Source organism: Microtus oregoni, unplaced genomic scaffold (assembly GCF_018167655.1).
Source record: "Microtus oregoni isolate MIOR12 unplaced genomic scaffold, Mior012 000019F_ref0000042, whole genome shotgun sequence".
Taxonomy (NCBI): Eukaryota; Metazoa; Chordata; class Mammalia; order Rodentia; family Cricetidae; genus Microtus; species Microtus oregoni.
In genome coordinates, this window is record NW_024543078.1 from 29,610,617 (window position 1) to 29,718,357 (window position 107,741).

Below are 107,741 nucleotides of genomic sequence, written 5' to 3' on the forward strand. Positions count from 1 at the left end.
CTCTGCAGGCCCCTGCCAGCAGGGAGTGAAGAGCTGCAGCTGCAGCGATACACAGATATTTGACCTCAACAACCACCATACACAACATTATAAAAAAGTGTATTAGAAAGGACACGAAACAATATTGCATATTAATATCTGGTCACACTTATTCACGGGGAGTGTTGTAGCACCAGATGTGTGTGTGCTTCTTGCTTGTTGATGCCCGTACATCTCAAGTCTAATTGTGGCTCACTTTAAGGTAAAAAAAAAAAAAAAGACATAGAAAAACATGGATGTTAAAAGTGGGAGATCTGGGATTTAGAGTGTATCCATTCTTATTGCTGGAACCGAAGAAGAGAGGAATAGATGACACATCATGATATGTCTACATAAACCCAGTTCATCTCAAGTTTGTTTTTGGCAAGATGATGTTACAAGAGTCACAACGCACTCAAGAACAAACAAAAGAAGAAGAGAGCACAAAATAAGACACAGGCATAAAACAAAGCCCCCATCTCCATGATGAGTGCCTCTGCTTCTCAATAAAGGCTCTAACATTTTATTATGTGGTCGATTCTAAACTGGAAACAGAATGTGCTGGTATCTGAAGCCAGTGGTGCAGGGACAATGCAATGGTAACACAGCGATGCTCCTGACTCTTGTCAGGACACACACACACTAAGGTATGAAGCACAGAAGGGACCTGGGACAGGAAGCTGCGGTAACAGGGAGGAGATGGAATGAGAAATGGTGACTTAGCTGTCACTAACAGGTCAGCCTGCTCTTAGGAACCCTCCTGCCTCTGGCAGCTACTCTTAAAAGACAACACGAGGGCGTGGAATCTCGGCACACTTCATCACACAGCGAAACCGAAGGTATACATCATACAGCAGAACAAACCACAGAACAAAAAGTGAGGTCATGCAAAACCCTACTTTACCAACTAAAGAAAAACATCATCAATGTTTGATACAGAATATAGCCACCTTCAAACATAATTTAATTACTTGTGGACATAATATGAAACCTTATCTTAAATACAATAGTTTCAAAAAATGCTGTTACAATATAAAACCACAACAAAAGGTGTGCAAATAGACATATCATCTAAAAAAAAAAAAGGCAGTGAGAGCAAGGGGCGAAGCATTCTAGAAAACAGCTCCTGAAGCCACTATTTACAATTTTGCTTTAACCTCTGAACGCCAGTGCCAGGGGTAGAGGTGAGGGTTGGAGCCATCTCCCTTGGACCAGCTGACCCTGAGGCTCTCCTGGATAAGGACAAGAGTGAACAGGAGCTGCCAACAAACTGGAGGCTTTGAAGGCTGTCACTGGACTATATGAATTTGGGTAAGGCCAGCCTTTCTCCATAACTGCATATTGAACAAAAGTTGCTCACAGCTCTGGTTCCTCAAATTCTTACTGTAAATCATTATAGTCGCAATTTTATTTTTACTTTCAAAACGCCACATTGTTCTGGAAGCAGAGAAATCCACACTTAAGAGTGCTACGTCCGCGAACTTCATCCTTGCAACTGAACTCAGAAGCATTTGAGGAAGTGCATTCTCAAATGCGCATACGGAATTCATCCACTTCCCAAAGAAAGAGTGCAGCTGGAGGCTGCTGACTGGAAAAGGCTTCAGGTGCTTCTTATTTGTGGAAACTTTCCCACACTTTCCACCGGCTTAGAATTTAGATCAGTGGTGTGCCCCCAGGGAACACCTGGGAGACAGGTTTGGGTATCAGCTAGGATGCTACTGGCATCTACTGGGCAGTGACGAGGGATCCTGCTAGGTAAGCTACAATTCATAGAACAGTCTCCACCAGCGATGACAAGCCCCCTGCATCTGGAGGGCTCTGACTAAGAATGCTTGCTTTAACCCAAGTGCTGCTATAGACAATCTCCCTTCCAGTTCTTTGGAATCCCCTCAGAGAGCTTCATTGAGGTGGTGAAGGGTCATGACCCTAATACTGACTCTTAAGAGAGGCCTGTCCTGTTGAGAACCTCCAGCTACCTAACTTGGTTTCAGTGTGGCATCCCTGTCTTGGTTTGGCTGGACCACATCTCACCTCTACCACCTTACCTGCCTCTTTTCTGTGATATCTGATGGGCATTTCTCTCTGGGAACCCGAACTGGTCACACCGTGGCCCCAGACATTCCAATATCCTAATACCTGGTCAAGGATGCATGGTTCCTGTCCTGTTTATGTGAAAACACGTGGTACCTGGTGTTTATACTGAAGAGTTTCAGACCATCTAGAATTTTTGTTTAACAGCAAGAATATTCTGTGCTTCAGCCACTGAGATGCCGGGCTCATATATTTCCTAAAAATGGTCATTCTGAATAATGGTTTTATAGGCTTTCAAACAAAAATAACACACGGTGTGAGCAGAAAAAGATGGTTATCAGACTGAGACAGCCAGGTCCATGACTATAATCAGAACAGGAATCCGCTGAAATGAAGAAATGGGGTTGGACTTCCCAGACAGTTCAGGGAAGAACAGACGCCCAGACAAAAGCTTTGGCTTCGGAGGGATCTTACAGTGTGAGAAGTTTAAAGGAAGGTCTCAGTTTTGGGACTGGGGTCTAAAATGCAGTGATGAGCTTCGGGAAGAGGGCTACTCCAAAAATGCCCACAGGAGTGCTGAGCTCATCTCACTGGGCAACAAGCCCCCAGAGGCTGGGTGTGATCTGGCCAATGAAGAGGAGTCTACAAGGCTCTCCAATCCCCTTCCCTTCTTGCCCAGATGAATCCTAGACACTTGTCCAGACGCCATGTTCCAATTCATTATGTGACTTACTTAATAGCATCTTTGAAAGATCAACCTTCTGCCCTGGTCTCTTCCATACAGGCTGTGTCCTTGCTCCTCCCCAGCTGCCTTTGATCTATCTGGTCTTGCGGCTCACCTGTGGAGCTCCCTGAGATGGCCCCACCCCAGTGACTATGATGTTTTGGGGAGATTTGGAGAATCCATGGGGCATAAACTTTGCTTAGGGAAAGGTTCTCTTTGCTCCTTCTTGGATAATTCTCTTATTCAATTCGCTGAAAATTCAGGCTCTGTTGGGTGGTGGTGGTGTGGGTCAGAAAGCCACTGGTCAAGGGAAATCTCAGCTGGCAGTCAACAAAACTGTCTAGAAGGGTGGATGTTCTGAATGCTCCCGATGCAATGCAATCCTGTCTCTAACATTAAAAACTTGTCTTCTAACACAAATCAAATCCCAAACAACCAACTTAAAGGAACAAATGCTACCTGCAAATCCACACCCAACATTGTCCGCTGTGGGTCCAGCTGCCAGGAGGGAGGCATAGGCAGCTATCTTTGTGCTTCTGTGGGGCCTGGCCCGGTTTAGTTCAGGTGGTAGCGATGCTCCCCCCGTGTGATATGGGATGAGAACTCGTACCTGTCCTGGCTGTGATAACCACACATGTTACACTCAAAAGGATCCCGGAAGCCATGGCAGCCCATGTGGATGGTGTACATGACGTGATCCAGGAAGAGCACGCGGCAGTGTTCGCACTTGTACACCTTAAGCTGCTCGCCACTCGTGCTGACCACGCGGAAGGCATCCTGCGAGTTCTCTGAGGCCGCCCTCAGCACCTCATAGGCTCGCTGCTCCTCCTTGAGGGCCAGCCCGTTGCGCACATGCGGGGTGATGTGGTTGGTCAGGTAGATGAGGCCACTGCGCTGCTCCTCAGCGTTGCTCTCGGTGTCCGTGGAGTCTTGGCAGCTGTTGCTCGGGGAGGCCTCCCGCTCCGAAGACACAGACTTGGCCTTGGACAGCAGCAGCAAGTTCTCCACGGCGCTATCCTGCGCCGAGTGGTTGGGCCGTGGGGGGCCGTCTGCGGGGGGCTTGTGCAGCTGGTACATGGAGTTGATGACGGGCACCACCTCGGAGCTTCCGGGAGGTGTCTGCACCAGCGGGCGCAGGGACTCAGCCCCCAGGTAGGTGATGGCGTTGTTGATGGCTTCGTCCATCACGTGAGATGTCATCATCCCATCCTTCTCATAACTGGCACTGTCATAGGGCATGTCTGACAGACACTTGTCTCCTGTGGGAAGTAGGTGACCATTAGTAAATCTATACCCAGGAGACTGGAAGGTGTCCCAGTGTGACAGCAGACAGGAGACATTTGCCCAGGCACAGGAGGGAAAAAGAGAACAGCCTGTTCAGGGTCTTACTACGGGCTAAAAGTTTTGAGAAATCCTGCTTACCTATGAAGAGGGAGACTAAAGATTGTCCATGTCAGCTTAAACTGTGCATGTTTCACAAGGCTAAACCTCATCTTTCATTAAGTAAGGTGAAATTAACACTATTATATTGACTTTAAATATTTTAAAAGTTTTCTAAATGCATATTATTTAATTTATCCCCAAATTGTTTAATTAAAATACACAGCCATGAATTAATTCATGTAATAAATTTAAGATACCATATTACATTTATTACTTTAATCTAGAAAAACACATCCTTAAAACATGATTACATATCCCTTATAATAAACTAAATATTTCTTATAAATATTTCAGAAGTGGATGGACTCTAATGAACGATGAAAGGAGAATGAATACATTAACATAATTGGATGCACCCTCTCTTCAGAGTTAGCAGCGGTGAATTATCTCAGCAGAAATCGGAAGTGGGAAACAGAGCTGGAAGGCAGGCACCATTCACTTACTGTTTACGGGTGGGCCTAATACTAAAGATGGATGGAACTGAGAAATCAGTAGTGACTTGTTATGGAGTATTTGTTGAACCATGTAAAGATGTGTTGAACTATGTAAACGTGTTGCTTTTGTTTATGCTGTATTTGTTTAATTATGTAAAGATGCGTTGTTGTTTTAGATTGTCAGATGATAGGTCTAATAAGAAGCTCAATGGCCAGTAGTTAGGCAAAGGAAGGATAGACAGGCTTGGCAAGCAGAGAGAAAAGGGGAGCCAGCTGGGTCCAGTCAGCCAGACACAGAGGAAGCAAAAAGCAGGATGAACAGTATATAGACGACATAAGCAAGCCTTGGAGCAGCAATAGCTTACTAGAAATGGGTCAATTTAAGTTAAAACTAGCTAGAAGCAAGTCTAAGCGAAGACTGAACATTTATAATTGATAATGTCTTCATGTCTTTATTTGGAAGCTGTTTGGTGGCCCAAAGAAAATCCCAACTACAAATAGTACCCAACATGGGGCACAAATTTCTACACAGGGCCTGAGAAAGCTGGTAAGAAAAACAGCGTGGTTTCCTAGTAGCCTGGCTCATAGCATACACAGGTGAAGCTCTGCCACACAGCAAGCACCTGAGCAGCTGGCATGTCGTTAAGCAGAAACAAGCTAAGTAAAAATGCCTGCCATATTGTGGGCACCGACTTCCTAGAGCTGGGGTGATTAAACGCAACCCCTGATTAAATTCAGCTCTTGGCCAGGTCTATGGGGCATCAAGTTTGGCTCTCACAGACCCAAGCAGGGTGGATCCAGCGCCAGTGCAAAGTTGTGCAGCGAGTTTAAAGTTTGGTTTACACGTTCAGAGAACACTACAGGTACACAGTAAAGCAGGTCCAGAATGAAAAAAGCCTCTAAATAGGTTACAGTGTGTTTAAAAATGTACATAGGGGCTTAAGAAAGAAAAGGAGTATTGACAGTCATAGTAAAAAATAGTTTAAAAAATAGTCTTAAAAAAAGAGAGTAAAGTAATATAAAGTGGAAAAGAGCCACACAAAGATGGGAATACACAGAGAATCTGGATCCCATATGGTGTTGTGCTAACTTTGAATTTTTTGGAACAGCGATGAGCAAACAAGAGCTGCTGAGAGACATTGTGCTGTACAAAGGACTGCTGAATTAAACCAGCCTGGACACTTTAGGTATGTCTTAACTTTAAAATGGAATTTAGAAAGTATATTGCATTGGGAAAGAGGTTATCTTTCTGTTTCCTTAGGAAATGAAAGGTTGTGGATTTCTTCAAAGTTAACAGAGATCATGTTTGATGAGAAAAGATTCTGAAAATTTTGACTACAGACATAAAGAAATAAACCAAGGAAAAATACAAGACAGATAATATATATGCTGATCCCTGTGCAAGGGAACAGTTCTGAAACTGGACAACAAATATTATAACTAGTTTTTCTAGAACTTGATCATTGTCTCAATTTTCTCAGAGTTGCCTCCAGACAATAGGAAACAGCCTAGACAACACAACACCCACATTCCCAAGAGGTGGGGTGAGTGGTTTTTGGTCATTTGGTGGGTTTTGGATGTTTGCCATCATTTAGGGGGCATATAAGAATATAGGATAATAAAGCAACTATTAACCTCAAATATTTTATAATGGTATGAATTTTGGTGTATTTATAAAAATTTAAAGTTATTTTCTGTAATATTGTATGTATGTTTCTACTCTTGTTTGGGGTGTTGTGCTTATGCAGCTCACTAAAAAATGTAATATACAATTAAGAAATGTAGGTTAGTAGTTAGTCATCTATAATAATCAAACTTGTAGCTATATTAGGTATGTTTTAAAGGTTAAACAGATATATTTTAGATAGATGATCTTCAAATACTTCAGAGACCTGCAGAATATGGCATTTAAGAAGTTTAATAACCTAAGGCCTTTCATGACAGTGAGACATATCTTCTCCTTGCAGCACCAATCTATTTCATAAAAAGACAATGGGCATTGAAGAACCTCCATATCGAGTTGGTTTTTATTATGGCAAAGCTAGACATTTGGGCAAGAAATTGTTCTTGCCTCAACAGTTTAATGTTTTAATGTTTAAACTGGACATGCAGGTTACAAAGGAAAGTGACTTCAGAACGTTGTCAAGACAAAGCAGGACAGGCCTTCAAAACTGTCTTATGGAAAAGTCTACCAGACATTCTAGGCTGAAGATGGATGCCCAAATTTTGCAGAGGAACCTTGGGTGACTGCCCAGACAGCCACATATCTCTGTTGTTTTTATATTTTTAGAATTTGCTTGCGCTGCACTTCCTGTTTACTCAGGTAATAGCATATCCTATTAAGTTGAAGACTAGATAGTTATAGTTGTTTCCCTTAGTTAAGATAGACGGTAAATTAGGCATAGAGATTTTGACTCATCAAGATAGGATAGATAATAGAAGATTTCTTTGAATATGCCAAATACAAAAGGACTGGATTTTGTAAATGTAATTTTGACTTAATAACTGTCCTTATTGTTTATAGTTTTTCTATGTTAAAATCTTTCCTTTTATTTAGATGAAAGGGGGAAATGTTGTAGAATATTTGTGTTACTTTATTTTTGCTGCATTTGTTTAACTATGTAAAGATGTGTTGCATTTGTGTTAGTTAAATAAAATTAAGCTGGACTCAGAGGAGCAGTGTTAGCAACTAGTGGACAGAAAGTAGCACGGAGGAGTATAGTGTGAGTATTTTAATTGGGGAAGTGTGGAAGGAGAGAGGTTCCAGGGACACCAGCAAAGAGAGAAAGCTAGCCAGTTTCTATTCTAACTCTCCGAGCTTGTAGGTCTTCACGGTAGCCTTTGAATCTCGAGTTTTATTAGAATGATAGAGATTTAGTTAAAGCTACCTTTAGTGGCAGCAATAGAGCCATTGTCTGGGGGGAACTATATGAACTCTGCTACAGTCTGGACCTCAGATGCCTTCAAAGGCCCAAGTTTTTAGGAATTGTCCAACCTGTGGTTCATAAACCAGATGTATCCCAGGATAGCTATGAATGTGTCTGAGCCAATTTGTAGATATGCTGTTGGGAGTTTCTGGACTCTTTAGGGAGGACTTATATTTTGGGGACTATATTCTCAAAGGGGATACTGGACCCTGACCTCCATATATTCCTTTCTTGCTTCATAGCCACATGCAAATATTTCTGGTCTATGATCTCCTTATGTTTCCTTGCCACAGCCCCAGCACAACAGGCCCAGTCTTGGGGAGGAACCCTCCAAAGCTGCAAATAAAATTCCTTTTTATAAGTTGAACATCTCAGATGTTCTCCTGTAGTGAGGGAAACTGAGCCAACGCAAACTTCTTTCCCTAGACCCAGTGGGAAATAAGACTAGATTTGGTTTCAGGTAATTAGTTTTGGAGCAAATGTTTTGATAATGAAATAAAATGAATTTCTTTAAAGATTTATCTTATATCCAGACTGTGGTGGCATAAGCCTTTAATTCTGGGATGCAAGAGACAGAGGCAGGCAGGGCGGTGGTGGTGCACACCTTTAATCCCAGCACTTGGGAGGAAGAGGCAGGCTGATCTCTGTGAGTTTGAGGCCAGCCTAGTCTACAGGGTGAGTTCCAGAGTAGCGAGGACTACACAGAGAAACCCTGTCTCAAAAAACCAAAAAAAGAAAAAAAAAGTTTTTCTTCTAAATGTTAAGTTTAACATGAAATCACGACTCTGACAGCAAAGACATTCATTAAAGCAATTGTTTATATTCCTATCGGCAGGATTAGCCATGTGTGTGCCTTCTCAGCCATGGTAAATGAGGCAGCCCACAGAACCAGATGCCCTGTTTACATTTCCCCTCCCACTCCGCCTCTTTCATCTTCAGTGCATCTGTCTTGACTAAAAGGAAAGCCAGTGCGACAGTCCCTGTCCTTGGACGCCCACAGCTAGCACGAGACAGGCACAGTAGTGATGTCAGACTCCATCCGCACCTGAGAAATCCCATGAGCACAGGAAGGCTTGCTGCCGGTGTCACACAAGCATCTCATCTCAGATGAGGCAGATGCATGTGTGGGCTTCTGTGTCCCATGGCTGGGGACAGCAGCAGTGAAGGTGCTGAGGACAGAAGGGCCTGGAGCTTTGGTGGGACAATGCTAAGGTCTGGGGGCCAGAGCTCTCGGAGCATAGGAAGTGTCCAAGTCGAAGCCAGGATCACATCCTGGAACCTTAGACTAAACTAAGTTTCTTTACATAAAAAGGAGACCGTCTGAAGGGTCTGAAGACAGTGATCTACTCAGGCACAGAGAGAAGACAGACCAAAGAGGCACAAAGATGAAGGACTGCTCACAGTCAGGCTGGACCTGACAGCAGCCGATGAAGGTGATGGCAGAAGATGATCCCAGCGTGTTTCACACCGACATTGAGGTCGTCACCCCACCCCAACTCTTTATTTACAGTAGGACAAACTAGTCCACAATTCATTAATCTACCCACAATCCTTGAAAAAAAAATCAGTGGTCATTAAATAGTAGTCTGGGATTGTCTACCTGCGAGACTCCTAGCAGTGGGAATGCCCATCCCTGATGCTTGGCAGGTTCTTGAGAACCCATTCCTCACACTGGGTTGCCGTAGTCAGCCACAATATAAAGGGAGGAACTTAGTCCCACCCCAACTTGATATGCCATGCTTTGTTGACACCCATGGGAGGCCTACTCCTTTCTGAACAGAAACCGAGGAGGGGTAGATGGGTAGGAACAGGGCGGAGGTAGTGGGGGGAAGGGAATAGGAGAAGAGGGAAGGGAAACTTCAGCTGGGATGTAAAATAAATGAATAAATTTAATTAATAAAAAATAGTAGCCAAGGAATATACTCTCCATGGCTCAGGATCTTTCTTTACATTGCGTTTCTTTGTGTCTTACTGCATGTGCATCACATGACTACTTGTCTTCATTGGCTCCCATCGACCTGTGTCAGAAGCAACACGTACCCCGATAAGAGCACAGAATGAGCCTCAGATGATAGAAAACAAACTTGTATACGTCCAGTTACATCTTCTTAGAGACTGGACAGGACAAAATCCCTGTGTAGAGACAATGAACGGTTTTCTCTCTCCATTATGGGGGAAGTAAATAGGTAGTATTCTTAAATTACATAGCATTCTTAAAACCAAAGATTGCTTTTCCTGTAAATTTTGTTTTTAAAATCAAGGTGCTAAGCTATCTAGTTACACAGCCAGAAGGAACTCATTCACGCCGCACTCATGTCTCACTGGCTGCCAAAGCCTAGCGATGGAGGAGGGTGTGGGCCCGGTGCCCAGTTCTGCTCGCCGGCGATGTGTGTTCTCTCACCAAAGGTGGTGCTTTCCTGTTTCTCCCCAGAGTCGTGGTTCTGTGGTTTTCTAAGCAACCATTGAAGCCTGCTGTTTCAAGAACTTAGTTTCAACAACAAGTGGGTGTTGCAAAGAAAGCAACATACATTGTAGATGGGCATGAAGTGATAAATTACCCATAGAATTTCTCTACCCATATGTGAAAATTAAAAGCTACAAAAGTCCTCAGTGCCTCAGTGAAACCTGTTATGGGTCTGTCTGTCTATCTATCTATCTATCTATCTATCTATCTATCTATCTATCTATCTTCTACTTATCCTTACTTTATATTCATCTATCTATGGCCAAGGAAAGACCAGTCCTTGAATGAGACACAAGACAAAGCTTTGGGTAATATCACTTTGAGAAACAGGTGGGATCAATCACATTTCCAGAACCCCCCACACCCTCACGCTGACAGAAAAACAGCTGAACAGACTTAATTGTTTTTTTCCCCCTTTTCTGATCACAGAGCTGAAAGTTCTGCCGGCAGGAAGCACATGGCATCAGTGACCTTAGCATGCGGGCTGGCTCCCCTGCATGGAAGCAAAGGCCTTGAGGAGCTGCACTTCAGGGTCAGGGAAGCCCTGAGATGTCCCCTGTGGAGACAGGAGGCACCATCTGCTGGTTTAGAGCTCTAACCAAATGTGAGGAATGAGAGAGAGCTCTCAAAAGGGAACGTTTTAAAACAAAAGCTGCACTTTGCCTCACCTGAACTCCCCCAACACCATCCTTGGCATTCTTTCAGGATTTAAAAAAGTCATATTTCTCATAGGAAAAAGTCTCAGATACAATGGGAAGAACATTGAAATGTCAATCAAGCCCCATCAGACCAAATGGAATGAGCAGGATAAAAAGAAATGTCATGGTTACAGTGAAAATATTTTTTGGCGAGAAAGGAATTAAGACAAACCAGTAAGTCCATCCTAGGGGAAAAAGAAACTTAACTCCAGGAAGAGAAGAAATGCGGCATAATTACTTCATGACATAGAGTGAATTTTTTTTAAGTTTTAGCTATTTTAATTTTTGGAATATGCAAGCAGTCAAATTCAGAAAATATTCAAAGTCAATACTAAAAAAAAAAAACCCAACAGGATATGGGAAGAGTTCAGATCTCAGGAAACAAAATGAGATCCAATCCAATAAACACTTAATATATGCATTAGAAATAGCAAACATCAGGAAAAAATGACGAGGAACTGGATTTCTGACAGTGCAGGGAAATATGAAATAATAGTGAATAAACTCAAAAATAACAAAACGCTAACAGACATGGGAGACAATTTTTCCAACTTATGAAAAGCCAGCACTGTGCAGTAGAGAGCACACTAGGCAGAACAAAGGGTATTTATGCAAGGGAATGTTTCCACAAGGCAGGAAAAGAAAAAGAAAGGAAACTCCCAGGTGAAAAGGCAAAGGTTCATCCAGCCTGTAGAACACTAGAATGCTTCTGACTTCTGGGTTAAAAAGCACATTCAAAGAAAAAAACCAGTCTGGATTCAGCCATCCCAACACCACCCCACAAACAATGCTATAGGCAATGAGGCATGATCTATCACTCTCGGGGAAGGAAGAGTGGTCCAAGGGAACACCCTCCTGAGGATGCTCCTCTGGCACAAAGGTGACAGGTGAACACCCTCAAACTCAAAGCAACGGTGGGAATGGGATGTCGACACAAGGATGCTTGAACGTAAAGTCTACTCAATGAAGGGATTAATCAAAATACACAGAGAGGATGCTAAGACGCCTGGGTCTGACTCTTCAACCTGCTAAAATGTAGAGGGGTGACTATCTACACTATATTAAGAATAATGATTACCGAATAGAATGTGGATACTGTAGAGATACACAATGCAAGACCAAAGTCAATAAAAATGACTCATGAGAAAATACTTTTATTCTAAGGGTAATTCTTTTTAGAAAGCAGAATCCCCTCTGGAAGTAAATAGTTATTTGAGGACTGGCCACCCTCTTAACGTTTAAGACATGTTTAATACTTTGTGGCCGCTTGAACGTACTTTCTAGCAAGGCATGGGAAGAGGTAAACATAACAAACCGATACATCCCACCCCCCAGGAAAAGCTAGAAAAGTTGGAATCTTTCTGAGGGGGCATCTTTGGAAACTTCAAAAGACATTTACTTCCCATCTCTATATTGTAATCCACCTCTATATTGTAATTCATCTTACCTGCTGAAAAATATATGGCAGAAAGATATTTACAATGATGCTCATTTAATTTAGTTATGGGAATGCCTGGATGTTTGATTTGGTTCACTGAAAACCATCAAATATTTCTATCAAAATTCTTATTAGCTATCTATCATCTTAGTAACATAATAATATATTATCCCAAATGTGGAGAGGAGCCTCCGAGGGCCACCTGTTTCTGTTTTAGAGATGGAGAAACTGAGACAGTGGAAGCCATCACACAGCAGCGAGAGGGAGGCAGGCATGTGAGAGCAGAAAGAGGCACTGGGTAGGGCATGAACTGCCAATCACCTCTGGGGAACACCAACCGAACACAGCTGCTGGGAGCTCTTCCTTGCACACTCCACTTCTGCTCTCCTGGTCCTTCTGTTCCCACAATGCCACTTCCTCCTGCGTTTAACCTCTCCCCTGGAGAGAGCTGTCTCAGCTCAGCCTTGCTTCACCGGTTTTGCTGCTCGCTCTCACCCAGAAGCGTGTGAATCAAGACAATGCCCATTCACCCGGGACAGTCATGGTCAGATTGCAGATGCTCCATTTGGCTGGACATCTCCCAAAACTTTAGGGCACCGTATACGGTCATTACTAAAACACGGGGCATTCTTCAGGTTCCTAATCAAAAAAAAGGAAGTCCACACCCTGCCTCCTGAGGTCAGGAGCTCTTCACAACCCCTGAACACACTTGCTGATCCTCTCTGCCAGTCTGTCTGAGCAGTCCGTCAGACTCTCTCCACGAGTCCAGTTCTTGGTGCACTCCACAGGGGGAAGACAGGGACCCTGCACCTGAGACTGCCTAAAGTCTCAGCCATCCAGCAACTGACTGCTTGACCAAGATTCCCCCTTCTCTGATCAGGAAATGGGGTCTCCTACTTTCTTTTGGTCCAGAAGCTCCCACTTGCACAGTCAAGTCCATAAATAATATCTGCAATAAGTGGTTTCTGTTTTGTCTTGAAGGTCTTTCTTCCCCTTCTTCCTCCCAACCTCTATGCCATGAGAAACCTCTATTTAACCAATAGATAAAATTGGAGTCCTATTTATATTTGGAAGAGGAAAAGTGTTGCCTGAGAACCTGACCCTCAACCGTATACTAATTATAATCAACCCCTAAATGATGTCCCTAAACCTGAGGACAAACTTTGCTGGGAGAGGGGATGTCGTCCTCTAGCAATTCTAGCTGCAGTACCCCTTCACTAGAACTTCTGAGGGGTCATTCTCTGTTCAGTTCCTATTAACCCTCACTGCCCTTTGAGGGCAGCGTTACACAACCTCCTGGGAAAACCTGAATTGAAGCTCCAGGAGGACTGATCTAACTGCTATATTAGTGGCCGTAGAAACATCATACCAAGGGCTCTAATTCCTGGTGAGAGCTCTTTCAATTTCAAGAAAATTATTAGAAAAAAACTTCAATATTTAGGAAATACTAACTTTATCACTTTCTTTTCAAAAAAGTAAGATTTTTTTCTTTTCTTCTACTTTCAAATAATTTTCATTTGAGTCTAGAACACGCACATAGTTGTATGTTAAGAGACAGCAAACATTTAACTCTTACCAAGAAATTTCTGAGGCATAGAGCTCTTACGTTTGGCGACGTTGCTTGCCAGTCTGTCCAGAACAAGGGACCTCTCTGCTCCTATCTTGCACAGGTCTTCGGCCATCTCACTGTGGTTAGTTTCCTCCTTAATGACTAAAGCCAAAGACAGTTAGAAAGGCTGGTTTAGACACGCTTGCACTTCAAGATGCTGCCATACCCTGTGCCAATGTTACATTCTGAAAATGCCAACAAGAGCCTACGTCTCATCTTCCAGTCCCCTGGCAGATCCAGCCACTAGCCACCTGCAACCAGCCACCTGCTAACACCCCTTCCTCTGCCTGTTCAACCCCACAACAAGCTGCTTGTCCACGATCCAAGACGGAACCACAGAGAATTAACTATGTCACTTTGGAGGGCCCATTGTCAAGATTACCTTAACCAACTCTCACAACAACCGTTAGAAGCAAATATCATCAGGTCCAGAAATGATCAAAGGATCTGAAGTCACACTGTATAGGGAAGAGTCCCTGACCACACAGTAAATTCCTAATCATCACACAGCAGTTACACAGGGTAGGAAGCCTAGCAGTCATAAAGGAAAATGTGGAAATATGAACTAGTTTCATCTATTTCCTTTTTCTTTCTTTTTTTAAAAAAAGGTTTTCCCACCTATTTATTATGTATACAGTGTACTGCCTGCATGTATACTTTCATGCCAGAAGAGGGCGCAAGATCTCATTACAGATGGTTGTGAGCCACCATGTGGTTGCTGGGAATTGAACTCTGCACCTCTGGAAGAGGTGCTCTAAACTTCTGAGTCATCTCTCCAGCCCCCAGCTCCTTTTCTTTACTAACTCTCCCTATTGGTAAGTGAAGATCCAAGCCTGTCTCCTGCACAGTCTCACCTAGCTGACTTCTGGTTTGCATGGCAGGGATTTCTAAAATATAATTCCTTCATTCCCCTGAAATGTCCTTAAATGTTTTCCTATTGTTTAAGGAGCCGAAAATGTAAAGTGATCAGCTTTCACTTTTGAATCAGCTCTTCCAACACTGTTTCTGTCTTGTGCATTTTCCTTCTGAGACATATCATGTTGATTGACCATAGCTTTATCCAGTTCTATGCTGATTTATGTCCATGTTCTTCAAAGAGTTCCTTGAGGCATGGCTACATTTTCATGTAACTCTAGTCTTGCCAATCTTCTCATTTATTTTTTTTTCAGATAGATTTTTATAATAAGTTAGACTACCAAATGTAGTGATATTTCATTTGTACTTTAATAAATAGAGCTTGCCTGAAGATCAGAGAATAAAACAGCCCCACTGCTCAGCCTTACAGACAAGGCAGTGGTGCACACACCTTTAATCCCAGCCCTAGAGAGGAATATAAAATGGAAGAAGACAAGTCTCAGACACAGTCTCATTTTGAGATTCCTGGAAGTAGGACCGCCATTTCGGACTGAGGTAGAGGTAAGAGCCAGGCGGCTGGCTGTTTTGCTTTTCTGACCTTCAGGTTGAACCCCAATATCTGTCTTTGGGTTTTTATTGATCATGCTACAACCAAATGTTAACAAGATGCATAAGACAATTTTGTGTGAAAAGCATGCCTAGATTTGGGAGGGTATTTGCTGATGGACCAACCTTGTTTCCCTCTTCCACCTCATACATTTCTTCCTTGCCTGGGATGAGCACGTAGCTTTCTGACCCTTACTCTATACTCTGCATGACGACAGGATTCTTATGTATTTTATATCTTTACTGCTATTGTGAATGCCACTTTAAAACCTGCATTTCTAGTCCAAGACTACTGCGGCATATTCCTTTTCACAGTGGATTATAAGTGTGTCTTGTTAAATAGTTCAACATTCAGCCCACACGCTGATTAACCAGAGTAACTAAAGAAAGTCATAAAACCCAATTCTAGAAGTCATTCATATGTGTGCTCCATCAAACCAATACGCTCATTTGCATGTCCTTCTCTGTGTACCGGGCTCAGCCACCAGCCCAGGTTCCCTATCCCTCAGGTGAGACCATACCACACCTCTGAACCCAACACTTTTTCTATGTCTTTTGTGCATGTGAGGCCCAGGAGAAGGTTCTTTTTCCGATGAAGATATTAACAAAGTGAAACAGGTGACCTCAACCATTTTGCTAAGGAAACTTTGTTCAGGAAAACAAAGCTTTTCTACCATCTCCTGAGTCAGGCAGTTTTTACTTAATGGACTCAAGTAAATAGGTCTGGGGAGTTAATGAGGTGACCTGAGGGACATGGAGGGTCACGGGGAGAGAGAGAGAGAGAGAGAGAGAGAGAGAGAGAGAGAGAGAGAGAGAGAGAGAGAAACAAGAATGTACAGGTTTACTGGCAGGACTTACACTAAAGTTCAATGCCAAGTTTCTTAACCCAGCACTCACTGCATGTCTACAAGGGAGGTGTTGGGTGTGGGAGGGGAAATAAACATGGCTTTGGCGGTCTCAGCTTAGCTCACATGTTGGAGTCCTGGGCTCTAGGGTGACCCAAGTAAGAGGTGCTGGAACCCTTGAGGGTGGAGTCTTGGGGGAGGTCTTTAAGTCATTGGGGTATGTTCTCAAAGAGGAACAAGGGTGCCTAGCCTTTTCTTTCTCTCGTTCTCCCTGACTCGTGAGACTCCCCCCCAGACCCTCCCCCAAAGCAGGGGATTTCAGTGTACCCATGCTTCCTGCATGGCATGCTCAAAGCAATGTGGCTGACCAACCAAGGGCTGAAGTCCTCAACATTTTAGGGAGAACTGCATTGCAGTGATGGAAAGCTGACTGACACTTGCCTGGGCGGGGGGCGGGGGGGGGGTAGGATCCTCTGACGTATCTTAGTGTGACAAGTGGCAGAGGCAGGAAGAACCCAGTGGAATTAAATGCTGGTGCCTGCCTCTGTGGCTGCGCTGAGGGCATACTGCTGCTTCTTGCTAGAGTAATTTCTCACTTCTTGAGAAAGAACTGGAGCATGAAGCCATCACTGCAGTGTTCCGAAACACCTGGCCAGAAGTTAGAGTACACTAGATGCTCAGAGAGAGACTGAGTCTCACGCAGCAGTGTTCTGGGTCACCTGGCCACCAGTGAGGACACACTAGATGTGCAGGGTGAGACTGAGTCTCTTGACAAGGTAAAGTTTAGTGAGCATCCCAGCACTCTCTCCACAGCCTCAGCACCGATGACTTCTGGATCTTCCAAGAAGCCCTCCCCCATCTTCTCAGGTATGGACACCCAAAGCTCAGTCTAAGTCCCAGCCCGATGAACTTAATGAATAGCTAGTTTTCAAAAAAAAAAAAAAAGAAAAAAAAAGAAAAAAAGAAAAGAAAAAAACCTCACATTTTTTAAAGACGTATTTATTTATTTATTTATTTATTTTGTGTTTATGAGTGCTCTATCTGCATGTATGTCTTTATGCCAGAAGAGGGCATCAGATCCCACTATAGGTGGTTGTGAGCCACCTTGTGGGTGCTGGGAATTGAACTCAGGACTGCTGGAAGAGCATCTAGTGCTCTTAACCTCTGAGCCATCTTATTTGGACTTTTAAACACAAAGAAGCAATCACCACACTACTCTAGCTTGTTTTTACTTTCGTGTGTGTGTGTGTGTGTGTGTGTGTGTGTGTGTGTATTTGTGTGTGTGTTTGTGTGGTGCTGGGGATCAAACCCAGGGCCTCCTGCATACCAGGCAACCTCTCCATCACTTATCTCTTTGCTCCTGCCAATTCCTCTTGGTTTAAAAATCACCCCCCCCAAAAAAAAATCCCCCAAACCAAAAACAGCCCACAACACAGAATCTTATGAAGGTCACTTCTGGGAAGGGAGGTCTTAAGACAGGCTATGTCTGGTCAGGTGAGAACTTGGAACACAATGAGTTGTCCCTAGGGTAGCTTCAGTGCTATTGGACAAAAAGTTCCTCCTGGACAGCATGGCCAGAAACATGCCACAGAGCCCCGTCCTGACCCAGGCGCCGGGAGGGGAGGGGCCCAGCTCAGCAGGGAGCCTCAGCGCTTACCTGGGTACATCGCGCCTGGAAGGCCCATGCTTTCCAAGTAGTTGTGGCAACGCTCCTTATGTTCCTCTAAAGAGCTTCGCTGTTTATAGCTTCGGCCACAATATCCACATTTGTGAGGCTTACCAACTGCAGAAAACACAATTGAGTTTAAGACTCCAATTAAATATTGGCCTTCTGGGTAATGGGAATGCATGCAATACAATTATAACAAAAAAAGGTAAAAAAATAAAAATAAAAAATATACTCTCTGAGAGCTGTGACTATTGTGGATTGGGTCAAAAGGAGTGAATTTAAAAAAAAAAAACAAAAAAAAACAAAAACGCTCATGCCCAGGCAACTCACTGATGGTACTAAAGAGTCCATGACTCTTGTTTCATCTTAACTTAGCACACTGACTACCACACTCCTTTCTGAATCACTAAGGTATGTCCTTTAATGGGAAAAAGTGCACCACAGTGAGGACAGAAACATGAGGAGACTACAGATACCACCTTCAGGGTGGACCTCCTACCAGGTCTGACCCCTCACTGGGACAACAAATGAGGTCACTCAGAGTCTCTAAGAAGCCATGATAGCAAAAGGCTTGAATGAAATGCGTATTTCCAAATTGTATCTTTCTATATAACGCAAATGTACTTGACATTTGTAGTGCATACTGTCTTGCTTAAGAATATACAATATGATGGGCGGTGGTGGCGCACACCTTTAATCCCAGCATTTGGGAGACAGAGGCAGGCGGAGCTCCATGAGTTTGAGGCCAGCCTGGTCTACAAGAGCTAGCTCCAGGACAGGCTCCAAAGCTACAGAGAAACCCTGTCTCAAAAAACTAAAAAACAAAACAACTGATATGGATAAACCAAACTTCATTTTCATATACATGTAGACTATACAGTGTATTTTGCAGGGGAGAGCCTATGGAAGCCCTGTTTTATCCCCACGAACACTAGGATGATAGAACTTCCAGACAGCCCTGTCCACTAGAACTCACTACGATGCTCTAAGTGTTCTTTGCATGTCCGTTCAGCGTGGCATTTACTGTGCTGTTCAATACGGCAGCCACCAGTTACATGGGACTACTGGACAGTCCAAGTTTGGCTCGTGACACGGAGGACTAACATTTTAATTTCATTTCATTTTAACTTGCCAAAACTTAAGTGCCACATATGGAGAGTGGCTTCTATGCAGAGAAATGTTGTTCAATGTGAGTTTAGCCTTTCCTGGGTTTTCTGAGTGGAATTTTAGGAGACTCGCCAAGGGCCCATACGATGCCTATTTTTAAAGACTTCAGTAAAAACAGTTTTTAGAGAAAACATTCTCCAATTACTTTATGAAGAATATAGATATTTTTTTTTTACCTCCTCATGACAACATAGCATTTCTCATGCTGTTGGATTTCGTATCTTTCAGAGTATGGTACAAAGTCATGCCTATAGGAAAGCTTATGGCTGGTGTCACTCAGCTCTCTTTCCTAGGTGATCAGATGCTCTGAAGAAGAATTTCTCATGGAAACCAAAGCTTCAGCTGCAGAATCCAAAGCAGATTTGAAGCGTACAGGTGTTTTGCCTGCATGTATCACTGTGTACCAAGGGTGTGCAAGGTTGGCGCCTGCCTTCAAAGGGCACAATCAGGGGCTAGATGCCCTGCAACTGGAGTCTCATGGTTACGAGCTGCCATATTGGTTCTGGGAATGAAACCTGGTTCCTCGGGAAGAGCAACCAGGGCTATTAGCTGCTGAGCTATCTCTCCAGCCCCTTTTGTCTAGAGATCGTGAGGCACCCCAAACACTAGGAAATAGTAATGAAGGGTGGAATGCATGCTGCCTAAAATTACATATTTATATTCTGTTGTCATAGAAATTAGTGCAATATAAATACCTACTCCATGTCCTTTCCTGAAAAATTTATAACTTTAATGATTTACTGAATCAAAACTGCCCCCCCCCCTATAAGAGGTATGGTATCTGATTTTTCTCAGCGTATGATTGATTTTAATGTTAGAACACAAGAAACAAACTGTCTCTAACAAAGCTTGGAGTTTCCAAAAAAGTATATATCAAATTCTTTTACTATACTGAGTCTAGAACCTCAGGGCACCTCCGGATGCTAGGGAAAGCCATATGGTCAATCCCACATGTTAATGGACTATGGGCATGGTCACTCACATGGGGAAAACATGTGCTTTGGGAGCCTTTAAGGCTTGTCATTGTGGTAAAATCATTTTGAAGAAGCAAACACAGTGCTTCTTTTCTCCCAGAGCTGTGAGTGTCAAGGGCATTTTCATCAACAGAGTCATCGACACCCCAGGTCTATGACAGGTGTCTCTATCAGTTCATTGGTGACCCTGTGACAGAGATAACTTGGGGGGGGAATCCACCACCTTTTTGACTATCCATCATTAGCCCCACAGAGAGGAGGAGTCCATCATGCCTCAAATGCAATGAGCAAGCATGTAGGCAAAACATAAACCCTGCACCAGTTTCACAGGACTTCATCTCACCATCTCACGGTTTAAAGGATATGCAGGAAAGAGTTATACTGCAAACCAGGAATTAAAGAGCGACAATGCTGTGGCTAGGGTCAGCCTAAAAGTAGGTCTTTGCCTTTCCCACTGGCTTGAGAAGCTGTGCTAGCTGCCAACCAGGAGCATAGTGTCTGCTGATTGGGTTTACGTGTCTTTTCATACATGACAGATGGGCAGCTGCTTTCTTAGTCACCAGCTAGCATGGCATGGACTGTACGAGTCTCACACCTGAGCCTACACAGGACTGTATGTCACTCCGTCCCTGGCACCCCCAAACTTGGTGGAGCACACATACTTATCACTAATACATGTAGACAGTGTTACCCCCATTTCAGGAAGCCTTCATTTCTTCTCATTCCTTGCAGAAAACCCGGGTCAGCTCTGAGCTAGTGTCCTACCTAGGACAGTGAAGTGCTGGTCCCCTGTCTTCGCCTCTGAGAGAACAGCTCCTCAGAGGAAGGCGGCACCTTTCTCAGCAGTGCCAAGAAGCTCACGGCAATCACAGCTTTCTCCTGTAAGCTTTGCGAGTCTCCTGCATGTTCACTGTCAGCCAGAGAGGAAAGCAGACCAGAGGGGAGATTGCTCTTGGACTCAGCTCTTTTCCTTCTCTACAGCTGTCTAGGAATGCCCATCTGGAGGGGACCACTAACTAGGAAAACCAGCTCTGGCCGATACCTCTTAAAATGTGCACCATAGTAATGGCCCACTCTGACTTGTTTAGGGTTCCCCTAGAGCAAACTCAGTTTGGGCTGAACATGTCATCTAGTCCTTCTGCTGTGGGAATCTCTCCTGATTCTCCTATCGGGACAGACTGACTTTTCTTCCTGCTTCTGTGGAGCCCTCAGGCTCTTCCATGCCACACACACACACACACACACAGGATGCTGTTGAAGGGCTTAGGAAAGGCGGGCAAAGAGATGGGTAACTTAAACTGTGAAAGGCATCCTTCCTGTTTGGGAAGAGGGTAGCAATGTGGAGTAGGTGGACTGAGGGCCTCCCTCCTGCAGAGCCCCTGTCTCAAGTGTGCAGCTGCTGCTCAGAGAAGCCACTGAACAATGACAGAGTGATGGCTGGCTGAGACAGGGCACTCTCTGAGGGCAGGGACAAAGCCCATCAACCTAGTGCTTAAGACAGTGTAGCACATGACGCCACACGACAGGGCAGAATAGGGGCTATACCATGTTGACTATGTTGCAAGCAAACCTAACCCAATTGTCGAACAAAGTCCCTTTCTCTTCGACCTAGAGCTTGTGGAGCTACTGGGTAAGAAGCCACCCAAGAGAGAGACTATGAGATCTAATTAAAAAAATGAGTCTATGTGACAGTTTGAGTACATTTAGACAATTGTCCAGCATTTATGTAGACTGTGTGTCAAGACTCCAGAGTATCTGGGACATCCTGACAGGGAAATTTTGCTGTCTGCTGAAAATCTTGACAGTTTGCTGACAGCCTCTGCTGGTTCCTGGCACAGGAGCTACTCTCTGGCTGGGACAGTGTGCCCTGGACTGGTGTGGTCTGACCAACCTGTCTGTGTCCTCTCTGCTGGGAAAAGTATGTCTGCTATTCAACATATTCTCCACAAGCCAGCGGTAGGCGTGGCATAGCAATGAGTGAGCCTAAAGAGATGTGTTTGGAAGGTTAAGGGCAAGAGCGGAGCACTTCAGGCAAATCCCACTTACCCGAGACGGTGGGAGGGAGACGGCTTTTCTGAAATGCACCAAGGATGTGGGGCTCCCTCCTGTGTTCAAGCCCACCCACGTCCCCTGGTTCAGTAGGGATAGCAGGTCACCATGTAGGGGGCCAACACCCCCAGAATGCTGTGGACTGGGTGGAGCGGAAGGGTAGTGACGTAGTGACTGGGAACATGGATCACATGATCGAGGACCCCCTTTACTGAGACGGCCAAGGCCTGGCATCCCAGCCATGCCGAAGAGACCTACCAGAGTGTGTCCTCAGGTGGCCGGTGAGGGCATCCCTGCGGCGACAGGCATAGTTGCAGAGGTGGCACTTGAAAGGCTTCTCGCCCGAGTGCAGCTTGATGTGGCGCAGCAGGTTGCCCTTCTGGGTGAAAGAGGCCCCGCACTGGTTACACTGGAAGGGCCGCTCACCTGGGCGAGAAGGGAAGAGGGTAGTCTGGTGAGAAGGACGGCCGCGAGAAAGTTGTTTCGGGGCTTGGCGACTTCCACCGGCTGCAGGTTTGATAGAACACGGGGCTTTTAGACTAAACCTGCCAGCTACTTAACGCTTCACTGGCTGGGTCAATTTGATCTGAAAATCTAATTTTTTTTCCCCTAAATCAGAATGGCACATCACAATGCAAATTCAAACTCATTTAAATAAAGTGACTGCAACATTTTGTGATGAGGAGTCACTCTTCCTGATCAGCAGTTTTGGAATAAACCAATATCCAATTTTGCGTGTTGTGGCATTTGGTGGGGTTTTTAATGTGGCTTTTTTCAAAGGGTCTTTAAAATATGCCACTGAAGCAGCAAAATAAAAAGGAAACTCATTAAAAATGCATTTCAGGATCACAAGTTCATTTCAGCGTTACATTCTTATATTTAAATGAAAGGCACTTCATTATAACAGTTATAATAACTTCTTTTCATTTACATTTTCCCTGTATTTTCCCTTTCAATTTCTTCTCCATTACCTGTCTGTCCCTAAGCAGGCAAATCAGGAGAGAGACAGCCAGAGAGAGTGCGAGGGTTGAGAGGGAGATTGGAGAGAGATTGAACACAATGGGAACTTAAGAAACAGGGCAGCTACGGCCTGTCCTCCAGAGGGAATCCCCAGGCTCCTGCACAATGCATGGCCCTGAGACTTCCTGCCCGTTCCTTCCTTCACAACTCGGACATCGTCACATTCGTGTTTCTGTCCATGCTGGACAAGCTGCAGCTCAGGTAGAGATGTCGCTGCCATTGAAGGAGTCTTCCAAGGAGGGCTCCTCGGTTTGTGACTGAGATAGCCTAGCGTCCCTGCAGTGTTAAGAGCTGCAGCTTACACCCTGGAGCTGGAGAAGGTGCAGGAATTCTACTTATGAACAGGGAGTGTGGACTGTCCTGCTGGGTAGTCATGGGTCTTAGTACTAACTCAGGCAATAACTCTCGGAGTGATGAGTTTGTCATATTCCTTATAAAAGCTTCTTTGGAAGAAAAGAATCTACATCTAAAAGATCATTCATTATGTATGGAAATATATGTCCCAAGACACATTTCTCTTATGAATAAACAATGTGTTAAAAATACCTAATTAACATGTTTCCAACTGGCTAATGCAGGAGAAGAGACTGTTTGTCATGGTGACTGAGGAAGAGCTCAGGTGGAACTGCGGAAACCCAGGCCAGGTTAGACCTTAGAGCCTATACTGGCGCTTGGATTTCCTAATTACCTCTTGAGTCTTTTTCAGTGGGCAGTACAGACACAAAAGTTAAAATTAATTTACAATGGCACTTAAAGAACTGTAGGCCGGGCAGAGGGGCCTTGATACTAATCAGTATGTATGCAGCATTTTCCAAAATCCCCATCTGGGTTAGACTCAGCTGAACAGAAAGATAGTGTTTAAAGTCAAGGAGCTGGAGAGTGAAGCAGCTCACTCTCCATCCCAAGTGCCCAACTCAGCTGACACTGCATTCACCAAGGTTCCACTCCAATGGGATGAATGGAAAAAAAGTGACCAGTGTATGAAGAAGACTTAGCTGGGGAGCTTGACCATGCCTAATATCACAGCTCTTACTCAGAGAGGGTAGGCCTGTGCAGGAGATCCCATGGCACAAACATGTTCAGGAGACTCATTTCCCTCCTACAGCAAGGGAAGGCTGGCATTCTGAGGAGACTGAGACTCGCCTTCTCACTTGAGTCAATGAACCTTCGTGGGCACTGCTTGCCTGGTGTCTTAATCCCTGCCACAAAGCAAGGTAAGGCAGGCTTACTGCAAATCCATTGCTTTCCAATGGCTTGTGTGGGCATGAATATATAGTCCATGGTCGGAGGGTCTTAAAGACCACACTCCCCAAACGGACCACAACTTCCACTCAACGGAGGTGTTACACATAAGGGGGTGTGTCCAAAGAACTGGATCTTAAGACACAGCTCATCTCTCTCTGTTGCCAGTGGCCATGGCCTGTTTCCTGAAGGACAATGGCTTGATACTGTTTCTACATTCAAGTTTCTCTAAGCCTGTATCTACTTACATTTAACTGGGATGAGGAATTAGATATTGCAAAATCCTAAATTTCATTTTCATCCCAGGCACACCACACTTTTCATAAATAGGTGTTCTGCAAAATGTTCGAGACCTTTTGGATAACGTATTTGGGCAACAAATAATATCTTCGTGTTTTTTAAAAACTGGTAGAACTTTTGAGGGCATGTCTGCAGAAGGTAGATTTAAAAAGAAGTATGGCATACAAGAATAGTTGTGCAGGTACCGTGCCCTTGGCAGCGCCTGTTAGGCCGGAGAGCACAGTGGGCCAGCGATTTTGATCTCCTCAGGCCTCTTTGGTCTTTACTATCCAGACTAATAATGCGATGGGCGGGGGCCTGCTATACTTCCTTCAGCTTTCCTACCGCCTCAGGATGATTCTCCTACTCACCCTGAGATGCTGGTGGGGACACGGAGGTTGTGACACTTGAATCCACTATGAGGCCAACTGAGCACCCAAGGGGAAGTGACACACTGCTGCCCACAAACCATTTAGGAAATGGCAGCGCTGGAACTTCTCTCAGTGAGAGGAGCAGCGCTGGGGCTACGCCTCTAAGGTCCGTGTCTACCAGGGGAGGGGCAGGGAAGCCATGAGCCTTGATGACTGCACAGAGGTCAACGGCAGAGGGAAGGGAGACTCTCGTGTACATCCTAGCTTGTCCACTGGGGCATCACGTCCTACACTATTGAGAGGCCACACTGATGGCTCTGCTCCTTGTCTGCTCCTCAACACCATGTCCCCAGAGACTTATTGTGCTCCAGACTTCACGCCTAGTGTTCTTGGGGACTTCTTGGGAACGCCTGCTCTCCAAACTTGTCTGGGGTCTGAATCAGAATCTGCATTTTCTCAAGACTCCACAGCTTCTTTTAAGCTGGGGAAGCATTCTAACTAGCTGCTGTAAACATAGGAATGTAGACACAGATCTCCGCTGACAACATTCCACCTGTCTGTCATGTCTAGTTACTCAAACCCAGTGGGCTAAACAGGGTTTTTAATCTCCACCTGTGGCTTTGTCTGTTCACATATATGAAGATAGACAGTGGAATCAGCCATGAGCAAACTCTGACGGGGAATCTCTTCCTGGCAGGCCTGATACGGTGGGTAGTATGTATCTCTGTCTGGAAGTTATCTGCTCCATAACTGAAGGAAAAACCTAGTATATTGTGGTACTTAGTCACTATTTGTTGGGGAAAGTACGTAGCAAACATGAGGTGCCTTTCGGAATCTGTGCCTGGCAGGTTTATTCATCACATGTAATTCTTCTTTTTTAAAATCAAAGCAGCCAGTCACATTTTGGCAATTTAGTATACCAGAACTCGATTCACCTATCAAATATCTACCTAAGGGAACTTTCATTGCACAGTCAGGTCTTACAGGAATTAGCAGGACAGCAGTTAACTTGAGGTTTGCCTCTCTTCAGGAATGTGTTACTACAGGCCGTAGACTGGTAGGGTGTCTGTCCTCTTCAGAAATGTGTTACTATAGGCCTTAGACTGGTAGGGTATCTGTCCTCTTCAGAAATGTGTTACTACAGTCCGTAGACTGGTAGAGTGTCTGTCCTCTTCAGGAATGTGTTACTACAGGCCTTAGACTGGTAGGGTGTCTGTCCTCTTCAGAAATGTGTTACTACAGGCCTTAGACTGGTAGAGTGTCTGTCCTCTTCAGGAATGTGTTACTACAGGCCTTAGACTGGTAGGGTGTCTGTCCTCTTCAGAAATGTGTTACTACAGGCCGTAGACTGGTAGAGTGTCTGTCCTCTTCAGGAATGTGTTACTACAGGCCTTAGACTGGTAGGGTGTCTGTCCTCTTCAGAAATGAGTTACTACAGGCCTTAGACTGGCAGAGTGTCTGTCATAGTAGTTTGCCTTCTTGCTGATTTTCACCTTACTACACAAGGCAAGGGCAAGACTACCCTCACATTTACTTTTCTCAGGGCTGGAGGTGCCAGGTCTATTTCAATGGGTAATTTGAGGACTAAGGGGTTCCTTCAGAAAAGTCAAGTTTACCTAATTTTAAAGCTAAACTTTGGTTGAAGAAGAACATCTACTAAAAAAAAATCATCTTATACATCATTTCCACATATATTATACATGAAATATATCAGTTTGGAAATGGTTTCTATTCACATATAAAACCATAACCTTGGAAACACCTTCATCCCTTGATGACAGCCTTTCTGCTTCATGTGTGTTCTGGCTCTTGATCACTTTTGGATAACACACCCTTGTTGGGCCTCATGTAATAAAAAGACAAGGCTGCTATTTTCAAGGCATCATCCTCACTCTATAAAACATGCTATCATTTATTTTTGTTTTGTCTTTCCTTCCTCCTGGATGCTGCAGTAGCAGATGCCAGCAATCGCATGCCCCAAAGAAGCCGGGGCAAAGATAGCGATGGCCCAGGCTGTCTAATGTTACAGGTAAGCTTTCTGTGGCTGTGACAGCTGGTGAACCCACCACAGGACGCCTACCTTTCGAGAAACCTCCACGGAAGGAAGAGTGATGTTTCTCTTTAGTGCTGAAGAAACCTAGAGGCATGCAAAACAAAGGCACCGAAGGCCATCATTGTTTTATACGAAGCCTCTTTAGTGCCCTTAGTGATGGTGGTATGAGAGCTATACTGAAGAGGAAGCTGACTGTTGATAACCATGATTGCTTCTACGAGAGAGGTGGAACAGGGGTAGCGCAGCCAGCTGAAGCTGGGAGGCTTCCTGCACTGCCAAAGCAGGAGTAGGCACAGTTCTTGAACACTGGATAGTCCACATTTTACTCTCCTGGAGCTGACTACTTCATGCGCCTCTCCCAAAGCCTCCCGCAAACCTTCCACCACAAGAGGATTTTGGCAGACAGTTCCTTATGGCTCTGGGGTGAAAACTCGTGACACTGCAGCCAGCTGACCCAGAGACTGAGATTGCAGGGCCAACCATCTCAAGCTCACCAGCACCCTTTCTGAAAAATGTTTTGCTGCTAGGCCACCACTTGCTAGGACACTCACAGAGAGCCCTGAGTGTCAACAAGATCAAAACAGGTGTTTTATTTATAGTTTCTCGATGGGGAAATGTGTGAAGTCAGTTTTGGTGTATCTGTAGCTTTTGATCTTATCTCGTGAAGGATGGACGCTTTATTAAAGTCAACACCGGGGCTGAGATTTTTCAGTGAGTCCATCGGGCCCTCAGAAGATGGCGCGCGTATGCGGCCAACCTGCTCTTTCATTTATGGGCTTGACTAGGTGCTTGCTGAGCAGACCTTTTAGATGCTGCCCTAGAATAAGGAAGCTGTACCTCAGTACAACTAGAGAGCCAACTGTGTGCAACGGTTGCCTTGCTGGTCAACTGGAAACATGCTTCCAGACCACATTCCCCTCCCTACCCTCCTTTTGCACTCTGAACCCAGGAACACGCGTGAGCTAGGCAGGAGCTCTCCTACTAAGCTGCAATCCCCATGCGTGACAGTAAAATTTGCGCCTTCAGCACCCACAGGACCTCTTGAGATACTAAAGGAAAACTACGCCGGGCCTTACCAGTATGACTTCTTTTGTGAACCATGAGCACATTGGGCCCGATGCAAATGATCCCACAGATATCACACTTTAGTTTTCCGTTAGGAAGTCGAATGCCTCCAACTCCTGACAGAGCCGAGCTGCCTTGGTCCCTGTGGGAGCCATTCATTTTCTCTCCTGAGGCATCAAGCATTCGTAAATCCTCTGCACATTCTTCCCCATTCATTTCACAGGCACGCCCATTCTCTTCATCACTCTGAGTCTCTACTTTAACATTACTGGCTGAAAGAGATAACACAGGAGGCCCACTCAGTGTCATGGCAAAAAATAAGTCACAAGACAGCAACACAGAAGCAGCAGCAGCAAGTCATCAAATAGACAATCCAAGCTTCGGAATAGTTCTGAGCCCATACCTTAGGGCAGGCAGCCTGGTTTTGCGTGAGCTAGCCCTCCAGAGAGCGTGGATGGTACCTATGGGTTGCACTGAAGGTGCAGGGACACAGGCAGGTCTGGACAGGGAGTATCTGCTAAAGCAGGAAGAGGCTATTTAAAGAGATCACACCTCACTGGGGGCTTGTGGGACTTCTTGGGGTGGTGGGGGACCTGGAGTTGAATCCCGTGTGCTCACAATGAGAGCACCTGGCAGTAGGTAGTGATGTGTTATCTGGTCACACAGTCAACCTCCCTAGGTCTGGTGAGTATGAGCACAACTCGTAAGAAGCTGGTTTTCAGGACTGAAAAAGCCCTCTTACAAGTATGCACAATGAATCTGGAACACATCTTTGCTGTTTGGAGCTTTGATTCTCAACTCCTTCTTCCAAGTTCCACTTTCTTTGCATTTGGCTTCCTCTTCATCTTACAGTGGCCCACCTCAGCCTGCGTCCTAAGGCAGAGCTGTTCCTCTTACAGCTCCTTCCCCTGCTGAAGGGTTGGCTGGAATGGTCTTTGAGTGCAACAGGTGAGAGTTTTTCAAACGGAAAGATGTTGGTAGGTTAACAAAGACAAAACTCGCCTCTGACTCTGCATGCCTGCATGGGTTTTATTATTCACCTATTTTTTTTTAAAAAAAAGAAAATACAACACATTGCACATATATTCTCCTGAAACACTAACAGTACAGTGATGAATCTCACATGCAATGGCCAGTAGAGACTGTAGTGATATGAGAATATCAGACGTTATCATTTCTCTCTGGTTTTACAGGCTCAACGGAGTTAGGGAGGTATGTTTTCCTGAGTAAAATAAGCAGTGTGGGGATTATCTGGCATAATTAAGAAACAATTATTACAATTATTTGTTTTTATTTGGTACCTGTATCTATCTACACCATGCAGGCTTGTGGGCCAGACCCTCTGGAACTAGAGCTAACGGGCTGTTGTGAACCACCAAATGTGGATGCTTTTTTAGAACTAAGTCTGGGTCCTCCGCTAGAGCATCAAGAATGATGAGCCATTGATCCATCTCTCCAGTCCCTTTTGACATAATTTTTGAACAGCATTTTCAGTCAAGAGTTCTCAGCTTGGTCCCAGAGAAGCAGCTGGGACATGACAATAGAGCATGAATGTGTGACCCAAATGCCTGAAGTGTGTACTCTTGGATTCCTCAGCCCTGCTGGTTCCAAGATCCTGGGGCGAATCCAGCCCTGTGTTTGAATGGACTCTTGGAGATCCAAGGTCACTTTACAATGGAGAATATTCAGTTTAAGTAGCCCACCTGGTTCTCAGATTGCTAGATGATTCTGTTCACCAAATTCCTCTTGACTGGGACATTTGAGGTCCAGACACCAAAAGATAAGTGGCTGGTTGGAGGCGTGGCTCCTTTATTTAAGGGTGCAGAGATATTTAAGATATTTATTTAAGGGTGCAGGCCATCTCAACTTCTCTATGCTTGATTACTCATGTCTAAGTACAGGAACTATCACGGCCCTGGCCAGCCTGAGAGAATTGAGGAGAGCTAACTGGGATTGGGGCTGGGGCGCAGCAAGTGACACCCTACTCCACACACAGTGGTTCCACAGCACAAGGCTCGGTCTGACCACCACCAGTGTTTTTGACACTTACCTTGTACAAGACCTCTGGTAATTGAATGGTACTTGCCATTTAATCTCACATGAACTCAACAAAGGCATGACATTACCATCCTGTATTCTGTCATGGTTGAGGTACAGTTCGGTCAACGAGCTTGCTGTGGTCACACAGCTAGAACGTGGCAGAACTGGGAGGCAAATGCAGTACAGGGGTCCCCCGTCCCCACTTATGGTCAACATTGTCCCATCAGCTCTTCGCAGAAATGACTTCCTGACGAATCCTGGAATGTGTTGTACAGACCAGAACATGGGCTCTGAGGTCCTGGAAGTGAGAATGTACTCCGAGGCTGAACTCAGCCCATGAGTAACACTGAGAAATTCTGAAACGGGGAATTCTCAAAAACACTTTTCCCTACAAGATTCTGATCTGAGACTTTGCATATCAGCAGCCCTTCCAACTTCCCTCCGAGGCCAGATCCTATCTAGGTGGCTGTTCACACAATGTTTAACGACACTGAACTCTGGGGTATCAGAATTCTTTTGTGTCTTCTGGGGGTAGCTGCAAACTTGTCAGTGTCTGTACCCACTTTGCTATGGTTTGGGTAAATACCAACAGACTCATTCATTGAAGGCTTGGTTCACAGGGTGAGGACCTGTTTTGAGGCGGGACCTATGGGAGGTCTCTGTGGCTGGTGGTACCCCTCAGAGAGGGCTTCGGGACTCAGGTCTCCCCACTCTCTGCTTCCCAACACCTGATGGATGGTCTGTTCTAACACATATGCCCCGTCATTATCACTGACTGCTTTCACCAACACCCCCCTCCTTTGCCTGAAACCCCCAGGGTGAGAACTAAATACAAACTTCACTGTAAACCCCTTGCCTTGAGTATTTCGCTTAGCAAGGCAAAGCTAACTACAATGTGTTCTCTAAGATGAGGAGGACAGGCCTGGGCTAGAGCAAGTGCAGGATGCCTCAAGTTAGAGATGGAGCAAGAAGACCCTTACCAGCTGCGGACACCACGCCTGACTTCTCTTCCTCCAGAAACAAAATGAACCTCTATTCTTTATATGCCCCTAGCCTCTGGAAGTTTTGCTATAATGACAGACCATAGACTACATCAAACTTGTTCTCTCGGGAGCACGATAAAGCTACAAAAAAATCCTCAATCTCTGGTTATTTTGCAATTATTCATCTCCTCTCTCTCTCTCTTTTTTTTTTTTTTTGAAGTGAGGCAGCATAGCTAAAAACACCCTGGAGCAAAACACAGCTTGTCGTGGTAAGTTCGCCTGCCATGACAGCTACCACACAGGGCTGCAGTGAAGAGTTTAACCCAGAAGCACCCACAGCGGGACAAAAGCCACCCTGCAGAAGAACACGTGTTGGGATGATCCCTGACTCGGCTGGATTCCATTAAGGTGAAAAAGCCTCATCAAGGGGAAGTGACCCTGTTTTCCTGAGGGCACTGCACACAGGGCACAGAAGCACATGCCAGTCATAAGCACTTTTCAGCCTGAATAAGAATGGCAGAGTTCCTGTGCGGTCCTCTGGGGATCTCCATGGCACATGTCACCAATGCCTATGTGGGTGCTTCCCAGAGAAGACCGGGATGGCAGGGTGCATGGGCAGTGACCTTCAGGCCTCCAGGAAGAGTTCTACTCCAGCAGGCTGCCCAGGACAGAGGGGGGGGGGAGCAGAGTCAGAGAGGAAGCAGTTGAAAAATCAGGAGGAGGATGCTTCCTCAAAGCCATTGGGGGCCACCACAAGTATGACCAGGGAAGCTGAAGGCAGGGCTTTGGCATTTCTACCCTATAAGATGGCGCTGCCGCCAGCTGCGACAGAACTGAGAGAGAAAGGCAGCTCAAAAGGCATGAGAGTTGTTCACAAATTATCCCGCGATCAGTGTGGGCACCAAATACAATTTGGGGAAGAGATATATGGAGAGGAATTAGATGGATGGCTACTAAGGTCACAGAGCAAGAATTTCAAACTTACTTGATCTGACTTTTACTGGAGTGGTAGTATTTACATTTACATATATAATTCAATATATATAATTTATATATACAATAAATGTAATCATATACAATTGTGTGTGTCATGTGCTGGGTGAGGAGAGATCCATGGTGAGGGGAGGATGAACAGTAACTAGAACTTTTTAGCATCAGAAAGCTCTTGTTTCTGAGAAAGATACGGTGCCTGCAGATGCCTGTGGGCGTGGCCAAGGACTGTAAGTCGTGGAAACAAGGCAGAGGCTCACAAAAGGCCCTACATCTATTCTGGCATAGGAAGAGTTCCATGGTAACTGTTGAGTGCTCTAGCTTTGGGAGCTTGGTGGTTGTGATGAGGACGTTCCTGGCCATGTTTTTTTTTTTTTCTTTCTTTCTTTCTTTCTTTTTTTTTTTTTTTTGGTTTTTCGAGACAGGGTTTCTCTGTAGCTTTGGAGCCTGTCCTGGAACTAGCTCTTATAGACCAGGCTGGTCTCGAACTCACAGAGATCCGCCTGCCTCTGCCTCCCGAGTGCTGGGATTAAAGGCGTGCGCCACCACCGCCCGGCCTGGCCATGTTTTGAGTAGGGAAGCCTGTGATGTCTGAGATGGCCAGAGAGCAGAGGTTTTGGTGAGACACAAGTTACTCTGTCAGCATGAGGAATTTCAGATCCCTGCAGTGTAGGGGATTTTCTGTACAGAGATGGGGAAGGCCCTCATATCTCTGGGGATAAAATGCAAAGTGGGTGCTAAAAAGTAGAAGAAATCTGCTAGATTGCTGCCCATGGAAATGGGGGGCTCTGTTTAGAACCATTTAGCTGTGGTGTTCCTTCAGTGAAATGCTGCAGTCTTTGAAGGAATCAACTTGCAAATATCCTGAAAACTCTATCCCCACTGCACTACTTAGAACAATGAAGAACTCAATAAAGCGCTGCATTGAGCTGATTAAATATAGAACACGGATGGATTCCTCTAAGTGTTTCCTGGGAAGGTTCTAGGTTCAGCCTGCCCCATGCTCTTCCAGCAACTCACAGATAGTGGATGAGGCCCGATGTAAGTGTCCCCCAAACGTGGCTAATATTAACATGGATATTTCCAAGTCCCTAATAAAAGCTACATTGTTTCTCAGATGCTACTCAAAATGGGGAGAAGTGAAAACCTCATCACTGTGTATTTTAGAGGTGGCCCACCAGCCCGGTGACCCCATTGTCCTAAGAGAACGCTCCTCCAGTGTGCCAAGGCCCCTAGCGGCTAGAAAAAGGTTAGAATCAAACAATCCAGAGAAATTAAGGAACTCAGGCCAACGGGAGCCCAGAGGCCTGGCTTCACTGCCAACTGTGCTGTACCCTTGTGAATAATTGGACGTTCTAACGCAGAGGGGTAAGGCACACTGGCAGCTTCTGGCGCACAGATGCTGTGCTGTTTTCATTGCCGTTCTCTTTTCAGAATGCATTCCCATAGTTACTAGAAACGTAGTTTTGGAACTCAGACTGTGATTTTTCTAGGGAAAAATTGAAGTTGTCCCTTCAGCACGGGTTTAGACCATATAAACTAAATCTTAACACTGTAAAAAGGAAAATGAGATAAAGATAGCAAAATCTAATGGGATAACAGTACTTAAGGTTTATTTTGATTTGTCTGTGGTTGTTAAGTGATGATCTGAGACACCTGTGTATGTGCCGTTGGTGTTTTTATGTCTGTGGTGCACAGCCATAATGCCAGCATTTGGGAGGCAGAGGCAAGGGGTTAGGAGTCCCTGGTCATCCTCCGCTACATGGGGAGCTCGAGGCTAGCCTGAGACACGTGACACCTTGTCCCAGAAAACAAAATGTAAGCATTAGTTAGAACAAACTCTATAACTTAATATCCCTTGAAACATAGTTAAAATAGTAGGGTTTCTATCTGATCCAGTATATTTTTTAGAAATAGTCCTACTTGGTGTTTTAGACTTTCAAGTATAGTGAAGTCAAAGGTAAAAGAGATACAGTGAGTAGCTGATATTATACAAAAGGAGCATTATCAAGCACATTTCTATTTCTCTCAGAAATCTAGGGAGCCAAAGTGGGGTAAAGGTTATTTTAACTTCAAGGGAGGTGCCTGTGAGCCTGTGGGTCAGTTCTCCAGCATGACCACCAGGTGGCGATATTGGCCCAGAACAGTTGGGTTGCTGTTGGGTGGAGCCTTGAGGATCCATCTATCTATCTATCCATTTGTTCCAGAAAGATACTTACAACTTAGGGATACTGAGGGGGCGAGAGAAAGAAAAAGAGATAGTCCTATGAACTAATTTTTAGAAGTACATAGACATGAAATACACGAAAACATCTACAATGGCTCAGAAGATTTCCCACTGTCATTCGTACAAGGCAGCACCGTCTCCATCTGGAAAACCTCAGCCATCCGCTTGAACGTTAGGCTACGCGGGGCTTTGCCCCTTCCGCAGTTTTAATGACAACACGTCTTAGAATGAGCTGTTTTACTATTATGAGCATCTGACATATCAAAACATTCCAAAAACATAATGAGATCGACTGTCTCAAAATTCACAAGAGTTCCTGCCCTGGCGCATTCACGTCTACCCACACATAAAAGACGTGCGTGCCTGCAACATGCCTACACTGAAGAAACAGGCCTGAAGCTCTCACCTTCCAGCTGAGCCCCAGGGATATCAGTAGGACTGACACCCAATAAACTCCTTATGCTCTGGCAGGAGAAGTCAATCCGGTCTTTGACCCTAAGCATACGCAGTTGGGTACTGCCAAATCCTGTACTTCCCAAATAGTGTCCACTAACAGGACGTCAGAAGCCTGACCTTACTGTTACCGACACTTCAGTGTTAAAAGTATAGTTGTAATAGCACAACGTCAACAGCTGGCCTAAGGGCGTGGTTTTGGTGGTCGAGTACTTGCTTGGGTTTGACCGAAGCAAACAAATCTCTCAAAGTGAAATCCACACAGTCTGATTTCTGGTGCTGCTTCAAAATACCAAAAAATTATGGATATAAGGCCTGAAAACCGAAAACCTAAGGGGATTAACAATGTGTAACACTTTTGTACTAATTTCATTTGCATTAAGAAAAAAAATGCCGAGGCTGGAGAGATGAGATGGCTCAGAAGTTAAGAGCACTGGCTACTCTGCCAGAGGACCCAGGTTCAATTCCCAGCACCCATGGCCGCTCAGAACTGTCTGTAAGTAACTACAGTTCCAGGGGCTCTGACACCCTCACCACATTGTGAATGCATGCAAAATAAAAATTAAATTAAACATTTAAAAAAACAAAAGAAAAAAGGCTTCTCTATTCTTGAAAATACTCGATCTGGTTGACCAAATATAATTACCATTTTCAACTCTCAATACACTAAGAAACAAAATTACTATCTAGTTTTTGGTGCAGCAGCTCCGAGGAGAGCAGGCTAGCCTGCCTGCATGCCAACAAGGTGCACGTTCATGCAGTGAGCCACTGCAGAAGAACGGGCTGGAAACCCATGGGTTTTTTGTCTTCTCTGTTCTGAGGTTAGCACTCCAGAGCAAGAAAGGGAGAATGTGCTCCCTTCCCGTCACACTAAATTGCAAAAGTTATCTGAAAAGATGTTGGTTTGTTTGATGCTGGCAGGAAGCATGGACCACAAAGTTGTTGATCTCAACTCTAATCCGGACCCTGCTGAACAGACTCTCAGGGACAGACCCTCTATGGCTACATTAGCTCTTCCTTCACTATTGCTCCAATTTCATGCTCTTAAAACCTTACTTGTAAACTGGGCATGGGTGTGCCCAGCTCTTGGGAGGCAGAGGCAGGAAGATCATCACAAACTTAAGACAAGCCTGGGCACCACAGAACATTCTAGGCCAGGCAGGGCTAATAGGGAGACCCTGTCTCTCTCTCACACACACACACACAAAACAAAAACAAAAAACCCAAACCAATCAAACAGCCCCCTCACCCTCTGCCTTTGTACTTTACTGAATCAGTGACATGACCAATCGTGGGTGTTAATGAACAAAATGGCAACCATTTGGGTCATCACATTTTTTTTCCAAGTGTAAAGGAGGGCGCTGATGAGAGAACATGCAAGTTGTGGCGTGCGTGTGATGGAATTGTCCATGAAATGAGCGCATGCTACTATTGTCTAGAAGCCAAGCATATACTTACGGGAGAAAGATTTGGGTATAATTGCATGAAAATCCCTAAAGCCATCAGCCCCATATGCAACTGCAACAAAGAAGGCAAAAAGAAAGCCAGGTTGGAATATCATCACACAGTACAGGTTTAGAAGACAGTGCTATTTTCAAAAGGCTATTACTATGTAAAACCACTAGTTAGCTGCTAATTTTTTTACTGTTGGTCTTCACACAGGCAATAGAAGTCATTACTCAGAACAGGATGCCTGACCCCAAGGGTCTCAATTCAGGGTTTCATCACACTGAACCTCTGTGAATAAGCTCCGATGGGCTCAGCAGCTTAGAAGTACCTGAAGACATTCTAGAACAACGAGAAACCATCTAGTAGGGCCGGTCCACGAGGTCAGCCACATTACAGTATCTCCGGGGAGCGCACCCATCTCCACAATAGCATGTTTCCTTGGGGTAGACTGTACCTCTACTGCTCTTCATTTGTTTTTGTCTTAGAATGTATCCAGAGAAAATAAAGTTTCCAATCTACATGTTGACTGCATTCCTGTAGGCTCCTTACCGAGCAGTCACCTTTCTGAAGAGGTTTGCACTCTCTTTTAAGGCAGCTCCTGGTGAGTTCCTATTTCGAAGGCTTGGTATACTGTGTCTGTATGTGTGTATATATATGTACACACATCAGGTGCATACACACACCACACACACACACACACACACTCGCATGGTTTCTTTCTAAGAGTAGCAGTCAGAATTGTGTACACAATGCAGCTGGTTAAATTCAACTTGTTGGATCAACTACTGACTTAGCAGGAAAAAGGCTGAAGAACTCCAGGACTAGACACATTTATCAGACATTATTTAAACCGTTGTTTTTCATATTTGTTTGGCCACAGACCCTTCTCTTTTCCCCCACGAAAAAGTATATATGTGGATAGTGCATGTGCAGTTGTGTTCACACGTGTGTGTGTATGTGGAGATGTCAATGTCTGATGTCTTCTTCAATTGCTCTCTCTCTCTCTCTCTATATATATATATATTATTATTATTATTATAGATAATGCTTTCACTGAATTTATAGCTTGCCAATTCAACTATACTGGCTAGCAAAGACCTCAGAGAATCCCCTTGGCTTTTCCCTGCCACTGATGTGATTTCACTTGTGTTCTAGGGATCCAGACTCAGATTCTCATGTGCTCACAGTAAGTATTTTACCACTGGGCTACCTCCTCTCAGTCCTCTCCATGGAAAATGATAAAATATGGAGATAATGTATAAAAGTAGTTAAGGAGATACTGTCTCATCCCCTTTTGGGAAGTGACACACGTTTTCCATCTATTTGTTTTGCTTCTTGGTCTAAATCTCTACAGTTAAAGTTAACACCACGCATCCCATCGAAGTCGCCATGAATTAGTTTGTTGCCTGGTGAAATGGCTCAGAGGGTGGAGGCACTTGCAGCCAAGACTGAGGATCTGAGTTTGATACCTGAGTCCCTGCAAATTGTCCTCTGTTTGGCTCCACACCTTCACCATAACACAATTAATTAATACAATATTTTCATAAATCGCGGTGTCTTGGCAAACAGCAAAACCCCAGCCTATGCTGAAATCCAGTCTCTTAGAGTCGGAACTCAGTGGGACCCTTATAAATGTCAGGTACATTACAAGTCTCTTCCCACAGCCAGCCTCACGTCCTCACAACAGGCCTTTGAGGTAGACGCCATCACTGCTTTGGTAGGAAGGGCTCCAAGGAAGTCCCACAATTTGCCATTTTGGTATCTGACGTGTAAATATGAAGATGTAAGGCCATGGCTAGTTATACGGCACTCAGAATTTAAAAGACACACTTTTGCAAGCAGCCCTCTTTGGGTGCTTGTGAGGCTTCGGGAAATGTGTAAGCTATCGCAGCCGCACACACAATTCACACACACACACACACACACACACACACACACCCCACACTTGCCTGTACATGGTCACATCGGGTGACAGTGCATTTATGACAGAGTTCCCCAAACGACCAATAACCTACAGGGTGCCACAAATACCATCGCCCTGGTTATGCCTGCTGCGTGGCCCTCACCGCTAAGCCTGCCATTCCTCACGCACACACGGGAGAGGTAAGCTCGTGGGCCATTGAGAGTGCCTTGTGTTCTGGGAGCTGGCTGACCATCATGCTGTTTGACAACACTTCCAGGTTGCTCCCAGGAGCAGGCATATGGAAAAGGGACACAGCTACGCTGCTTGTTCTTTTGCAGAGGTCTTCAGGTAAGGGTTGCTCTACCCTGTGACAGCCTGTGAAGTCCCATCAGAAGCAGCTCATCCCACTGTGGGGAGGGCAGAGGAACCACTCAGTGATTTGCTTTTGCCTTTCTCCTCATTTATTGGACAGTCTATCCCCAACTTTAAGTTAGTGTTTTATGAAACGACAGGGATAAAATTTTGAGACAGGATTACACTTTTGAAGCCTCAGCTGTCTTGGAGTTTGCTGTGTACAGCAGGCAGGCCTTAAAAACACCCAGAGATCCTCCTGCCTCTGCCTCCCGAGTGCTGGGATTAGTGACATCTGTCATCACTCTTGGCTGCATTGGGAATATTTACAAGTATTTCAAAAATCACAAAATACATTTTCTTTTCTTTTCTTTTCTTTCTTTCTTTCTTTCTTTCTTTCTTTCCTTTCTTTTTGGTTTTTGAGACAGGGTTTCTCTGTGTAGCTTTGGGGCCTGTCCTGGAACTTGCTCTGCAGACCAGGCTGGCCTCGAACTTACAGAGATCCTTCTACTTCTGCCTCCCTAACGCTGGGATTGGGAAAGGTGTGAGTTACCACCTCTTGGCCACAAAATACGTTTTTTATCACACTTCTCTGCTAGGGGATTCTGATACCCCATATCTTGCCATCACCACCGTATAGCACGCTGCAGTCACCTGAGATTCTGAACCCTGTTTGAACTGCCACCCTGTGAACATGACAGGTTGGCAGGGCAGAGACCACACTCTTTGGCTGCATCAGCGGCACCTCTCACGAGCAGCTCCTGATGCTGCCCCCAACGGAGAGGCTGAAAGCTAGGTGAGATTTTCAGAATGAGAGCAAGGACGTCTGCTCCACTTTCAAGTCCAGGTTGGATGCTGACAGTTTTCTGTGGAAGGTAACGGGCTCAGATTTCTATTTGCTGGCATTCAGAGATAGATTGTAGCTTGATTTCACACCCCTCTCTTTATGCCACCTTAGTTATCCCTTCAGCCACAGGGAAATCATCAGTCTGTTACTAAGGTGTCTACCATTCACAGCGACCTTGGCCTTCCTAACAGATCTATTGAAGGGGCAGGCAGCCTGTGGGTGTGGCTGAGTGAGCAAGAGTGACAGGGTTGCGGCTGCAAAGGGCACTAAATCTCCACAGACACTGTAGGCATCCTTCTCTGGGAGTGTAGGGGGAAGCCAGAGGTGGATCCTCTGAGAATCTACACACTTCACAGATGGATACATTTGTTCATCATCCTCCCTGTTGGCTAGGTGGCTCGGGGCTTTCTCACCGGAAGAGGACACTAGCCAGCTGACTTCACTTATAGAAGATGCTGTGGTTCCAGCCTAGCAAAGAGATAGCTAAAATACAAAGAAGCTCCATGTTCTGCCCACAGACACAGAGCAGAGGAGTGTTGGTGTGTGGTCTTACACCTACTTAAGTGACTCCACCGCTCACCCAGATGCAGGTCAGAACAGCTGTGAGGCTGTCAAACCCAGGGGAACCAGCTCTTCCTGTGCAGACTTCAAGGGTCCTGCTGGGCAGGTTCTGAGGTCCTGAATGGCTCCAGACACACATATGTGGAAAGAGAGGGCAGTGGTCCTATGTCAGGGCCCAGAGAACAGAATGCACACTGGCTTCATCCTGCCTGCCATGCCCCTGCCTTCCAGGCCCCAAATTCACCCTCTTCCCAAGGCCTAGTTTTCTTCCTACATCTCCACATGCATCGATGAACAAGGGTCTAGCTAATCCAATCCACCAGAGCACCTCCACCACTGTTTGCAAAGTACAATGATAACCCCAGTTTTTCCAATGAGCCTCATTTCCCCCGCTGCTCTCCAACCATGCATGCCCCCAGCACCTCCACAAATCGACTACCACTACCGCTGCCACAGCTTAGCCAAGGCCGTGGTCTATGGCACCACCTGCCTGTGCTCCCTGCTCACCATCGTGCATCTGGCTTGTGTGTGCATTGTAGGCTGTGGCTTTCAGACTCCCATCCCAACACATCTGTCTGTTAGGCTCAGGTTGCCATCTTCCTTACCACTTTTTATAGACCGCATCTAACTTCCAAATGCCCCAACAGCCTACAGAACTATGTGAAGGGGGGAGCTTGTGTCAAAATCCCTCTAACTTTAGCAACTGCTACCAGGGAATCTCTTGACAGATCACACTATTCAGTAAACAGAGGGATGAACCATAAGAAGATGCTAAAACAAACAACAACACAACCATCAAAGCTCACAACTACCCGCATTTGTAAATGTTGTGGTTTCCATTCAGCTACACACGTGCATAGCCCCAGCCTGGATCTGCACGTCTTACTTGCTCAAGTGACTTTGTGGGCTTTGTGATTGGACATAGATACCTGGATCTTTTCTTCTGGAGAACTGGGTTCCCCAGTCTCCCGGCTCCCAGTGTTTGGTCCTCACGGGATTATGGAGTCTGCAAGGCCTGCTTTGGGACCCTAGCCTGAAGATGCTTTTTCAGAAGCCTGTCTCCCACCCTGTCTCTCTCTGACTATAGCCTTTGGTCTTCACCTGAGCCTATTCTAGGTCATAGGCATGCTCAAAAAGAGGCCATGACTGACCAGCACACAGTGTCCCCTTGGCGGCGTAGACAGGAGGCACAGGCTACCCATGAGAGGATTAGACTAAAAAGTACTTTACTTAATGACCACAATAGTTGGGTATTTTCAGAAATCCACTTGAACTAACTGAGAAATGGCAGAAAGCATTGGGTTTCACGTGCAGTTCCAGGACACAAGTATATTTAGAGCAAAGTCAAAAATGGAGAAAATAACTTCTTTCACACAGTGTCATACATTACTGTCTACTGGCTCTCCAATTTAATTGGACCCTCTGGATTTCTTTGGTTCTGGGTGTCCTTTAACTCAGACATTCACAAGTCTGCAGGAAACAAAGGCGGCCAGGATCTTGTGGGACGAAGAGGGAGCTGACCACACCACGCCGGCGGAGGCATCTATGCGGGGCTTGCCCTCCTGGCTGGAAAATGCATCACGTGCTGCCTACTGGAGCTCACTTTCCTTATCCGCCAAGTGGGAATAATCCCATCTGCTCCATCAGGTTCGCGTGCTTTTTCACGATAACCCTCCAAGGGCCTGACTGAGGCACTGTGAAGACAAGTAGTTAGCTTTGTGCTCGGCACAAAGCCACGGGCTGGGAAGATAATGCCTTATCTCCTTGTCCACAAAGAATCCCATGGGCCTACGGCATCGGCTACACCCAACTACCGTTTGCCACCTTCCTCAGATGGGAAGATCTGGGGGAAGACAGCTCGGCAGCCCACCCAAGACAAGGGAGTCAGGGCCGAGGACGTCAGGGCGAGCACCATTCGTGTGTTCCAGCTCCGAAAATCCTAGCAGTGGTCTCCTGTGCCAGCACTCTGAATGGGAATAGCCCCTCCTGGGAGAAGCTTAAGGCCATCATCTCTGTGTCTTGTGTACATTGACATTGGGGTTGTTCCCAGCGTCACTTTGCCTTGCTCCCAGTTCCACCTGCCAGATTTGCTTCCAGAGCAGACAAGGTAGAGAACACAGGGGAAGAGGGCAGCGTCGCCCTTGTGCTGAGGGAGGGCAGAACCCAGAGCCTTGAAGATGTGAATCAAGGACCCTGGTAGTAAATGACATCCCAACCCCTGTCCTGTTTTTGTTTATATTTTATTAATGCGGTATTAAATTATCACAGTGAACAAATTAGGGTAGACAAAACTCCAGCTGATAGAACTATGGATGGCTCAGAAAGAGATGGATTCAGAGTTTCCTCTAGAGAGTACATGGGAAGAGCAGAGAGTAAAAACGACTGTTCTAATATTTTCAGGAGGATCTTCCAGTCATTATGGGGACATTTGTAAGTTCCCCCATCTTCTCTCACCCTGTTACACATCAAGTCTGTGACAGCTAGGTCAGGACCCGGCGTCTCCCAGACCTACAATTTGGAAGGTTGAATCTGGTGGGCTGAAAAAAAAGAAAGCTTAGAGATATTTTCTGAATGTTTTAAGCTTCATGCTTTTTCTGTATTTTTAAAAAGTGTTACATTTGGGGCTGGAGAAATGGCTCAGTGGTTAAGAGCACTTGCTGCTCTTCCAAAGGACCCAGGTTCAATTCCCAGTAACTACACGACAGCTCACAACTGTTGGTAACTCCAGTTCCAGGACCAGACATCCTCCCATAGGCATACATGTAAGCAAAACACCAATGGACATAAAAAAATAAATAAAAAAGTGTTACATTTTAAGCAAGAACATTACTTATTTAGCTGCATGGTACTAAGTATATAGAGGGGCCATGAGGACAATCCTGTGATTCAGGAAGAGCCATGTGAGCGAGAGAAGATTAACACAACAATTAAAACTTTTTTTAAAAAAAGATTTATTAGTTTTTATGTGCATTTGTGTTTTGCCTGCATGTATGTCTGTGTGAGGGTGCCAGATACCCTGAAACTGGAGTTACAGACAGTTGTGGGTGCTGGGAATTGAACCCAGGTCCTCTGGAAGAGCAGTCAGTGCTCTTAACTACTGAGCCATCTCTCCAGACCCAATAATGAGAGCTTTAAAGACAGAGAAAAGGGATACTCTGAGGAGTAAGATGAACACAGTGGAGGCAGAAGAAGGGTAATCACGAGAAAGGTGCTTGCTGGTGTCCCACGGCAGGATGACGTCATTTGAGGTCTTGGATCTGGGTTAAAAGACTTTATGCGTAAGAGGAGGGGGAGAGACGATGTTACCATAATGATGACCTGAAGATCCTCCTGTAAATATTTCCTGTTCCATTTGAAATTCGGTGTAGCGAGAGACATATTTACCAGACTGCCTAAGTAAGCCAGTATGCTGACTGTAGAGAGTATGTGGGGGACCTTCCTGGATAACCAGAACATGTACCAGTGCACTAATTACAGATGGCAGGAGGGACACCAGGAGGTTTCTGGGGTTATCTTCCAACACCTCAGTCCTGGAAGGGTTGGGCAGACATAGCCAGAGGCACCCACCACGAGGCATAGGAGTGGTTGTGCTCACCAGACAAGTGGACAAGTGGAGAGGCATGGTAGGACAGCAGCCTGGAAGGGTCACTCATGACAAGTCTAGTCATTATCGGAGTACTGAGGTATGAGCCAACCAATGAGCATTTCCGTCTGCTGTATGGCCGTATGAGCTGAGCAAAGACGTTCCATACGGGGCAGTAGACCGGCCTTCCCAGCAACACGCTTCCAAGAGCAACAAGCTGAACTGTCTGCTAGTGCCAACTACCACTTGGCAAAATGTTGGGCTGTAAACATGTGAACTGTTCCACTTGACCTGGCTCCCTAAATATAGCTCAGAAGTGGACAGCTCTCACATTGGTGGGGTGTAGGATACACCAGTCCATAAAATGAGGGGAACATATGCCAAGTGAAGCTGAGCACTCTAAGTCCCAAAGTCTTCAGGAGAAGAGGACCTCAAATGGGTTACCTCCTTGTGGGCTCTGCTTACATTCACGGCCATTCCGTCCCATGCCCAGAACTGGCTTTGTGTCAGCTTCAAAGATTCCAGAAGCCTAAGCCCAGCTTCAGGGAGGCCAGAGATAATGTAATCTCTCCAGGGACACTCAGAGGGTGGATCCTCCGATGTCCCTCCCTTCCAGAAGCCCAACGGGTCCCTGTCAAAATTCCAAGCAAAGAGTGACTCAGCGAGAAGGCAGAGTGAGGGGAAGGACGCCCTCTAGGCCACGCACCCTGGTGCTAGCTGGCAGCGCAGGCCTTTGGATGGGCACTTGTCTGAGGAAAGGTACTGAGACACACTCAGGCTGAGAAACTGGGGTGGGGGATGGTTAGCAGGCTCCTGACAATGGCACACACTGCAGGAAGCAATGGAGGCCTCGTCCTGCTTTGGTTATTTCTCCATGTGCTCTCCCCAGAAAGCCTGTTCCTCAGGTACCAGCTCAGAGAGTGAGGAGCAGAGAGGGTATCTGTAAGAGCTGGCCATGAGCACCTGTGAGCCTGGGACCAGTGGCTTGGAGACTAACAACCCTCCTGTGGAATTCTGCCACCAGCTGCAGTTCACATGACGTTAATTCACGCGCTAAGAGGGCAGGGCACACGGAGAGTTCAAGTCCTTTACTATCTAGGGACAACTAACTGGTAACGTCAGCCTAGTAAAGTCTTTGCACTGTATGGTTCTTTTTGTAGGGAGGACTTTAAGGCTCGTTCTCCATTTTCTTATTTTCCTCCCTCTCCGCTATCTCTCTTCTGGCCTCCCCTTATAAGCACTGAGCACGGCAAATGCTAACCACATCCTATCTTGTTTGGCCATCACGGCAAAGCTCTCAGGTGCTAGCAATGAACATGGCCCTAGCAACTGGCCTCCATGCTTCGGAAGTTGCCATGGAAATGGGCCCACAGAAGCAAGTGCTGTTCAGGTCCCATCTCTACCTCATCATTTCTGTGGGACCGGAGAGTTACAGGACATCACCCCGCTGCAGCTTCCTCACAAGGCAGACCCAGAAAATTGTCTCTTGGGAGAGCAGAGAAGACACCTGGCCCTCAGGAAATGTTGGCTGCCCTTTTGTTCAGGTGCCATTATCTTTTCCTGAGCTCAGCTCATTACTTAGAAAGCCCTAGGTTACTGGCACTTTCAGCAAAATGTCACGTCTCTCGGGAAGAACCTACAAAAGCCACATGTTCTTCCTAGTAGGGACCAGCAGTTTCTTAGGATCAGGGCATCTCAAAAAGTCCTGTCCTTCTTATCATTAGCACTTCGTGGAAATGAGAGAATTTCTTTCTTCCTTTCCCGTTTTTCTCCTTTTATGATTCAGTTGCATTTATTGGGAAATGGACAGAAATGAGTAGTTCAAGTCATGCGCTCTTCCCAGTTAAAAATCAGTTGTATTGCACACATAACATCTCCCAATGGCTCCCCCACAGCCCTCAAAGAAGCCTGGGAGCTTTCTCTAGGCGAGGGGGCTGAGCATCTACTGTAGATTTCTTTAGTCCTTTAAACAACCCTTAGGAAAACACCCCCTCTATTTTGCTAGAGAGAGAAGACTCACAAACAACAGACCTGCCCAGGGTCACCAGTGAGACTCAGCAAGTTATGGCTGTGCCTTAAGTCCATGGGACCTCAGAGCACACTCCTCCCAGGTCACCCCCTAAGCCCTGACATGAGTTTTTATAAACTTTCTGTTTCTCATAGTTAATGAAACAAGGCCTTTCCAATAAGTCAAACATCACTGGGAGAACGCAGGCATTCTGGAAGTGGGTTCACAACCCCCCCGGGGGGGGGGGGTCTCTTGAGCACTTACAAGAGGAAGATGCATTTCCACCTCCAGAGTTTTTAAGCTGCTAGCATGACAGGAACACAACAAATGCAGAAGCCACTGCCAAGGACCCCCAGGAGCACCAGCAGAAAGGGGCCATGGGTCCTGGTTTCCTAGGGACTTGTCAGAATCACGTAGGTGATTCACGGCAGGGAGAGATCTGAGGTGGGCATGTAAATGATCCTCTACGAGCTCAGAGTTATGGAGACAGTGTTCTGCCTTCCTAGAGTGGAGGGGTAGGAGGCTGGGAGTCATTCTAGGGCCCTCTGGAAGCAACAAGGACTGTCTGAGATGCTTGTTCAGTGGGTCACGTAGTAGGGACTGACTTAGGAATGAGGAGCCCTCCAAGGGAGGAGACCATAACACCCCACAGGCAGAAATAGGGAAGTTGGGAGTCAACAGGCATTTTGGAGGAAAAGCAGGATTATGAGGCAATGGCAGGGAGGTCCTGCCCTCTGAGGCAGATGCATGAACCCCAGCTGCCATTGGAGAAAGGTATGAAATGGCCTGCTTTGGTCACAACACTTCTGGAACAGCAGCTATGAGGCAGGAAGCCCTGGACTTCCAGAGTAAGGCTTCTCTAATCTATCCTTGTCTCTCCCGGCCTCTCCTAGCCCATCACTATCCCCAGGAGGTAGGGCTGTGCTCAGTGATTGTGACACTGTGTTGTGTGTCATATTGTAACTGGGTTTCCACATCCTCCTGACTGTATGGTAAGAGCTTAAGAAGAGGAACGAGGGTGAATATTGAAATATAGGAATACAGGAAAAGAGGAAGCTGCCCAAGACACCAGCCTAACTGAAATCAAAGAATTATGGAGAACTGACAGAAAGGGAAGTAAGAATAGGGAATCATACCAGGGGCTTAGCTGAGAGCTGGGGGGCAACACACAATACGCAGATATGCATGCAGACATGCACAGGTCCACACACACATGAATACTGGCACACACCCCTTACAGACTTAGACACACAGAAGTGCAGGCATAGATACAGATACAGGCACAGGATAATAATATACCCAACACACAGAGCCCACATACATACCCTCCTTCACACACACATGTAATGAATGAGCATGTATGCACAACTTGTACAACAAACATGCATTAGATATATACAGGTGCAAAACCAAACATACATACACATATATGTATGTTCACACACAGGCATATGTGCGCACACATCCACACACAGCCCTTTCTTGAACTTAAAATAAGAGTTTGAGCTCTCCAGTCCTAGTCTCCACAGAAGAGTATGACGACCACCTTAGTTATTCAGTGCTAAAATCCAGGAACTAGTGATACTTTTAGTAGACCACTCAAAAATTTTTCTCTTGTATTTTAGAAAAAAAAGATAGTAAAAACCACAATAAGATTTTCTTACAGTCCAATAAAGATCCAGTGTTAGGGCAGAGACAAAAGCAAGCAAACAGACAACAACAAAAATAGACTACAGAAACAGAAAACAAAAGCATATTTAAGAAGGGCACATTTAGAAACCTGTACAAGTCAGTGTTTGAATAAAGGGAACAGACGAAAAGAGAGTATCCCAGAAAAATGAGAACAAAATTACAAATCAACACGTTTGTCTGTGGCATTCTGTTCATCGAGATAACCAACAAGCAGAGTTGAGTCAAAGGCATCCACCGGCCGAGTGTGGACACAGCTTAGAAAAAAGTCCTTATCTAACATGGCCACAGGCTTGCAGCAGAGCCGGCAGGGCCCACAGAGGAGGTCAGAAAACAACCTGATGCAAATGGAAATTTCCCTTAGCAATCAGGGGTGAAAGTTCCCATGCTGCTGTCCCAAGATGTCCCTGAAGTCACTGCTCCAGAGAAGCTTCAGCCACCCTGGAGCTACTGTTGCTCTAACAACAAACTCATGCTCACACAGACTTTCTACGCCAGAGGCTCAGAGGATTGTTTCTGTTGATTTATACTTTGTGATCTAGCATCTGACACTTTGTAGCGACTTGCCACAAGAACGCCTTAGGTCAACTGAGAAACAGTGGGTCTCTCTTGCCTCAGCTTCATGCAGTGTGCAGGACATGCATGTCTGTGTGTATGTCTGCCCTGGGGAGACCATGCACTGAGTGGGCGAGGACTCTGCTGTGCTCAGAGCATTCTTCACACAAGACATTCTTACTCAGACACGACCATGTTCAGCCCTTCGTCAGGTCCCAGAAGATGCACTCTCCCGGCACAAGGTGCCTCTCCGAGACCTGTATGGGACAGGTGTGTTTCTTTGTGAGGAAGAAGGGAAGTTCAGATGTCTCAATCCTTCCCTGGAAAATGGAGGCTGGGGAAGATCTGCCTCAGGAGGCTGGTGGGCAGGGCTATGCAGAAGAGGGTTCTGCCACCCACTGAATCCACCTTCTAAAGAAGCTCAGGCCCATCCCCACCTGTCAGGCTTTCTTCAAGGCCTCTGATGGGCACTCCCCTGGCTAGATGCTCTGAATGGTACCTTCTCTGTGTCACCTACCTCAACTATCATATTTTTTATCTTAAAGTATACACCGGAACCCAGAATGCCAGGTAAAAGAGCAGAAATACTAGAGACTATGTAAAAAAACACGTGCCTGGAGATTTATAGATGGCTGCCTGGGGTGCTGTGTCCCCTGCTTTTCGGCTACCTCCAAGGCCACACTCAGAATAAACAGTCCAATGTCATCTCCTCAAGCCTGGCATCCACTTTCTGCGCTCGATGCTTCAGGCGGTGGGAAGGCTCACACATGCCACCCTAGGGTAAGGGTAAAGAAACCCAGAGCAGTGGCTGCCACCACCCTTTACACTGTCGTTCTCTCCACCCTCTCCCCATAAGTCCCCCCGACCAGCAGCTGCACACAGCCCAGGGGAGCTGATAAATAAGGAGTTCAGACACGCGAAAGGCAGACACGGCCCTTTAACAACCATGTTGCAGAGGGATTCAGCAGAGCCCAGGAACCAGTGCCCTTCAGGCAGAAGCTGGGGATTCTGCTTTCTCTGCTCCCTTCTTCCACCCTAGTTAAGTGCCAGGCTGGGTCCCAGAACTAAAAAGGTCCTGGATATAGGGTTGTCTGGGACAAGAGGACCTTCCCTGCAGTACTCAGGCCAAAGCTGTGACATGGAATGTCTTGGGTACAGAAATACTAAGAGGGTTGTGGATCCTTTGTAATAAATGAAATGAGAGTAATTTAAATATTTATGAAAATAATAAAAACAATACAATTGAATACAAGTTAACATTGGGAGAACAGCCACATCTTCTAGCCCGTGGCCACCAGTCTGTCACTCCAGTCTCTGGGACTTCACAGACATAAGCTCAGGTAGGTGTGCTGGTTCTGGTGCACTGGGTCTTCACTGGTGCTCCCTTGGTGCTCTTGCATATTAACGGGATTTCCTTTCTGTGTCATTTGTTACCAGAATGTCCCTACGGTTGTGTAGATGGTTTAACTTGTGTCACTTCATGTAATCATGCGTCATGTGGCTGTCTTTCCCGTGTCATGTCACATAGATCATGTATCATGTAACCCATATCACCAGGACATCCTCGCCTGGGTCCCAGGGCCACTTAACTTGTGTCACCAGGGATTGCACTAGGTAGTCGGCCACACTATGCCGTGACACCCACGGTGGCCTGGGAAAAGTGGGAAAGGCTGAGACAGCTCATCATTGCAAGGGTTGGGAGGAAGGGCTGAGGTCAGGAAAATCAGTACAAGATCCTTAGAAATCTTGGACGCATTAAGTTGCAAATGCCTTCTAGTGCAGGAATGAGCACCCTCCCTGTAGCCTACCCCCGCCCCCAGTAGCCCTTGGGACTCTAGTCTTACTTTTTGTCTTACGATCTTATGAAGAGATCTGACCGCGAAAGCAAGACCAGGGGAGAGACACAGGGACCCATATACCATTCATGAGCACCAATCCATTTTCAACAACCAAGTTTAAACAATGTGAGACATATCTGAGGGGAAATGCACACTGCATGAAGCTGGCAAAGTTTTACACTCTGCAGGGACAAGAAATTCATGTTACTGATGCTGCCAAGCTACGTCAGGGAAGGGGTCCAAGTAAAACATATTCTTAAATATAAAGACACATTTGGACAGCAGCTAAGGAGATGGGCGTGTTTCACGTCAACTTGGAGGCTTCTGGTTTAAAAGACGGAAATACATTGGAAGCTTAACTAGGAAGAATCTGAAGAGAGAGCAGGGGTTGAAAATGACAGCCTGCAGTCTGACATGAAAATGCTAAGTTTAAAATGTACCCTCTTGAGAAGACCAGCGGCTCCATACCTGGCCCCTGCTACCACCTCTCTGCTCACTCCTTAGCCATTCACGTCCATCTGCAGTAAGCAATAACCAGGATGGGGAAGAGAGAAGAGCCAAACACCAGGATGAGCAAATTCCTGAACTACTACAGCTCACCCACTTACCCTGGCAAATCCCTGAGACACCCACTCTGAGGATGAGGATCCCTGTTTTACACACTGCAGTGGAGAAAAGACCCTTTCTTATCTTAATCTTTAGCAGTTTAACAGAGGAAGAGACAGAACTCACTACGAGACCACAGCAGGCCTCTCAGAGCCAGCAGCTCCAGAGGCAAAGCAACTTCTCTTGAGTGGAGTGAGGGACCCGTGGGTTGACAAACACAAGCATGTTTTCTGCCCCTGGGGTTCTAACCATGTGAAATTGGAACAGAAGCGAAAACCTCAGGCCAATACCCCTGCTACGTGGGAAGCAAGAGACACGCTTGCTGAAGGAGTGAATAAATGAATAAACAAGGTGTGGGAGTGTGACTCGGTTGTATACCATGTGCCAAGCAGGCACGGCTGCTGGGCTCGGTCGTCATCAACACCGTCACCATCCACAACACACATACGTCTTTAAGGACTCTCGGCGCAAGAGGTATCAAGCAGATTCAACGAATATTTTTTACACGCAATGGTTCAAGTGCACCAGAAATAGAATGGGGCAAGATTAAGTAGTTCAGAAGCTTTGGTCTCGAATGCCACCCCCAGCTCAATGACAGACTAGAAACACTGTCTGTGGTAGACTGGGAGCAGGAGAGCTTGTGTGTCAGACACGGCACATGGCTGTTGTGATGAGGAGCTCAATGACTGACTGTGACGTTTCAGACACGAGGGGAACAGACAGCCCTCACAGATCTGTGTAAAGATAGCTCAGCATGGACGGCAGCTATGTGCAAAACGCGCGAATCTCAGGTCGGGCAAGAGTTTGATGTTGACTTCCAGGCCGTGCTACTGGGAGAGGCGATATGGAGCAAATACAGAACAACCTGAGATTAAAAACAGGAAACGGGTGAATTGAGTGCCCCTTCTGGGAAATGATGAAATGAAATGGGTTTCAACTTTAAGGTGTAACCATGAAAGGCTGAGTTTAATCAAGGTTCTTAAGTTGTACGCTACGACATCTTTTTAAACATGAAAGCCTTCCAAATACTACGGCTCAACCCACTCCTCCAGTATCATAAGAATACCCCGCTGAAGCCCACAAACCATTCACCCCATCACAAAAACTACCTAATAAAGGGCACGACTCATGAATAACTGCAAAGTGGTGAATGCTTCAGAGTTCCTCGACCTGAACTCACAAGGTTTCTTAGTAGTCAGGGTGTTCGATTCTACCCAGAGATGTCAGCACACAAATTAAGTAAGCAACCCGGGATCTTAAAGCGAACCCCATAGTTCAGAAGCAGGGCTCGCATTTACGAAGGGGGCTTTAAACCAGTTACTGTGTCAAACAGATCCACACTTTGTTTCCTCAGCCCCTGGCTCCGGGCCAGCTCCTGAGGCACCACCTGAGGCTCACTGGCATCCAGCACTTGCAGACGAAGCAGCACCAGAGGCCAGCCCACCTAGCAAGGCCCTTCTGCCAAGTGACAGAGCAGTTGTCCAAATCATGGCCAAGATCTACATTTATGAGTAACCCATGCAAATGAGCGGGATCGAAAGAATAGAAATGATGGGAAACCTGACAGCGTCAATAGTTTCACACGTCGGTGACACATTTCTAACGGTCAGGAGTGAGGCAGAGCTCTCTGCGGGCAACCTCAGCACCACTGGGCAATGGCCAGCAGCCCTCGTAGCTGCAGGGCTCCTTGCAACAGATGCACTGTAAAGAGCAGTGCAGAAGGGAGGGAGCTTCTTTCTCTTCAGTGCACCACAGGAGGGTGCAAACCAAACCTTGGAGACTTACTCCTGGACCAGTGGTGAGGAGGAAGGTTTATAGAACTTGGTGAGATATCAGGGAAATATGTCTACACATGTCTCATCAAAACCGATTTCTCCCTTCGCTTCTTGTGTGCACTGCAGTTTTTAAAAAATATTCTGTTCCAACAGGAAAACTCAGGTTACGGCTCATTCATCTACGCCCTCCCCCACTGGAACATTATATGCCTGGCATATATGTCCTGAATGAAATTAGACTTGGTGCTAGATACCTGGCTGTAGAATGCCATTTGGCAAGGATTTGCTCTTTGGATGGCAATGAAGGTTATAAACACATACACTTAAAGGAAAAGTCAGTAATAGCCTAAAGAGGGTTCATAGTACTGCAAGATTCAAAGACTAGAAAACTGAGCCTTTAAGCTGACCAGCTAAGCAAGCATGGTGACTGGCAACTCGACACAGGTCCTTGGACATGCGCTTGGAAGTTCTCTGTCTATGGCATACAGGCCAGCGTATCCATATCCAGCCCCTATAGCAACCATACCCTACATGACCCATACGTGTCTTGGCCTGCAGTTAGCTGTCCATTGTTCAGGGTGTATCTCTTCATTCCTGTGAGTAAGTAGTTCATGGACATCTATTAAAAGATACAAAACAAGCACTCACTAAAGCTGTTGCCTCCAATCTCAAGTTTACTTTTCTCCACGTCTACCTACAGAAGCACTGCTCACTGCAACCATATCTGGTCCAGTGGTCTGGTTGGTTTGTTCTTGTTGGCCCAGCGCATTGTTCCAGGGAAGAGTTCCCCTGCTTGGGTGTTACCCATGGTCTTAAGACCACTTCACCCTTGTTCCAGTCTTCATGGCATGTGGCAGGGAAGCGGCACTTAAGAGAGGAGCTTTGCCTCAAAGAATGTGCCACAAATAACTTTCGGAGTGTGCCTATCCCCTCCTGGTTTTGTTTTTTTTTTTTTGAGGTGATACTGTCACTAACAGCTCATTTGTGAGGCATCTCTGACCAGTAAATGTTCTCCCATCTTCCTTGTTGGGACTCAGGTAGATCTGAAAAGATTATGTGGTATCTCTCTGGATGCCACAATTCGAGGCTTCTAACTTTTCTGACAAACTCAAACAATTTCTGTCAGCATTTAACAGTGTGAGTGACAGATGGGAAACCAAGCAAGGGCATTCTCTTGGAACTGGTCCAGGCACACAGCAGGAGAATCTTGGGATTTCTGTAATCTGTTCTAAACCAAAAGCTAAATATTTACATCTTGATTATAGCAAAACATTCTGCCTTCCGAGCCAGCTCCTGTTTCTTTGTAGAATGGAAGACGAGCCTCTCTGACCTGAAGGATGCAAAGGGGACTTCACCAGCAGCAAGCCAACACATTTAACAAGCCAGGAATGCTGTACCAAAAGCAGCAGATACATCTCCACACATCACGATTGCCAAGCATTCTTCCTTGCTGGTCCCCTGTCACTTAAACCTCCTAAGAAATCTTTCTGCATTTATAACCTACTCTTGAACTTAACACATTATGTGGCATGGCACCAAACCTTTCAGCTGACTCTCAGGAACTCCGAATGTTAGGAGAAAAATCAATTGCCAAAGTAAAAATCAAACTCAATCCAAGACCCGATGGATAAATCTCTTTGTGAAATAAGCTTCACTGGAATAAGAACGGAACAGAGTGGAACAGCAGCATGTTTTCACTCCTCTAATTGAGAAGTATGGGGTGTTTGTGGGCCCCTTTAAAGAACTGTAATTTGAATGGATGGAAAGCATGACTTTGACTTGAAGCCTGGTCCATTAGCTGTGTCCTCCTGGCGGGGTGTGTCTAGGGGAGCAGGGATCAACAGAGAACTCTGAGCAGCTCAGCATCCCAAACTCCACCATTTCCATATTTTATCCACAGAGTATCACACTATCGAAACAGAAAAAAAAATGATGTTTTCAGTCAGACCTGATATGGAATAGAGACAATGAACCTCTTCAGGGCAGGGATCTTGTCCTATTCCACAGTGCCCATGCATTCTACACAGACTGAGCTGAGATACACTGAACTAAGCAGGAGAATGACTATGAGCAGATCCTGCTGTTGAGTCAAATGTTCCAGGATGTGCAAGAGATACGTCTTCTGGGGAAACTGCTTAGGTTTGCTGGTCAACAGGAGACGAGGGATGTGACTGGAAAACTCTCATACATTCTTGTGTTTGTATTCAGGTAATGCACCAAAGGTGAGGGAGGCAGCGGCCTTTCTACTCAGCCTTGTGTCTGCAGAACTGTAAGAGTTGATAAACAACGACCATGTGCTGAAGAAGCCACATGTTCGCAGGTCATTATTAGTGAGTCCCCGGGGATCCATGGCTGGCTGTGGCACTCTGTCTGCTAGCCCACAGATCTAAGAGAAATGCATGCAGGCAAGTGCCCTCTAAAGAAGGAGCACAAATAGCAAGCTAAGGTACAATAGTTTTCACTCTTTGTGTTTATTATATTCCAAGGAAGGAAGCAATTAGATAGAAGAAGGGGATCTTTAGTGGGCCTAATGTATGTCTCACCTGCAATTGGAAGGGCTCTCACTGATGAGAAAGCAGTGATGTTGCAGACAGAAGCAAGGAACTCCAGATGGACAGACTGAGCTCAATGCTTGATGTCTCACTCCCACCCTCCACCCCAGGCTGCTAGCACCTACAGCGAGTGACCTGCCTGTTGACTGGTTTAAATGGACTGTTGAATCCACCTGGTGTCTGAGTGGTCTTTTACCCAGCGTCTTTCATGGAATTGGGACCTCTCGGTCTAGCAGCAACAGGATATGACTAGTAAGCTGTGCCTGCGTCTGCCTTGCTCCATGGGTACTGGGTGTGGGAGAAAGGCATTAGCATCAAAGGCCATGTATATTCCCTACCTGTTCCATCCATGTTCAGACAGAAGCTATTACAGAAAAGCATCACTTGATAACATGGATACTCTTGAAGAAGAAACGTATCCTGAGGGGTTTCATCCCCATGTGATCATCAGAGTGTATGAGGTACAGACACAGACGGCTGTGGTACCATGAGCAGATACCATCAATGGGACTGTCACATATGTGGTCTGCTGGTGACTCAAATATCATTTACTAAACATGACAGCTTTTGCGAGGAGAACGGTCACACTGCCATCAATGAATTCAATAAAAGCAATGAAATCGATGAACTTCAGTGCACCCAGCTAACCATTCCCATAAATATCTAAGAGAATTTTAGGTGTCCCAAACCAGCAGGTGACTTCTGCCCAACAGGGCATCTGGGAAGGAGCAGACATTTAACCCACATCTGTCTCAACAGCACCTCCAGTTGTCTCTTGAGTTCTTAAATGTTGAATCCACAGAGAAAACACTCCCCTTTAGGTCCAAGTCTGAAGAGCAACCAGAGGTAAGACACAGTGTATATTTAACTCTTTAAAGGAACAGGATCTTGTCCACCTGGGACTCTCATGACACTCATTCCAGAGGTTGGAAGTAGGTGTAGTGGCAGTATTCTGGAGACTACACAGTTTTGAGAAATATGACGGGAATTATTTCGATTCCGTATTAGTTTTCACAACTAACAAACCCACTTCTACTTCAAAATTTGCTATAATAATGCTGGTTCCAGTCTGGAGCGGTCAACAGAGTCAAGAATCTCACGTGCTCAGGAGCCCTGGATTTATACCTATGGAGACTGCATGGTAAGTTTTCTGTGACACAACCAGCTAGATCATTGCACCACAAGAGATCCCGAACCAGGGAATACCTAACTCACTTAGCAGAAAGCAAAAAACAAAGCTAGTCACCTTGAGACATGTGGCTTTGACGCTGCTAGTTACCACCAATGGGCACCTAAAGATGCTTCCGGTTCCTCAGGACAATAGGACTGTATCCTATGGTTCTGCCATGTGTCTTGAGCAGAGTACTGAGGGTAGATCAATGCAACACAATCCATCTGTTGGTTCCTAGATCCATTCAAGCAACCAAATTTTGATAACAATACATGTATGATCAAATGAAGGAATAAAGGAATGAGGGAGGGAGGGAAAGGAGAAGTAGAAATAGGGAGGGGAGTCAAGCGTAGAAGAAAAGGAGGGAAGGGAGGAGAGAAAGAGTGGGGACAAAGGAAGAAGGGCGAGCATGAGGGAGGGAAGGGGAAGGAATAAAGGGGGAGGGGAGAGGGAAAAAGGGAAGGAGGGGGAGAAGAAAGAAGAGGAGGAGACAGAGGAAGAGACAAGAAAGAGGACAGGGAGAAAAAGGGAGAGAGAAAGGGAAAGGAGGGGGAGGAAGGGAAGGAAGGAGGGAGGGAGGGAGGGAGAGAGAGAGGTAGGGAGGGAGAGTCATAAGACAATAACAATACAAAGCCACAACGACAGATCCTATCTCTGTGCTCTGGATCATGGTGTGCTCAGGAAACCCAGCAGCCGCATGCACAGGGACACACCCTGTCTCCTGAGCTGTAAGAAGAGCAGTGGGCAGTGGCAGCGCAGACATCCGCAAGGCTGGGGTCTGTGCTGGTGCCAGGTGTGGCGGGGAAGCCTAAGGTGTGGGGGCACCAGAGCCATACATGCCTGTTCCTTCAGAACAGCAGTGGGTGTTGAGGCAAACACGAGGCTTACAGGAAGGAAGCTGGCCTCTGTTTCTCCCTTAAAATCCTTTCCAACCCCCTTTCCTCCCTGTTGCTTCATCAGGTTGCAGCAGCAGTCTGTAGGAAGTAGCAAGAGGATTCGGTGACCACCATTTTTTTTTTTTCCAAAACCAGTTTCACAGTAGTGTCTCTGAGGCTCCGTTTGCTGGGAGCTGTCTCCTGTGGTACTCTTCAGGAATGGGCTTTTCCTGCAGAGCAACCATCATATTCTGTAGACATTTAATCAAATAAATAGCTTTGCACCAAGACCACAGGAGAACCCAGGAATAAATGAAGGGATGGATGGACGCCAGGTGTAGTGGTCCAAGCCTTAAATCCCAGCACTCGGGAGGCAGAGGCAGGTAGGTCTTTGATTTTGAGGCCAGCCTGGTTTACAAAGTGAGTCCCAGGATAGCACAGCTATACAGAGAAACCCCATGTGGGGCCAAATAAAAAAAGGGGGGTGGAAACAAAAGCTAGCATTACCCTGTCTCTGACCTGTAGTCAGCTGGGGTCAGGGAAGCAGATGGGCTTCTAGGTCACTGATGCTCTGCATGTATTGCTCTCGGTGCTGCAGCAAATGCCCACAGGGCCGGCTGCTAGAACGCTGGGGTCCACAGTAATTGAAGGGCGCAAACGGGACAGGACGTAGACTGAGCAGAAGTCCGTACTTTTGACATAGAAATAAAACTCAGCACTAACCCCATAATATTCTTCTATAATGTAATTAGATCCTTTTTCTCAGGAAGTCTCAAGCTCTGCCTGCCTGGAGCTACAGCTCAGTGCTAGAGCACAGTACTGAAAAAAAAAAAAAACAAATCAACCCCTTACAACCTGCTGGCTTAGCTGGTTCCTGAGCATAAGAAAAGCGACCAATTCAAACTGAGAGGTGATATACGCGTCAAATACACCCTGGGCTCAAACGCTTAGTCCAAGGGGAAAGTAAAAGTTCTCACTTAAAAAAAAATCCTACTTAGAGTGAGTACATATCTGTAATAATATTTGGGTATATTGACTCAAGAAAATATAGTAACATTAATTTACCTATGCTAGCTTTTTCCCTTTTTGAAAAAGAAAAATTCCTTTCTCTAGGGAATTCAGAAACACCTTTGCATGTGACTGCATTTCCAGTAGATAGCGCCACACTAGGACAGGGGACTCACGCACAGATGCATTCCAGAAACACTGGCTACCATGCGCCTGGCGTCTATGAGACTCCTGACCCCAGACAACGGTTGCTCATGGTTGTGGGACAAGTCTGTCAAGGGATGGCAGCAAGTCTGGACACGTGTGTGGTACGAAGGCACAGAGCAGGTTGAGAGAAGGGTGAATATTCCACCAATAATAAAAGTAGTTACTGAACTATGAAAATACACCGGTAAACACAAACCCTTAACAGGTGTTTCCATACCCAGCAGCACAAAGGCAAATGCGAAAACCAGTGTGAGGGCCACGGGAAGTAACAGGCCTTTAAAACTGTAAGGAAATGCACATGGCTTTACAGCAACCAGCCACCATCTTCTCAGGACTAAAGCCGTCTCGGCATTTCTCTCCCCAAAACACTAGTTTCACTAAAGGCCATTTCAACTGTCAGGCCAGAATCAAACAAGTGGTCACCACGCCAGGCAATAGTTAATAGTCATTATTAAACATTATGGTGTAAACAGAAGCTGAAAGAAGCACTCTGGGGTCACTGGAGATTCATATTTTTATTGCAACCAAGTTCAAGCGGAGTGTAGAGACATTGTGGGAGCAGTCAACATTTTGCCAGGTCCTAAGAATAATAATAACAATAATCATATAGTTGCCTACAGGGTTGTAATAAAAGTCTTTTTCTCATTTCAGCAAGGTTTCCCTTCTAGGGTAACAGTCCTTCATTTGGAAAAAGTGAATGCCCACAATTGCCTGGGCCCTGCCGGGCAGCGGGAGCCAGCCTGGAAGCCAGCCATTGATCATACGTCACAGGTTACACCCTGCTGGATGGGGAAGATGGAGGCTGTTCAGTGCTTCACCGGAATCCTGGCCTGGTGACTTCCGTGGAAATCGACAGCCTGCAGCCACATCCACCGTAGGGGAAGTGCTGTCCTGGCAGCCAGCCTTGCAAAGACACACCTCAGACCTGTGGCCAGCAGTGCCTGCCTTGACCTGACTTCTGACAGAGGTGGCAGGGATGGCTCAGAACCAGAGAAGTGAGTTCCAGCAAGTGTCACGTGCTTCAGAGCCCCAAGAGTGCTGGGTCCCTCCACGGTAGGGTGAGCTTTGGATCACCCTCCCCCACATTTGCATACTGCTAAGCCTTACTGAGAAAGTAGCTTCACAACCACCCCAGGTGCAGGGGCCAGGGAGGGAGGCGGCTCTTGATCTGTGCCCTGACTTTTGGGACCAGCATAACTGATAGATTCAGCAGAAGGGCTCTGGTTTCTTAAGAGGCAGAAGGCAGTTGCTGCAGGAGGCCACATTTGTGATCCCGACAGCAGAGAGCCAATGGAAGCCACTACTTGGGAGTCAAATTTACCCTTTAGTGGACAGATAGCTATCCAACCCCCCTCCCCCCAATACTTCATTGTAACTGTCAAGATATGAAAATTACATCAAGCCAGCTCTCAATCCCAAACCAAACTAAAACAAAAGAAAAAAAAAAGGCCTAATTTGTAGCATTGACCAAATGTCTGTGGTGTAAATACTTCTAACTATGGTAGCCTACAAACTGTTCAATTAAGAGTCTGGGAGCATAAATAAATCTCTCCGAAGTGCGCTGATTTATCTGGCTCCAGGCTAACTGAAGCAAACATTCTGAATTCTTTCCAAGTTTCTCTTATCAAAAAAAAAAAAAAATTCCCAGGAAAAGTTTAAAATTCTGGGCAGACCTGTGATCTGTTGAGTATATGGGGTGGAGGCCAGAAGCTGGGACCCAAGCCTCAGGACCCGAGGAGGAAGCTTCCAGCACCCCTCGCCTCCCCCAGCAGGCATCTGCACTGCGCTCAGCTGCTCCTCTGCAAACTTGAAGGGTGCTGGGTAGGTTTGCTGTCTCTACTTAAACCTTTCTGCTTTTGCATAAAAGGAAGGGAAGCTGCTTTTTTTTTCTGAGTTATATTTACACTTCCCAAATCAGAAAAATGTCCTAACCAGATAGGAGGACAGGTGGCAACTGGCAACCACAGCACAAAACCTGTTTTTTTTTTTTCCATTTCTTTCTGAAACCCCATGCAGAAGGAAAGTTAACGGAATGTCAGTTGGCTGCTCTACATACAGTCCCCAATGCTTTCAAAACACGGGGAACAAAGCAGAAAATAACACTGAGACCAAAACCCAGAAACAGAAAGTAGAACTTGTCTTATCTACTCTGAGGCCCTTTTATCTTGGACTCTCCTTCGTCTCTCTCTCGGCAAATTAATGGAGCACGATCTGAATTTTGAATCGAAACCGTCAGAGTAAGGTGAAGAAGATAAGATGAATATTGGGTTTAGTTATAGAAACAAACCATTTTCCACAGTCAGCCTGAACATCTGGAGACACAAGGGAGAAAACCAGGAAGAAAGGATGTACCTCCAAAGATGGGATTCCGTTACCTCTCTTGGTTCAATTTTCTACGGTATACTTTTAATTTCTGTGCTGAGGTCTGGAACATCATGGCCACAATGAAAAGTCTTAACCTGCTGAAGACGGCCTGTGTGAACTGGAAAGCTGTCCTGTGTGGGAGACACTGAGGGAAGTGAGGATGACATTTAAGTCAGTTTCTCACCTGGAAGCTATATGGAGCTATGTGGTTGTCACAGTGACCTGGGTGGGGTAGCACTACTGGCCATGTGGCAGGGACAGCCTCCCACAAAGGCTCTGACCTTCTGCCCCCAGTAGGAGTTAAGTCATTATGACTAAATAAAGAAGGTAGTGAGCATCGGATCCTGCCTTGTTTTCTCTTCTTGACTTCAAGCCCTCCTGCCTGCCCTCCCCTCTTTCTCTGTCCTCAATAAGACAACACCATCCAACATTCCATCCTCACTGCTGGGACACTGCCCTACTCTACCGGACAACAGGTGCTGAGGGCACCTCCGGGAGGAAATCAAGGCCAACGCCACCCTGTAGAGACGAGATGTGACTCTAGGAGGGAAAGGAAGGGTTCAGAATACCCTCTTGTGGGTCAGGCTTCTGAATCAAAAGGGAGGGAGCAGGGCACCATGGGAACCACCTTGCTTGCCTCCTAGGACTCTTAGCTCAATCTTTTCTTTTTCTCCAGTCCTACTTCCTAAAGTGAATTTAAATATTCTCATCTAATGCACCAGCCTGGAAATCCTCTTCAGCCAGCAACTTTCTCAGCTCCTTTTTCCACCCCATCTGATCTTTCCATCCCCCCTACTCCCCACCCCCATCCTGCTGCTCATCCTCCCCATTTGATCTTTTCACGCCCCCGCCCTCCCTTTCCATTCCCCCCTGCTTCCCGCACCCCAATCTTGCTGCATACCCGCTTGACCTCCTTGGCAGTCTGGTTTCTGCCTGCATCTTGTTGAGATGCATTTGGGAATGCACAAGTGACCCACACCCTCCTTGGAGATCACTTCCTGTGCACCCTTTGGCATTTCTCACCTTAGCGACACATCTCCTCTGTGGCTTCCATGCTCTATTTCTTCTGAGAAACTTCACCCAAACCATAGGACATGTTCTCTGTCGCCTTTTTCTCTTTTCTATTCAATTAAAGACTACTGTTCCTACAAGGTTTCCAATGTTGGCCTGAGGTTTCCCTCTATTGTCCTACGTAGTAGACTTTACCCAAAGACGGAACTTCTGCCTCTTCTATCCCTACATTCCAGCTAATTCCCTGGCTTGGAATCCTCATTGAATTTTATCTCAATCAACTTTGGATTCCCCACCTGGCTCAGCAGAATCACCGTCACCCCAATCACTGCAGTTGGTTACTACACACAAGGACCTAGACCAAGTCAGTAGACAGACACCATCTCTACCTGCTTTCTTCTTAACCACACTGCCTCCTGGCGCAGGTTCAAACACCCTTCTAGGAGACCCATAGACTTGCAGAGACTATCATGAGAACAAACTCTAACATGCAGATCAGCTGGGGTTATCACTGGGCCAGCCTGTTGGGAAGGGCCCCTTGCCAGCACCACTGCTCACACACAGACCAAGCTGCTGAGGTCCTTCAAGGCCTTTGCTTCTCAGCATCCTTCCCTCTTTCCTCAACTCTACCTACAGTCAAAATGGGGCTGGGTCCCTCTCATACCTCTGCTCAAACCATGAATCTGAGCCTCAGTCCAGTTAGGGAAAACTCTTCCTTGTATATATTCTCTAAGAAAAATCATATTATTTCATTGCACCATTGGAATACAGGCATCACTATCCAGCCGTTCCTTAGCTGTCACGAGTTCCAAGGCAGTGGCCAAGGCCATCTTGTACACTGAAGGGCTCTAGGAATAGTTCTGGGGTCTGATGGGTTTCCCTGGTCCCTGAAGGGCCAGACAACCCAAACAAAGCCAGGAGGTGGTGCAAACAACATCTATTTAAATACCAAAATGAATTAAGCAGAGGATGGGGCGGGGCTGTGCTTTGCACCTATGTGGCTCTGTTTTGGATCAGATATTAAGGAAATTTCAGGGCACTGTGGTCACCATTCTACAAATACAAGGAAGTGAACGGGTATAGTGTGGCCTTTGCATACAAGAAGAGACTAGGCCAAAGCATAAGCCATATCCCCCTGACCCTCCATCAGCACACCACACTTGTCTACACACTTTCTCTACCAGGGCCTGGCAGAGCTGCCTTAGGCTTCTTGTGTTCAGGGGTTTGGAGTTGACAGTTCAGACAGGAAATTAGTTCTTTCAGGGGCCTTGAGTGGCCCTCTGTTGGGACCCAGGGAATGATCTCATTGTAGGCTTAGTGTTTAGGCTTCTGTGCCAAGCCACTTACTCACTCACAGGGTCACCCAACTGAGATGATATGTAATTTTTGTCACTAGCACAACACGAAGACATTCACAACACCATGAGTGCTGGCTGGGGTGAACTCCATGCTGGGGTGTAACTTGCATCCATTACCTGGGTAGGGTGAATTCCTCATCCTCTAGGTGCAGAGATGGTAGTCACAGCAGATCTGATGAGATAGGGGCTCCAACAGCTAGCTGAGAGCCAGCATCTCCAGGAAAACAGTGGTATACTATCAAGCTTTTTGGCCAGGGAGATGGCTCAGGAGGTAAAGAACTTGCTGTCAAGCCTGACTTCAATCTCTGGGACCCACTTGGTGGAAGGAAAGAACCGACTCTTGTAAGTTGTCTTCTGGCCTCCACACATGCTCCAAGGTACATGCATATTACACCTCCCCACACCCCAAAATAAGTGCAATAAATATTTAAAAAGCAACAATCACACATTCAACTCACAATACACAGCACCTATACACATCACCATACATGCCACACTATGTACAACATACATACTATACAAATTGCACACATAAATACTATATATATACACACACACACCATACACAAGCCCCTTGCACACCACTCACAAGTAACTCATACCACACATATACATGCCATATGCAAGTTATACACATACCCCACACATAAATACCACACACAAGACACAAACATACATATCACACATAAACTACACAAATCACACATGCCACACACACACATACATATATACAGCATATATACCATACAAATGCCACAAACATACATACCACATGAATACCAGACTACCAGACACACTATCCACACATTGCTACACATCATACAAATACACGTGCAACTATACACATCTCAGATATATACTACATACACACCATACACATACATACTCTGCATATGCAATATATACATATCATATATGTATTACACACACATGCCAATATGTCACACACGTATACATATATGCCACACATCATACATACGCATGTGCCATATAACACACGCATACATAGCATATACAAAAACACATATACACACAACACATAATACACATATATACGTATTTCTTACATACCTCACACATATATACCACAACATACCGTACATGTTTATGTATCACAAATACACATGCATAAAAATATTACACATCCATATTCACATATGTGTACATGTGCACAGATATACATATATATGCATATGCCACACACAAGAACACATAAACAAGCACACACATATCTACCACACACATACACAAATACACATCCATCTATCATACATACAATACATAATCTCCACGTACACAGAAGCAAGTAAGCATGCACAGACAGGTGCTGGCAAACAAATAACAATTTGCATTTCCTCCAAGGTATGATCCTAAATTCCTGCTGCTTGGTCTGCATTGTGTAAATCCAAGCCCAACCCAAGAGGGCACGTATTGCAGAGTCACTTCCAAGATCAGGCATAACCAAGTGTCACTGAAGATCACTGTGATTCCCACTAGTTGACAGATTCAGGGAGATACAGAAGGCAAAAGCCTTGGCTGGCAGTCTGCAATTCTCATTCCTGGAGGCTGCAGACACCCATCAGCCTCTTGGCCAAACGTGGAAAGAGAAAGAGGGTGGGAAAACCATTTTTATAATACTACTTAGTATCTCATATTTTGAGAAATTCATGAAATAGGGATACTTCTTGGCTGGATGGGATATGCCTATAGAGTGGGAAGGGGCACGCCAGTGGCTGTTACAAGCATTCCAAGGTAGAGATGGACAGAGTGTGACAGATCTGCCCCACTGAAACCACAGCATGGAGCATTCAGCTCCAAAGAGGAACAAGGGAGCAAGAAAGAGAAAGCAAAGTGCACAAAAAGTCAACCTACATTCTCCAGTCATCCCCAGAGAAGAGAAACCGGGGTCAGCTGCGGCTCCTGAGGCTGGAGATGCTGCCTGCTTGCACCTTCTGTCCCTGCACTCCCCGCAGCTGCTCAGATACTGCCAGATAATGCTTCTTCCAAGCTGAAGTGGGGCTATCGCTTCAGAAGAGATGCATTTCACCGATAAAAACAACTTCCTCTAGCTGCTGATTAGATAAGGGGGCTCACATCCGCACTTGAAGCCAGCTGCCCACTCTCTAGCCAGGCCTGCTGTCTCTCTTCAAGTCCTGAAAAACTCCCTCCAGCCCCTCTTCCCTCTCCTAGGCCTAAAGGAATCCTCATAGCTGCCACCCACCCCGAGGACCACCCTTGCCTGCTTCAAGATGACCGTGGAGACAGGAGAAATGTAAGGATGATAGTGTAGGGGGAGGAGGGGATAAGCCTTGGTGTATGTCTAAAATGCTACACCGAAACCCAGAGTTTGTATGCCCACTGCAGCCCAAGCTACACAACACCCCCTCCATAGGAGAGGACCTTGGCTCCAGGACGATCAGTTAGTTACAAAATAAGGGACAATATATTTTACACGCCCTCATGGAACATAATACCATCTACACTGTTTCAGTCCTGCCCTCACGGCTGAATCAGTGTAATGGATGGAGCCGAAAACAAACCAAAAACAACAAACGAACAAAATAAAAACCAAGATCAAGGTTTTTACGCACGTCCTTATCTCTGTTATATTCCTAGAGGAACGGAAAATGCAGATTTTACTTCGTACCTTCTCCCCACTTCCATTTAAGCTAAGGAGAGCCAGACTCTGGCACAAGCAAGCACTCTTTAGAGGCTGTGCGGCGCCAGCCTCTCTCAGAGCCTGCAGATGAAGATCAGACTGAGATGAGCTCAAAGGGAAATGTAGAGTTACACAGCCTAGAATACACACACCCTCGCAGTGTTCCTCCCATTCCTTCTGTATGGGTTCTGTACAAGGCTGTCCCAATGTCAGGGGCCAAGCAGCCCCTGAAGCCACCACTCAGGGTGATTTGGGAACACCTAGTCCAGCCTTGGGCAGGCCTATGCCTCTGGTGGCTTTTCCCCTGGACTCTATGCTAAGCCCCGCCCTTGCCTGGCCTTCTCATGGCGTGTGTCTGTGCTGTTAGCCTGGAATCCCCCTCCCTACGCTCCAGGTCTCTTCTCTCTCTGCTCGGACTTCCCTGTTGTGGTTGCATTCATCATGGAGTGTTGCCCTGGATTCTCAGTGTTGGCCCACAGGCCTCAGCTTGTCGGGTAGGAAGGGCGGTGCAGCTCTGGTCCCTTCTAGGTCACAAGGGGTAAGAGCAAACCCAAGCCAGGAGAAAACTCCCCAGAAAGAAGTAGAACTGAGCAAAGGAGGGGAGTGTGGAGCTGCTATTTTCTTTTCCAAGTCGCCCAGCTCTGTCTAGACCCCAGCTTGGACATCGTCCCATAGGAAGGCCTTCACGAGGCCCTGGAGTTCTGTGTCAGTGCAATGGGTTCTGCACTCCCTGCAGCAAACAAGCAAGACTTGGTAAACTCAGGGCTGCCTGAAGAGGTCAATGGGTGCTTCCTCAGCTTCAAATGGTTTCAGACACAACCACTTCAGAGAGCTGAGAGTTCTCTCAATTTTAAAGAGACCACTTCAGAAAGAACAAGCCGCAGTGTCGTTAAGTAGACCATTCTGATGACTAAATCCCTGCTTGCCGGAACGTTCTCCTTTGGGTCTGACTTAAATTCTTCAAGCTGCCCTTCAAATCTTTTGTTTCTTCTCATTCAGACTTTGAAGAAAATGGAGGGCCAGTACTGGTGCGTGTCTTGCTCTGCATCTGACTGTCACTGTAGCAGTATTGATACATAGATCTAGGGTGGCCTGTCAGCATCATTAGACAAATCAGCAATGTGTGAAACCCTAACTTTCAAGTCCTGGGAATGACCCACTAACCAGCTGGGGGTTGGGTTCTAGTGTTTCCCACTGCTGATTTTCTTACTTGGTCTGCTCTTGTCTGGTGCTGGAGACACTTCTGGGATGGGTCACAGCTGTCAACAGCAGGCCTGCCTCTCTCCCATTGAGTGACCCAATCTCCTCCACCCTCACTGCTGGTCAGCTCTGACCATGCCTCCCTAAACTGTCCACTCTGATGGCTCACACCCTGATTTGAAGTCAGTCTCCCCTTTGGCACTGTTCTATTATAACACATTTCTCTCTTTCCTGGATGATATCAGTTTGCTTATTTTATGGCTTCGTCCCCCTCTCTCCAGACAGGGTTTCTCTGTGTAGCCCTGGCTGTCCTGGAACTCACTTTGTCAACCAAGCTGGCCTCAAACTCAGAGGTTCACCTGGTTCTGCCTCCAAGCACTGGGATTAAAGGCGTGTACCACCACTACCTGATGTACGAATTGGTTTTTAATGAATAAATCCATTGTCTCTTCTTGATGACCTGTTGCCTGTCCCTCTCTCACTCCTGAAGCTACACTGAGCCCCTTTCTCCAGGGCTGTAAATCCTGGGATACACAATATATGCTTTCCCTACCTTTTACTTTTTGTCTGCCATTCTGTCTTCTGCTTTTTTTTTTTCATCTGCCCCACAAAGCCATCCTGGGGCATGTGGTAGTTACTGTTGCTCACATGAGGAAACCGAGGCTTGGGGAAGATGAGAAGCTCTGCCCTGAGAGTCACAACCAGGGACCAGGAATCTGGAATGTGTCCTTTCTGGGACTGGCCCTCCCGCATGACCACATCCCTCTTACTGACTCCCTATCTCCATGGCGACTCTTGCTTCCTCCTGCTGCCCTCTGCTCCCACCTCAGACTCTTCAGCCTCCTGGTCTCCTGGCATTTCTGACTCCTTGGTTCTCATGAGCCATACCATGGGAGAGTGTGGTGAAGTACTGCTTCAACTTTATTTCCTTCAATCTGTGAATTCCCCTACATGTTATCTTCACACCATTCTATTGAATGTGATAGTCTGCAAGCTATGAAACCCACAGCCTGCAGCTTACATGTGGAACAGTTGGCGTTCCTTCAAGAGTCACAGAGGACCAGCTGGCCACCATGTAATGTGGCTGGGGGTGTTTGTAGGGCAGATCCTCTCACCCCTTTCCCACATCCTATCTGTCCTCTGGGCTTTTTCTCAGTTTTCCTGGCAAGTGACTCTTTGGCCTCTAGGTGCCCATGAGAACCTTTGCTCCCTTTATTTGTGGGGCCCACTTCAAATGGCCAGCCCTGTCTCCAGGGCCAAGACAACGGCTACTGTCAAGTCAGGCGAAAAGGTTTACCGGGGCCTTTTATTTTCTCAAGTTTGAAAAGACTGTTTTCTAAACTCCACCCTGGGAGGAAACTGAACTGAAAATCGTGCATGGGGACGGTCAGGGAGAGGAGACTCTGGAAATGACAAGTCTAAAGGAATTCCCACACCGAGAGTACCTGGGATTGAGTGCTTTACTCGGGATGCAAGGGACACAGTCTGTCACGGAGTCAGCCACGGTTAGTCCCCACTCACACGGCATGGTCACAGGGATAAGGTGCCTACTGACTTTTGCTGGCACTCGCGACCCATTCATCTATGAAAAGTGAAGGACACGTCTTCCTGCTCTCCAGGAACCGGCCTTGTTTTCAGTTCCCTAAAGCATGCCTGCAGCATGATGATTCTGCAGAGGCTCCACGGCAGCTGTGGGATTGCAGGGCAAGCCCACCTCTTTCTCCGTGAGAACCAAGTCAGCAGCCGGACTCTAGCCGGGACGCTCTCTGTGTCGCGTGGTCAAAGGACAATGCCTTCTGTTTCCCAGAACGAGCCTCTTGCTTTGTGATGAGAACCACAGGCAGGTTGTGAACATCTGTCTATGCCTGGGTTACCTTGGAAAACAAACCCCTATCACACAGGGTGCTTCTGGGACTAAACAAAGGAGATCTCTATGTTCCAGCTCTAGCTGAATCCCTTGATTTAAACTGACCTTTAAATTTATGTAAATGTGTTTCAAAAGGTACCCATGCTAGTAGTTCAGCACGTGGTAACACCAAGACCACTTGCAATAAGCAGAAAAACACCTTAAAATAAACGCATCAATTAAAACAGTTTGCCCAAGTTCCTACTTTAGGAAACCCTGAAAAATGAGTGAGCTCAGAGGGCAAGCGGGACTGACCACACCTACCTTACCCTACACGGCAGCCATTTCCTAACTGCGAGTGTGTCACAGCCTGAAGGACACCACGGTGACCCACTTACCCATGCCTCGCTCACTCTTGGAGTTCTGCTGTGATCCAGAGGTGGTGGAGAGGTCTTCGGGGACAGGCATGGGTTCATCCCCTTCATCGGGAGTGTCACTGACTGGGGGGCTCTCCTTCCCTGTAGACACAAATCAGAGATTGAGTTTCCGGCGGGCACCATCAGCTGCTGGGAAAACCTTAGCGCTGGGCTTCCTCGATGGCATGAGAGGGTAGCATGGAGGGGCACCTGCTCTGAATTGCTGCTTCCCTGTTAGGACCAACACGTATTTCTCTTTCTAGGAATGAATATCACTGCCAAGCAATACACAAACACCAGAGAGCAAAGGTTTACACAAGGCAAACAATACCTGTAGCCTTGGCTATTCCTGGGACTAAGTTACTACATAAACATTGATACATTACAGGGCGGATGTGGTGATGTCATTTTTCCAAAGGAAATCAGCTTTTAGATACTCTTGATACATTTAGGTGTTACAGAGCTATTTCTACAATCGTATTTGTAATGGGCACATGAAGGGTTCCATTTTTTCCCTGCTTTTGACTCTATATTTATTTTATTTTATTTTTTTTATACTTTTAAACAACACTGAGCTGAGCATCCTATCCTTAAAGGCACCATTGTGTACACTTTGGAAGGGTTACTGCTGGGCCAATGGCACCTGTATCTCTGAGGCTCTGCATTTGCTTGACAAACTCACAGTCCACACAGAGACAAAAGTTTGTTACACTTCATGAAGTAAGGTTTCCTCCCTCCCTCCTTCCCTTTCTTTCTTTCTTCTTTGCTATTATTTGACAATCCCTTACACCTATATATAACATTTGGTCATTTTTGCCCCCTGTTACCCTCACATCCCCCTCTTAATCCCACTGACTCCCTTCTCCCCAGGAATCTTTGGCTGGATTAAAATGAAGTTCCTCTAGCTCTTTTAGGTATGAGAACAATACAGTGAAGCTGTCATTAAAAAGCTTCACCTTTCCAGAGCTGTTTAAAGGCGTTAATAGACACAAATGACACAGGAGACGCGGCTGGTGAGGCCCTAAGCCTATGTTCACTGATCTACAGTAGCTACTACAAAAGACAGTCTTGCTTAAGAGACCGAAGGTAGTACCAACATGCCAGCTGTGTGCCTGATGAGTTGGCAACTTGGCCCAAGAGGCAGAATGACCTCCACATAGACACTAACCCAGACTTTTGGGAGCACATGCAAAAAACCACGACAATCATTAAAAATTTCTGAGAACATGACGAGACACGGTGTGAAGACTGGATCAACTCACAAGAATTGCACCAACATTTTAGGAGATGGGGGAGAGCAGTAAACGTCTCAGTACACGAGACAAGCATTACTGGAATCTTTAAAATAGAATCTGTAAAGGCACCAAGGACACGCTTTGGGGGATAGCATTACAATGTCTAAGAAAGAGACATCACAATGTAATATCCCAGGTTAGCTGTGATGAGAGCAACTGGCATATTTTCAGAAAGAGCATTATTGGGTATATTTGGATAGCTGATACAAGATAAATAGTTAAACACGGGGTAAGATTATAATAATTTCCCAAAGAAAAGCAAAAGGCCCGAGAGACTGACCGAAAGTGTTGTGCTAGAGTCTGTGTTCATTGGTCGGTGTTGTCTCCATCACCCTAAATAAATGACCTTTAAAGGAACAGTGGCTGGATGTGTGGCCTTGGCTCTCATCTTCACATCAAGAGAGGAAAGATGCATCCGGGAGGGTGCAGAAGGCATACGAAGCGTTTGACAACTCTTACTTTCATAGAGAACCATGGCCCAGAATAAAGGTTTTCAAAGTTTGAGGACTTTAGGGAGGGGTTCAAAGATACTGACCACACACAAGATCCTCAGCAGATCTTCTTTATAATATAGACACAATGCAGTGGGGAGGGAGGAGTCAGATGAACAATGACCTATACCTTCTGAAAGGCCAATGAAGAACCTCCAAAGAGGAAAGGGAAGAGGGAAATGATGTAATTACATTATGACCTCAAATAAAAGAGAAATAACTATAGAAAAGAGCCTCCATCAGATTGATAGTGGGGCCCCTGGCAACGGAGCTACAACTTGAGAAGCTGGTGCACGCATTGATACACATAGAATGTATGGAGCATTGGGTTTTTGTGATTAAGCAGCTGCTACTAAGACTGAGTGGGAGTGGGGGAAGGAGAAATGGAATTGCTTTGGCTTATTTTGTTATGACGATCTCTCCTATAGTAACTTCTGGACCCATGGAGATGCCATATCACACTAGAGCTCGGGGGAGGGTATGTGTGATAAAGATCAGGCGTTAGCCAGTGAAAGCATGCCACACTTCCAGCTCAATTCATGTGGAATTGTGTGCCCCCCCCAACAACAAAAAAACAAAACCCAAAAAAAACACTCTGAGTGACCCATTTTTAAAAGTGTGGCTGACCCATTCTTTGAAAGAACAATATCAACTACGTCTTAGGGAGGATGTTCATAATAACAGCTGTGTTTCTTAAGAATCACAACTGGCTCAGGTCATTACACGAAAAGGCCAGCTCCACAGCATTCCTGATCTTTTATCTCCGTACTTTATCTTTTCCCTACGTGGAGGACGAGGTGTAATGAAAACAGTAGGGATCATGACTCTAAAATACCTGTGGGCCAGACTGATCAATAGAAACTCTCAGAGCAGAAGAAACCACACAGAGAGGTGAAGAATAACAGATCAGTCCCCATGTTTCTAGGGGCATGGAGTACAACACCAGACTGGAAGGAACAAAACCAGATGTGCTCACATGGCAGCCGAGAGCGTGGCATTAATTCAACCCTGCCTCACCTCGGCTCCTGATGGTTTTTAAGAGGTCCTCTGATTTGCCTAAAAGCCCCCCAGTGTGAATTATGTTGCAGAGCCATTCGTCTCTCTAGGGGGCTCTGTGCCCAAGGACCTTTGCATTCTTTTAATGCTGGAAGGTCTTCCTGAGGAAAATGTACCATTTCATGGAAACCTCCCTGAGAGGCAAAATCATTTTGCATGCTACCTTTCGCTCCACTCATCATTTGAGCCATTTCTTTATAAAAAGGAAGTGCTAGGTCAAACCAACACAGCCCCATCATGGATACACTGTGGGATCTGGGCTACAGGTCTGAATAGAGCAGCTGAAGAGATGGCGGGAAGAAGAGATGGTGAGAAGGAGAGATGGCAGGAAGGAGAGATGGCAGGAAGGAGAGATGGCGGGAAGGAGAGATGGCGGGAAAGAGAGAGGGCCACCATTTTAGAACTCTCTCCTCAGGCAGAGTTGGAGGCTAAAATTCAGTATTCTGGTACAGCACAGAGAATTGTGGAGAAAATAAGGTTAACAACGAGTGTGAACGCTAACCTGTCAAGCTCATGGTGTCATTCAGTAACCTATCGTGCACCACAGAAGCATAGGCTATGGCTTGCACCTTTACCCTGCAGCATGAGCAATGGGGTGGAGAAAGCAAGACAGCAAGCATTTAATAAGTCACGGAATAGCTCTGAAGAGGCTAGTGCAATTTCACTTACTTGGGAAACAAAACTTCTGGCGAAATTACAAATGTATCAATTTATACCTAATTTGCCTGTTGCCTTTGTGTCAAATATGTCTTTGAGAAGTTTCTGTGGTCAAATTAAAGAAACCGTCCCCTTAATTTGAAACTAAAAGTAAATGATTTCTCAAGTAGATTATAATTTACCATAGTTACCCAGAAAAGCTCTGGGAATCTCTCCCAAAGGCTGTGTCTTTAATACACCGAGGGGCCCAAGGGAACATAATACTGGGTAAATAGATGCTCCCAACACAGAACAACCACTCTAGAGAAGAGTGAGACACTTGGCGCCTAGGGCTGGAGTAGGCTCATACTCTTATGGAACTTCTTGTCAATCTCTTATCAGCCATGTTTTAGTTTCCTACAATTTGGAGATAACTACATCCTCCTTCAATGGGTTTTTATATGGTGAAAACAAGAAAATGCTTAGGCTAGTATTGGGTAATTCAAAGTGCTCAATCAATGTTATTTACTATGATTAACAGGGCAGGATACTTCCATTGTTATTTAATAGACAGGAGGCTTCTTTCCTTATACAGATTAGTCATCTTTACAGGGTATTCTCCTTGTGTGCATGTTCCAACAAACACATTACAAATAGCATTAAGATAATACAAAATGCACAAATGGATGGATCTAGAAAACATCATATTGAGTGAAGTAACCCAGAATCAGACAAATATAATATGTACTCACTCATAAGTGGCTTTTAGACATAAAGCAAAGAAAAACCAGCCTACAAATCACAATCCCAAAGAACCTAGACAACAATGAGGACGCTAAGAGAGACATACATGGATCAAATGTACATGGGAAGTAGAAAAAGACAAGACCTCCTGAGTAAATTGGGAGTGTGGGGATCATGGGAGAGGATAGAAAGGGAGGGGGAAGGGGAGGTGAGCAAAGAAAAATATACACCTCAATAAAAACAATAAAAAAGAAAACATGAGATACATAGTTCAGGCGATGGGACCCAGAGGAGCCTCAGAGAATCACTGGCCAGAGTCACGGCTGCAGTAGGAGATATAGCATGGTTTAGGAGGCTTGGGTTCCATAGCTGCAGTCAAAAATAGGTGTGAAGATGGCCTTTCAACTCCTTTATGTTTTTTTCCTATAGACTGTCTCTTTCTTTAGAAGGCAAACAAAAGCCCAAGCCATATGCACGAGTAATTTGAAAAGACTGGCGTAGAAGAGAAGGGAAGAATAGCTAAAAGTTAGGGAGGAGTTCCCCAAAGGAAACAGCAGCTTTCTTTAGATCCACATGTGTCCAACTCAAAGTCTGAGGCCTGCAGGCAAGGAGAGCTCTGATGCCCCAATTTGTAAATATGCTTAAAACACTGAGGGGTTCTTGGTGATTATTTTGTAACTTTATTGCATGGTCCCTGGGTGAGATCACTGTAGATGACCGGTAAGGCTGGGCACACCTGTAGGTCAGAGCCTATTCCTATCAGCGAGCCTTTTCCAATTAGTGGACTCAAGTCAGTGAGCATGATCTGTAAGGCCTGTCAACCTCTAGGATTGTCCCCAGCCCCTAGGTGGCATCAGCTGGAACAGAGTCCACAATGAGGATAAATGCCAGGAAAGAAGAATCCAAAGGGCTTGAAAACAGGGGCTTAGCAGGGTTTGTTTTTTAAGTATTGCACATATTTGGGGGACTCCTACGAAACTGCTGATATTTGAACATTTTATGAAAAAGAGAATGACTCAGTAATACATTCCTCCATGTCTTATGAAGAAAGTTAACCCCCAGGCTGAGAATATAGCTCAGTGGCAGAGCACCTGCCTCGCACAAGCAACATCATGGGTTCTGTCCAGGGTTGCACAAAGAAATCAAATCAACTCCCGTTTAACTAAATGTGAAAAACAAAACAAAGAAATCAAATCAACTCCCGTTTAACTAAATGTGCATCCCACCACACAACTTCCCACTGCCTTCCCAGCCTTAGCAGACAAAGAAGGAGACCCGGTTTGAATTGGGAAAGTATCAGATTTACAGAAGTGTTTAATCCTTCCTAAATGTGACACACTGTACGGATGTTCTAGTCATTGTTTAGAATGTGACACATTCTATGGATGCCCTAGTCATGGTTTCGAATGCTCAAGGCTGAACAGAACCCAGTGGTTCCAGCAGGGTTGGAGAGAGAGTAGTTCCTTTGCTATGGGCATACAGAGAAAATTTCAGACTAAATCTTTTCAAACAAAAAGAAGAGTGAAGGAGTTTCCTTTTTTTTTTTTTTTAAGCTGTTTGTTATGCCTGCCCCAACTGTTCTCTCCTTTAGGGCAATCCACAATGCACTAAGTATTCAGCATAACTTTTAACAGCATGAAAAGGAAGTTCAAGAAAATAACGCATTTGTAAGCCTCGGGATCAAAACCAAAAAATGATGGTACTGACTATTCTTCCGAGCTAACATGTTAGAGGTAGTTTTCAAGGCTAAGGTATATTTGTGTCTTTATTGTTTTAAATTTCTTATTGGTACCCAACAATTGCTCATGTTTTTGTGGTACAGTGAGATGATTGAGATTTCGGACACATATGCAGGGCATAACAATCCCTACATGTGTGTGGCGCATCCCACAATGCCAGACTCTCCATTAGAGTGAGCAAATTCAAATTCTGTCCTGTAGGTATCTACATTGTTGTCAACAGCAGCCACCATGCTGTGCAAAAGCACACTTGCGTTTCTTCCTCCTAGCTAACCACGCTTCGTATCTACTGAACCACCTCTCTCCGCCTATGCCCCTTACCCCCCAGCTTCTGGCAGAAATCACTCTCTTTCAACTTCTTTTTAAAGAGAAATGTGCAAATATGACACAGCTCGTCCCTAATAAACATAAACATACTGCTTACTCACTGGACGGTATTGAGCAAACAATGGCATGTCTTTTATGGGATAAATCATGGAAATAAGTTTAAAAGGTAACTATAACAGGGGCTAAAGACCATACAGAAGGTGGCGGCTTAGGGGAGGTAATCTGGTTCCTCTGCAGTGTATTCTTTTTGTTGTTGTTGTTAATTACAAACGTGCTGTGAGCATGTTACCTCAATAATTCGCCACATGTTCTGTGAAACACTGACAAGATTGGGGGTTTTCTGTCTACAATGTTGTTTTCTTCTCTTCACTTTGTTCTTTGCTCACCTTTTAGGAAGCAGCTTATGGTCTTACCTTACTTAATTTTCTTTTAATTACACTTTCTCTGTGTGCGTATATACAAGCATACTCAAGCACAGTGTGCATGCCATTGATTTTTAGTTCCTGGACCCTTTCACTTAACTGAATGCCATTTCCATCTATTCATGTTGTCCTAGGTGACAGGATCCCAACTTTTATAACTAAATGGTACTCCACTGTATACACACACCACACTTTATCCACCGATGGACATTTGGGTTGATTTAATCTCTAGCTCATTGTTTGGACATCAGGACATCAGAATGTAGGTGCCATGTGGACCAAGAGGTCTCACTCCCGCTGAGTGCATTTTGTAAAAGTCATCTGAGGTCAAAGACATAAAGAAAAGCAGAAGAAGAGAACCAACAAAAGGGTTCTTCTTGCCCTTAAAGTTTCTCAACATCTCTGTTTTTGTGACATTCGAGGCAATCCGGCTATAATGGGTGAGCCCAGTGGGTGAGGTCTTCCATCAGTAGAACCCATGCTTCTTCCCTAATTATGTTTGGCACACACAGTTTTCCTGGACTTTGAGAGGAGGATAGGGAAGCTAAATACAAAGTTGCAATAAACTAAACAGCATTTCTTTTTCATTTAACCATTTTGCTTAAAAAGCATAAAAGAAAATAAAGCCAAATAACTCTGAAAAGTACAAGATAAAAGCAATGTCTTCTTCCTCTCCCCACATGCCAATCTTTCTTTTAATCCACAGCTTCTGGGGGGAAAGTCCAGGTTAAGATGTACACTCCAGAACCACTGTAACTGTTCACACAAGCATGAAGGATGTATGTGTGCACACGTGTGTGGAACTCATTTTCTTCTTCCACATGGAATCATACTTGCATCTTCTCCACTTTCATATATATATTTCAGATTTCTTTCAATACCTGTACATTCATATCCTCCTCTATTTTAAGTGTTAAGGGTACAGGTCTGTGGACATACCATGGTTTTTAAGTACTAATAACAGCGCCACAGTGTGCTTCAGTAAGGGGCAGGACTCAGGGCATGCAGGTTCTCTGGAGAGCAATGCAACACCATACATTCAGGGCAGGTCCCCTAGAAGAACCCACTTGGACCAACTTGCAAACTTAGAAATAAACACTTCCTCAGAACCTGAGGTGGGGGGTAGCTGGGCCAAGGCACAGATGGCAGGTTGATCAGTGACGCACAGAGGCCAGGGTTCCAGGGCTGGGGAATTGCCTGGAGGCTCTGAAACAGAAATATCAACCAGACCTCCAAGTCCAGGAAGCCTGCTTCCAGGTAGTGTGCTGATACAGGGCCAGGCAGGAATGGACTTCATCTGCTCATCATACAGGAATAGAGCAGGATCTGCTGCACGGCACATGCTCAGTGCTACCCCACTGGACAGCCTAGGGCCTGACTTGACTTTCTCCCAGCCATAGCTTTCCATTTTCCAGGTCTTGTAAGAGGAGAAGACCTCAACAGCTATGTTTTTTCCTTCCTCCCTTGGTAAGTCCTCAGAACCTGAACTGGGCCAGGTTGGTAGGTGCGCTTTCTTTGCAAGCTTCTGTCTCCTAGTCTTCCTCTCCCATCTTTTACCTCTTACATGCCACCTTTTGGCATGCATTTTAGCTGTCTGATAGATGAATCCATCATCATTTTCTCCAAAGCACAGTATTTATTTAATCTTTTCCGAGTTGCTGTCAGAGTTGACACCATAACTCATTTCACTTGGGAGGCTTTTATGCTCAGGCTCTCAAACTGGGATGCTTCGAAAGTTGAAGTAAACACTAACACACATCCCATCTGGGCATTTTCCTTTACTACAGCCTTTCTGGCTCCCCCAGGCACAGCCAGCACAGCTTTTGGACACAGGTCTATCACCCAAGGTCTCACCTGAAACTTGGGACATGTCTTGACCCTCGTCAGCATCCATTGCGTTCAGATTATCTGTGAAAGAAAAGAGAGGAATGGATTTAGTTTAAAGCAAATGAGAGAGAGAGAGAGAGAGAGAGAGAGAGAGAGAGATTGTGCTATTTAACAACAACGCTATCTAGCAAGAAGAATGCATTTTTTTCCTCTTTACATACTTGCTGGAGTATCAGCCTAGCACAGACCTTGATCCTTTAAAAAACAGCATTACAAAGATTTATAAAAATATCATTACAAGCACAGGAGGACCAAATTTGTTATTTATTGTTAATTTCCTACTGCATAATAACCCAAAATGCAAACTGACTGCAACAAAATTAAGCAGAAAATTAAATGGCCCTGGGTCATTGTAGGCACAGAATTCATTCTCTTGGCTGATCCATAGTTATGTTCTTTCTAATTTACTGAGCATGCATCGATGAACCTTGAGTCAGCTTGGTGACACGCGTACAATCAGCAATCAAAAAACGAAGCAATTTGCTGAAGAATGTCTCATTTACCCAGGCAGGCTGCATATCTGAACAGCAACGCACTACCTCCATCAATAATGAATACACCTCCAGCCTGGCAGATGGGCAACACACGCTCTGTCCTTGTCCCCCCCCCCCCCCCCCCCCCCCCCCCCCGCACTCCTCTGCTCCAGCTTCACATCCCACCAGCACTCTCTCCCACAGGGAGAAGTGACAGAACTAGCCAGGAGAGGGCCCAAGCCTCCTGTTTTGCAGGCCTGCGGCTGGCTCCTCATCTTGGTTTGAACTGAAAACACCCATAGGAAGAGGCTGTCCCGTAGCAGCCATGGCAAATGATCCAGGACTATAGTACAAATGACCACAGACACCAGGGAGGGACCCAGAGACAGAAGGGAGAGAAAGGACGGCGGGACTTGGCTCGGAGGCCACACCTCAGAGCACTTAGGTGCCCTTAGATGTTACATTCTTAGTGCACAACTTCTAGTAGCTCGATAAGAAATCCATGCCCAGCAGAATTCTGTGGTGACTTCATTGAGTCTGCTCACCATGCTCTCAGGCTATCTGCTTGAGAGTCTAAGCCCAGTGCCTTTGTTTTTACCCGGGGACCACCATTTCTCTGCTTCAGCGCGGTGGATATGAGCTGAGGCCTGCTTTCATCAGAGACCAGGAAACTGATGGGGGATGTCAATCGTTTGGAAACCATGTGGGTTTCCAAACCTGTAGCGCATATGTAAATAGCTCTATATAACACAGAATCATACGGAAGGCAGGGTATGGATATACACAGCATATGCATATATTCATGTGTTGTATATATTATCTATATGTATACCGATGCCATATATTGCTAATATGTATTTTATGTGATGTTATATCTATCCATCAATTTAAAACTTGATGTCTCTTTTTACATTTTGTGATATACATGGATAGAACACATATATTTTTTCAAGAATATGGTCAACTCTAAGGAAGGCTTCTATGCAGAGAAGGGTTCCATCTGTTTCTGAAAGGCATTTCACTGGTCTCACTAGGTCTCAGAGAGCAGCCAGGACTACAGGGAGACAAAAACCCCGTTAGTACACATGTGCTTCAGACCCCCAGTGAAGGTTCAGCAGCCACCGAAAGGAAACAAGCCATCCCTAGAGGCAATCACCAACCAGTATAAGAGCAGCCAGAAGTTCTATGCCCAGAGTCCCACACCTTTCTGGGTAAAAAGGACTCGATTCTTCTGAACAATGATAAAGGACTCAGAGGAGAGGCCTGTGTGGTGGGCTGAGCTGCACTCGTGAGAGCTGAGATCTTATTCCTGTGGCTTGTTGGCCACAGATGAACTGGTTTGTGAAGCTCATCAAAAGTTCTGGGATGCCCCAGTGTTGGCAGGTAAAGCAGAACTCAATGACTTCAACACAAAAAGTCTGTAGTGTGAACTTTGAACTTCTTGTGACATGAATGAGTTTTCATGAGGTTTTTTTTCTTTCCTTCTTCCTTTTTTTGGGGGGGGGGAAGAAACTCATGTAAGTTCTACCACTTAGGACTCATAATATTTTTAACTTTCAGCTCTTGTTCCTGTGTGTTTCCTATGCCTTTCATAAAATAAGACACTAAATGTATTTCAGAAGTATTTTTATTTAACTACTACATAGTACCACCATTATATGTTAATGGATATTAAAGGCCTGATTGACTAGCTCATAGCCCAGTATAATATACCCAAGTTCCTTCCTACTCCAAGGAAAACAAACGTTTCATCAGGCTGTGAGTACCTGCCCTCCCCTCAACAGTATCTTACAGACACAGCAAGCAGCTCTTACGGAACAGGCACACAGGGAAGTCACTTGGAGCAAGACCCCACGAGCAGTGTGGCCATCATGGTACATGACAGGATACCAGCAGCTCGCCTCTGCCCTTGGTTGCTTGGCTGGGTCGCCTGATGACAGACCCACTTCCAGCCAGGGCACATGGACACTTGTGACACAGTCTACCTCACTTCTATTTTCAACCCCACCCTCTCTGGACTTGTGACTAGTACAGTCGCCAACGGGGTCCCTTACTTGGTGTAAAGTTCAACCGTCAATAACGTTTTCAGATACTTAACAATAAACTAAGGGCCTGAGTCTGCCTACACTGTGTCCTATGGATTCTCAGCCTGACTTGTCTGTCATTGCTGGAGTGACTTCTCAACCCCTCAAACTTCCCAAAACTAAAAATCTGCACCTTTTTGGGGGGAAAGACTAAAAATGCAATCCATTAAGGGCAGAGTGAGAGGGAAATACATTTGATTTCTTTCAAGGGAAAACTTACAAAGGTATCTGGAAGGGTCCTGAAGGACCCTAACCCATTCCTGGGTCCTATGCTGACCACCAGGGGCTGCTTACAAAATTAATACCTACTTAGCATCTCTTCTCCCACGTAGAAGCAACACAGAGCACAGGAGCGGGGAAAGGTGGGATTTAAAGGGCCGGAGAGATGTCTCAGCGGACAAAGGTGATGCTGCCACACCTAGCCCCCCCCACCCCAGCTCAATTCCTAGGAGTCACGCACTGGAAGAAGAGAACCGACTTCACAGCTGTCCTCTAACCTCCACACGAATGTGCACACATGAAGAAAAGAATCCACTTAAAAACTTTAAAAACTTCAAAAATGAGAATTCAAACTCAGTCATGTTATGGACTCAGCTAAAAAATAAAATAGAAAAAGCTTTCATTCACTAAAAAGCATTAACCACCAAGCAAACTAATGGCACGTTTTCCTGAACCCTGACCCATCTGAGAAGTTAGCAACTTCGGGGCTGGGCAGGGGTGTCAGAAGGAACAAGCGTGTCACAGAAACCTGCTGCGGTGGTCCACTTTGCACGGGAAAGGCAAGCAGTCTTAGGTAAGAGCCAACACAATGGAGAACACACCACCGTATCAATAAAATGAGCTCTCACCTGTGCAGTTCTTCTAAACATGAATGCTTTTATTGTTTCTCTGGAGCAAGCAGTTCTGAATCTTGCACAAAGGGAAACAGATGCAGAGATAAGTGCAGGCCAGCATGACAGAGGCTGCCCAAGGCTGGCCCTTTAGGACAGTGAGCAGTGAAGCTTCCCTTATAACCCACCATCTCTCCAGACCTCTGCATTTCCTGTCTTCCTCAGTCAACTCTCCTCCTGTCTCTATTTCTGTGTCTCCCTCTCCCTTCCCTCTGTCCCTCTCCCTTTCTGTCTGCCTCTCTCTCTCTCTCTCTCTCTCTCTCTCTCTCTCTCTCTCTCTCTCTTCTCTGATTAAACAGGGACAGACAGAAGGAGTCAACATGTCACTGATGTTAGGGAAGAGGTATGGAAGACAGGGGAATACGTCACAGGTTTCAGACCACCAATGATGGACCCCATTGCACTGGGGATCAGCCAGAAAGCACAAACTCGAAGCTTCTGCAGCCCGTGGGAGACTCCCTAGGAAACCAGGAGCCTTTCTTTCCTCTTGCCACACAGAGGCCACTGCCACCAGGCTGGAACCTGGCTGGCTCCTGAGGAAAATCATCCAACAGCCCTGGGCAGTTGTTGCCTCCAGGTAAGCAGGCTGGCCAGGAGTTCCTTACTGCTGGCCTCGTTCTAACCTGCAAGGCCCAGAGGAGGGCTTACTAGAGCCCAGGAGCACACAAGTGGCCAAGGGGTGCAGCAAGCACCTTTCCCAGTGGGGCTCCATGTCATAGCCCACTGTCTTCTTCAGAATTTTCTCAAGCTGAGCAAGCCTAGATTTATTAAATCAAAATGGAAAAGGAGATGCCAGCCGGAAACCACAAACGTTTGTCTTTTCAAGTTAGTCTAACATTATGGCTACCAGAGAACTGCTAAGCACATGGCACGGAAAGCCTGCTGCAGGCAGGAGGGATGGTCGGTCGGGGGAAATCAGCCTTCACTGTACTTCCACAAGCTCTGAAACCTGCCCCCTGGGATTCAAAAACACCATACACTAACTTTTGTATTTGTTTTCAAGATAAATGCCCTTCCCCGTCTTGAAACGGCCTTGCGATCTCCCTGTACAATGATACTCCACAAGGATCCTTGAGGACCTGGTCTATAGCCAGAAATGGAAGAGCACAGGTACCTTTTAGGCAGCTCATTATATGTGAGGTGTTCGAGAGGGACACCGTTATGTTTCCTGACACGGTGAGACCCTGCCTTGCCTTGCCTTGCCTTTTACTGGGCAGCCTGGCTCAGATTCCAGTATGCAGTGAGCATCTCCCTGACAATGCCTATTTGTCAGGGAGACCTGTTCTATCATCTCCATTTTACAGAGGAGAAGACTGAGTCCCAGAGCAGCGTCACAAAGTAGGAGCAGCCAGCCCAAGGCTCTATCCAACCAACAGCAGAGCTGAGCTCTGAAATCATAGTCATCTGGGGACAGTATCTACCCTCTGCTATTCCTGCTCTAGGATGCAGAGGGGACAATATCCGAATGTCTGACCGACAAGGAAAGGCGCCCCTTATGTTTGGCCAGAAAATAAACTTGCTCTCAGCAATAGCCTGAAACCAAGACATCGTTTTCACAACAGAACTTCTGCAGCACAATTAAATTCTGGCTATGCAGCTACACACATGTGCCCAGTGTGTTTCTTTCTTAGGAGTGAAGCTGCCCCAGGGATACTTGGGACTAGCTGCTTAAATACTGGACAGTACTTGCTCTGAAGGTAGTTAAGTCTCTCTCTCTCTCTCTCTCTCTCTCTCTCTCTCTCTCGTGTGTGTGTGTGTGTGTAGGGGGAAATGGGGTGGGTCTAAAACTATAATCTATTAAACATGTCTACGTTACAGACCTCTGTAATAAAACACATTATTTTGCGAGAGACATGTCTTTTCACCTGTATACTGAAGATTTTACATTTTTTGCAAATCTATCATAGCGTGCCATGAATTACGCTGTGTTTTTCAAAAGGAATGCTCCACCAGAAAGGCCAGCAATATGCAAATCTTTGTATCTAGTCACAGACCTTCTAGGTTTGCGGAACAGTCTGACAAAGCAGGTTGGGGAACATAAAAACTTCTGAGCACTCCTATTTCATCTCTGATTCTTTTCATTTTACCAAAAATTAGCTGCCAATCTACACAGTTTCATGATTATTTCCCAGGGCTTTGCTGGTGCAAATAACAATGAAAAACAAGATTTAAACAGGAGCATAGGAATCCAATTTAGCGTTCACCACGCCCCTCCCCCCGACATCCAGCTAAGCTGCAGAAGCTCCCGCAGTCTGCTCTGTGAACCTTTTTCTCCAGGGCAAATCACTCAGATGTGCAGCCCTGGCTTCACATTTTTCCCTCTGTGGGCAGGAACTGATATGCAAAAGGAGAAGGGTCAAAGGAAAATGAGGAAGTGGGTCATGAATACAGCAAGGGGCCAAGGGGATGCCTCAGTCAGGACCTGAGTTTAATCCCAAAAACCCAGGGAGAAAGCCTTGCCTGGCAACTGTAATTCCAGTGCTGGGAGGTGGGGACAAAGGGTCTGTGAGTCTAGACAGCCAACCAATGGTGCCAGTCAGGGACAGACTCTGGCCTGGAACTATGGGGGAGAGATTGAGGGAGAGTCTCCATTTTGACTTCCGACCTTCACACACATGTGCGTAGACACACGCAAACACACACACACACACACACACCTGAGAGAGAGAGGAGATGAAATAAAGAATGCTTCCTAGTAAAAAGCTGTAATTGAGCACCTGCTCCGTGATGTGAAATAGAAAATGGTGGACCCAGGCATGGAGGCTAACACTTGTAATCGCAAGACTTTCAAAGGGACACATGAGTTTGAAAGCAGCCCAGGCAACTTATGAGTTTATGAGTTTCAGGCTAGCCTGGGCAATGGGGTGAGTCCTCCCCCCAGGCCAGAGGAAGAAAGAGAAGAGATGGTAGATCGTACACAAGAAAGACGATTTTAAAAATGCAGACACTGGAATTGGAGACAAGGGGCCCCTAAGTGTCCTGGCATGGCCGTCATTCTTCCCTTTGCTCTCTCCGCCATCAGGGAAGCCATGCTCACACAGCAAAGCTGGGCTTCCTGTCTACCCTGCACATGGGCCACCTACTCACAGCCACTGAGGAGATACATCCAGAGACCATTAACGTGCCTTCTGATTTGGACAACCAATACTGACCACTTCTTAAGCAGCTTCCTCATACAAATACAAATGGCTTTTCACACTTCATCACTTAAGGGAAAGGAGAATGAGTTTAGAAACATTGTCTTCTGCTCTCTCAGTGTGGAAGACAATTATGCACGGCCAGGAGAAGAGTGAGAGAAGGGAGATGCAGCACAATGAGATTTCTATCTTTAAAACACAGCAACGGCTTCCCGAGACTGATTCACAGAGATAATTCCCAAAGCGCTGATACTTTGTAATTGTTCTGAAGCACAGCAGGGCCCTGTTCTCCCGAGTTCCTATTTGTTTATTTTAATAGAGGTAAGTACAAGCTTAGGCATTATTATTTTCTTATGTGGTAAGGGGATGTGGTGTCACAACAAATACAGTATCTCTCACCGTGACTATAGTATAAGCAAATCTTCTCAAGTGGACACTTGAATATCCAACCTTAAACTGTATCTGCTGGAGAAAAAAAATGCTTACATATCCATAGCATTAAGAAAGGCACACCTCTGATGGTGGTTGCCTACAGTGCTTGGCCAGTTTATTTGGCTTCATTTTATTTAGGTCTAAAAAGGTTAAACCCTGCAGATCTTCGTAGGAGCATCCCATTGCTCGGGAATACTTCCACATAGACTTAACAAACGTAGCCAAGCAAGCACTCAGACTTGATTCGCTCACGGATGACATTGAAATGCACTTCCTAGATACCAGCACACACTGCTTTCCATTTTACTTTTCATTTCCACAAAATGGGACACTGTTCATGTGCCAGCTCAGGGCCAGCACTGAACTAACTCATCGTGGTCTCTTATTCTCTGAAACACAAAGAGCCATTTTGGCACACCCCAGACATAATAAGGAACATCTAGTCTTTGCTCCACAGAGGAGGACAAATATGGTTGTCCTGCTCGCTATCACCCAGTTCGGGTAGGCCACATGGACTCTGCGGCCATTTCCCCTAAAGTACTGGAACTGGTGTTTTATTGACAGAGACTTCAAAAATCATCAACTGTCATCACAAAGTGAAGGAAATTTTCATGAAAACTATTAAAATATTAATCTATAATATTTTCTCATTTCGAAGCTATGTTCACAATATTGTAACTTACATTCAAAAATTGAGTTCCCTAAATCACATTATGGTCTTTTAAGGGTTTAGTACTTTGGAAAGTTACTTTTCTCACTCAACTTCTGGTGGGGTAAGTAAGACACTTGTGTCAATAGAGAGAACACCAGTTATCTATTAATGACTACAGGCAATAAACCGAATGACAGAAAAAAAATAACACTTGACTATCTGCAATGGCTTTCGAGTGAGATCCTAAGGAATGTCTACATGTTTTATTTCATTCTGTGGGATGGCTAAGTAGCAGTGTCCCCTGGCCCAGACCAGGGAGCATCCTCAAGACATTTACATCAACATCACACATCATGAATAAGACTGAGATCCAAGGGTAACATGTGTTCACCCAACCCAGGTTATTTGGATGGATATTATAATCTTTCACCTTCGGCCTACAAGGTCCTCATGCAAACCCAGGAGGGTCATCAGCTGAATCTCATGGAACCTTACAGCTTCCTCATTTGTTCGGTTACAAAAATCGGCGAGTCTATTTATAATTGGGCAGGAAAAGCCCTTACCCTTTGAAAGCCAAACATAGGGAAGCTTGGTTTTGATGCCGGCTTGGACTGTTCTGCAGTCTTCCAAAAGATAGCATCAAGGAGTTTTCACCATTCTACATCTTTTTTTTTTCCTTTAAAGTTCATTATTTTGACAAAAATTCCATATGCTTTTAGTAAAAGTGAAAAGCAAAAATCCTTCAAATTCAGTCACACATATAGAACAACCTTGTGGTGGAAAAGAGCTAGAACTTTCCAAACCATGGTTTAAAAAGTAACAGACAACCTTTGCTTTAAGGACTGAAGATACAGAAACCCTGACTTGAAAAACCAATAAAAATAAAAATAAATAAATAAATAAATAAATGAAGGAAGGACCTGATACTTAGCAGCTGGTTTTCACTTGATGAAGTAGGATACACAATTTACCTGTTTTTACAACCGGTCTCTCTGAATATCACTTTAATTTTCTACTCTACACAAAACTCCTCACACACAAGGGAGAAAAGGTCACTTTTTTTTTTCCAGACTAAAAGTGGGGCTCACACTAGGGGGTCGATGGCTTCCTCTAGTTTCCATTAAAAGCAATGGGACACATTGCAGAGTGCCACAGGTAAGCTTATAAAAGGTCAGCTCCTCACTTTCATGTCTCTTAAAGTTGCTAAATTAAACACTTTTTTCCCATTAGGTTGAAGGAACTGTCTTATGGAATTCAACTTGCTCCAAATTTACCAGCGAAAAACGATCGACAGAAAATGATCAAAACTTGCGTAGTTGGTACTCGCAGAGTGCCTAGCTTTGGCAAAAGTTCATTCTAAACCACACAGTTCCTTTTCCAACAGTTTAAGCATCACAGAAAAATGTCACAAAGTGTAGAATCAGTGTAGAATCTAAAAAAACGCAACACACACACACACACAGACACACAAATCTACCTGATGCATAGAAAGACTTTGAAGAACACTCTTTGGTAATTGTTTCAATAGTTTAGTCAAAGTACCACATACTAGAGAAAAATAAAAGGAAACAATGAGAAGGGGAAGAGAGTGTGGGACAGAAAGGAAATCAGACTGGATTAGGACAGGGCCAGGCTTCTCTTCAGACTCGGGAGTCCTTTACCCCTAGCTCTTCAGCCATCCATCTGAAACTTTTATTTTGAAAATGGCGGCAAGTGTCAGATTTGCTGCAGCGGTGAGCTGCTTTCTGAAGAAAAACATCTCACTGCGACTCGGTTGAGAAAATACGGAGAAGCTCTTTTGCTCTAATTAGGGCCCACTTTAGGCAATTCGTTAAGCCGTGGCCCCATGCCACAAGCTGTCAGGAGGTGGAGCAAGGGGCGAACTTGAGAGCGAACACACAGATGGAGTCTAACGATGCTTTCCATCAGCCCAAGACAGGGAGCTGGGCAGGAATGCCAGGGAGGCTCCCGGTGAAGCCTGCTCACCAAAAATCCCAGCGGGAAATGGAAAGAGCACTGGCTAGGTCAAGCCAAGCAAGCACATCGAGACAACAAACCCATGTGACACTCACCAACAAGCTTGGGCCTCCCCAAGGCCAAATAAGAGTAGTCTCTCTCTCCCACACAAATCCAGACTTGGTCTGAGTACCCTCTGAAGAGCCACCCGGGAAGGATCCTGGTCCAGGGCTGGGCCTCAGATCCCTCTTCCTCCAAGGTCCCACTGCTGCCTCCACTCACCACTGGGGCTCAGAGAAAGGTGGAACCAGCAGCCAAGTATGCAAAGGAGGAGGGAAGCTGGTTTTCTCTCAGGGAAGCTCACACAGGAAGGGAGCCAATGCTTCCTGTCCTAACCAAAGTGAGTTCAGAAATCATTCGGATGTCTGATTTGTCAGACATAGGGTGGAAAGGGGGTGTTCTTTAGTCAACGGGAATTGTGACTTCCCCCCTAGCAAGACATGGCCATGGGAGAAAAGTAGCTGGGCCAGGCCTGTGAAGGAGAAGCTCAGTGGCCTACATGCTTGAGACTTGGGCTTTTTGATATTTTTTTTTTTTAAGCAGTTTATCACTGTGGGTTGAAGACACACTGGCATCCACTTATTTATCACAGTCAAACATGAAAATGGGGAAATGCCAAAGAAAATAATTTGCCAGTTGTCTTTAGATTATGCCCCAGGGCAGCTGTGTCCCTTTGGGACTTTCTCATGAAGAACCAGTGGGATACCCCAAACCAGGGCAGACATACATTTCTCCCCTTAGAAAGTTTTTGCAAATCATGTTTGGTTGGCTGGTATAGTTCACTTGTGACATGCAGTACAGTATGCAAAAATGCTTACCCATGTCTTAAAAGTAACTGTTCCATTATCACTTAGCAGCTAAAGGCTATCCCAAACAAACACGGTCCAAAAGGAGGCACTGGAATTCTAAGAGCAGGAGCACATATACTCCAGCAACGAGACAAAGAACCCTGAGGTAGGAAGGCATGTGCTACTGTTTGATTGAGAGGGATGTGAAGAAGCAGGGGTTTATACGAAGAACACGAGTGTGAGCATTGCATCAGCAGCACGGTGAAATAATTCTGCTACTGTTCATATGGATTTATTAGAGTGCTGACCCAAGACTCCAACAGACCCCTCTTCTCCATAGCGCATCATCTGTATTTGTGTGCGTGTGTGTGTTTAATGCTAATTCTCTGATACTCAACACCTAAGATTAAAAAACAATACGTGTGTCTTTTTGGAGCAGGAACCAAGATCTCTTTCAAGACGTGAAATGGATTTCTGTCTCTCCCCCTGTATCCTCAGGAGCCATCACTTGTTGCATTTGCTTTCCATGTGTTTTCCTGTGAAATGTAATGCTCAGACAGTGAACCTGTGGAACGAGGCAACGTGGGAGAGCTGCAAAGGAGAACAGTCCTGTTCTCAGGTTTCTAGTCAGAGTAGGAGCTTCAGCTAAAAGGAGGAACCTCAATGTCCCAAAAATATTTGTCAGTCTTAAAAACAGGCAATAACGGTTCCCAAGGAACTTGGAGGCTCCTGGTTTGCCTTCTGAGGCAAATTCGCTTCCGTTATTCTCCTCTGAACACAACAAGTGCCACTTATTTTACAGAGAGATTGTTTAGAAACGTCAAAGAGCAGAGAGGGCATACCGCTACTCACGCGCGCCTTGAGGAATCTTACTGACGGCAGTAGCAGTACTTGAATGTGCAAAATTTGACAAGCACTCAAAACGACCTAATATTATAAAACTAACATTATCTATGCCCAAATCTGCCATTATAAAGTAACCATTTTTATTTTATATTTTAAAAAAGTAAAAAAAAAATAATAAGAGGAAGGGAATTTATCTCTCATGTTAGGTGCTTTTATTTAAAATTAAAACCTTTTTCCTTGCCACCTTCAAGCCTCTGTCACTCCAGACGACGTGTGTGATGTGTGCTTGTGCAAGCAGGAGTATATACGAACACATGTAATTTATTTCCTGTGTATATTAGTATAAATAAACATGTGTGTTTAATCCCCTCGGATTTCAGAAGTTCTGATATTCCCATGAACAATGTGCTGTTATATTAACGAAAGACGAAACACACAAATTCAGATAAAGGAAAATGCTTCCTCAAACCAAAGAAACACCATCCTTACACTCAGTCTCAAGTGAAGTAGAAAATGCAAGGGGCCTACGGACCTGCTGGGCTTTGGATCTTTTGGCCAATAAATTCACTGTGATCTTAATTTTTCAACAATGGAAATGCGCAAGAACGACCACCGTTTGCTTTCTCTTTAGGGCCCAGTACACAAACTTCTCAAAACAGTCAGATATCCCTCTTCCACTCTTTATTAGCAACCAGTGTCTGCTTGTGAGGCCACCATGGTGGGATATTGTTGCTACGATGCTCCTAAATTTGGGGGGGGGGGGCTTTGGGGTTTGCCCTCTACTTAAAAAACACCAATGAATTATACAAACATGTACTTTGGATTTCTTAACTCTAGGTTTCAATTATCACCATGAACAAAAAAATCAAAACCATTAGACTTAAAACATTTTTGTCACCAGCTCTAGTGAATTTTAAGTCTGGGAAGCACAATTTTTTTTCTTCTACGAGAAAAGGAACAAGCATGTATGCTTGTAGGAAAATATAAAATTATACATGTTTTTATAAAAATATAAAATACTCCATTGTCGTTTACATGATGTACTCCATATTATGTCCTCAACATGTTCTGTGTATTACAGGGTGCTGATCCAATGTAAGGAGATGAATCTTTTGTCATGGATATTTGTCCCCGTTTAAATTTGGAGTCATATCAAATAATCTGATTTGTTACTGAAACCATTTGGACACATACTAACATAATAAGAATCATGCTTAAAATTTTACTTTAAAAATCTCATAGAAAAAAATTGAATGAATTCAATTAATCTCATAGAACAAATATCGCCAAACAAAGAAACTAACGCAGGCTCTGGGATTTTCTTACAGACTTCAACCCCCTCTCCATTCATAACCCAAAGGAACTAATCATTAAAAGCATTTCAGTGTCTATGAAAAATACTATACATTTTATGCATTTTTGACGCCTTAAATTTTCTTTTGCAGGTATGTTGGACCAGTGAAGCACTATTTCCCTAACACCACTTTGGTTCTGGAAGTTTAGGACAAGGCAGCTCAAAGGTAAAATACGTTATCTGTAGCAGGGGGAGAAATTACGCGTGGGTAACTTGGGCAAACGGCATGATAAAATTCACTCTGGATGGGCTCCAACCAGAGAGAAAATGGAAAACTGAAAGGGCTTCTGGCTCAGACCTTTTGAATTGGTACCTCTTTGGGTCACTAGATGTCATATCCTGAAGCCTACAAATTAGAAGGAAATCAAGGGCTTATAAGATTACTTGGGAATTACTAGTGATGCTGCGCAATTAAAAAAAAAACCCACACATTTCAAATAAATCGCAAGCCTATTTGATAACAGGGTCTCCCTGCCAAAGCTCCATGACCTGGGATCACACACTGCGATGAGCAAAGTACGGTTTCAATACCCGGATCATTTCCATTTTGCACACAGCAAACTAAGACTGGATTCTACCAGGAAAGCAAATAGCCCTCGCACCAAAAATAAGGAAAGTCTTTACCCACGACTTTGGAAATGTTTTTTTCTGTGATCTCACTAGATCTGTCCATATAAGCCTAAACATGAGTAGGGCATGCTCTTCGTGGGACTCCAGGCTACTCAGAAGTGGCTCAGGCTGGCCTGGTCGCGCACCTGCTTGTCCCAGCCTAGAGAGGAGGAGGGTCGCTTTGGTTAAAGCTCTCCGTCCTCAGAAAGGAAAAAACAGACGTGAGCACCACGGACACTATGGATTTCAACTGACTTTCCTTTCTTTCCTACTTCTAATTAAAAAAAGAAAGAAAAATACACCAGTTATCCCAAGTTTTCCTACTGAAATTAATTTGAAAACACTCACGTGGATTTGTATGCCGCGCTTTGGGGGCCAAGACTGATCCTGGGGCGCGAAGAGCAGCCGGGGATCTGGGGCTCCTGTACCCCGCGGGACCTACTCGGTCTCCGCCTGCCACGGCCGAGTGTCCCGGGATGGGCTGCACTGCGCCGGGCTGCCGCTGTTGCCGGCCCGGGCGCGGCCGCGCAGGCACTTGTTAGAGTGCCCTGCTAAGTTGGCCGCGGAGCAATTCCCAGCTTTCTTTCACAATGACTTCCTCAAGTTGCTCACTCTCATTGTTCCCCATTTCTCGCCACACTCCCCGCCCCCCGCAGCTCCGACTCGGCTCGGAGCTCCGGGCCGCCCGGCCGTCCCGTGCTACAGCGCCGCCCGCGGGCAGCGCACCTGGTCCGGGCACACCGCGCCACCACCTGCGGCCGCCCGGAGCGCGCGCCCCTGGTCCCGCACCGTGAAAACTTTGGGGGAGGCACACGCGACCTGCCTCCCGTTCTGCTTGTCCCGTAGCCCACCCGGCCCTCGCGTACACCTCGCGGCTTCGCGACACCGGCGCGGACAAGGAACCGGGCAGAGAGAGGGGCCGTCCCGTCCCCGCACCCGCCGCCGGGTCCCGCAACAGACCGCAACTCTGCGACCTGCCGGGCCGCGCGCACAAAGTTTGCAGCCGCGCGGGGCTCAGGTCCGGCCGCCGAGGGTCGCCGGGCGGCGGCGGGCACCGGCCGTACCTGCTGGCGCCGCCGGCGGCTGCAGCCCGCTCGCCCGCGCCGGGCCCGCTCGGCGCGCAGCCGCCACCCCCGCGCGCAGTGCGCCCGGGCCCTCCCCTCGCCGCCAAGCTTCCTCATTCCAGTGCAGCATCGCGCCGCTGCCCCGCGCGGGATGCCGCGGCCGGAGCTTTGCCCGCGGGTTAGCCCAGCTCAGCCGCGCCACTGCGGGGACCTGAGCTCAACCCGCAGGGGTGCGGCACGTGCGGGCCCGCGGGGAGGGGGAGGGGCCTCCCGGCCCCAGCGCCACGCGCGGGGCAGCCGGGCGGTCGCGACACAGGCGCGCTCGCCCAGTCGAGGGACTCGAAGGACACGGGACACTGTAAGGCACTTTTTTTTCCGGTGTCTAAGAGCACCCGCTGCCTGTGCAGAGCCAAGTCCCTGGGACCTCTGGGCTGCCACGTTCGGGCTTAGACCCCTAAAGTACTAATGCCCACCCCAGGGGGTGGGAAAAGTTGATCCTGTGCGAGTGAGGAGAAGGTGCAGTTCATTTTTCCAGACAACCAATGGAATACCTCTCGCGTCTCTTCCCTCCCACCTGCTCACAGCAGAAGTTAGGATGTCGCCTTCCATCCTGGCCTGTGTGCAAGCGCCAGCGTGGAAGGGGTCTGCGGGCAAAGGTTGGAGCAAGGCAGTCCTGCACCTCGCTCTGCGGCGGGCGCCTCAGACCTCTCCCTGGTGTGGCAGGCACGGAGTGTCTGCGTAGAAACAGGACTGCATCCTCTGACACCGCACCCTTCACTCTACAAAGAGCCCAGCACCGTTCTGATTAGTTGGGCCACACCCGAAGGGGGCCAGGCAATCCTTAACCCTGAACACAGAGGGAGAATCTTAAATTCCATAGGCATAGCAGTGTCCCTGCGGGGGTCCTTGCCTTACCACATTTCAAAGCTGCTTACTAAAGCACAAAATAAAACTCTGGAGCATCCTGGAGAGCTACAGTGACTGGGAGAAAGACTGTGGGCCTCAAAGGGGTAAGACACACAGGCTTCCCAAGTGGTAAGAGGAGTTAAGTCACAGCAAGAGGCAGAAAATGTGACTTCAGGTCAGTTAAGTGTGGCTGGGCACACAGCTGTCCAGGATGATTGTGGTTTGGCTGAGAAGGCTGCCACAACACAACCCAGGCGCCACAGTGACAGGTTTTGCCTCTGCCCTCCTTGAGAGAAGTCCTTTCCACCCACCACGGGTCCAATCAACACATGGACAGAGTTTTCTTGGGCCACTTAGAAAACAACTACTACCCAGTTGATTCCCACAGATGTTTCATCGTATAGAGGGACCCTGAGCCAGTCAACTCGTGGGTAGAAAGCCAGGGAGGACGGCCAGACTTGTAAGCCGCCCTTGGGTCCTGTTGCTAGCTCACGCTTTTTCTTTGTGATCCCTCCTAAGTGTTGCTAACACTGGCTGTCAGTCATCCTTAGGTCTAGGAGCCTGTAGACTCTGGGGGAGTCCTATCAGGAGTCACTGGAGGCTGTAACCATAGAATGCAAGATGCAAAGGGAGATTAGATCCGTGATAAGGTAGGGGTCTTGAGCATCTCTAGTTCTTAGATGCTCAAGCTCTCTTAGATTTCAGATAGGAATCTTTAAATGTATGCCTGGCCCACGGGAATGGACTCAGACATGGTAATCCTGGCAAGGTGTCTGCTACTAAGTCTACAAGTCCAGATATGTTGGGTTTTTTGATATTATCGTATGGTCTTACACCCTCTAAGTCTGTTTCCCCCATTTTACCTTGGAGGGTAATGATCAAAATCTTCCCCAAGGGATCATTTGAGAGCAAAGAAGGCCCTAGATGGAAGACATTGCCATAAGGCCCGAGGAGCGGAAGTATCAACAACTGTTATTTATTGTTCAGCCCATTAACCACAATATCCCTCCGTGGTGGGGGGGCATACTGCAGAGTTAGGTTCCTGTGTCTACTTCCTGTAAACCCCTCCCCCACAAACAGGTGGAGCTGAAGTAACTGGTTGTAACTTGGAGTCTCTGGAGGGATACCAAGAGACCAGAGGTCACTTAAAACACTGATGCCTTCAGAGATTAAAAAAAAAAATTCAAGATACTTTTATGCCTCTCATTTCATTTATGAATTAATAACATGTATTGTTGTTTTCAAAATGTTAGAGAACTATTCAGGAAGAATCACGGAATTAATTACCAGTTCTTTGGGTAGAGAGGGTTTTGTCGAAAGGATGAACGCCTCCCATGGACTTAACCTGAGGCTCCTTATTCCCAGCTTAGTACTGTGAGGACTCAGCTGGGAATTTGGTTCTCACAAGGGCTGGAAGACACTCTAAGGGAAAGTGAATGCTGCAGAGAAGAAGAGTGCCTGGGCACCGTGACTAAACTAGCCAGTTGCCAGTTTTCAGAAGTCTCCCAACTCTCTCAATGTCAGGATCTCTTCTGCAGTATACCTCCTCTGTCCACAGTGGTGTTGGTGCTTAGAAGAAATAGGGCAAGCTCTTCTTTTTTTCTTTTAAAAATAGTCTTCCTTCCTTCCTACCTTCCTTCCTACTTTAATTCCTTTTCTCCTCCCTCCCTCCCTCCCTTCCTTCCTTCCTTCCTTCCTTTCTCTTTTTCCTTCCTCCCTTCCTCCCTCCCTTCTTCCCTCCCTCCCTCCCTCCCTCCCTCCCTCCCTTCCTTCCTTCATTTGAGGCAGAATCACATGTATCCCAGACTGGTCTCAAATTCACTATGTAACAGAAGATAACAGTGAACTCCTCCTCCCTCCCAAGCGCTGGGAATTCAATTATGTGCCACCATGCCATCTACGCCACTGTTGATACAAGGGTAGCTTTCTTCAGTCTTAAAGAATCTGTGGCACAGCAGTCTACTGGATGCTTGTTTTCCTCCAGACATTGGGAACAACAATATTTTTCGAATAACAGGAAAAAAATTTCTTGCTGATCCTTTTTCTATAAAGTTAGCTCAAGAGAACTCTACTAATTCCATCTGGTAAGATACAAGAGCAAGAGGCAGAGAGCCCGGAGCTGTACGAAACTATTGCAACCATGTCCAGAGCTTCAGTTTCTTTTTCCCAGTTTTCATGGCTTCCAGCTTCTGCTTCTGTGTCTTTGGACACCAGTGGTGGCTGCTGGGGTGGGTGACGTCCTGGATCCTGGCTTCTAGTTCCCATAATGGTTTCCTTCCTTTTACTTACAGATCACAGGCTCCCACCTCTTGGTGAAGTGAAGGAAGAGTGGACTAAGGAACAGGTCAAGGTGCCTTTGACTGTGCTTTGACTGTGGCTGGCTGGGAAGCCCCCCCCCCCCCCCCCCCAGGAAAAGCCCCCTGCAAGTTCCCTTGGCAACCAGGAAAAGGTTCCCTCTGTTGCTTTCCTGGCTCTGTTTCAGAATACAGAGGTTCAGATTCCAGACTCATTCATACTCACATCTCACGAAAGACATCAGAAATCTCCTCACCTTATTATTTTTGGATTTGTAAGATCTGATCCTCCAATATTCAACAATAATTGATTTTTAAAATCAGTATTATTTTCTTAGGTTGGAAATTAAACACAGAGAGTGATTTGGTGACAAGAGATTTATATGAGAAGCTTTCTGATAAACAGTTCTGAAAATGTTTTGAGTGAGTACAGATAAATAGATAACCCTCTTACCATAGAAAACCAGGATGAAGATACAAGGCTTGTGGTAAACTCTGTTGACTTTGCTAGACAGGAAAGGTTTGGGATGCTACTTTTGAAAATATAAATATGCATCATCTTGTAAATATTTACTTGTTTGGAAAGTATTTATTTATGGTTGCAGGTGCTGTTTGATAGACTAGGCATCATAATAAAGCATAAGATACGGCCTTGCTCCCTACTGGGCTCAGTGCAACAGGAGGAGAATTAGACAGTTTCATTTAAGCCCAAAATGTGTCCTGATAAAATCTTCTTAGAACACAAAGAGTGGAGCTCAATGGTTGTAGAGCCACGGAAGCTTCATGGGCACAGAAAGAGAGGAGAGGGGAGAAGAGAACACAGAGAAATGGGGACGTTTCCTTCTTCACAGCTAGCCAGGGCCCCTTAAAAGAATCTCTCAAAAATAAAAACAAAACAACACCTACCCAAAGACTAACGGTAGCCTGTGATACCCTCCCTGAACCTGACTCAGCTCTCTGATTGGTGTTCCCAGGCCTGACACCCATATCAGGTACAGTACTGCTGTCCTAATTTTACATAACATTGAAGGTCAAAGCGGGTCACTCCTCTGCGGCTGTGGAAAAGCAGAGGCTAGCAGTTGAGTGATGGAAGCCAGGGCCAAGCTATTGGGCTGATCTACAGGTATCAGGCTTTTCTACACCTCAGTTTCGTTTTTTGTAAAATGGGAAACACAGTCACCACGATAACAGTAGCAAGAACACCTTGGTCAGAAATGCTTTGGGATCTAGATGAGTCGACGCGTCGTAGGTTTCCTGCAGTGGCTTCTAAGCACGAATATGTGTTTAATATTTTGCCGAATTCGGTTTTTAAGTGGTTGGGTCGGGTTGCAAATCTTGTCTCTTTTGTCAGCCAAAAGGCCGTCTTGTCTTTCTAGTCACTTTTCAATCCAGAAGGCCCCTTCCTCTGGTTCCTTCCTGATTGCTCATCCCTGTCCAAGCTTCCTGCTCCAGATGACTCTTCCTCTCTGGTCCTCAGGCCTCCCCAGCTTGGAGCAGCCTCTGAAGTTTCTTTTTTTTTTTTTTTTTTTGGTTTTTCGAGACAGGGATTCTCTGTGGCTTTGGAGTTTCTGAAGACATCACTCTAGCAGACAGAAGGAAAAGAAAGCAGACTGTCAGGAAGAGCTTCCCAGGCTCTCTGTTGGGACTAACCTAGACTAAGGTGCAAGCACACCATGTTTTCTTTCTTCTCTCCACTCCTCTCCCCTTCCCCTCCTCTCCCCTTCCCCTCCTCTCCCCTTCCCCTCCTCTCCCCTTCGCTCTCCTCTACTCTGCTCTCCTCCAGTCTCCTCTCTCCTTCCCTCCCCTCCCCCACTTCTCTCTCCCACCCTCTCTCTTACCCCATCTCTTCCTTCTTTCCTTTTTTATTCCTCTGAGGAGAACTGGAAAAAAAATCTGTTGTGGGGGCCAAGTGTAGTTTGTCTGAAAGGTAGCCGAGGCCTCTTATTTCTTGCTGTATTTTAAAGTCCTCCCCCCAATTTTATACAAGCTTTTCAGTTTATTTCAGTGAGTGAAAATTTTCAGGGTTCTGTTTATCTGTTTTCTTCTTTCTTTTTTTCTTCTGTGTCATTGGCAACTTGGCCTCTTTCCCAAAACGAAGGCTCTACTCAGGGGAGGCCTTGCAGAGGTCCCAGGGACTTAAAGGCCTCTTTATCATCAGAGTTCAACGTCTTCTCTGTATTGTTGTCTTCTCTGTATCTACTCCTATGCTTCAGACCTTCTAAAATCTAGCCTGGTTCACCATTCTCTCTCTCTCTCTCTCTCTCTCTCTCTCTCTTAGATTTTTTTTTTTAATACCAATCCAGGTTCCCCCCAACTCTTCCCATTCCCTCTACACACCCTCCTACCTCACTTCCATCCAATCCTCAGAGAGGGTAAGGCACATTGCCTTGTGGAAGGTATCTCTAGGCTGAGCAAGGTATCCATCCAAAGAGCATAGGATCTTTAAAAACAAGTATGGAGGTGGGTGGTCCTTGGACTTCCCACAGGGCAGGAAACCCTGATTGCTCTTTGGGTTGACGAGGGAGGGGGACTTGATTGGGGGAGGGGGAGGGAAATGGGAGGCGGTGGCGGGGAAGTCACAGAAATCTTTAATAAATAAATAAATAGTAATTGAAGAAAAAAAAAACAAAACCAGTACATACAGTAGGAATAAATCCTGGTGCCGCTGCTAGTGGCCCCTCAGTCTGCCCCAGCCATACAACTGTCAGCCACATCCAGAGGACCATACTGTCTCTTAGCAGGAATTCTAACAGGCACCTCATGATATCTGTACCACAGATGGGTCCCTTCCTAGCCTTCCCTTCAAGCCTTGCTTTCTTCAACTAGACACTGTTTAGTTCATGCTCACTCTTCTCTTTTCTCTGCCGTCCACGCTGCTGTCTCTGCCCGGGGGCAGGGATCTGCCACCTTATCTTCCATGTAGTAACACTGCTCCCCTCTGTCCTACTCCTCATAGAGGTCAGAGATGTCTGGTTAGAAGCTGTGCCAGGTGAGATAGCTTCTGTACACAAGTCAAAGTTTGGGGTCTAGGAAACCCTAGTCATGTCCCTCTGCTTCTCTCCCCTGATCTGGCCTGTCTAACAGCTCTTGACTTTTTCTTCTCTTCCAGCCACGTTGCCCAGGTTAGTTCTCCTCAGATACTCTGGACTGGTTGCTACAGGTGCGGTTATTGTTCTGTCGTCTAGAATGTTACACGGATATCTGTCTGCTTGCCCCCTTTTCTCTGTTCTTTCCCACGGCAGTATTTTCTAATGTCTTCATTAACATTTACTTTGTTTTCTTTAACATATATATATATATATATATATATATATATAGAGAGAGAGAGAGAGAGAGAGAGAGACAGAGAGACAGAGAGAGAGAGAGAGAGAGAGAGAGAGAGAGACAGAGAGAGGCGTTCATTAATGCCTTAACCATTGAGCAGACACCGAGAAAGTTTGCATTCAATAGTACTGTGCTTTGAAGCATTTATAAGACTTTCCTAATTTCACAAACAGGTTTTCTTGCATGCCATGACAGACTGGGCTTGTTAGTTTTGCAGTATGCGTGTTTGTGCATAGTTGCTGTTTCTCTAATACTGCGGCAAGAAGGGGCTCCTTTCAATCCCTCCTCATGTTCTCTCTGGTCTCCAAGTTCAGGTACATTGTGTGATTTCTTCTTGATTTATTTAAGTATCTTAGAGGGGAAGGATTCAGCACAGAATAGTCCAAGTTTCTTTCCTTCTTGGATCCACAGAAAGGTTGGCAATATTATTCATACCGTTCTTACCTGTGCACTAGTCTGCTCATTCTTCTATTTGTTTTTAAAAGAGGAAACAATGATGATTTTTTTAAAAGTACAACCTTTGATATCATAATGACTTTCCCTACCTATGTTTTGGTTGTAACAGGAAAGTATCATAGTAAAACTGATAAGTTTTTATTTCTGTAGGAATGAGTATTCTTTATACTTTAGAAAGGCCAAGAATAAAGTTTTCTTTGTTTAAGCTTGATGATTTAAAAATTATTTAAAGATATCATCTATTCTGGGCCATATACAGCCCAGTGGTAATATGTTCCATTAATACTTCCTCGTAATATTCTTATTACTTGCAGATATGTTGTTCTAATGAAGAAAGAGAACTCATTTTCTATGATATGCTTCTCAGATAGTAGCAACTTTATTTCCACTTCAGAGCTCAAATTCACAATTTTCTTGAGCTTACACACTGTTTTGCAATTAAACTGAAGGGCTGACTTCTCATTTGAATATCCCTTATTTTCTATGATTATATCTGATAAACACTTTCTGCCCGGCACAGTGTTTCCAGCAAGTTGTAACAAATGACCCTGAAGTCCAGGAGAAGGAACAGTTCTCATTTAGAGGTGACAGCAAAGGCTACCACTGAAAAGAGATTTACAGACTGAGGATCCCGTATTTTGTCACAATTTGAAATAAGGGACGTGGACATATTCACGAGAGAGTTGGCTACAGTTGGGGATCCCTTCTGTGGCTGTGAAAAGGCGGCAGTGACTGTAGACCTGGGAGTTTGGCTCCATTGGTTAAAGCTGATGAGGACATTGGTTAAGCTGTGGTTATTGGCTGTGTGATGCTCAGAACCTACAAGCTGCTTTATTTAACTACCTTTTTATTGGACTACTTGCTGTTAGCTAAAGCAAAAGGCACTTCTAACTTCCCAAGTGCTTCAGTGCTCCGAGGGCAGCTTTCTTTTGGCCCCTTAGATCCCAATGCCATTAAGCCCGTAAGACACAATGTTGCACCTAATGATTGATGCCATTTGAGTGGACTATTTGATGCAGCAATTCTCCCAGCAAATCCAAATGTAGCGGTCGATAATCACACACTTAACGGCCGCCCTCCAGCACTGCAGTGTGCTTCATAATCGCCATGGAAACGCTCTGGACAAGCTCTCCTCCTACATATTTCTTCTCCATTCCTGGAGCTCCTGTTGACGTCGGTGAAAGCTCCTGGCGCCTAAGGTAGAGCGAAGCAGCCTACATAGCACTCAGAGATTGATATTTGCCTGGCTTCTGAGCTAATCAGCAAAAAGCGCTCCTGAGTCTCCTCCCCGGGAAGTTGGACCACATTACTATTCTTATTTTGTGGATGAGGAAACTGAGGTTCAGGAACCTCCCAAGTGACGGCAGATTTTTTTTTTAACAGAGTTAAATACAGTTATCTCTTAACAACCCCAAACTAATGCTTCACAGATGGGTGTCTAATGGGTAATAGTGAGCATTTTGCTTGCTCATTAAAAACTGCATTGGATAGAGACACTCCAGTTAGTGGGAAATGCTATCAAGCTACTGCCACAATTCTGTGTCTTAATCTGAATCTATCTCTCTATATCTATCTATCTATCTATCTATCTATCTATCTATCTATCTATCATCTATTATCTATCAATCTATCTATTAATCTATCTATATCTATCTATCTATCTATCTATCTATCTATCTATCTATCTATCTATCATCTATTATCTATCAATCTATCTATTAATCTATCTATCTATCTATCTATCTATCTATCTATCTAGTTAAACTGACAGATGTACAAAGACAAACAGGACTGAGTTCTTTCTCAGCTTCCCTTTGATCAAGGTAGATAGAGAAGAGCTCATTGGTCAGTGTCCATGTGCTTTCCCACATTGATTGGCCTCTGTACACACATAGTAGAAGGCAATAGCTCTCATTGAAGAAGACGTTGTATGCTTTGCTTCTTTGCTTCTCGTGAGATAGGAGTGTGCTCGAATCCTTTCCTAGGCATAATAAATTTAGGAGCCTCCCACAGTGGAACTGACAGCAAAGGCAAAAACTGTCAACCCGCCTCCCCCCGCCCCCCACCCCCCGCGCTGGGAAACTTCTCAAGGTTTTCCCAGCAGTGCATTAGGCGGCACTGTAAGAACCCACTGTTGTGCGCGTTTTGAGACTTCACGCCTTCCATTAACCAGTTCTCAGACAGAAGACCAGTGTCTTCATTTCCCATGTTGTTGAAGTACTTTACATAGACTTTAACCCAGTTGCTAAATTGCTTGAATTTGTTAAATGTACAAAAGGGCCGACTCCCCGTTGATGGAGGGAAAGTAGATGTTTGATGAAGCAGATAGCTAGATGTGCTTCTCCCCCGCCATCTGGATGTGCTAAGGGGGTATGTTTGAAACTGAGCGCTCAGTTCATGCCTTTCAGAAGGGGAGGGAAGAGGGTACTTAACAAGGTTAATAATGACAGAAAGAGGAATTGACACCACAAAAGAAAAAGAATCATTCTAGCATTTCGTGACAGTTCAAAGACAGATGTCGTTGGCTAAGTGAGAATCTCGTAGACATGGGGGTAATATACACCTTATATGCATATGGATTAGTGAAAGCAGACTGTCAAGTCGGGGAGTGTAAGATTGTCAAATATGAGACATCGCTGCGGAAAACCTGGAAAACTACTTACTATTTATTTCTTCACTTAAAGACCCAATCCTGTTGTCTTTTCAGAGACAAAAGATCAAGTTCTTATGGGATGAGGCAGGTCAAGGGTGGGATGGGACCGGCGCTTTGTTTGAGGACCTTCTGAGGACATCAGGGAGAGGGGTCCATTCTCCTTTAGAATCCATTTTCCACCTGATCCTTATGCTCATTCTTGTCTTTTGTTCCAGTGGATGCTAGCTTTCAACAGGGTCATGTTTGATTGACGTCCCGGGTGCAGGAGTTCAGAACTCCAGCTAATGTGCCCTCGTGTGGAACCATATCTAGTTGAAGTCTTTGGGAGTTAGTGTAACAATGGTAGCCAACACCACTGAGTTGATTTTAGTCTCTGCTGTGATACAAGATGCTTTGACGAAGCAATACTGGCTTTCCATGCTTGAGTGACAGCTTCGGTGCTACAACATACTCCCAACCATAGATGCTCTACCTTGGTTTGGTAGACGGAAGAGTCGGGAGAACCACATGTGGTAATGATTTTTCTCTTCAGTCTTGAGCAAATCCTTCAGTTCACCTTACTAAGCAATAGTGTTTCCAAGAGACATTGTCTATGAATTCTCTCGACTGATATTCCATGGGTTAGTTTTGACCTAGGCAATGTGTTTCCATGAAGATGGTATGGAACTGAGAACAGCTTCTGGGAAAAAGCTTGCTCGTATTTGTCACATTGTCTCTTAGCGCATCCTGTCTCTCTGTTTTTGTTTGTTGGTTTGTTTTTATGTTATTCTGCCCCCAAAGGCTCCAAGCTCCAAGAGGTAGCTATGCTCAATGAGTCAAAATCTGTTGTACTCTCAAAAACACATACTCCCAAATCACTAAGCCTATCATTTATGACTTGATCATGAATAGACACTGTTACTGCTTCAGTCTGAAGTGCCCCTCCTCCAGGTTCATGTTTTGGATGCTTACTTATTTTTCCAGGTGATGGTGCTCCTCTGGGTTGGTATGGAAATCTTATGCAGTAGAACATAGCTGGTGAAAATAGAGCACTAGGGATGAACCTTTAAAGGTGATAGCCGAGCCCTTGGCTTCAGCCTCTACTCCCTATTTCCTGGGCTGCTGTGATATGAACAGCCTTTGCTATGTGCTTGGGCCATGTGAACTGAGTTGTTCCGCTATATCTCCCCTGCTATGGTGGTGAAAACCCTCTGAAATCATGAGCAAAGAGAAATCTTTACCCTCTTACATTAGTTCTATCAGATAGTGTAGTGACGGTGTTTCAAAACTATGGCTGAAGATCAGTACTGGGTGAGTGATCCTGGAGAAGTAACAGATTCTCCTCACCTGAACCATTTGTAAAACACACAAAGAGCCAACTGGCCTTATTCTGTGTGCTGATGCCCTGATAGAGAAGTTAGACATGTCTTGTTAGAGGCATGGTTTTCCTGGGAAAGTCCTTTTGAGTAAAAGAAGACAGAGAGCTGGTGAAAGCAGCGTTCTGGGAAAGATGCTCGCTGCATAGACAAAGGGAGATTTAATGAGGATGTGCTAATTTGGCACTAAAATAAGTGTATTGATCTGGGGGAAATCCTGAAGTTGGCTGTAAGCTGGATTGTTGCGGTGAGTGGGAAATGCTTTGGGGAAAACCCGTAACTTCCCCAAATGCCTATGTAAATGCCCACAACATGGAAAATTATCAGGAAGAACTTGTGATTTCAGCGTGTACTGTCGTTTAGGTTGGAAATACAGAGCTCTGGGGAAAGGCAGTGGAGGCAAGAATCATGACTGATTGACTGACTTCATCTGATGCTACAGTCTGTACAAAACAGATAAATGAAGGAATAAAAAACTTTGTGAAAATAGATTTCAATAGTGAAGACTGTAAAATGTGTCTAAGAAGCTAGGAAAAGCAAATGAAGTCTCAGAAGGCAGTCCCTAGGGGAAAGACTGTAGCATGGAAGAGGCGGATGTTGTGCAAGGAGCTTCACAGGGGTAGGTAGTCATTGCTAGGTATTAAAGGTGCATACGTTGGGGAAAGGTTGTGCATGTAGTTGTCATGGTAACCTCGTAGTTCTGGGTACATACTGACGAATTTATAGGTGAAATGAGCTTTGCTTACAACAACAATAGTACAGAAGATTTCACACTTAGAGCTAAGCTGCTAAAATCTTTGTAAGTTTTGATGATAGGACATTTCTACATGTGGTTTGAAGATGCAATTGTTTCTACTTTTGTGTATCAATTACAAGGTTCCTGAGATAAAGAGGGGAAAATATTATTTAAACACAAATATTATTTTGGGATTATGTTTGCAATAAACATAAAAGAATACTGCATTCCCTAATATACAAAATTTCTTAAAATCAATGAAAAAGAGGTGACAAAAAATGAAGAAATGGCACAATTTAAAAAGAAATACAGCCGGCGGTGGTAGCACACTCCTTTAATGCCAGTACTCGGGAGGCAGAGGCAGGCGGATCTCTGTGAGTTTGAGACCAGCCTGGTCTACAAAAGCTAGTTCCAGGACAGGCTCCAAAGCTATAGAGAAACTTTGTCTCGAAAAACCAAAAAAAAAAATATATAATATATAGCTGAATACAAAGAAAACACCCAACTTTTGTAGAGGTTAAAAGAAGAAAAAAATATGAGCTATGACTATAACATATTAAAGGCTGCCATTGAATGTAGAGATTGGATTCTATTGATGGCATTTATACTTTAGTGGGAAGTCAGTACTACCCATCAGTATGCCAGTGTAGAAAGTACAAGATATTGTGCTTGTCATTTGCTGGAATGTACTCAAAGAGATAAGTGATTGTGTAAGGCAATCCCTTTATGTGTATGTTTAATATTGTCCATTAGAATAAAGTTCCCAGAAAAATGGAAAAAAACCCTAAATACTCACTACAGATAAGATAGTGGTTGAATATTATGATAATTTGAAAATAAATGATGTATGACCATTAGCTGAATGAAAATACAAGATGTAAGGGAGTTTTAAGGAAAGGCAATACTTCATACCTATATCTGAAGTCTGTTCACTAACACACAAACATTCCTTGTGGGTAAGGAGCTCCTGAGTGATTTATACACCCCTGATTGTTTGTTTGTTTCTTCACTGTACTCTGTTATAATTTATCAGTAAGTCCCTTCACACTCTTGGAGAAACAAAACCAAGAATAAATGTGTCTATACAGAGCAAGAGATTCACTATGGGACAACTGGCTTAGGACATTATAAAAGCTATGAAGTCTTGTGTTCTATCCTCAGCAGCTTGAAGGCCCAAGAAACTGGGTGTGATGTTTCCAGTCCAAACACAAAGACCCCCCAAAACTGGAGTACCAAAACCTAATGGCAGGAAAAGATGGCTGTCCCAACTCAAGCAGAGAGAAGGGAGCAAATTTGTCCTTCCTCCTCTTGTTTTTTCTTTAGATCCTTCCACCACATTGGTGAGAGAGTTTGAGTCTAGAGCTCAGGGCTAATCTCTTCTGGGATGGCCCCACGTACACACCTAGAAAAAGTGACTAACCAGGGGTTCCTCTACTCAGTCATACCCAGGAGTTTATCATCCTAGTAGAAATGCTCTCAGTAAAGTGATGCATGTTAAAAGCGTACTGGAGATAACTCAATTTATTTTATTCAAACAAATAAAAATTTAACAACTCAAATTAGGTCAAGATTATGTTGGAAACTACTATAATTGATTCATGCTTTGAAGGGAAATAAAATACATACCATACAATGATTGCAGAAAGAATGATTGAAACTGAAGAGATGAATGAATTCAAGGGTATAAGATGCACATATGTTGATAAGTTGTTGAATTTAAGAAGAAATGGAAAGACTGTATTTTTTGGAAAATGGTGAATACAACCTGACATAGACAATATTTAGAAAGATATGTCACTATACTTCCAAAAGCATCTATAATAAGCCTACCCCATACCTTGGTCTCCTATAAACTGTAGCTAATACCTACAAAGGGCAGATTAAGTGGGAAAAAGAGAGGAAAAGGTGGCGGTACATGTTCAATCAATATATCAAATTAAGTGCTCTAAATACATGTCATGACGCCTGGGGCTGATGCTCAGGTGCTCAACACTGTCATTCGGGACTAGAAGTTAAAGGAATGAGGTAACACCACACCCCTACACCAGTGTATTAGTTTCTCTTCTTATTATTGTGATAAAACATCTGGCAAGAAACTCCTTAAGGGAAAAGGGCTTATTTTGGATTTATATTCTCAGTCAGGATTAGCCCATTGAAGTCTGCATACATTGGATGTTAGCAGAGTAGAGGAAGAAACTAGTTATTGTAAGTTGTTGAGAATCTACTGAAACATAGACTAGCAATGCTCAGGCATTTCACTCCTTTATCCATCCTAATAATCTGAAATCCCTTAGGTGGAACACGGTACCTCCACAGGTGACTTGAAGTACTGATGCGTACCTTAAGTGCTACCTTAAGAAGTACTCTTCCAATGTGAGCATGTGTCTTGCACACCTGTGGAGTTCAGTGAAAGAAATTGTTGATCGCTATCTCATTTCTGCAGCAGGTGGACTGGGGTGTGGTTTAACGCTGTGCACCCTACCGGTTCTCCTAGATGGATGATCTCAAAACTGTGTGACTAACCAGTTCTCCATGTTGATGAGGTGACGCCCATTTTGAGGGATCCAGTCTCTGGGGGAACCGTTTTGAAAGAATTAGTGGAATAACTAAAGCATCTGCAAATAGGGGTTTGGTGAGGTTGCTATGGACTCTTCCTCTCCACCAAAAATGTTCCAGAGGTGTGGTATCTTTTTTGTATTTTTCAAGAGAGGGTTTTCTCTATGTGTCCTTGGTTGTCCTGGAACTCATTCTGTAGACCGGCTGCCCTGAAACTCACAGGAATCTGCCTGCCTCTGCCTCTTGAGTTGTAGGATTAAAAGTGTGTGCCACTACTGACTGCTCCTTAGGTGTTTTTAAAATCTAATTATTAATGATTAAGATTAAGCATCACCCCAGACCCTGAAGAGGGCTTGAGAGATGTTGGTTTCTCTGAAGGATATTCCACAATACTGCTCTGGAGTTGGGGGGGAGATGGGCAAGGGGAAGAAACTAGATGGAACAGTAGTGCACAGGTAGTCAACTGTAGGCATCCAAGGATCATTGAGACTACACTGCATACACTAGTATGTTGTTATGCCCCTCCCTGCACCAATGACTGAGAAAGAAAGCTAGTTACTGACACACGTCTATGCTTCATTATGCTTCTCAGGGGGTGTTAATATTACTGCATTCCTCTTCCACGGTGTGTGTGTGTATGTGTGTGTGTGTGTGTGTGTGTGTGTGTGTTTGTGTGTGTCTGTCTGTCTGTCTGTGCATGTGTCTGTTTTCATGCAAAGAGTCACTGCCGGTCTAAGAATAGGAGGAGGACCCCCACATTAACCATTACTGAATTTACTTCAAGAAGACGAACAATATTTCCATGTAAACAAAAAGGGCATACTTTGAGGTCTGATTCTGACAGAGAACTGTCTTCCTCTCAATCTGATTATTGGTGTCTGGAAATCCCCTAAATTGGACATTTTCCCAATTAGGGATGAAAATTTTAAAAATTAATGAAGATATTGAGCAGACATGAGTAGTCCCTAATAACCAATCCAGGTCTATGGACTCCTGAAAATACTTTCATCAGTGCCTGAGTTTTTGCATGGGGACCCAGAGAAGGGTACATTTTCCTGAGGAGAGCCATAAATTACTTTTAGTGAACCGTCAGGACAGGTCTGTGACAAACCCAGTCAACTGTCCTCTCTTTTCCCTGTAAATATGAGGAACCACTGGGTTAACGCTGATGCAATAGTTGTATTACAATATGATGCATCTACAGGAGCAAATGAACATTGTCAGAGATGGCTGATGCTTGAGGAGATAAGGGGGCTCAAAAAAGAGGGAGCCAAGAATTCAGAAACTACCATGATTCTTGGTAAATCTGACTTCGGATGAAGTTCACCAGCTTCTTGAGTGGAGCCAGACGGCAACTTCCTGTTCATGCTGTGTTTGGTCTAGGAGGCTGCATATGTCTGCGGGCAGTTGCACACCAGTACTGCTGACTGTGAGCACCGCGTCTGCTGCTGAGGACCCTCTTCCCTTCACCTTCTTCCTTCCCTCCTTCTGTTCATTCCTTCTTTCAGTCTTTGCTTTTCAATGCTCGTTCCTAACTATTTCCCACTTTATATAATTTATTAATCCACGTAATGCCAATTTATCCCTACATTCCAGGCCTGGGACTAGGTTGTGAGTATACGAAATGCTGAGCTATGATACCGTCACTCAAGAACACCACTGTTTAGTGATGAGGACAGACCAGACATGAATTGATGCCATTCAGGTGATGATGTTATGTAATGATTATTTGAAAGCCCCAAGGAAGTCAGAGATTTCTTTAAGATTCATTTATGATTAAGGTATTGAAATCTGGACATCATTATAGCTTGGCATTCTGCCTGTCACCTGTCTTCCAGCATTAAAGTACTTCTGCATTTCATATTTACAAAGCCGATAGGTAGAGTGCTTTCATGGCTTTCAGATTTCCTTCCTGCAAGGGACAGATGGAGGAGGTTGGCTCTCTTGTGCTTACCTTGTGATCAGCAACACACATTGACCATCAGTTTATTAATAACATAGGAGACTGTAGGC

At 45.4% G+C, this 107,741-nt stretch overlaps 1 protein-coding gene and 1 long non-coding RNA gene across 6 annotated transcripts; one reads left to right on the forward strand and one right to left on the reverse strand.

The window, feature by feature from the left end:
• Positions 1-901: 901 nt before the first annotated feature.
• On the reverse strand, positions 902-92,032 carry Ikzf1 (IKAROS family zinc finger 1). 5 transcript variants are annotated; one of them, XM_041669954.1, is made up of 8 exons: positions 90,733-91,262; positions 77,071-77,124; positions 68,489-68,608; positions 27,993-28,253; positions 22,210-22,377; positions 17,750-17,875; positions 13,754-13,888; positions 902-4,032 (listed from the first exon to the last, which is right to left on the reverse strand). In XM_041669954.1, the coding sequence occupies exons 2-8, from the start codon at positions 77,108-77,110 to the stop codon at positions 3,329-3,331; spliced, it is 1,554 nt and encodes a 517-aa protein (XP_041525888.1). In that variant the 5' UTR covers positions 77,111-77,124; positions 90,733-91,262; the 3' UTR covers positions 902-3,328. The 5 variants fall into 5 exon arrangements, with proteins under 5 accessions (XP_041525888.1, XP_041525885.1, XP_041525884.1 ...); XM_041669951.1 differs by lacking the exons at positions 13,754-13,888; positions 17,750-17,875; positions 90,733-91,262 and adding an exon at positions 92,000-92,032; XM_041669950.1 differs by lacking the exons at positions 13,754-13,888; positions 17,750-17,875.
• Positions 87,672-90,508, forward strand: LOC121459873. Its single transcript, XR_005975989.1, has 3 exons — positions 87,672-87,741; positions 89,867-89,941; positions 90,439-90,508. It is a non-coding gene; the product is annotated as an uncharacterized LOC121459873 (long non-coding RNA).
• Positions 92,033-107,741: the final 15,709 nt, after the last annotated feature.

What these genes read in the sequence shown, in the direction of transcription:
- Ikzf1 (XM_041669954.1), bottom strand. Translation starts at nt 77,110, where the DNA reads ATGGATGCTGACGAGGGTCAAGACATGTCCCAAGTTTCAG. An exon ending in CCACCTGAGGACACACTCTG is followed by an intron (nt 17,876 to 22,209) that starts GTAGGTCTCTTC and finishes TGTTTTCTGCAG; the next exon opens with TTGGTAAGCCTCACAAATGT. An exon ending in TCCAGGCGCGATGTACCCAG is followed by an intron (nt 13,889 to 17,749) that starts GTAAGCGCTGAG and finishes CTTTGGCTTTAG; the next exon opens with TCATTAAGGAGGAAACTAAC.